The 133,631-nt window shown below is 49.1% G+C and overlaps 4 protein-coding genes, 1 long non-coding RNA gene and 1 pseudogene across 5 annotated transcripts; 2 read left to right on the top strand and 4 right to left on the bottom strand.

The window, feature by feature from the left end:
* Positions 1 to 10,163: 10,163 nt before the first annotated feature.
* Positions 10,164 to 11,110, bottom strand: LOC115526560 (annotated as a pseudogene).
* A 4,874-nt stretch (positions 11,111 to 15,984) lies between these two features.
* On the bottom strand, positions 15,985 to 16,949 carry LOC115526244 (olfactory receptor 2AT4). Its single transcript, XM_030333706.1, is given in 2 exon segments — positions 15,985 to 16,020; positions 16,023 to 16,949. Coding segments are annotated over 2 exon segments (963 nt in total).
* A 16,751-nt stretch (positions 16,950 to 33,700) lies between these two features.
* Positions 33,701 to 34,640, bottom strand: LOC115526243 (olfactory receptor 2AT4-like). Its single transcript, XM_032595071.1, is given in 4 exon segments — positions 33,701 to 34,052; positions 34,054 to 34,416; positions 34,418 to 34,502; positions 34,505 to 34,640. Coding segments are annotated over 4 exon segments (936 nt in total).
* A 17,880-nt stretch (positions 34,641 to 52,520) lies between these two features.
* On the top strand, positions 52,521 to 99,343 carry SLCO2B1 (solute carrier organic anion transporter family member 2B1). The gene is given in 16 exon segments (XM_030332790.1): positions 52,521 to 52,851; positions 65,068 to 65,198; positions 66,292 to 66,429; positions 67,905 to 68,067; positions 70,849 to 71,088; positions 71,322 to 71,420; positions 73,493 to 73,683; positions 82,628 to 82,730; positions 86,201 to 86,558; positions 89,444 to 89,609; positions 94,038 to 94,201; positions 95,643 to 95,707; positions 96,033 to 96,070; positions 96,072 to 96,116; positions 96,118 to 96,154; positions 97,234 to 99,343. Coding segments are annotated over 16 exon segments (2,139 nt in total). The 5' UTR covers positions 52,521 to 52,835; the 3' UTR covers positions 97,419 to 99,343.
* A 4,227-nt stretch (positions 99,344 to 103,570) lies between these two features.
* Positions 103,571 to 128,862, bottom strand: LOC115525556. The gene is made up of 3 exons (XR_004344217.1): positions 128,202 to 128,862; positions 122,615 to 122,693; positions 103,571 to 103,786 (listed from the first exon to the last, which is right to left on the bottom strand). It is a non-coding gene; the product is annotated as an uncharacterized LOC115525556 (long non-coding RNA).
* Positions 128,863 to 129,826: 964 nt separating this feature from the next.
* On the top strand, positions 129,827 to 132,568 carry TPBGL (trophoblast glycoprotein like). The gene has a single exon (XM_030332789.1). It carries the CDS (start codon positions 129,827 to 129,829, stop codon positions 131,000 to 131,002), a length of 1,176 nt encoding a protein of 391 aa, XP_030188649.1. The 3' UTR covers positions 131,003 to 132,568.
* Positions 132,569 to 133,631: the final 1,063 nt, after the last annotated feature.

The following is a 133,631-nucleotide window of genomic DNA, read 5'->3' as shown; positions in this document are numbered from 1 at the left end:
GGTATTTCCCACCTTCTCTCTGGCTTTACAAGATGAGTTAGCTAACAGCTAGTTTTTACTGACTACTAACAGCTGACTTTTATCAAGCACTTTATATGTGCCGGCACTGATCTAAGCACTTTGCGTGTACCAGTTCATTGGACCTTCATTATAACTCTATGGGATAGGCTCTGTCAATATCCCTGTTTCCAAAACAAGGACCTGATACTTCTGCATCATGTTAAGTAACTTAACCACAGTCACATCATTCTGGTGGAGTCAGGTTTTACAGCTAGGACTTCTCACTGGCGACCCCAAGCTCTTGACCCTTTGCTATAGCATAGTAGCCATAGAGCTGCCCCCACTGCAGTTCAAGGCCCTGGAGCCCATTTTCTGCCTGTTTCCTCCAGAAGTTTCTATCAATCACTACCCTTCGGTCCCCCAGACACCTTTAAGTTCTCTATCTCCTCCTTAAGTACTCAACATGTTTACGACTTTCCCATGCCAGCAACTCCCCCATCCCTCGTTCTGCTGTAGATATTCCTCTTTCTCTCCTGGTCATCACAGCCCATTTTCTGGAGTTTCTCCACCTGCTGTCCACACTTCCTCAGCCCTCTTCAAACTGACTTACCCTCCTCCCACTCTGCCCTAAGCATAGGGAGACGGTGCACTCACCTTTCCAGAGGAAAAAAATGTGTACCCATCAACAGCTGAAAGAAACCATCAATCAAACATGCAAATTGTAAAACGTGTTACAGATCTAGTACTTCTACAACAAAGTCGTCCTCAAAATTAAAGACAGGAGCAAAGGCAAACATTGAAGACTTTGGTAAAACCCATCTGATGATGGTACTTGGGCCGAGTCTTCTCCATCACGCGGGAGTTCTGCCCTCTGCTCACATGTGCTCTAATGTCAGAGCCGCCAACATGGCATCCAAGCGTAGAGGCAACAGACCAATACTCACACTGTCCCATTTTACTGCATACATGCAGTTCTTACTCTTCTTGGCTCATATGGCTTCTTTCTTGGTAACTATGATTATTGGAAAACAGTCAAGATAAGTCTCCTTTTCTTCTTGGTGGTTTTGCTGTTATCATACCTCCCTAATGGTCTTTAGGCATTTCTCAGCTGTTCCTCCTATAATCTTTATAATCCATTTCTCAGCTTTTCCTCCTATAATCTTTCTTCTTTCCTTCACATCTCTCCTCTGTCTCTCTTCTTTTTTAAAAAAAACTTTTTTGGGTGACCTGGGTGGCTCAGTTGGTTAAGCGTCTGATTCTTTTTTTTTTTTAATATATTTTTTTAATGTTTATTTACTTTGAGACAGAGAGAGACAGAGCTTGAGTGGGTGAGGGGCAGAGAGAGAGAGGGAGACACAGAATCCAAAGCAGGGTCCAGGCTCTGAGCTGTCAGCACAGAGCCCAACACAGGGCTTGAACTCGTCAACCTCGAGATCATGACCTGAGCAGAAGTCAGATGCTCAACCCACTGAGCCACCCAGACACCCCAAGTGTCTGATTCCTGATTTCAGCTCAGGTCATGATCTCACAGTTTGTGAGTTCGAGCCCCATGTCAGGCTCTGTGCTGGTAGCATGGAATCTGCTTGGGATTCTTTCCCTCTTTCTCTCTCTCTCTCTCTCTCTCTCTCTCTCTCTGTCCCTCCCCTACTCATGCGCGCGCTCGCTCTCTCTCTCTCTCTCTCAAAATAAATATATAAACCTTTAAAAAATACATTTTTTATGTTTATTTTGAGAGACAGAGGTACAGAGCATGAATGGGGGAGGGACAGAGAGAGGGAGACACAGGATCCAAAGCAGGCTCCAGGTTCTGAGCTATCAGCACAGAGCCTGATGTGGGGCTCAAACCCACAAACCATGAGATCATGGCCCCATCCAAAGTCAGATGCTTTACTGACTGAGCCACCCAGGCACCCCTCTGTCTCTCTTCCTAAAGCTTTCCTTTCATCATCTGGCTCAGGATTTCTGGGAAAGGTTGGATAGGAGTCGCTAGTGTGCCAGCCTCAAAAGATGTCCCTGGGCCTAATGCAGAGAGAGAATTCAGAGTCCTGGGTAGGATGTGTATAGACCTCTAAACCATTCAGTAACATGTGTCCATGAAGACTCCATTGCTAAGGTTCCCAATGACTGCTGTATGGAGCTTCTCTGCTGCACTGCTGTCTGCCCATCCCAAGCCCAGTTTTTAGCTCTCATTTTACCAATCATTTGCTCCTTGAAGCAATTCCATTCCTCAGGGGCTGACATCACTTTGCACCACACTGATTCCTTATCTATCTGCCTGCTGCTCATCCTCTAAGGACAGGAATTCTCCTAAGTTCTAGCCTTGATCTTCCGTTCATTGTATACACGCCCTCTAATGACCTAATCCACTCACACAACTATGACTACCCTTTTGTCAGCCACTCCTTGGCCAGAAGCATGCATAGCCTCCATGAGTCCTGTCCTTTGCTTTCCACATCCAAACAACTACAGAAATCAGATGGATCCTATGCTCTCTTTGACTCTCTAGAAACTGTAGAGCACAGTTGAAAGAGTATGGGGCTTTAGGGTTGAACAGACCTGGGTTGAAATCCTGCCTCTGCCACATCCTGGCTACATGACTCTTACTTTACCCAAGGGTTAATTTCCTAACCTACAAAATGGGGATAATAGCCGACTTTGAAGAGTTGTTTTGAGGATTAGAAACACTGATGTAAATACTTACGCTGTGCCCATCCCGTAGTAACACTTACTGGCAGGATTCATCAGAACGATGGTAGTGATTATTGTCATTTCTGGATTCACATTATTGCTCTAATCTAGGACCTTGTCTTCTCTCTCCTGGACCACTGATCTCATCAGCTTCGTCACAGAACTCCCTGCCTTCATTCTCCATCACCACCCCCAAATCTGCTTTTCTGACAATAGTTGTAGAGATTTTTCTAAAATGCAGATCTTATCATGACATGTACCTGCTTAAAACTCTTCTGGTCCCCTATTCCATCTATACTGTGTCCCATCCACACTCACAGGCCTCTGAGCACACATTGGTTACTCACCCCCTTCTGCCATGTTTTATTCAACTAGTTCCTTCTGCTTCTGCCCGAATGTCTCCTGCCCCTCCCTTTCCGCACTCCCTGCTTGACACATCCTTACCCTTCATGCCCAGTGCCAATGCCTCCCACCATGGGAATGTCTGTTTTACTTGTAGTTGACTGTCTGCTCCTGGAAGGCAGGGGTCAGGTCTGATTCTGCTCTGTGGCCCCTGCTTGCCCGCACAGGGCCTGCCATAGAGAAGGGCCTCACAGAATGTCTTCAGACACTTGCCCAAGGTCACATAGTAGGTCAGCAGCAGGGCCCAGGCTTGAACCTCAGTCCCTTGTCTTCCTTCCCAGGACTCTGCACTACAACAGTCACTTTGCCTCAGCAGAGAGCAGCCCAGGGCTGGTGGCTTGGGTGGGGGACCTGCCCACGTGAGGGCAGCAGGCGACCTGAGGACATCACACACCCCATCTCGGTGCTGCACCCGATCCTGATAAGTGGCGAAGGATAAAATTATCTACAGCCCACGTCCTGTATCTCCCCATCCGACATGGACTAGAGATAAAAAATGAACGGCACAAAATCCAATCTTCCTTGGCGCAGAGGCTGGCAGGGGTGCAGGGGGTGGGGCTGGCAGCCCAAGCGGCAGCTCTCACACAGCACATCTCATATTTATTGGCTCATAATTGAAGGCAGCCAGGAGATGTCCCAGAATTGGCCCCCGGCAAGACAGATGGGGGCACAATGATGGCTGAGGGAGGGAGTCAGGACATAGACATCCTCACGGGATTGCAGCTATGGAGGGGAGGGGTGAGAAGGGGGAGGCCGCTGGCTAGCTGCCCTGGGGGGGGGGGGTTGGGGAGGTAGGGGGGGTTGGGGAGGTGGGGGGGGGTCTCGTCCCTGCTCTAGGGCCTGTTTCTCCCACCTAGTTGGGATGACCTTGGGTCAGACCCTTCCTTCTCTGGGCCCATCATTTCAGGCTTCTGCATTTCATTACCAGAGAATGGAAGAGCTGCCCTGGGATTTGGGGAAATCCAGGCTACTAACTTGCTGTGTGGCTTTAGGTGAATCTCTACTTGTTGGGCTTTGTGCTTTCTCCTAGTAAAGACAAGGGGATGCCTCTGTCTTCCATGTGAAGACTCAGGGGTTTGGGGTGACCTACAAGTAGCCAAGTCATGCATTTTCGCAACAGCACTGGAAGGCTCCCTGTTGTGGGAAGGCAAAGAAATAGGAAATGTTGCCAAGTGGTAAGAATCAGCCTTGGCTCCCAAATGCTTGTGGGAATGGTCCAAATTCCCAGGCTTGACATTCAAGGCTCTGTGAAACCTGTGTAGCCCTACCTCTATTTTTTTGTGGAGAAAGGGTTTGGGGCTGGGGGCCAGGATGCCTGAGTTCTAGACCAGTCTCACCACTATCTTGCTGTGTGACTATCAGCAGGGCTTTGACCATCCTCAGGTCTCATTTTCCCTATCTGCTTCTATATGTGATCTATGAGTTAACTAAGGTCTCTGAGTCCAGGGCCAGTCAGTGACTAAGTTCTGCCATCTCTCCCTCTAAGTGTCCCAATCCACCCTCCCTCCTCCTAATGTGGCTACTACCTCACCTCATAGTAAGAAAAAGAGTAAGTAAGGAAGAAAAAGTACTTCCTTTTTCTCCTGGACCAATGCAGGAACCTCTTTGCTGATGTCCCAGTTCCTGCCCACCCTTCTCCATACTCTGGTCAGAATGACCTTTCTAAAGCACATATCTAACCCTGTGCCAAACCCTTCTTCAGCTTCCTTGACATTTGGGATCCTCCATGACCTGGCCCCATTTATCCTCCTGTCCCCCACCTATCTGCACCTTTAAGGCTGACCTCTTCACTTGTCTCTTCGGTGCCTTTGCTCAAACTGTTCTTCCAGACTTTCCCCTACTTTCTCTTCAGTTCTGACACCAGGCCTTCCCCAATTGGCCCCTGCTCTAGCCTCTCCAGAGCTTCTGGAGTTCCAAGCCCCACAGGTGACCTGTTCCACGGAGTCCCTACAGCCTGAGGTGTGAATGACACTGCCACTTCTCCCTCTTGCTGCTGACAACCAGAGAATGTCTGAGCCACAGGAGGCCCAGAGGTGACCTCCTATAATCCCCCTTTGTACAGATGGAGAAACAGAGGCCCAGAAAGGGGCAGTGACCACATAGCAAGTCAGTGTAGAGCCGGGGCTAGGGCTCCTCCAGTGCCTGCTGTCTGGGGTGGGGACACAGGGCTGGAGCAGAACTGGGAAAGAGACAAAACACTCTGGGGGATTGGGTGAAAGGGACATCCTGGCCAACCCACCTCTCCCCTAGTGGTTAGGGTGAGCTCAGCAGGAAAGCATCAAGGATGGGGAGGCTCTTGTTGACTGAGTTTCTCATTGGGCCCCCTGATGGTTCTGTCACGTCAGGGGTTGTAGGTCCCAATGCTTTACTTGACTGAGGCACAGGTTAGGTAGGGTAGGATTGCCCAGTTGCCCCAGAATGTTAGGACCAGACCTGACACCAGAATCTAGGGCCCCAGGCAATCACCCAGCATACCATGTTCCTGCCCTGTGGCATGGGGTGGTGAGTACTTGGACACTGGAAGGGGCTCAGCTTCCTGCCCCAGCTGTTCCAATATCATGTCCATCTCTGGTTAAGACTTTCTACCAGTTGTAGCTACCCATTCAGTAAAATGAGCTCCTTGGCTGGATGGCAGGGACACTTGGTCCTCGCCCTTGCAGCTCATAGGCCTGGAGACAAGAGACAGCAACTCTTGAAGGGAGAAAAGATGAGGCTAAATCATTGGAGTGGTGGTGGATGGAAATGGAGGGAAGGATGCCAGAGAGGTAGAATTGGCAAGAGGACATGTGGTGCCCAGGGGTGATGGTGGCCAGACCTGAGCTTAGGATACACATTCTATTGGGTTGTTTCTCAGACCCACAGGGCCCTGTTCAGGAATGAGTCCTGATGAGAAACACTGGTCCCTACTAGGGGAAAGGCTGAGAGAGTACAGGTCCCTTTCCATATTTCAGGGGACCATTGTCTCAGGGCTGAAGGCACTGCTTTGGATGAAAGGCTATTTAATGCAGGCTCAATGTGATGGTCACATTAAGTGGTGCCATAAGGGAGCTTTTCCAGGTGTGAGGTTATTAGTTTCCTAGATGTAATTTCATAGGAGGAATATGGCCCAAATGAATCCTCATCAATCTAGCAACTGAAACAGCCTATTTAAGACCCAAAATCGCATGTTACTTCCATAGCATGTCTGTCAGTGACACCATAAACCCCGCGTTCATTCCACAGATAATCACAGAGCCCTGTGGGCGAGGCTCCGTACCAGGCTCTGGGAATCCACAGCCCTTGCCTGCATTTTCTTTAGTTTTTATGGTTTCATTTTTGCACTCAATTCTTTAACTCACCTAGGGTTTATTTTGGCATATGGTACAGGGTGAGGCTCTGAAATGATTTTCCTACAATGTGAATTGTAATCTATGTTAGAATCTTCACGAGTGATTCAACAGAGTACTGGTCCCATCAGATGCTCAGGAGTCAACAAGGTCTGTAGTCTAAAAAGTGTAGGAACTGCTGCAGCCTCATAACCTTCTCAGAGATTCACAGTGGATATGAACATAGTAAAGGCTCTGAGGAGTCCTGCACTTAAAGAAGTCTTTATGTCTTGTTTCCTCATTTTATTTGACTACAGAAGCCATTTGTAAGTAACAGCTACAAACACAATGCAGAACATCCACTTTGGACTAAAGATGATGGTAAGACAAAACTAAGTCAGAGGCCTCCTCTGCCTCAGATGCAGCATCTGTCTACTCACTTATGGACCTGGGGCTGTGGTCAGAAGCACACAACCAGCTCTGCTACAGGCCCTCAGCACTAAGAGTTCTGCCAGGAGCCACAAACCCTGGGTGCCTCAGGGAGGGCCAAGTGGCCTGGAACTGGGCTAAAACTTTACTGAAGAGCATTAGCTCTGGGCCTTGAAGGACGAGCAGAAGTGCATGATAGAAGTAGATCTTGTCAGGGCAAGACCTCCAGCAGTGACAACCTGCCAGGCAGACCCTGCCTCCAGAACCGTGGGACGGAAAGAGCAGTATGAGCAGAGATGCCCATGGGGAGCCTGGCGACAACACAAATGCCTTTAACATGGGGCAAAGTGGGCGTGGGCATGCATCCAGAACAGGGGAGGGGAAGAGGTCCTTACCATTCACTTTCCAAGTTCAGGGTCTGCTTTGATAAGTCAGGGTCTCCTAGGGCCTTATTACAATAGTCCAGACCACACATGTGATCACGTCCCAAGGCTTCTCTTTCCTCAGGGAGTCTGCAAAGTTCCTTTCCTGTCTGGAACAAATAACTGGGGAGTTGGAGTGGAACAAGAGGAGAATGTGGGGAACCGAATTCCTAGGGATTAATTAGGGCCCTACAATGAGATCCGTTTCCCCTCTGGAGGCCAATTAGGGCATCTGGAAGGTTGGGAGAGGAAAGGTAGGTATGTGTCTATGTATTAGTGGGAGGCCCATCCATCCTGTGCTGGGCTGGGTCCCTCTGGGGGAGACCAGGTCTCAGAGGCACCCTGTCCACTTACAGGAAAAGTACAAGTGCAAAGATAATCACAGAACAGTTTTCAGCATCTATGAGCAGGAATTTAGTGTTGCACTGTATGAAGTGCATTATCATCATTGCAGAAATCCCCCTCACCTTTGTAGTATTGTCCTACACTGAGCATTCAGTAGGGGCCGGACCCTAGGCTAGGCTTTTATATTCATGAGCCACCAGCAATGCACATAGGTTCCAATCTTTCCACATCCTCACAAACATTTGCCATTTTCTGTGTGTGTGTGTGTGTGTGTGTGTGTGTTTAAATAATACCCATCCTAATTTGTGTGAAGTGGTTTCTCATTTTGGTTTTGATTTGCAGTTTCCCTAATAACTAGTGATGTTGAGTGTTTTTCCATGGGCTTATTTGCTATTTATATATCTTCTTGGAGAAATGCCTGTTTAATTACTTGGCCCATCTTTGAATTATGTTGCTCATTTTTGTTAAGTTGTAAGAGTTCTTTATATATTCCTGATACTACTCCCTTGTCAAATATATGCTTTGCAAAAATTTTCTTCCATTCTGGGCATTGTCTTTCCCCTTTCTTGATAGTTCCCTTTGTTGCACTTAAGTTGAAACTATTGTTTTAATTGGGAGATACAGAGATTGTGCCACGTGGCAGGTGAGGCTACAGGTGGAAAACATTGGTATTGTTATTGTTATTGTTTCATGTCTACTCCTGAAAGATGTTTAGGAGGAACCACAGGGACAGAGTGAGTGGGGTAGAACTAGCCTAGGATTCTGTAGCATCTTGACCCACCCCCTGTGTGATTCATTCATTGTTCCATCTAGGAGGGGAAGTGAAGATGACAAGATGTCATGAGGCTCTTCCAGGGACACAGGAAACCAAAGCACTGAATTTGAACTGAATTTGGTACGAGAAGAGCAGTCACACAAGACAGAACTTCAGTAGTGATGTGGTGATACTTGTGGAGTTGTTTACCAGGCAGTAGTGGAATAAGGAGGGGAAAAAAAATCCTTTCCATGTCCTTAGGTTAAATTCTAAGAGCTTACGGAACTCAGAGGCAAGGCAACTTACTAAGTTGTCTTTTTTATACCTCGAGGATGGCGGTCCCAAGGAAGTCTGGACACCAAGTTCAAGGACTGAGGGAAAGAAGCGCTGCAGATTGAACACAGTTTGAATAGAAGAATATGAGCCCTGAATCCAGTTGCCCAGGGCCAGGAAACTGAAGACTGAAACAGGAGACTGAAAACCCTTTCTGACTGTAGCGGGATCTCCAAGACTGCCAAATGCAGAGTCCAGGAACAAACCATACCCTTTGCTGACCTGCATCACCAATTGAATTCCCAGCTGCACTGGGTTTTATGCAACAGGAAAATGGTTAAAGTTGGTGCCATGAGTGTCAGAAACTTGAATCCTGGAAACTGGAACAAGAATATCTGTGATGAGCCAGAGATGAGGGTATCTGTCACCTGGGTCCCCCAGACACTTTCACTGTATGGTCTGCATGTCCCTGGCTGGACAAGCCTGGCAGGTCTTTGTGAGACAATTTGACATAGGGGAAGGGAATGAGGAGCCTGGACTGTCTGCTAAGGCCAGAAAGAGGAGACATGGGACTGTATTTTGAGAAAGAGTAAAGGTCGTGGACACAGCATACTAACAATAAGTCACACTTCTCTACTTACCTCCCCATTGTTGTGGAATGGCTGAGAAATAAAAGGACTGTCATGCTTTGATGTTCACACAGGTCTGGAAAGGAATACCCTTGCTTTAGCATCAGCTAGAGGAAGGACACACTCTACTTTTCTGACAGGAATGTCTACATACCAGAGGTAAACTTCTTGTGTGACTCGTGTTAAAATATTTGTAGCAGCAGTGAACTTTCAGGCAACAAAGATTGAGAAGGTAGCAGGTTCAGACTTTCTCCTTGAAGGGGCTTTCTAAGTTGCTACCACAGCAGAGAGGGCAAGGCTGATTCACACTATCTGTCAGCAGTCCCGGGGAAAGCTAGAAATATGAATAGATAGAAAGAGATACAAGGGGAAAGACTGAAGTTCTTGCTAGTCAAATGCTTGAAATCTCTGAGATTCAAAATTGTTTGAACTATGGAAATGTGACCACAATTATTTTCATAGTCTTATGAGATTGGGACTCACAACATAAAAATTGAGTAGAAAAATCTAAGGGTGCCTGGGTGGCTCAGTCAGTTAAGCGTCCATCTTTGGCTCAGGTCATGATCTCGCAGTTCATGAGTTCAAGCCCTGCTTTGGGCTCTGTGCTAGCAGATCAGAGCCTGGAGCCTGCTTCAGATTCTGTGTCTCCCTCTCTCTGACCCCACCCATGCTCCACCTCTCTCTCTCTCTCTCTTTCTCTCTCTCTCTCTCTCTCAAAAATAAATTAACATTTAAAAAAATTTTTAATTGAATAGAAAAAGCCTATACATTTTATCTGTGAATTAAGGAAAGAAAACCATTATATTATTACAACGGAGGAGGAACAATTAAGACTGTATTTTGAGAATTATTGTTCTATTTGGCTATCTGAATTGTCTACTTTTCCCTCTATTGTTATTGACATTTGTGAGTAGAATCAGGGTTCCCCAGCATTCTTTGGGTCCTGGGGACATTCCGTTCTGGTGATGGCTGCTTTGACATTCTTGTTCCTCAGCATAGATGAGAGGGTTGAGGACAGGTGTGAGAATAGCATATACCACATTGCCCATGATGTGGAAGTCGAGTGGCAGGTTAGCGCTGTAGGCCACATAGGCTATGGCAATGGATAAGTAGTAGGTGCCAACCACCAGGAGGTGGGAGCTGTAGGTGGAGGCTTCTGAGCGTCCTTCTCGGGAGCTGATGTGAAGCACCGAGGCCAGGATGTGGGCATAGGAGAGAAGCACCAGGACAAGGGGCAGGAAGGATACTGCCATGGCGATGCAGAAGCCCATGAGAGCCTGGGGCTAAGCAGGAGGCCTAGACCACAGCCAGGTGGTCACAGAAGCAGTGATAGATGTGAGCAGTGTTGTCAAAAGCCATGTGGGAAGTCTGCACCACTGCTGGGTTGGCCAGGAGGAGGGCAGTGAGCCAGACACAGGCTGCCAGTGCAGCATTGGTCTGTGGAGTCATGAGGACAGGGTAGTGCAGTGGGTGGCAGACAGCCACATAGCAGTCATAGGCCATGACCACCAGGATGAAGGCTTCTGAGCAGGAGAAGCTATGGAAGAGGTACATCTGCAGGAAGCAGGCAGGGAAGCTGAGGAAGCAGTCCCCCAGTAAGAGGAGGGACAGTATCTTGGAGATGATGGTGAAAAGGATGCGCAAGCCTGAGAGGTTCATCAGGAAGAAGTATATGGGCATGTGGAGGCTGGGTTCTGCCACCACAGCCACCAGGATCAGGGCATTTCCCAGCAGGATGAGTAAGTAGAGTAGGAGAAAGACAAAGAAGATAGGAAGAAAGAAAGATTTGGGTAGAGAGGGAATTCCTACCAGGTAGAAGATGGTTGAGGAGTCCTCTGATCCATTATAGGCTCTAGTCTCCATGGTGGGTTAATCTGGATGCCAAGGAAGTGGGTAGGGGAAACATCTGGGAACCAGGCATATCTGGAAACCAGAACAATCAGTGATTCTGGAATGATAATTATGTGATGGTTACTATATAATTAAGGAAACCCTCTTTTCTTTTATAGTAAAGTATGGAAAAATATCTACAATATACAAAACCATGTGTTACATGCTGGGTATATAGTAGACAGTTGAATAAGACAGAGACAGTCTCCAATGTCATAGAGCTAATTCTAGTGGTAGAGACATTAAGCAATGAATCACACAATTATTTAATGTTTATTTATTTTTGAGGGGGAGAGCGAGAGAGAGAGAGAGAGAGAGAGAGAGAAGGGGAGGGGCAGAGAGAGATGGAGACACAGAATCCGAAGCAGGCTCCAGGCTCTGAGCTGTTGACACAGAGCCTGACTCAGGGCTCAAACTCACAGACCATGAGATCATGACCTGAGCTGAAGTTGGATGCTTAATCCACTGAGCCACCCAGGCGCCCCTGAATCACATAATTTAATTGTAGTTGGGTTAAGTGTTATGGAAGAACTGGTTCTCTTTCCCATGTCCCATATCATCCTTTTTGGGGATAACAGATCTCTTAAACCATGTCCCTAAGCTCCTTTTTCTTTTGGCATTTGCTTTTTTAATGTTTATTTTATTGTTTATTTTTTTCTGAGAGAGACAGCGCGCGCACAGAAGTGGGGGCGGGGCAGAGAGAGAGGGAGAGACAGAATTCGAAGCAGGCTCCAGGCTCTGAGCTGTCAGCACAGAGCCCCACGTGGGGCTCAAACTCACAAACCATGAGATCCTGACCTGAGCCGAAGTCGGACACTTAACCAACTGGGCCACCCAGGTGCCCCAGCATTTGCTTTAAGTTTTTAAAAAGTAACATCTTTGGGGCACCTGCGTGACTCAGTTGGCTGAGCGTCTGACTCATGATTTCAGCTCAGGTCATGATCTCATGATTCGTGGGATCAAGTCCTGAGTCAGGCTCTGTGCTAAGCCTGCTTGGGATTCTCTCTCTCTCTCTCTCTCTGCCCCTCCCCTCCCTTTCTCTCTCTCTCTCTCTCTCTCTCTCTCCCTCTCTCTCCTGCAAAATAAATAAATAAACTGTTTAATTAATTAATTAATTAATTAAAAATAAAAAGTGACATCTTTGTTACCAAGTTGCTAGGGAGAACTGATTTCTCCAAGGTTTATAGCAACATGCTGTCTTCCCACCATAATTACTAACCAGGGAATCGCTCCTTTCTCTCTCAGCCGCTTGGTGCAGTGGTTCTGCCTGTCTCCATATCCTGTCTCTGGGTGTGGGGCTCTTTGTTAGGTTACAGTGAAGGGAAATGCTGAAAATGCTCTTGATGGGAAGAATCATTCCTGAGTCGGAACAGATAGTGGATTCTCCCGCAATTGGGCAGCAACAAAGAATCCAAGACAATATCTGTGTGACTCCATTGAACTTACCTTCCCACTGGCTGCCTCAGCTCAGCAGGTGCTCCTGTTTAACCATTGCATGCCCCCTGCCCCCCGCCCTCCAGCCAGCAGGCTGACTCGTGCCTGGGCAGAAGTTGTCATGTGCCCTGGGAGGCATTGTCCATAAAGAGAAACTGGTTTGCAGTAGCAGCTCAAAGGAAAAAAAGAATCCCTTTCAGAGGAATCAGAAGGGAATGTTTTCAAGCCACAGATCTGGGGGGTTGAGCTAAAAGAAATACTGATTCACCCTCCACTTTGGACTAAGCGACCCTGAGAAATCCAGGTTGATAACTGGTATTCCTGTCTGGTTGATCCTGGTGACTCCATGAGTGGTGTCCCCATGATTTTTCTGGAGTCACTTCTAAATTCTCTCTCTTCTTAAAACACCTCTTTAATGTTTATTTATTTTTTGAGGGACAGAGAGAGACAGAGCATGAGCAGAGGAGGGGCAGAGAGACAGGGAGACACAGAATCTGAAGCAGGCTCCAGGCTCTGAGCTGTTAGCACAGAGCCTGACGACGTGGGGCTCAAACTCTTGAACCATGAGATCATGACCTGAGCTGAAGCGAAGACGCTTAACCGACTGAACCACCCAGATGCCCCTCTTCTTAAAACACCTCTCATGCGTAAGACCACCAATATAAAAACTGGAAAAAACACTTTTATTTTCAAGTCCCACCACTTCCCCCCACAGGCCAGAGACTGAGCACAGAAAGGGCAGGGGCTTTCCCAGGTGCCACAGGCAAGTTGGAAAGCCCCCACCAGAGCTCAGGCCTTTGTTTCCCAAAACAGGGCTCTTTCTTCTATGCCTTGTTTCCTGAGATCCAGAAGTTCAACTTTTCAGAGGGAGAAAAATACTAGGACTAAGGTTTTCTATTTCCCTTTTTGTTTTTTTTTTCATTGATAACAGATAAATCTATATTTCATATTTTTAAATGTTTATTTTTGAGAGAGAGAAAGAGAGAGAGAGCGTGCAAGTGAGGGAGAGGCAGAAAGAGGGGGACAGGGGATCCGAAGCAGGCTCCTGCGCTAACAGCAGAGAGCTTGATGCAGGGCTCAAACCCATGAACTGTGAGATCATGACCTGATCGCAACGCTTAACCAACTGAACCACCCAAGCACTCTATATTTCAAATTTTTATCTGAGTTCTATATGGTGAGTGCTAAATCAAGACCTGGTATCTGTCAATTCAAAGCCGCCTTTGAAATGTTCCAGAAGTCAGACCCAAGGATCTAGCAAAAGGGTGAAAATTCTTTGTCCCAAATTGAGAGGGCTATCCCTTGATATCTAACCCCATCCTGAGATGATAGCCCACTGGGATTTTCTCAGACCCAAATGGATGTAAACCGCATTGCCCTGGGCACCTTTGTCCTCAGGCAGCTGTGGCTGACAGTCCCAGATGAGGCAGAGTAGGGCATCAGAGAGGTAGGAACACAGAGAGCCAAGGCCAGAGGGGTCCTAAGGGGCCATTAACTCCAGCTGTTTTCTCTTCCCTCCTCTGCTCCACCGCTGTGCAAATGGAAGCACAGATGCTATGACCTGGGAGGACAGGTGGCACATGGCTTCTCACTGCCACGCGGAGCTGGACTGTCCGACAGGCACACCAGGCAGGTGCTGGGCCACCACCTGGCACCAGCAGGGGCACCAATAATCATTTCTGAAAGAATTTCGCTTTTGGTATTTCAAAGCATCGTTCAACTAGCCCATCCTAGGAAATATCCAAGTTTGACTGAACCCTCTTACACTTAAGTTACAGGGTAGGGTCCTTGTTTTACTCTGAATTGCACAGTATATCTGAGTGTTGCAGTCGTGTGCTCAGGGCCCAAAAGTTGCTGTTTCTCAGGCAGGGCACAGAACTTGCCCTGGCAGGTGCTCCCTTTCTGCATTGTCCACCAGCCAGTTACAGAGAAGGACAAAAAAATCAGTCACTGGAACACATAACCTGATGCCACACTCACGTATATCTTCTCCTCTCATCATCCAAGCCTGCCAGGGAGTGGCTATGCCCTTCAGCCAGCAAGAATCTGAGAGTCCATTCAAGGCCATGGCTGGGGAGGGTGAGAGCAGAAGGTTTTCTCGAGCCAGCCTGCTGCAAAAGACTGAGCCCTACCTGGCAACCAAGAGTGCTGGCTCCTGGACCAGCTGTGCCACCCGCCTGCTATGACTTTGGGCCCCTGAGCCTTGGTTTTCTCATCTGGACAGTGACGGCTTTGGAGGAAAATATCTCTGGGGGGTTTCCAATTCAATGAGCCCTCTTCTGAGGGTCCCTTCTGTGGTTGGCCGATCAGATGGCACAATGGCCCATGCCCCAAAGGGAGAGATCAGGGACTATCTTGCCTCATGAGCACCTGTTGCCAGCTGGGTTCTTTCCCTTCATCTTATCACATGGACCTTAGTGGTCAAGTGTGAGTCAGAAAGGACCTGATTCCAATCCTAGCTCTTATTTCTAGCAGTGTGACCTTAGGCAAGTCACTTCCCCTTCCTAGAGCTCATTTTCCTTACCTGTGACCTCCTGGGTTGTTGTGATGCTTACAGAAAGAACGCTCAGACATCATTTACACAAGCCTAGAACACGTAGGACTCAGGGCTTGCTAGTGTGTCCAGTGGTGGCTGCTATCATCAGCCTTGCTTTCCTGTGGGAAAGCCTTGGTCAAGATTATTTGAATCCCACCCATTAAGTGCACCCCCTTGCCCAGCTCCGCCAGGATATGTGGTCCAAGTTCCCACAGACTACATGTGCACAGTCAGCCTGGATCCTGGTTGCCTGTGTCTAGTGTCTTCTTGATCCCTGGTCCTCCTTTATAGGCTCTGGACTACCTACCCTGTTTCCCTACCCCAGCATTCTCTGCCTGTCTTGGAGCACTTTATCCCTAGCCCTACTCACCTGTTAAACCTGGTCCACACTGGTGCTCCTGTGGTGTCTCCATACAAGGCCTTGTTGGGAGGTGAGCCATGGTCCACTAAACCCTCAGCTTTTTGCTTCTAGGCAGGTCTCCTGGGATGCTTCCCCTCAAGATGGTACTCCTGTTGGCACTGTACCCACCACCCTGCAGAGATCAATTCCCTGGCATCTCGTAGAACATATATGAGGGAGGGTAGGATTTGTTCGTAGACTTTGCTGATAATGAGAAGAGCATCATTAACATTCCTGAAGGACTCAGCACTTTATTCCAATGGTTAGACTTTATTTTCATTAAAAGTTTGACTGAAATCCATGGATGGATCATCTTGTCTACCTGACTTTGCCTGTTGGAAGTGTCTGTTCAGTTGCATTCTCTTTTACTATTCTGTATGCATTAATTTATTTATTCAGCAGTATTTACGGAGTTCCTAATCTGTTCTGGGCATAGTTATTTGGTGTCCTGAGGGCAGAATTAGCTGCATCTAAAGCTCAAGGGCTCTTATCCCGGACTGGGTCTTGAGAGATGTGATTTTCGTAATGGCTGCCTTGACATCCTTGTTTCTCAGAGTGTAAATGAGAGGGTTGAGGATTGGTGTGAGAATAGAATATGCTACGTTGCCCATGATGTGGAAGTCGAGCGGCAAGTCAGCCCTGTAGGCCACATAGGCTATGGCGATGGATGAATAGTAGGTGCCAACCACCAGGAGGTGGGAGCTGCAGGTGGAGAAGGCTTTTGAGCGTCCTTCTCGGGAGCTGATGCGAAGCACCGAGGCCAGGATGTGGGCATAGGAAAGAAGCACCAGGAGAAGGGGCAGGAAGGATACCACCATAGCAATACAGAAGCCCATGAGGGTCTGGGGCATGGTGTCAGAGCAGGAAGCCTGAACCAGAGCTAAATGATCACAGAAACAATGGTAGATCTGAGCAATGTTGTTATATGCCATCTGGGAGGTCTTGACTACTGCTGGGATGGGCAGGAGGAGGGCGGTAAGCCAGGCACAGGCTGCCAGTGAAGCATTGGTCTGTGGGGTCATGTGGACAGGGTAGTGCAGTGGGCGGCAGATAGCCACATAGCGGTCATAGGCCATGACCACCAAGATGAAGGCTTCTGAACATGTGAAGCCTTGGAAGAGGTACATTTGCAATAAGCAAGCAGGGAAGCTGAGGAAGTGGTCTCCAAGCAGGAATAAGGACAGCATCTTGGGGACAGTGGTTGTGGTGAAGAGAATGTCCAGAGTAGAGAGATTGATCAGGAAGAAGTACATGGGCTTGTGGAGGCTGGGCTCTGCCACCACAGCCACCAGGATCAGGGCATTTCCCATAAGGATGAGAAGATAGAAGAGGAGGAAAATAAAAAACATAGGGAGGAAGAAGGTCTCTGGCAAAGAGGGGATTCCCACCAGATAGAAGACTGGTGATCCATCCACTGATCCATTACAAGTTGTGGCCTCCATAGTAAGGCAGATCTGGATTTCTGGGAGATAGGCAGCTGGAACATCTGGACAATGGAATATCTGGAAATCATAGAAACAAAGGATTCTGGAATGAGATTTTATAATGTTAATATAAATGTGTGTGTATATATATATATATATATATATATATATATAGTTAATATAATCACAATTATTTACAACCAACTCTAGAATACTGACGGTAGGCTGTGGTGTTGATTTCTACCATGTGAATCCAAAATTCCTACCTTTATTCTTTGGACAAATATTAATTACTACTTAACTAATAACCTACCAAATGGAAATCATTACGCTTATGTTCAGGTGATACAGTGGTGAAAGTATAGAAGGCAGGCAAAATTCCTACCTTCTTAGAGTTTACATTTTACTGGGAAAGTCGGATCTAAACAGTTGATTATTGAATTATAATTGTGAAAAGTACTTGGAAAGATTTCGTCTGACCTTCATCTTAGGTTCCATGTTGTTTGGTTTGGGATGTCAGATCTCCCAAATCAAGTCCTTAAGCTTGTGTTTCTTCTTTTGCACTCACTCAAAGTTCTACCATCTTGCTTTGTAAGGGCTGCTTTCTCCAAGCTTTCTGCAACATGCTGCTGCTCACATACTTATTAAACCTATTTCTTGCTTGTATGCCTTGACCAGTGGTTCTTCCATATACCTCTTTAGCTATGTGTCTGGACCTCTACTCCTGTATAGGATATAATAGGTCGTGAAAGCCCAACACTTGTGCTGCAACAACTAGGAAAACCTGGATAAATTACACAAATCACACTTTTTTAAAAATAATAAGTTAGAGAAACATGGCTACAATAAGGACGAGATGAATAGAACTCCAGGGAGGAGGGCCCCTCCAAGTGAACGGTCAATCGCCAGCTCTTTTCTTCTCTGGGAATATTTGATCTGGGGACCATTGTGTAGCTTGGGCTTGGCCCAGGCAGAGGGACGCAGATGAGAGAAGGAAAGCTCAGCAATACTTTTTGGCAATCAAAAAGGATTTGCAAAACATATTGGAAATGTAAAACACTCTCTAAATGCATAACAAGTTTTCCCTGTGGGACAGCTTCTGAATTTGGGGGCCATACAAAAGAGGCTAGGAAGCTAGACTGAAGGCTTCTAAAAGACAAATCTCACAATGCTTAAGAGGTTAGAGAGAAAGACCCTCCCTTAAATATACAATAGTCTTACCTTAAAACATTTTCAAAATTTTTGAAGCTGTGTGTTTGTGTGTGTGTGTGTGTGTGTGTGTGTGTTGAGAAGGTGGGTGGTAAGCTTGCTAAAGACATAAGTTCAAAACCTCCAAAGGATAGGAACAGATCTTCCACAATCTTAAGGGCTGAGGAGACAGAGACCAGCCAAGCTATCAACCCAAGGCCCAGGAGAACCAAAGTTAGACTAAATCTTATGAAAACTAAAACCAAGCCTAATTCAAGCCTTGATTAGCTCAAGGTGATCAGCCCTTACCCTGTTTCCTAACAAAGGGAGAGGGGTGCCTGGGTGGCTCAGTCAGTTAAGCAGCTGACTTCAGCTCAGGTCCTGATTTCACAGTTCATGAGTTCAAGCCCTGTGTCAGGCTCTGTGCTGACATCTTGGAGCCTGGAGCCTGCTTAGATTCTGTGTCTCCCTCTCTCTCTTCTGTCTCTCCCCCACTCACACTCTGTCTCTCTCAGAAAATAAACAAATATTTAAAAAATTAAAATAAATAAATAAAAGCAAGGGAAAAGTTGATCTGGTGAAAGATATCATTGAGGGCCTCTATGAACCTATTATAAACATGTTCATCCCATAATAAAAAAAATTGTTAGACATGCAAAAAGGCAGGAAAATGTGACCAACAATCAAGAAGACACAGAAGAGGATAGGATTAGAAACCTGGAAAGTAGATCAGTAGAAAATATCAAAAGTAAAGCCCAAAGAAAGATAAAAGAATATATACTATATGATTTAATTAATATTAAATTTATGGACAGGCAAAACTAATTTATAGTGTTATAAATCAAAACAGTGGTTGTCTATGGAGGTGAGGATTGGCAAGTTATAGGCAAAAGTATGCTTCCTGTTGTGATGGAAATGTTCTACATTTCTGTATTGAGTGGAGTGGTGGTTACATGGGTGTTGATGTTTATGAAAACTCATTGAGTCATACACTTAAGATCTGTGAATTACCTTCTGTGTAAATTTTACCTCAATTTCAAAATACAACATGAAGAGATGAGGAGGTAAGACACAGACTTGGAGAAGATATTTCCATATTTTAAATACATATATCAAAGAATGTGTATCCAGCATATATCCATATAAAAGCTTTCCATAAATTAAGAAAAAAAGATAGATGACCCTTCAGGAAAAGGAGCAACAGACTTGAATAGGCATTTCACAAAAGAGAACATCCAAATGACCAAAAAGTATATAAAGAGTGCTCAACATTATTTGTCGTCATAGAAATGTAAATTAAAATAAAATGATACCATTACATACTCACCAGAAAGGCTAAAGTGAAAAGGATTGCCAAGTGTTGGTGAGGTACGGAGCAAGGGGTACTCCAATACATTGCTTATGAGTATGCAGATGATACAACCACTTTGGATAGCTGTTTGGTAAACCTTCTAAAACCTGTGACCCAGGAATTACACATATGGACACAAAGCCAAGAGATAGGACTGCTTGTGTCCACCAAGATACATGTATAAAAATGTGCATTGTTCTAAATATAAATCCAGAAGAATTAAAAACATATGTCACACAAAGACTTGTACATGAATATTCATAGTAGCATTATTTATAATAGTCAAAAAGCAGAACATCCTAAATGCCCATTAGCTAATGAATGGATAAACACAATGCAGTATATTCATGCAATGGAATATTATTCAAAAATGGAGTGGAACACTAATCCATGCTACAATGTGGGTAATCTCTGAAAATATTATGTTAAGTGAAAGAAGTCAGATAAAAAAAGTCACATATTGTATGATTCCATTTGTATGAAATGTCCAGAATAGACAAATCTACAGAGGCAGAAAGATTAGTGATCCCCAGGGACTAGGGAAGGAGAGAATGGGAAGTAACTGCTTAATGGATACGGGGTTTATTTGAGGAGTGATGAAAAGCTACTGGAGTTAGATGGTGATAATTGTTGAACAACACTGTAAATGCATGGAAAGCCATTGAATTGCACACTTTCAAATGGTTAAAATCATGAATTTTATGATTGGTGAATTCCGCTTTGATAAAAAATGTTCATTACAGCTTTTACTTATAATCCCCAAATGGAAACAACCCAAATGTCCATTATCAGTAGAATGGACAAATTATGGTATATTCATCCATATTGCATAGCAAGGAAAAAGGATGAACTATTGTTACATGCAACAAGATGTATGAAGCTCACAGTCCAGTTTCGAAGGAGAGAGACCATATCCAAAAGACTACATATTGTATTTAGTTGAAGAACAAAGATAGAAAAAAATTAATCTATGGTGATATAAGTCCTAACAGTGACTAAATTCTGTGGAGGGATTTATTTGACTGGGCTGGGCACAAGGGAATCTTCTGGGTTGCTGGAAATGTGCTATATCTTTAGCTGATCTATCTATATCTATATCTATATCTATATCTATATCTATATCTCTATCTATATATCTATGTATCTATACCAGTATCTGTGGATGTCTATGATGTCTATATCTTTATCTATATTTACAGCTAGACCTATATCTGTACCTAATATTTATAGGCTTTATTATACCTGAGTTATACCTTGAATAAACAACGTATAGCTTTTTGTCCTCCTTCAATGAAAGGAATGGCAGAGGATGCCTTTTGTTGGAGTCACTTCCTGATAGGAGTCAAAGTTACAGGTATACTCTAACCAATGGCAGAACCAGAGATTGGACGGCATTCCTGTGTAATATGATTTTTTCCCTTCCTCCTAGCTGGTACTGCTGCAGAGCAGATGTTCCTGATGAGTCACTTCATGTCCACTAGCCTGTAGGCTTCCCTAGCTCCAGCTAAGGAGGTATTACAGTAAACTAGAAACTTAGGGTCTTAGGAGCCACTGCTGCAGAGAAGAACACTGTATTCTTGTGACAGTGCCAAAGGCACAAGTCCCTACCCCAGAGGCTCCCTTCATCAAGCAAGGGGGGATGTGTGCTTCCAAGCACCCACAGAATTGGAGATCTTCAACTGAGGGGATCTAATGACTCCTCTCATACATTGGGATGTCCCTCTGAATAAACGACCCATGAGCAAATCCGTGGTCACGTTTATATCATTGCTTTATCAACTCCGATGATTCTAAAACTACTCCCTCCCTGATTTTCCCAGAACTGTCCGGTTTCTCTTATTTGTGACAAAACCTCTCTTATGTCATTAAATCATAAAAATACCAAACCTGGAAATGTCCAGCCAGCTTTCTTCTTTATAGACAAGAAGGTCAAGGGCTTACCCAAGATCACATGGGATCAGTCAGCCACAGAGCTAGGACCAGAACCCAGGCCTCTGACTTCCAGACACAGGCTCTTTCTCTAGATCATCTGGAAGCTTAAGTGTTCATGTGGGAAGAGATTGGGAAAAAGGTTTTCTCTTTTCTTCTCCATTTCTAAGCTGAAATTGTCAGCAACAATCAGAAATTTCAGTTTGTTCTTTAGTCTCTTTTTTTTTATTTTATTTTTTTTTTTATATATATGAAATTTATTGACAAATGTTCTTTAGTCTCTTAAGTGTGATGGGTGGCCTGGTTCCTCATTAGGGAGTGAAGGCTGAATAAACGTCTTTCTGAAAGATGCATGGAACAAACCACTCCACTGTGAATGCTTCCTTGAAAGAAAAAAAAAAAAAGTGTGCTGAAGGTCAGTGCCCCAGTACCCAGCCAGGAAAGCAAACCTGCTGCCCCCAACTAAAAAGAGTTAATTCTCAGCTGACCAGACCACCAGACACAACCTGTCTGAGCCACTCACCAGGTTTTCCTCACCCCCAAATTGATGCCAACTGCATTTTCCTACATGATGTTATAGCTCAGAGGAATTGACTTTGGATTGATTATCACTGAGTTAAGCTGAATTGTGGTTTGAGGTGCTCAAGTTCAGAGCCATAAATCTATTTGTACCCCTGTCATCCCTCCTCTGTCCCACTTTTATTCAACAATGTGGGTGGGGGTAGGGAGGATGAATTCAGAGTCTGAAGTTGAGTAACAAAGTGTCTTCTCAAGGTCAACCAACAAGTTCACAGCAAAGATGGGTCTTGAACCCAGTTTTCTGGCTCCTATCCAGTGTTCCTAAGGATTTTTCCTGAGGAAAGATGACTCCCTAGCCTGCCATCCAAAGTCTATCTTCTTGCAGCCTTATTTCTTCTTACTTTGGTCAAATGGCAACTCCTTGCTCTTGCCTTGTTTTTCTGCCTAACTTAGCTCAAATATTCCCTCTTCCAAGAGGCTTGGCTGGGCTTGGCTGTCTCGGGCCCTCTTTTCTGGGCTTTCACAGTTACTGTGCCTTCCTTTGTCATCACTACTATCATACTGGGTTGTCTCTGTCTACTTTGTGTGTCCATGGCTCCATCAGACTGGCAGCCCTGGGAGGGCTGTCATGGAGCCTGATTGTTTCTATTGAAAAGTGAACCCCACCCTTACCAGGAGCTCAGTGCTCCAGAGACAGGAGCCAGAAGGCAGCTTTCCCAGTAGGCCTTCTGTTGCTTGCTGAATCAGACAACCGGAAAGAAGGGGTCGTTTGCAATTAAATAGTTTTAGTTTAACCCTTTTCTTATACACAGAGGGCACACAAAAGGGAGAGTCAGAAACGGGCTGTGATTTGCCCAAGGCCACACAGTGAGTGGGTGACAGAACCAGAACTAGACTATTGGGTGGGGGAGGGGCGGATTATCACCTGGAGCCTCAGCAGAAGCTCTGCCTGCCCTCCAGACTGGGGCCAGAGGCAAGACCAACCAAGTGATTTATTTGGTCACCCCAAAGGCACTGAAGCACTTCCCTAAACTTTCATTTTGTCAGAGTGCATCCATGCAACAGATAAAACAGGTGCTTAGGGGGGCGCCTGGGTGGCTCAGTCGGTTAAGCGTCCGACTTCAGCTCGGGTCACGTTCTCACGGTCCGGTCTGACGGTCTGGTCTGTGAGTTCGAGACCCGAGTCGGGCTCTGTGCTGATGGCTCGGAGCCTGGAGCCTACTTCCGATTCTGTGTCTCGCTCTCTCTCTGCCCCTCCCCCATTCATGCTCTGTCTCTCTCTGTCTCAAAAATAAATAAACATAAAAAAAAAAAACCAAACAAACATGTGCTTAGGTGCCAACTAGATAGGAGCGCTGAAAAAGGTTTTTGACAGAATGTAGTATTTGATAGTTTTCAAAAACACTGGTGTAGCATCATGGTAATAATCAGGAACTTTCTGGACTTCCTTACTTTTATTTTGTAGTTTAGATTGGGGGACTTATTTTGAATATATATCACAGGGGTGTTTTCAGTGCTTAAGGACACCAAAGGTATTGTTAGGGGACATTTCCTTGGTCGGGATTATCTGTGGGCCACGAGTTACAGTGCTGGCAGGGGACAGAGAAGGACAGAAAAACCTATTACTGGAATGTCCAATGTGATGCTGCACTTCACATACACCCTCTCCTCTCATCCTCCAGGCCTGCCAGGGAGTGGTTATGCCCCTTGAACAAAGGAGAAACTGAGGGTCAGTCTGTGGTCAGGGCTGGGAAGGGTGAGAGCAGAAGGAGTTCTGGAGCCAGCCTGCTGCAAAGCACTGAGCCCTGCCTGGCAACCAGGAGTGCTGGCTCCTGGACCAGCTCTGCCACAAGCCTGCTGTGACTTTGGACCCTCGAGTCTCAGTTTTCCCACCTGTAAAAGGAGGGCTTTGGAAGAGATGGTCTCCTCCAGCTCAGCTAGCATTTTGGTGTGTGCCCTCTGTGTTTGGCCCAGTGAGGGGTCAGAATGGCCATCTCGTGCCGCCAGCCTCTAAGGAAGGAAAGCAAGGGCCCTGTGGCATGTTTGATCTTTACAGCCATTGTGTCATTGTGCTTCACTACAACTCCCGAAGCCACACCATCCTCTCACAATATTTCCAGTATCCTCTGTCATTCCCATAGCCGAGGAGCAGGATATGTGTGCATGACAGAGTTTGTGTTCATTAACTGGAGTTAGAAAGTCCTGGGTTTCCGTTTTGGCTTCAGCACTTTCCACTTTCTCTCTCTGCACTGTAATTCCCTCCTCTGTGACTCATAGTGTTACAGATGCCTCACTAAATATTTCCATTTCCTTCACTGTCATCGACCTTGCCTCTCTGTGAGAAGCTCTCTTACGAGATCATCAGCCTCTTGCTTGTGACTGCATAACCCTGCTTGTCCCATCAGGGTGTCTAGCCCAGGGCCACACAGACCATGTGTGCACACTGGGATCCTGATGTTCACCCATCAGTACATGTCCCTGGGCTCCTCACTGTGGCTGTACACATCCCTGGCCACTCTGAGGCTGTCCGTTCACCCCAGCCTTTGCCTGCTTCTGGACACTCCATCCCCGGCTCAGCTCACCTTCAAGGCTGATCCACCTTGGTGCTTGGTGTCTTCTGTGTAGTCATCACACTTGGCCCTGGGGGAAGAGCCAGGTAGGAGCTGGGCCACGCATGGCCCATTAAACCCTGGAGTCAGGGCCTGCTGGGGCCCCTCCCTCAAGTTTGTTCCCTCTAAGAGACCCCACGCCCGCCAGCTGGGAACAACTTCCTCGGTGGAGCAGGGGACTTGGCCCTGGGCTTTGCAGGTAATGGAAACAACATCATTAACAACCCTCATGGGTCCCAGAACTTTATCAGCAACGGAACAGTTTAATTCTTGTTTTTCCATCAGGCCTCACAACAGCCAGGGAAGACAAGCAGAGCCAGGATTGTCCCTACTATCAGACGTTCGAGGAAACAGATCTAGAGAAGTGAAGTGACTTACTAGCCCAAGGTCACAGGAGTGACAGCTGGTAGAGCTGGGATTTGGACCCAATTCCTGTTGAGTGGTTCAGCAGCACATCAATTAATGGCTGACACCTGAGTTCTTTCCAGTGATGTCACCTTGAACAAATCACTTAGCCTCACTGGGCCTTTACTTCCTTTCCTGTGAAAAGGGTGTATAAAAATGCTGCCTAACCCACAGGCTCCTGGGAAGCTTTCGGTACTTAGCTCAGTGCCTCCCACACAGTAAACCAGTAAGTGAGAGGTGAGATTTTGACCACCCAAAATAGTAAAACCCTGTTGTGTGATTGGAGCACACTACTCCTCGGGCGCAATGAGGATCTTGGGGATTCTGTGGGAAGAATGTGAGGTGGGGGTCTGTGCCCTAGCCCCAGCCAGTGCCAGGCCGACCCTTTGTACCTCAGTCTTTCAGATTCCTTCCTTTAGCTCCATTGCTCTCAGTTTCTGACTCTTGTCATTCTTTTACTAATCTGTATAAAATTTAAACAACTTTTTAAAATTTCACAAGTAATAAATAGATCCTATTGTAAAATATCTTAATCAATATGGAGATTTATTTATGGAGTAAAAAGTGAATGTTTTCTTCACACCAGCCCTTCCTCATATTTCCTCTCCCCTCCCCTCCCCAGAGGTAATGATTTGGTGTCTTCCTTCCAGATCTTTTCTAAGCATAGAGTGGGGGGGAGTTGTTTTGTTTTTCTTTTGGGGAGAGGGGGTTGTTTTGTTTTTCTTTTAACATAAATAGAATCATTTTGCTCTTGATGGCATCATTTATATTCCAAATTACTAAGTTTTGGAACCTTTCCATCTGACATACTTCATTCTTTTTATCTGATGTTTGGTATTTCATAATATGGAGATGACATAGACTGTTCATTTCCCTGCCAACGAACATCTAGGTTGTGCACAATTATTGCTATTATGAACAATATTATTATTAATGTCCTTTTAACATGAATCTGGGGGATGGGCACCCAGATATTTGTCTTAGATCCTTAGAAGTAGAACTTCTGGGCCAAGCAGCAAGCACATTTTAAAATGGAATAATAGTAGGGTGTGCATGTGCAGGGACTGTCCTGGTTTCAAACATAGAGGCTTCAAGACCACGAACCTCAGAAATGACTGAGATGACCTTGCTGCGCCTGATGCTGCTGCCCAGAACAGAGGAAGACCATGCACGAGCGATTCATTTCAGCCCACAGAAAGGACCTGCATAATAGATGTCGACTGTAGATACACAACTGCAGGACGCAAGATTACTAAGCCATTGACAGCTTGATGGAAACCAAAAGAATGATACAGCAGAGGCTACAGCTTCTTCTGATCTAACCAATGTCACAATGGGACTGAAGATGGTTTTGGAAATTTCTTTGAATGACAAACCAGAACTTTTTTTGCTATTTTGTCCTCTCCAGATCTTCTCCTTCCGACTGAAGAGAGGAATTTTGGTTTGGGATAAATTTGTATATGTGGATCTTTGCTTCAGTGCCATAAAGGTAAATGCTGAAGGTTTTTCTGGAGGAGAAGATCTAACCACTCTTAAGTTAAAGGCAAAGAATCCCGCAGAACCACCAGACTGTTAGGTGGATTCTTTTGTTCTGTTCTGTCTTGTTCAGACACTACAGAGCTCCTTAACAAACACCCAGAACCATGGTAGTGTTGTATAGCGACAGATGGTAGCTGCACTTGGGAGCATAGCATAACATGTAGACTTTGCCAAATCACTATGTTATAAAATTGTGTGTTAACTATACTTCAAAAAAAATTTTTTTTTAACCAGGTCTGTACAAAAACAAAACAAAAAACCACCCAGAGCCAGCTTTTGGCAGCATGAGAAGGACTAAGGGCTTTCCAGGATGTCCCCGATGAAACTAACGAAGGGGCGTGATTTCTTGGAGGGAAGCGGTCACATGGAGCCCAATGGTCAGTAGAACTGCAGTAGGTAGGAGAAAACAAACAAAAACCAAGACTTAGCTTCCTTTTAGGTTCCCAATTTTCTTTTGTTTTACTTACAAAAGTGAGCCCAAAACAGGAGAGCCAAACTGTTGGCTGGGATTTCTTTGTAAAAAGCCAACATTTTAAGACTTACTAGTATAACATCATGGGATAAAATATGATTTACTTCATTACCTCTGAGAAGAAAAGTGTTCTCAGGCTTCTAGGAAATGACAGGCTATTCTATAGCCATGGTAACACATAGTCCTCAGAACTTGTTTTAAACCTGTTGTATTGTTTAATGACTGCTTCCCACCAGCATGCAAGCTCCTGAAAGCCAGCCAGTTGAAAAGTCAGCCGCCCAGCAACAGCTTCACTCCAGCAAACCACACTTCCACCACTACATGCAAACCATTCCCTCGATGCTGGCACCCCTGAAGGTCCAGCAGCCTCTCATCTCCGTGTTGTCCACAACCCTGTGTAAGATCAGCTCGCCACGTCACTCCAAACCAGACTGTGCCATAAATGATAGCATTCCCATGCTTAAGCTAATGATTAGGTTCAGCCTTTTGTTTCAGAGTTGGCATGGTGGTCTCTTCCTTTAACATTTTGTAATTATTTCTCTTTGGTTCATAGTAATGTTCTCTCTCTCATTTTTCATTTTGGTAATTGGGGATCTTCTCTCTTTTTTCTTAGTCACTCTACCTAAATGTGTGTCAATTTTGTTGATGTATTCAAAGAACAAATTTTAGTTTTGTCAATTCTTTCCATTCTCTTTTCATTTATTTCCACTCTAATCTATATTGTTATCTTCTGCCTACTGCTTGCTTTGAATTTAGTTTGCTTTTCTAAGTTCTTTTTTTAAAATTTTTTATGTTTATTTATTTTGGAGAGAGAGAGAGAGAGAGCAGGGAAGGTGCAGAGGGAGATGGGGACACAGAATTCAAAGCAGGCTCCAGGCTCTGAGCTGTCAGCACAGAGCCTGATGCAGGGCTCTAACCTACAGACGGCAAGATCATAACCTGAGCCGAAGTCGGATGCTTAACGGATGGAGCCACCCAGGTGCCCCTCTTTTATAAGTTCTTAAAGTTAAAAATTAGGCTATTAACTATTGGTTGAAATGGGTGATGGGGATTAAGGATGGCACTTGTTGGGATGAGCACCGGGTGTTGTATGTAAGTGATGAATCACTATATTCTACTCCCAAAACTAACACTACACTATGTGTTAACTAACTGGAATTAAAATAAAAACTTGAAAAAATAGGCTATTAATTTGAAATTTTTATTCTTTTTATTTTTATTTTTTTTAATTTGTTTTTTAACGTTTATTTTATTTTTGAGACAGAGAGAGACAGAGCATGAACGGGGGAGGGGCAGAGAGAGAGGGAGACACAGAATCGGAAACAGGCTCCAGGCTCTGAGCCATCAGCCCAGAGCCCGATGCGGGGCTCGAACTCACGGACCGTGAGATCGTGACCTGAGCTGAAGTCAGACGCTTAACCGACTGAGCCACCCAGGCGCCCCAAGATTTTTATTCTTTTTCTAATGAGCATTTCCAGTTCTACATTTTCCTCAAAGCACTTGTCTTAGCTACATCCTATGATTTTTGTGTGCTGTGTTTTCATTTTACTTAGCTCAAGCAAGATATTTTCCAATTTTCCTTGTGATTTCTTTCTTGACCCATTGGTTATTCAGGGGTGTGCTCTTTAATTTCCAAATATTTGTGGAAGTAGCATTCAGTGATAGAGTTTATTATTTTAAAGATAGCACAGAAAAAAATGGGCAGGTTATTTAAAACACATAGGGCTTGGAACCAAAATATCTAGTTTAGAAATAATGACGGCTTCAAAGTTGAAACTAGACAAGATAGCACAGACAATTCTCAGAATATATTTGAAGAACACATAAGAGGAAGATAAAAGAGATTAAACTGAACCACGCTGCTAGAAATATAAACAGCCCCAAATAAGAATTTAGCATACTAGGAGCATTTTACTTACCATCAAGAATATATGGAATTAATGCAGAGGAAATGGTATTACCATAAATATCGTTCTTATAATGGAGTCATAATCTCATGACTACCTAAGTATTTTCACCACGTGTAACTGATAAGTGGAGCCAGCTTTAGAGCTTAATGTTGTAATTGAGTTTAGAAGTGATTTAAACTAGCTTTTGAAATCTTAGAATTCACTTTTTAGTGTTTTTTCTTCCTTCTTCTCCCTGTAACATTGAGATATACAATATAGCACATAGTACACTCATGACATATATAGTTACTATATAAATGACCTTATGTCTTTTAGCTGACGGATTTTATTATCTTGACAAGAAGCATAGGTAGCCATTGGTGAGGACAGATAAACGATCAGATTTTTAAAAAAATCAAATCGTTGCTGCCTGTAAAACAAGTTGGCCTTATGTAATTATCCTAATGATTGGTTAAAAAAAAACAAAAACAAAAACAGAAAAACTCCACTGGGAAGAATCCATAACATTGGGATATCAGTCATACATACCCTGACTCAGGATGAGCCCTGCACCCTTAGGAAAAAGTGAGGTGGATTTTAAGAAAGTATTTTCCTGATGTAGGTGTACCTTATCTGAGCTTAATGTAAAAGGGCTCCACAGACATTGATTCTGACAGGTCATTCAATATGTCCCTGGTTTGTTCCCTCCTCTCCTCTTCCAGATGACTTTTTCAAACCTTCTCTTCTCTCCATGATCCACAATACCTCTTCCCATCGTCCCTCCAGCAAACAGGAAGGAAATGCATAGAGTCCCTTTGCACACCCGCCCACCTGCCAGCATCCATGCCCACAGTCTGTCTTCCTGCCTATTCCCATGGACTAATTCTTCTTCATGTTCCTACGTAAAGCTGGTCACTCCAGCAATGCCCCCTCCCTCTCTCACCACCCATTTTTTTGCTTACCTTGAACAAAAACTTGATCTCTGCAAACTGTTGATTAAAGTTTCAAAATCAAAGTGCAGAACGGTCTTATAGTATGCTAATGCTACTATTTCCCTAAGGAAGAGATAATATAGCCATATTTATATATTATACATATGTGTGTAAGCATACAGATTTCCTTCTATCAAAATGAGAAAGAAAAAAATATGAATAAAAACAATTTATGTAAAGGGCATGCAAACAGATGGAAGGAGTAGAAATGGAGGGGAGAATTCACTAACGATGCCTTGTTTCATAATTTTGACTTAAAATTGTTATCATTGTGACTTTAAAAGTCTATTAAAGACTCTTTGCTTATTTACTATTTACTATTTGCTATTTACTGAAATTCTCACTCTCTGTTAATGCCTTTGCCTAAATCACATGCTGCATCTTTATCACAATCTTCTAAGGAAGGTTTTCTTCCCTTTAACACATGCAACAAAAATGTCACTGTCTGTGCCACTCACTTTTCTGAGAATGGTCTTCCTTCCTGCCTTTTTGGGGGGCGCTGTGGTTCTGCCCATTCCAGAGACTTTTTTTTTGACCTGTGTGATTCCTGAAGAAAACTGAGTGGCAAAGTCTTTTGGGTTTGATTGTGAACTCCGTTTCTTGACTGAGGGGGTCCAAGCTAAAAATCAACACCCCGTGACAGAAGCAACCGGCATGCCACACAGCCTCCTGGCCAGCTCAAGAATGAGACCTCTCTTTCTCTGATGGGAGCAGCTCAGGGCTTCCGTTCAATCAGTCCACATCCACCATGTTGTTAACTCCATGAGGACTCCCAAACCACACTGTGCTATTTCGGCTCTTGTCTGTCTTCCTCACTAGATATCGTAAACAAATTGAGGGCAGCGACTGTCCTGATTTCTCTCTGCATCTCTAGCTTCTATTAGCATGGTCTAGCACCTTCCAAAGGCTAATTAAAATTTTCTTTAAAAAAATTTTTTTTAATGTTTTATTTATTTTTAAGACAGAGAGAACACAGAGCATGAGTAGGGATGAGGCAGAGAGAGAGGGAGATACAGAATCTGAAGCAGGCTCCAGGCTCTGAGCTGTGAGCACAGATCCTGACACGGGGCTCGAACTCACGAACTGCGAGATCATGACCTGAGCCGAAGTCGGATGCTTAACCAACTGAGCCACCCAGGCACCCTGCCAATTAAAATTTTCTTAAGTGAATGGACAAATGGGGAAAATTGTATTCAGCAGCTTGATGCTTACTGTGAATGTGAAAACCACCTCAAGTCACCATACCCACGGAAAGACTTGGAGCGAACTTTGAGAAATACTTTGGCAGCCTCTGCCCAATGGAATGATGCCTTGTAAGAGTTTATTACAAAATACAATATTCACATAGAACAAACATATATAAAATCTAATATACAGTTTAATTGTAAAGTAAACACCATGTCATCACCATCCATGGGAGAATGAAACATTGGCAACACCTCATAAGGGCCCAGGTGCTCCTCCTTGATTACAACCCTCTCCCTCTCTTACAGAAATAACCCTGGGGCACCTGAGTGGCTCATTTGGTTAAGCCCATCTGACTCTCAGTTTCAGCTCAGGTCATGATCTCGTGGTTTGTAAGTTCGAGCCCTGCATGGAGCTCTGGGCTGGGTCGGGCTCTGTGCTGGTAGCAAGGAGCTTGCTTGGGATCCTCTCTCTGCCCCTCCCGTGCTTGCACATTCTCTCTCACAAAATCAGTAAGCTTAAACAAATAAATAAACAAGATAATTTTTTAAAAAAGAACCCCAGGGGCGCCTGGGTGGCTCAGTTGGTTAAGCATCTGACTTCAGCTCAGGTCATGATCTTACGGTCAGTGAGTTCAAGCCCCGCTTCGGGCTCTGTGCTGACAGCTCAGAGCTGGGAGTCTGCTTCAGATTGTGTGTCTCCCTCTCTCTCTGCCCCTCCCCTGTTCATGCTGTTTGTCTCTCTCTCTCTCTCAAAAGTAAATAAAGATTAAAAAAATTTAAAAAAAGAACCCCACTTTTCATTTTTATAAGAAATATGCCTTCTCTTCACAATGTATGCCATCTGTATGCATTTATAAAAAAATGTAGTTTAAGATACCAAATGTTTTCACTCATGTGAATCCTGAGAAACTTACCAGAAGACCATGGGGAAGGGGAAGGGGGGAAAAAAAGTTACAGAGAGGGAGGGAGACAAACCATAAGAGACTCTTAAATACTGAGAGCAAACTGAGGGTTGAGGGGGGGTTGGGGAGAGGGAAAAGTGGGTGATGGACATTGAGGAGAGCACCTGTTGGGATGAGCATTGGGTGTTGTATGGAAACCAATTTGACAATGAATTATATTTAATATAAAAAAATGTAGTTTATCCTTGCCTGTCTTTAAACTTTATACAAGTGGCATCATATCATATATATCTTTTTGAGTCGTAATTTTTTTGCTCAACACTTTGTGAGATTCCTCATGTTGTCGTGCATATACGTAGTTCAGATGTATGCCATATTTTATTGGCATCCAGTGTTACATCTTAGGAAAATTTTACAAGTTATAGAAATGCTGCCATGCCAGATAATAAAGTATGTGGATCTTCAACATGATAAGACAGTGATGAATTGTTTTCCAAAGTGGTTGTACTTACGAACACTCCCACTATCAAAGTGTGAGGGTTCCATCAACCCATATGCTCCCTATATTGGATATTGTCAGACTTGGACATTTTAACCCATCTTATGGGTTTTCTAGTTGTAACTATTTGTTGTTGTAATTTGCACTTCTCCTGTTACTACTGGGTTGAGTGTGTTTTCTTAGATTTACTGGTCACCTGATTGTGAAGCATCTTGCTAATTTTCCTTATGACTTGACTATTTCTAAAAATTGACCTGAATTAATTCTCTCTGTATTCTGGATGAATCCTGGGTCCTTTCCTTGGTGATATGCATTGCAAATAACTTTTTCTGTTCTGGAGCTCAGCATTCCACTCTCTCTTTGGTGCCTTTTGATGAACAGAAATTCTACATTTTAAAAGCAGTCAAATTTATCATTTTTTTCCCTAGGTCTAGAGTTTTTGAAAAATCTTGCTTAAGAAATACCTCCCTGGGGCACCTGGGTGGCTCAGTCAGTTAAGCGTTTGACTTTGGCTCGGGTCATGATCTCACAGTTCATTAGTTTAAGCCCCTCACTGGGCTCTGTGCTGACAGCTCAGAGCCTGGAGCCTGCTTCGGATTCTGTGTCTCCCTCTCTCTCTGCCACTCCCCCGCTCATACTCTCTCTCTCTCTCTCAAAAATAATAAAAATAAAAACATTAAAAAAAAGAGAAATACCTCCCCATCCCAAGATGAGAGCTATACTCTTCTATATATTTTTATAGTTTTGCCTTTCATATTTAGATATTTAATGATTATTTAATGCTTGCTTGAGGCAAGGGACAAATTTCATGTGGATACCTGATGGTATTAATACCATTTATTATATGTCCATCTTTCACACCACTCTGCTGTGTCATGTTCATATATTTAAGGGTCTGATTCTGATTCTGGGCTCTCTATTCTGTTCTATTGATCTACATTCTACTCATGCCTTAATAACTAACTTTTCTGTGTTCTCATATTTATTACTAGTTTAGCATTATTATATTAAAAAATCTATTTGATACTTTTATGAGACTGACTCACTGCCCAGCGTGTTAAGAAGGTGATAATTTTGATACTTTTAAGAAAATACTTCTTCTGTTTTATCTGACCTTTTTCTTTCCACGGAAAGGTTGATTTCATAGCCAATATATCATTAATGGAAATGGAAGTCTCAATGGTATATTTTGGGCCCTACTCTAAGGCACTCTTCCCTTCAAAAAACATTTTTGGTGACATAATTTATTTTTAGCACACCGGTATCCTGGGAACAAAATTAACTACATCTAAGAATCAAGGGTCCCTCCAATGCCCTGGTTTCTGGTGATGGCTGCTTTGACATCCTTGTTCCTCAGCGCGTAGATGAGAGGGTTGAGGACAGGTGTGAGAATAGCATATACCACATTGCCCATGATGTGGAAGTCGAGTGGCAGGTTAGCGCTGTAGGCCACATAGGCTATGGCAATGGATAAGTAGTAGGTGCCAACCACCAGGAGGTGGGAGCTGTAGGTGGAGAAGACTTCTGAGCATCCTTCTCGGGAGCTGATGTGAAGCACCGAGGCCAGGATGTGGGCATAGGAGAGAAGCACCAGGACAAGGGGCAGGAAGGATACTGCCATGGCGATACAGAAGCCCATGAGGCATGGTGTCCGAGCAAGAGGCCTGGACCACAGTCAGGTGGTCACAGAAGCAGTGATAGATGTGAGCAGTGTTGTCAAAAGCCATGTGGGAAGTCTGCACCACTGCTGGGTTGGCCAGGAGGAGGGCAGTGAGCCAGGCACAGGCTGCCAGTGCAGCATTGGTCTGTGGAGTCATGAGGACAGGGTAGTGCAGTGGGTGGCAGACAGCCACATAGCGGTCATAGGCCATGACCACCAGGATGAAGGCTTCTGAGCAGGAGAAGCTATGGAAGAGGTATATCTGCAGGAAGCAGGCAGGGAAGCTGAGGAAGTGGTCCCCAAGTAAGAATAAGGATGACATTTTGGGGACGACGGTTGCAGTAGAATGTCCAAGGCTCAGAGCTGATCAGGAAGAAGTACATGGGCTTGTGGAGGCTGGGCTCTGCCACCACAGCCAACAGGATCAGGCATTTCCCAGCAGGATGAGCAGGTAAATTAAGAGGAAAATCAAGAAGACAGGGAGGAAGAAAGATTCATGCAGAGACAGGATGCCTACCAGGTAGAAGACCAGTGAGTAGTTCTCTGATCCATTACAGATGGCTTCCATCAGCACATATCTGGAAACCAGAACAATCAGGGAAACATTAGCTAGAACATTCATCTTTCCCTTTTCAACCATAGATCTCAATCCCAATAGTTTCTTTGAGTCTAGAATTTCATTTCACATCTAAGATGCCCATAATGATGAGGTGTCTAATGAGCAATGCTTGAAAGAGCTGGTCCTGTCTGGGGGAAGAAAAGTGGACACAAACACCTGAAGGGCTGTTAAAGGGCAGCCATGCTTACCAAGAACTAGTGCTAGTGTTAGTAGCGCCAGGAGCCCAGAGTTCAGCCCCACACATGGAATAAGTTTCTTACAGTTAGAACCATCCTATTAGGTACAAATTTGGCCTGAAAATTAGTAGATTCCATATAACTAGAGGTATGCAGGCTGGGGGCTTTTTGGCTGAAATGCTACAGAGAGGTTTTAATATCTGGGTAAGAGCTAGATTACAAAACTTTTATGCAGCCTTCTAACCCTAGATCCATTTGTTCTTAAAAAAAAAAAAAAGTAACATAAGTGAATCACATCAATCAGATTGTGGAGTTTCGTGGGCAGACATATTCCATCCAAGAGAATAAGTCTTGGGAAGCATCCATTTCAGTTCAAATGTCAATTAAAAATCAAGTAGCTACTTTGTTAGTTCAACAGCTCCTTTAAGGCTGTCTTGTGTGGTAGCCTACCTCCTGCTACCGTGGGTGAAAGAATATTCTGGGTATGAAATGTGGATGAGCCCCTCATTGGATTTTGCTCTCTGTCAGCACTAGAATCTTGAGTGCAGTCATTTGTCACAAGCCCATCCGGTCCAGAGACATCTACATAGCAGTTCCTGGTGGAGTTCTTTAACCTGAGACCTCGTAAGGACAATGGGATCACTGGTTGATAATGACAAAGCAAGGGCCTGGGTGACTCAGTCACTTGAACATCTGACTTTGGCTCAGGTTGTGATCTTATGGTTGGTGAGTTGGAGTCCTGTATCAGGTTCCCTGTTGTTAGTGTGGAGCCTGCTTGGGATCCTCTCCTCGCCTCCTCACTCTCTGCCCCTCCCCTGCTTTTGCTCTCTCTCTCTCCCTCAGAAATAAAATAAAACATATGAAAAGAGAGACAGAGAGAACAACGAAGCTAAAGTCTGTGGTAAAAACCTACATACCTTACTCTAAGGTTCCCTTGACCCTACTTACATACCTCTGAGCCTAAGGGTTGTCAGTGGATTCTGATAAAGGCTTTCAACTCATAAGCTCTATGAGACTGGTGGGAAGCCTTCTTCAGAGACACTGAGAGAACCATTTCTATATAGCTCTGGATTCAATTCCTCTTCTACACCCCACGTCCCACCCCATTCTCATCTCACACCATCTGGATTCGGACGTTGTCTCTTGAATCAGTGTCCCTTGTCTCTACGCTTCCATTTGCTTGAGGACTCCCTTTCTATGATATCTTACTGTGATATCGTTGGGAGGGCTGCTTGCTCCAAGGAGCACAACAGACTGCTGTCTGCCTAACTCAGGAACAGTTGCCCTTTCTGTGTAGCTGGGGCTGTGGGCCTCTGTCTGTCTCCAAACTGGGTACCTGTGACCTGTCTTTCCATGGAGCAACAAGAACTGATTTTCCCAGAACTTCCTCGTGTTAGCACTGAAATTCTCATGTCCCAGGAAATAGCTCCATCCACAGCAAATCAAATGTTGGTTACCCCACAAGGGTAGAGGTACTGTATGTGCCTTTGGTCGAAGGAGTCATTTTCCGAATGGAATCTGAGTTGGAGATGAATTCTCCCCCAGTGGGAAAAAAAACAGACTCCAGGGAACTTCCATATGTCTTCCCTCTTCCTAGCTGCTGTAGCTTGACAGGTGTTGTTACTGTTTAAGTATTTTATGCCCAGTAACCCCAACCCTTCCTTTCTTTCTTTTTTTTTTTCTTTTAAGTTACAAAATTCTACTTATTTATTTATTTACTTATTTTTTATTAATTTATTTTCAAGTTAGTTAACATACAGTATTGTCTTGGCCTCAGGTGTAGAACTCAGTGATTTATCTCTTACATATGACACCCAGTTCTCATCCTGAAAAGTGCCTTCCTTAATGCCTGTCACCAGTTTAACCCACCCCACCACCTCCCTCCAGCAGCCCTCAGTTTGTTCTCTGTATTTAAGAGTCTTTTATGGTTTGCCTCACTCTGTTTTTATCTTACTTTGCCTTTCCTTCCCCTATATTCATTTGTTTTGTTTCTTAAATTCCACAAATGAGTGAAATCATATAATATTTATCTTTCTCTGACTGACTTCTTTTGCTTAGCATAATACACTCTAGTTTCATCCACATTGTTGCAACAAGTAAGATTTCATTTTTTTTGATTGCTGAGTAATACTCCATTGTATATGTATATATACCACATTTCTTTATCCAGTCATCAGTTGATGGAAATTTGGGCTTTTCTATAATTTGGCTATTCTTGATAGCACTGCTATAAACATTGGGGGTGCATGTGCCCCTTTGAATTAGCATTTTTGTGTCCTTTGGGTAAATTCCTAGTAGTGCAACTGCTGGGTTGTAGGGTAGTTCTATTTTTAATTTTTTTATAACCTCCATACTGTTTTCCAGAGTGGCTGCACCATTTTGCATTCCCACCAACAGTGCAAGAGGGTTCCCCTTTCTCCACATCCTCACCAACATTTGTTCTTTCCTGAGTTTCCTAATTTTAGCCATTCTGACAGGTGTGAGGTGATATCTCATTGTGGTTTTATTTGTGTTTCCCTGATGATGAATAATGTTGAGCATCTTTCATGTGTCCGTTAGCCATCTGAATGTCTTATTTGTAAAAGTGTCTATCATTTCTTCACTGAATTATTTGTTTTTTGGGTGTTGAGTTTGGTGTTGAGTTTGGTGTTGAGTTTGGTAAGTTCTTTATAGATTGAATACTAATCCTTTATCCAATATGTCATTTGCAAATATCTTCTCCAATTCCATCCATTGCCTTTTAGTTTTGTTGATTGTTTCCTTTGCTGTGCAGAAGATTTTTTTATCTTGATGAGATCCCCATAGTTCATTTTTGCTTTTATTTCACTTGCCTCTGGAGACATGTCAAGTATGAAGTTGCTGTGGCCGAAGTCAAAGAGGTTGCTGCCTGTTTTCTCCTGTAGGATTTTGATGGTTTCCTGTCTCACATTTAGGTATTTTATCCATTTTGAATTCATTTTTGTGTATGGTGTAAGAAGGTGGTCTGGGTTCATTCTTCTGCATGTTGCTGTCCAGTTCTCCCAGCACCATTTGCTAAAGAGAGTTTTTTCCATTGGATCCTCTTTCCTACCTTGTCAAAGATTAGTTGACCATATATTTGTGGGTCCATTTCTGGGTTGTCTATTCTGTTCCACTGATATATGTCTGTTTTTGTACCAACACTATACTGTCTTGATGACTACAGCTTTGTAATACAGGTTAAAGTCTGGGATTGTGATGCCTCCAGCTTTGGTTTTCTTTTTCAACATTACTGTGGCTACTCAGGGTCTTTCGTGGTTCCATACAAATTTTAGGACTGTTTGTTCTAGCTCTGAAGAATGCTGGTGTTATTTTGATAGGAATGGAAAGAAAGCTTCCAAACTCATTCTATGAAGCCAGAATTACCTTGTTTCCAAAACCAGACAAAGACCCCACTGAAAAGGAGAATTAAAGGCAAATATCCCTGATGAAAGTGGATGCAAAAATTCTCAACAAGATACTAGCAAGTCGAATTCAACAATACATTGAAAGAATTATTCAAGTGGGATTCATTCCTGGGCTGCAGGGTTGTTTCAATATTCACAAATTAATCAACGTGATACGCCACATTAATAGAAGAAAAGATAAGAACCATATGATCTTGTCAATAGATGCACAAAAAGCATTTGACAAAATGCGGCATCCTTTCTTGATTAAAAAAAAAAAACCCTCAAGAAAGTCGGGAAAGAAGGATCATATCTCAACATCATAAAAGCCATATATGAAAGACCCACAGCTAATACCATCCTCAGTGGGGAAAAACTGAGAGCTTTCCCCCTAAGATCAGCAAGGTGGCAGGAATGTCCACTCTCACCACTGTGTTCAACATAATGTTGGAAGTCCTAGCCTCAGCAGTCAGACAACAAAATGAAATAAAAGGCATCCAAACTGGCAAAGAAGTCAAACTCTCACTCTTCTCAGATGGCATGATACTCTACATGGAAAACCCAAAAGACTCCACCAAAAAACTGCTAGAACTGATCCATGAATTCAGCAAAGTCGCAGGATATAAAATCAATGTACAAAAATCAGTTGCATTTCTATACACCAATAACGAAGCAACAGAAAATGATATCAAGGAATCGATCCCATTTATAATTGCGCCCAAACCCATAAAATACCTATGAATAAACCTAACCAAAGAGGTAAAAGATCTGTTTGCTGAAAACTATAGAAATCTTATGAAAGAAATTGAAGAAAACACAAAGAAATGGAAAACATTCTGTGTTTGTGGATTGGAAGAACAAATATTGATAAAATGCGGATACTATCCACAGCAATCTACACATTCAAATGCCATCCCAATCAAAATAACCCGAGCCTTCCTTTCTTGTGCAGTGGGCGCTGCAGAGGGCGCTGCAGAGAATTGAGAAGACTCAGAACCCGGAGAGGAGAGATGGCCGAGTGAGCACTCTTCAGTGACTGTGCTCTCTGGAAGCTGTTGAATAAGGTCCCACACAACTCTGGCCACCCAAGACCCAAGTGAGACTTTGCAACCCCCAGAACTGAGCTGAGGGAAGTGTTGGTTCGCCCTTTACCTGGACTAAATGATCCAGGGCCACGTTACGCCGACATTCAAATCACTGCTTCTCTGCCCCAACCGCCACTTGAGCAGTTCCACTTGGTTTTCCCAGACCGCCTCCAGTTTCCTTCTCTTTTAACAAAACCCTCCTGAGGTCACAGAATATGTAAGAGTGGAAATGGCCCTGCAGATAGGTGAGTCCCTGATCCTTTCTTCACAAAGGAAGAATCGGGCGGGAATGGGATGGGAAACAGTCCCAGGTCAACAGCAGGTCGGTGCCAGAGTTAGTCCTGTGAAGCAGGCCTCCTGGCTCTGGCCTTGGACTTGGCTCAGCAAAGCCAGGACAGCTGGAGAATTGGGAAACTGCTTTCCACCTAGGGGAAAATCAGGCTAAAGGTTTATTTTTCCTCTCTCCATTTCTTAGGTTGATGTCAGAGACAGCTCTAAACTTCTATTTTCTTTTGAGGGCATTTTCTAACAGTTTCAGATGGACTGGTTACCAAACAGAGGCTCTACGTGGCTAGAAAAATGCTCTTTTCAAGTCATGACTTAAGGAAGAGATGGGCTGGGCACACATCTGCATGGAAAAGGTCATGGCAGCCAAGCCCCGTGTCCTGAGTGGAAAAGTTATACACCTCGTGCCTGGTAAAACCAGCTCCTCAGAAAACCTCAACAAAGATATATTTTTTTAATTATTTATTTTGAGAGAGAGAGAGAGAGAGAGAGAGCATGTGCAGGGTAAGGGCAGAGAGAGAGGGAGAGAGAGAGAATCCCAAGCATTCTCCAAACTGTCAGCGCAGAGCCTGATAAGGGCTTGAACTCATGGACCATGAGATCATGATGTGAGCCGAAATCGAAGTCGGACGCTTAAGTGACTGAACCACCCAGGCACCCAAAACAAATATTTTTTAATGAATGAATTAATGAATGAAAGGGTAAACCTGAGTCAAACTCCACTTTTCCCACAATGGGCTAGTCCACAGGGTTTTCTATTTTCTTTTATTTTAGCATTTAGATTGATACAAACCATATTTCCCTCAAAGTTGCCACAATTCTGAGAGGCTATCCCCTCCACTGACTAGGCCCATGTAAGCTGGTCATGCAAGGTTTGCTGGGCAACCACAGAACATCAGAGACAGAAGCACACTTAAAAGCAAGCAATATAGTCCAATCCCCATTTCTCCCAATATTTCAAATAAAAAGGAGTGGCTTGCTCAAGGTCGCACAAGGGTTGAAGGCAGAGCTGTACTGGAAGCCATATTCCTGGCTCCTTGCCTCTCCACCTTTTTTTTTTTTTTTTAAGTTTATTTATTTATTTTGAGAGAGACTGAAAGAGTGAGCAGGGGAGGGGCAGAGAAAGAGGGAGAGAGAAAATCTCAAGCAGGCTCTGCACTGTCAGTGTGGAGCCCAATGTGGGGCTCGAACTCACGAACCATGAGATCATTACCTGAGCCAAAACCAAGAGTTGGATGCTTAACAGATTGAGCCACTCAGGGGCCACCTTGCCTCTCTACTTTGGGAGAGGCACTGAAGCTCCCCTGTCTGGAGGCCCACATCATTCCGGAAATTGTCGTTCTTGTTTCCCTCATTGGGAGTTCCTTAGGGCTGGAGATTGGCTCTGACTCATCTCCTACAAAACCAGCCTCTCAGTGGGACCCATCTTGCTTCCCGGTGTTTCCACAGACAGACACTGGAGCATGGCTGTCGACACCCACAACCTCAGGGCTTTCTCTCCAGCATTCCTGCAGAATCAGACAACACTTGGCTTTATGGAGACCTTATGATCCTGTTCCCTTATTGTTGCTGATAGTGAGGGAGAGGCCCAGAGAGGGGCTATGACCTGGCTAAAATCACACAGTTAGCAAATCACACAGTTAGCAAATCAGAACCAGCCCATCCAGAATGCTATAAATTGGGGCAGAAAGATTTTAACCCATCTCCCTTCTCTTAGAGCCCTTCTCATAATAGGGTGAGAGTCTCTACCTGCCTGCCCGCCTAAAGCCTGACCTCTTAAAACCTTGTCCCTTCTTGGGCTCTGACCAGCTCTGGACTCTTCCTTTGTGGTCTTCATACCTGAGATCTCTGCAGGGTGGCCCAGTTCTCCTGCAACCCAGGCCACTTCAGCTGCCCCCTTCTCTCCCCAGGTCAGCGCTGCCTTGATGGAGAGAACCATGTGGGGCTGGTCCTGGTCCCATTAAACCTCCCAGCCCTGCCCATCACTAGCCTTCTGGAGGCTCTCCCCCTTGAGATCCCACTCTGCTGGGGCCCTGAGTAACGTTTTTCTGGAGACTCCCAAGTGGCTAATTAGTAGCAACCACTGGGCTTTGCTGATATGAGAACAACAAGAATAACTGTCTTCACCGGGGCTCAGAACTGTGTGGTCTGTGGACATTTTCCCAGCTATTCACCAATAACTCGTATCCCTGTGTGATGGATGAGGAAACTGGGGATCAGAGGTGAAAGGGATTTTCCAAGTCACACAGCAAGCCCAGGGCAAAGGGGGGATCTGAGGTCTTACATTTGCTAACTCTCAGACTAGTCTCTGAGCCAACCAACCACACAAATGAGGAAAAATTTGTGAAAACTCTCTATGTAAATGTGAAACCAGTCCTGTGCTAGTGGCCAGGGGATGGGGGTAGGGCCTTGAGTGTTTTGAAGCTAGAGAAACAAGTGTGACAGCAGGGAGCCACTCAGTTTCCCAGATCTTCACTCTTTCACACTCACCTGCCCTCTCTTGCTCAATCTTGCTCTTTGTCAGACACTTTATAACTCAGTCCAACTTCCTCCAGGAAGCCCTCTGTGATTTCATTTCCTCCAGCTCCCAGGGCTCTTGCATTCCTCTGGATTAACTAGGCCTGGCTACCTATGCTGATCATTTTAAAAATAAAGAGAACTGAGGATCACCACTCATTCCTTATTGAATGAAGTTGGCTGTGTTCTGGCTGCCTGACCACAGTGAATCGACACAGTCTAGTGGGGGTAGTCAATGACAACACTGACAAGCAATCATATCCAGTGTGATGTGTACTACTATAGAGTTGGAGGGCTCAGAGGAGGGAACAAAGCAGGCTTGTATCATGGAACACATCTTTTGGGCTGGTTGTGAATTATAAGCAGGTGAAGAGAGCCGTTCAGGCCAATGAGGCAGAGACAAAGTCAGGAAGGGCTGAAAAAGCAGAGGTGTGTTTGAGGGGCAGATAGAAGACAATTTGGGGTGCAGTACAGAGGGGAAGACTGGGAGTCTCAAAAAGTGAAGCTACAAAAGTTGGCAGGGGCCAGAGAGAGAAGAGCTCAAATTCCAGACCACAGAATAAGAACTCAGCATGAGACACTGGAGAGCCAGGGCCAGTTTTCAGGCAGGGGACTACCAGTCAGCTGCCTGTTCCAGAAAGATCACCCCCACTGCCAGGTGGAGAGCAGATACTAGCTGTCTAGAGTGGCTAGAGGCAGGGAGGCCATCTGGGGAGCTGATTGATGAGGAAAGGAATGGGGAGAAGTAACAGCATTCCTGATGGCAGAAACTGCTGATGTTCCTGAGTGCTAACTTGTGTTAATGATGTGCCTGGGTGGTCACATGCTTCATCGCAGTTCATCTGAGTGTTGGTTTTCATTACCCTGGCTTTATAGATGAGAAAGCTCAGAAAGGTTAAGTAACTAAACCTGCTCTTGTCTCTCCTCTGGGCTGACAGTGAGTCACTGTTAGAATTCTATCCATCTCCAAGGATTAGAGAAACCATCAAGGGACTGAATGGCCAAAATTTGATAACTGTGCATGGAAGAATCCAAGCATTCTGGCTTGGGTGACAAGGCAGATAGTGGTGATGTTGAGACACGGGACATGGTGGTGGGCAGTGGGCAGTGCAGGTGGGAAGATAGTTTTGGAGGAAGATAATGAGTTTGGTTTTGGACATGTTGCATTTGAAGAGCCAATGAGACATTCAAGTGGAGATGTCCAGCAAATATTTGAGGGATTAAGCCTGGAGCCCAGGAAAGAGCTGAGTTGCAGACAAGGACCGGAGGAGGCCTTTGTTTTATGGAGCTAAGGAGAGTGTGAAGTGAGGGGTACAGAACCTTGGAAGAAACCAGCATGAGACAGGGGCAGAAGAACAAGAAAAATCTGTAAAAGTTGCTGAGAAAAAAATGCCCAGAGAACATGAAGCCACAATGATATCACAGAGGAGTTCCAAAGGGCACATGTGGCCAGCAGCAGTAAAGCCGCTGATGGGACCAAAGGATGAGAAGTAGAGACTGTCCAGGGGCCCAGCGAGGAAGAGGCTGCTGGTGACGTTGGAATGAACAGGCCCAGGGGAACCGTGGGTGTGGAAGGTTGGGGACTGAGTAAGTGCAGAGAGGGATAGACAGCATTTTCAAGATGTTTGGCTGTGAAGAGAAGCATGTGGTTGGAGGGCAATGAGGGGTCATGGAGGATTTTGTTGTATTTTTTAATTGGAGATATTTGAGCAGATTTCCCAGCATTTGTTGGTGGAAATAAGCCAGTAGAGAGGGAGAGGAGGGGAAAAAATGGGACAGGGAAGGATGGTCAACAGAGAAGAGGAGCTTCAGGGTCCAAGGTCTGGACTCCTGGTGAGTCAGGTGTGGTGGCAGAGTTGGGAAGGTGGGAGGTGGTGGTTAAAAAAAGAAGGGGGTAAAAGCCAGTTTGCAGATTTAGCAGTGTCGGTAGGGGGGGGAGTCTGATTTCAGACAAGAGTGGTAGGAAAATTTTGTGAAGCTGTAGGGGCTGTGGGGAGTTTGTTCTCCACGCAATGGGAGCTGGAGCCTCTTATAGAGGTCTGTGCTCAGATCTTGGTGCCAGACTGATTGGGCTCAAGCCTGGCATTTAGCTTCTTGAGACTGAGTTTCCTCTTGTGTAAAATGGGGGTTTGCTCATTAAGTATCTCTAGAGTGCAAGCTCTGTGTTCGTGCGGTGCGGGTTGAGAAGAGGTGAATGGTGTGAGCTGTTGTCATAAGCATTTTCCACCCAAATCGCACAAGCCCTGTCCCTCTTGCCTGGACTCTCGCCTGGGGCCGTGGGAAGGCTGGTAACTCTCACAGTCCAGGCCTCTTGCTCCTTAGAAAGGGGGGAGGTCCAGATATGTCTCCAGGAGGAGCCTGTGCATCTCAGGAGCTTTTCTGAGCTCAGAAGAGAAAACAACCTGGCCCTCTGAAGTTCCCACCCAAGCAGAGGCCAGCTGCCTGTGCCACCTCACCCTGGAAAGTCCATGACATTCTGTCTCTCTGTCTCGCCCCTACCGCTCTTCCCCCTCACTGACACAACGCTCTGACAGACTCGAGAGGCTGGAAAAGGAAGGTGCCAAGGGGGAAAGGGAAGTTATAAATACATTCAGGGAGAGCCTAGGCTGCCTTTCCAGCTGTGGGCAGGAGGCCATGGAGCTCCAGGGAAGAGAGTCCAGAATCAGGGCCCACATGGGTGGGGCCTCTAGCATTCTCATCCCTGTCACCATCCTCCTGCCACCAGGAGGCAGGGTGGCACCAGCTTTGGGGGTTCAAACCCTAGCTCTTTCACTTATCACTCCACTTGGGCAAATGACTTCACGGTCTCTTTGCCTCTGTCTCCCCTGAGGGAATGGGGAGCACCAGTAAAAGCACCAGCAACAGTGGCTGCGGTGAGAGTCTAGCGAGATACTCTAAGTGAGAGTATTTTGCAAGCTGAAGGGCTGTGAGGAAGTTTTCTATTGCCATCACCACCATAGCCACAGAGAGACCACTCCCCTGGATGTCTTCTCTTCTAAGGTTTTTCACCTTGGAAGGCTGGAGGCAGAAGAACTGGCTGTGGAAACCTCCCTGAGGGTATGGCCAGACTGTTCAATGCTCACAGACCAAGGTCTGTGTAGAGAACTAGGATATGATTCTGACCTTGTCCATTTTCTTCCTGGAAGAGTCAGAAGGAACACTTGGGGCTGGGGGAGGGGGGGGCGGGGGAGGGTGGCGGTTGGCAGTGGTCCTTGAAGGGTGAGTGCTAATCCTGCAACAAAGGGAGGAAGGACATTTGTCCAGGGGGGCACTGCACATGTACAAGTACCAAGACGTAAGTGTGTCTGGTAAGCTCTGGGCAGGGGACCATTGCAGGTGGGGAGGCTGGTAAGGTAGGTTGTAGGTACGAAATGACAAACATCAATTTTAGGCTAAAAAATAAACTTTGCTCTGAGGAGCAAGGCTGGGTGCCATGAGATTGGGGTTTAGAGATGACTCTGGGAGAATGGGGGGAATGAATTAGAACAAAGAAACTGGAATCACAGAAGAGCAAAGGGACTGCAAGACTTTGGAGGAATTAGGAGTGGAGTCAGCTAAGGTGGTTGGGGAGAAGGAGACAAGAATATGAGGGCAGAGACTTGCTGTGGGGAGGGAGTCAGGGATGGGCCTGACTCCAATGAGACTGGGCGCTTAACAGGGGCCTGGCAGGGGCAACCCTCCAAGCCAATGATGAGCTCTTGCTGAGCTGGAGGTACCTGGGTGACCCCCAGAAACAGGTGGACATCAGGAGGAACAGAATCTAGGAATCTGCTGGAATTTAAGCCCTTTCTGCTGTGAAAGGGAAACCTGAGATTTGAGGAGGAAAGTGACACACCCAAACTCATTCAGATGGTCATCAGTAGAATAGGCCTGGACGCCTGTCAAAGGTGCTTAACTCAGTACTCAACTCTATTCAACCCCACGGCTTAAGGACAGGTAGACAGATGACTGAGTCCTCAAACTAGCTGTCTGACATAGTTAAGTGCCATGATTCAGGACACAAAATCTGGGGTCAGACTGTATAGGTTAAATACTGGTTCTGCCTCTTAGCAGCTGTGGGCGAGTCTCTAATGTCTCAGTGCCTCAGATTCCTCATCTGTAAAGTGGGGGTTATAATGGGCGATTGGGAACATTAGCTGAGTCAATGCATGTAAAGAACTTAGAACAGTGTTTGGCATGTAATGAATACCAGCCATATTTATTATATCAGTTGTATAGTTGGGGAAACTGAGGCTTAGAAAAATGAAGTAGCCACCCAGGGCCACATAGCTAGCTGTGGGCAGAGCTCAGGCCTACGTGGCTCCAAAGACTGGATTGGTTTGCTTATGCTGAACTTCCTTCCCTTGTGGCTATTTCTGGAAGACGGTTGATGTTTTTAACTCAAGAGACAGGAGTCCCCAGCCTAAGGACCCTTGAGGAAGAGATTCTGTGGTCCTGGGCTCTGATTCTGGGCCCTGCTCAGATTTGGTAGACAGATTCACCCTGCCCTTGCCAGAGACCCGGTCTGCTCTATTTGGGACATCTCAGGCCTGGTCTCTCCCTTCTTCCAGTAAGACTCATGTGTGTTTCACCCAGAGGACAAAAAAAGGGCAGGCCTTTAAATAAGTACAGCACCACTTTGCTAGTGAGAGTGTTCTAGGCATGAGTGCCAGAACAGTCGGAGTGAGCAAATCTAGGAAGAGTGTATGCCGAGTGGGAGAAGTAGGTGTGTTTGGGGTGGAACGTGAGAAGGAGAGAATTGAACAAAATGCAAACTGACAATGCTCCAAATAAACAGCACTGATGGAACCAGCTAGCCTGTTCCAGCTGCTCCTGAGACTTAGAACAGAGGCAAGTTGGGAGTCCTGCCCTGGCCCAGACTGGGCCCTAATGCCAGACAGAATTCTATTTGCCCCAGCAATTCTCACCGGAGCATCTGCGGAGGGCCAGCCTGGCAGAGAGATCAGCTGCCTGTGCTGCTCTGCTTCCTGTCTTTCCTATCTGCAGGCTTACAACCCCATCAGGGAGGAAGTGACTCATCTTCCTAGATGAAGCATGCGGCATGCTTCCCCGGCAGCTGGCGTACACTCTGCCCGAGTCACAGAAATGAATCCTGGGGAGTAATGGGCCCTTGGGTTTCTGTAGATAACCCATGCGGTGCTGCTGCATGTACTTTCCAGAGCAGTTGCCTCAAGAGGATAAAATAACAAGTAATGTTGACTGAGTACCTATTACCCACCTACCAGGCCCTGTGCAAAGACATCCCCTTATTAGTCCCATCCTACAGATGAGAAAACAGAGGCATAAAGTCACACAAGCATATGGAGTTTCAGTTTGGGGAGATGAAAAAGTTGTGGAGACGGGTAGTGGTGGTGGCTGCCCCAAAATGTGAACGTACTTAATGCCACTGGATTGTACACTTACAGTGGTAACAATGGTAAATCTTACGCTATGTGTATTTTACCATGATACAAAACAACTTACAAACAAGCAAAGAATTAAGTAACACAGCTACCAAGTAGAGAAGCTAGGAGTCACACCCTGAAGTCCTGCCCCAAGGCCTTGTTCTTGACCATTTGCCATTTTGTCTCATCTGCAAGTGGAGATACTGACCTGGCCGAAGACTACAGAGAGACTGGGGCACTGGCCATCAGGCTGGGAAAGATGGGTTTATCCTGAGGGCCGCTGGGGAGAGCAGGGCAGGGCAGGGTTTTAAGCAGGGAGGGATAGCATTAGATTTAAGGATTGGAAAGATCCCTCAGGCTTTTAGGAGGAGGGGCTGGAGGTGGGGAGGAAGCTGGGGCAGGGCCCAGCCAAGAGCTGTTGGTGGTCTGGACTAGGGTGGGGACAGAGGAATGGGACGAAGTGGGCCAGTTTGAAAGACTTGCGAAGCAAAATAGAAAGTTGTGGAGGGGAGGGAGAGAGGCAGGAGCAAGCTGTGACTGCTCTCACTGGGCTCCTCCTGGCCTGCCCACTTCAGCCTCCTCTGACAGCGGTCCTTCCACTCCCTTTGCCTGACTGGAGTCTCTGGGAGGAAAAGCTCAGGGCGCAGCCTCCTCTCTGGTCCCCAGGGGGCAGTGTTGCAAAGCCTTCTGAGTGTTGGCCCTTGCTTCAAACTACCTGCAGTGGGGGGCAGATGCTGGCTCCCCTCTGTCTCTCCTCCCAGCCTTGGCTGCACCCTTCCCCCACGTCCTTTTTTCCAGGAGCCAAATTATTAATAACCGTAATCCCTCATGCCCCACACTTGACACTTTACAAAAACAGTGATACATTGATAAACTCACGTGGTTCTTCCCCAAAGACAAGAGTGGGGAGTGAGACCCTTCCTTTTATCCCTCCACCACCATTTTATACTAAGGAAACTAGGGACAGGTAGGAAATGGGATCTGACCAATGGAAGTGTGTTAGTGGCAGAACCAGGGCTAGGAGCCACGGGCCAGCCAGTGCCTGGTCTAGAGCCTGTGAGAGGGCACCACCCCACAGCGCCCATAGCTGCTCACAATGGTCACCCAGCCTGCCTGCCTGCACCCCAATTTTGCTCTGCAGTTCCCTCCCACCTCAGGGGGACTTCTCGGTGATTTATTCCCATGGGGTTTGTCAGTCAGGTCAGACTGACCTGGCACGCACCTGCCATGATTTACTTCCTCCTCATCCTCTGTTTCCAGAATTACAAGAGTCATCCCATTACCATCGTCACCATATTAATAATGGCTCTCGTCTGCTCAGCTCTCAGAACTTAGCAAGTGCTAATCCATCCATTAGCTCATCTGAGCCTTATGACAGCCCTGGTCACCCAGCCAGGTCTTGGGAGAGTTTATAGTCTCCTGGGATAGGGAGGCTATGCATGTACCAAGTTGAAGAGAGGGTGAGATGGTCGGGTTTATTGCAGATTTGCCTGTAGGTTTCCTGTTATCTCAGATAAGGAAACTGAGTCTTTGAAATCTTCTTACTGGGTCAGTTTTGAACTATCTGATGGCCAAGCTCATGCTCTTTCTGGTGCTTGGGGCTGCCACTTTCAGGGAGGGATGCAGAGTTTCTAGCATAGTATTCTCTCCAGGCTGAAGGGGGAACCTGGTGGGAGGTGGATGCAATTGGACCCAGGGAAGGTTGTTGTTGGGGCAAAAAGTCTTCCCGGGGAGGAACCTCCAGGTTGGTATAAGCTGTAAAGAGCCCACAGCATGGGCTGTGCAAAGCTGGCTGTGCTGAGCCAGGGCCGGTGGGGCTGCATGGCCAGACCAAGTACCCACCTGTCTGTAGGCCTATCCTTCTCCTCAGATGATTGGGGAATTTCCTATGTTTTGATCTAAGAGCTGTGCCAACAAAGAGGGATAAGATCCTGAACTGTTGGCAGGAAGGGGTCTGTTTCTCATCCACCAGAAAGAGAAACTGAGGCCTAAGGAGAGTGAGTGACTTCCTTGTCATCTCACCAGGCCTCAGTCTCCCAGTCTGAAAAAGGAAAGGGATAGATTAAATGAGGTCCCAGTTTCTTCCCACTCTGACCTTCTAAGCACCATGCGTCCATCCTTGCTGTCCTTGGCTCTGATCCCAGCCCAGGCTGTATATTTGACTTGTAACTCTGGGCAAATCACATGGACTCTCTGAGTGTCAGGGTCTTCATGGTGAGATAAGTATGACACAGCCTTCCTTGGGCAGATTAAATGAGCCATGCATGGGAGCATGTCTGTGTAGCTTGGGTTTTGACTCCAGGCAGCGTCCAGGGGCAGGAAAGGCTGAGACTCTGACTGAGGTCCTCACTTGTCTGCCCAGCCAAGGGCTCATTTATAGACATCCGCTCCCTGGCTGCCAGGCCAGAAGGGAAGTGGGAGCAGAGGTGCTGAAATAGCAGTTTGGAGCCTTTTTCAGGAAGGAGGCACTGGCTACCCTTCCCCTTCCCACCCCTGCCCCCCATCTTCTGGACATTCTCACACTGATATTAATAACAGTCCCAAGGGGGGATGGTTGGATGTCATGATCTCCATTTAACATAGGAGAATACTGAGACCCAGAAAGGGGAAAGGACTTGCTGCAAGTCCCATAGCTAATTAGTGACAGAGCTGGGACTGGAACTGGAGTCTCCAGTCGAGGGCTCAGGACTATTCCCTTACACCCAAAGTCAGATGGTTCTATAAAATGAAGTGTGCTCTATTTTTCTGGGTTTGCAAACCTCCAACATGGGTTGGCTTAAAGAAGGGAAAGGCCTGGGTTCTGCAAACAGCCCAGGGTTTGTGAAACGGCATCAGGCTTGGCATGAGACACAGGACTGTGCACACATCATGGGGCCCCAGAAGTCTCAGAGCTCTGCAAACTGTGCTGGGTTATGCCAACAGCATGGGACTCTAAAAAAGGCAACAAGTTTTGCAAACTGTGGGAATCCACAGATGGTGTTGCCATCTACACACACCATGGGGCTCTGTAAAATGCACAGGGCTCAGCAAACCCCATGCTGGCAAGTAGTAAAGCTGGGGTGCCAACCAGGTTGGCTGAACAAGCTGGGACCACCCACAATGGGGCCTCACTGCAGGATTAGCCCAAGAGCCATCTGAAGACCTGTTAGCCTACCTCTGAGAAGCTCCTGGGTACCTGACCCTTGCTCCAATTCCAAGCTGAGTTCAGGAATATTCTTGGACCAGACTGCGTCAGCCTGTGCAGGCTGAAGTGATGAATGAAGAACACTCATGTCTGAGGTTCTTGTATGTTCCATGCCTTGTGGGGTGTTGTGTGTTGTACATTGTCTCACTCAAAGATTGATGACATGAATGTAGCCTGCCAAGCTGGTCCCAGCATATTCCCAGACCAATCCATGTACAGAAGTTTTTCAAACCTCTGAAACCAACATGGAGGCACCTGAGCTTCCAGAAAGTCTAAAGGGACCTTCTCTTTCTTAACTATGCACCTGCAGTTTGGAATCTGAAGGTGGCACCTCTGCTGGTCTCTGTGAGCACTCACAGTGCTGACTTCAGTCTGAAGGATTTAGAGAAATAGACCCAATTGGTTTTCTCAAGCAGGAGCCTCAAGCTGAACAGGGCCTGGCCTTTATATCAATCTGAGTCAACTATTGACCTTTCCCAGTATAGTGGTCATGCATTCACATTTCTGGTTTCTTAAAGACTCAGTCATGCCACAAGTACCTATTGAGTGCCACTCTGTGTCAGGATGCACATTGATTATTTCAAATACTCCCCACTTCCCACTAGCGCCTTCATATAGCCCCCGGAGCCAAGTGGGACTGATGTCTATTTCTCTATCATTGCACCCTAAAACTTGGATTCCAAACCTACGTCCCCATTTCATGCAAAGACCCTATTCCTGGAATTGGTTCAAGTTCACTTCTGTATCTTGGATTTGGGGAAACCCAGAGGTCTTCCTCAGAAAATTCTGCCTGGGTAGAGGAAAAAGCCTGTTTCAATGCATGGCCCTACCACCTACTAGCTGGGTGGTATCTGGGCAGTTGCTGAGACTCAATGCCTCATCTGTAAAATGGGAGAATAAATGCTTGGCCTATGAGGCCAATAGGAGGACCTAATGGGGTCTCATGTGTGAGAATGCTGAACTAGCTGGAAAAGGCAAACAGGTATGTTTTCTCTTGCTGTCCTGTTCTGAGCCCTGGCTTCCTTCTCTGAGCTCCAGACCTTCAGGTCTTTTTTTTTTCTCACTCACTGAACTTGCACAGCCCCTACAAGTGAGGGGCCAGCTGTCCCTTCTTTATGGATGAGGGAAATGACACTCAGAGAGGTGCAGAAACCTGCCTGAGGCCACACGGCCAGTGAATGACAGGACTGAGAAAGAGGCCCAGGTCTGTCTGGCTCCAAGGTCTCCATCTTCAGCCTTCAGTCCAGAAAACTCTGGAAATGTCATATTTACCCTTCTGCTCCCCAACCCCCTCCAAGATGCCTGTACTTTATGGAGCTGCTACCATGAGTTCCCCAAGGCGGGCTAGCCATTGTGATTCCTGGTGAATGGACTTCCTCTTGGCTCTGGATCCTCAGAGCTCAGAGAGGAGATGGGGGTTTGGTGAGAGGGGATGAGATCTTGCAGGAGACAGGGATTCCAGGAAGGGGGACAGTGGAGGGGAACAAGGGCTCTAGATGGGGCTCATGGAGGGTGACAAAATTTCTGTGAGCGGGGGACAAGAGCTTGGTCAGGGACAGACTGAGAATGGGAGTATAAGAAGAGACTGGAGAATCGGGACTGAATGATCCCAGGGCATGGGGATCATTGAAATTCCCTCTCCCTGCCATCTCTCTCCTGCTAACAGAGGAAGTGAAAATATCCAGGGGAATGCTGAGGCATGAGACTGAGGGGAGGCGACACAGCAGCCTCCTCCCATCAATAGGGCTGGATCTAAACAAACCCAGCCTCCCACAGAACTCTGGCCCTGGGCTGTCCCAGCCAGGAATCAGAGGAATTCAGAGAGACAGAGACAGAAGGAACAAGTGGCTGCATGAGGCAGGCACTTGGAGAGTGGGGTCAAGTTTTGCAGGAATTCCTAACCCATCTTGGAAGAGGTGGCTGCGGTCCAGTGTGGCCCAGGCGGCATCAGCCTGGTGCCTGGAGTCTCCACATTAGCGCCTCCCTTCTAGAAGTGGCTCGCGACTGCTGTCTCCAGGGGCCTCCCGATAAGGTCTCACTCCCTCTTTCCTGCTCAGCTCCACTCTTGAAATTGAAATACGGGCTGGAATTCACTGCACCCCAAAAATCATGGGACCCAGGATAGGTAAGTCTAGATGACGTAAGGAAGGGGCATTGGGAGGGAGTCTGGGGGCTATGTTCCCAGTGTGGAGGGTGAGAAGGTTGTAGAGCCAAAATGGGTAAACTGGGGTGAAGTCAGGTGGGGTGGGGGGCTTGGCGTTCCCCATGCAGAGCCAGACATAAGGAGATATAGTGAAGGTGTACTGAATGAATGAGTGAATAACCAAAGGGGCAGGAAGGGATACTGTTTGCTCAGCTGGAGGCAGGGAACCCAGCCTATGCTCCCTGATGACACAAGGATGTTGAAAGGGCGGTGCAAATTCAGGCCACTGAGCCCCTCACCGAGCTGAGCCCTGTTCTCCCTCTGAAGTAGGCAGAGATACAGACAAAGCAGAGAAAAACACAGATAAAAGTGTAGTCAGAGACAGAGCAAGTCCAGAGATATGCAGTCAGACAAAGGCTGGGACAGAAGGGCGACAGGACAGAGGAGAAGACAAAGACCAGCAGGTGTCTGCAGGAGCATGCAGGGAAAGGGAGGGAGGTCAGCCCCAGAGAGCTGGCTGCAGAAGAGACAGGGAGAAATGAAGAGAAGCAGAGATCATGTGGGAGAGAGAACCAGAGACAGAGACAGGAGAGAGACAGGAGACCTGCCACGAAGAATCTGAAAGATCAGCAGAGAAGAGAAACAGGTTCAGAGAGAGACCTGCAGAGCCAAGCCTGGAGTGTGACTGAAGCACCACGTGGAGACGGTGGCGGTTCTGTGAACAGAGCACCCAGTTGAGCATTTCTTGGGCAGGCAAAGGAGGAGGAGGAAACAAAGGGTTCTTCAGACGGGGTGGCCCTCCGGGCTGGCTGCCCTGTGGTGATCACTTCTGGCCTCTTTCTAGCTGTCTGTCCTCCTCCAGCTGTGTTAGCCTCACCCCCACTCAGGCAAGACTGAACTTGCTCCCTGTCTCGTGCACGCGATAGTAAGGGCTTCGTGGGCAAGCTGACGCACCTGGGGACCATGGCATGGCAGGAAGGGTGGGATGGATGCTTCCTCTAGGGACCTCACAGGAGAGATGACAGTGAGATCAGAGTTGGACGGATTGGTTTGGAGATGGGTCACTGACAAACCAAATTCCCCCTCAGCCTTGGCTCATGGCAGGATGGGAGGGTTGGTGATCTTATAGGTATGGGAAGAAACTAGAGACTTTGGCTGTACTGTGCTTGCCCCCTGCCCCACTGTTATTCTGACCCCTGCAGGGCTCAGTTCTGGAATATTCTCTAGCTGCCCCCACATCCCACACATACAGCAGGAGGCTGACCCCAGCATCTACCCACTGGGCCACCAAAAGTCTTGCTTCCTGAGCTCTAACTTAAGCTGAGAGGCTAGTCTTCCTCCATGCTCTCTTTCTGGTCTGAGGGCACTCTGAGGGATGTGGGAATTCAGGTGGGGCTGGGTACAAAGCCTGGATCCTGGGAAAAGAGCGGGGACCAGCTTTCCTGAGGGAGGGAGGCAGCTCTACCAGCCAGGGGCTGACACACAAAGAGCAGTCAGGGTCAGATCTGGCTCTTGGCCTAGCCCCACCACCAACTCACCACATGTCCTTAGGCAACACGCAGAGCTTCCCCATCTGTGGGGGAGGAGTTGGAGAAAATGATCTTCCAAGGCCATTCCCATTTTGTGGTTTCAGAGAAGCCACTTTCCTACTTCTGCCCCTTTGCTCAGCTTTTACCTCCACCAGGAAGGTATTTGTCCATTTTTCTTCACCCATTCTGGTGAAATTTGCTATTTTCCTCCTTCAAATTTGCCAACTCTCCAAATGCCAACTCCTCCAGGAAGCCTTCCAGACCAATTCTCCCAGCTGGAAGTAACCTTTCTCATCTATGCTGTTTCACTTTTCTTTTTTGAGGTTCATCTTTTCTTGTTCCTAATATTGTTTCTGTTGCTTTTGAACCCCCCTGGGTTCAGAGTGAGCCAATCTAGGGCAGACAGGTAGGGCAAGGGAAAGAACCAGCAGTCCTGGGTTAAAATTTGAACTCTGTATCACTGGCTTTATGAGAATGAAGTGACAATCTCTCAACCTTTCTGATAGTTGAGGAAACAGATGCTCAGAGAGGGCAAGTGACTCACCCAAGGTCACCCACCAAAGGAGCAGCAGAGTGGGGGCCAGAACCCAGGTTGTCTTGATGCCAAAGCTCTTTCCTTTCTCTGCCATTACCCTCAGGGCTCCCACCTCCCTTCCACAGACCCCACACTAGTGAGACTCCACCCATTTGGGCATTTCTCCACTGGTTCCAGACAAAGCAAACTATTCTCTGTGCTAGTGACTGGGGAGTAGGCAGGTTTGGGGATGATTATTTCATCCCAGGCTAGGCCTTGCCTACTGGGCCAGATCTCAGGCAGCTGTGAACCAGATGTCAAGCTAGCCTAGAGCCTACAATTGGGTGCCAAGCATTCAATGCCCAGTCTGCTTTCTGAGACCCACTGTCTCTGTGCAGTAGATGGAGGGGGTTGGCCAAGGTGGTCGTTTGGTCTCTTCCTGTACTGAGAAGCTCAATCTTCTGTGTCTGCAAGGAGCAGTGCAGCAAGGGCCTCTCTGTAGGGGAAGAGATCTCCCCATCAGTGTTAAGGGAGCCTGGCTATTTCCAGGGTGCCAACTTGAACTTCAGCTGTACCCTGGGGGTCAAGAAGAAGTAAAGACATAAACTTGGTTCCAGCCACCCCTCATTTGCTACAGCCCAGAGCCCTAAGCACTAATGCTTGAAACAATGGAGAACAATGTCAGTCTCACCAGACTGGGGGCTCCCTGGAGGTGGGGCCACATTTGATTCCCTTCTTGAGGGCCCAGATCTGAGCACAGGCTGGGCAGAGGCGGGGCATTGGGAAAGTCACGGTACATAGACTGTCCTCCTTCACTCCATGCCTCCCCCCATGACATTCCTTCCTTCCCTCCAACCTGTTGTGAAAGCCTACTCTCCTTGAGGACAGGAGACTCATGATATGGAGTGAGGTTGGGTATGATAGGGCTCCAAGGAGTAAATGTAAGCATGGAGAAATGAGCTGGGACTCATGGTTGGGGGACCGAGCATGGCCAAAGTCAGTGGCTACCTGTCTCTGAGCCTCATGCTCAGTGTTTTAAGCTGAAGGAGACTGACCTGAATTCCCTGTGGGCTCAAGGCTCGCCCTCCCCCCAGGCCCTCCTCATTATTTTTAAGGTCATCTTGGGTTCAGATAGGATAGCCAGGGCCAGAACTGGAAACAGAAAGTCCCAGCACAGAGTGCCTGACCCAGCTTGGAAACCACCAGAAAGTGCTTGGCCTCCTCCCCCACCCTGCACGGATCTCCTTCAAGAAGCAACAGCTGGAAGGCTTGCAGTAGCTGGACCTCAAGCATGCTATTGTCCTCCCAACAGACCACCCAAAGTCCTGCTAGCAGGAATTTTCCAAAGATGGCAGCCAAGCCCTTCGTGGCTTTGACTCTTCCTCCTCCAGGAGCCCACCAGGCCATGCTGGGAACTGGAGCACTAAGGGGGCCCACTCCACCCCCACCCTAACCTGGGCCCCTCCTCTCCAGGCCCTGGCCTTCCCTTCGCCCTCACCCAGCTTAGCTGAATTCAACAACCATGTTTTTAAGCTGAGCCAGGTCTTGAAAGATAAGAAGTGGTTTGCTGGGGAGGAAGGACACTCCAGGCTGAGGGTACAGTACCTGCAAAGGCTGAGGGGTGAAAAGAACAGGATGAATTTGGGGAAGGGCAAGCATCTACGGGGCCAGAGAATAATGTTCGCTAGGGGTGGGTAGATGAAGCGGGAACAGTTCCTGGGGGCCTTAGCCTCTTGAGGCTGAGGTGTCCGTACTCACATGTTGCGGATGGGGTGGGAAAGGAGGAGGGGGCTAACTGTTGTTGAGGACTGCAGTGTACCCGGCACAGCATCTTCCTTCAATCCTACAAATACGCCACGAGACGGGCACTCTTCTCTCGCTTCCAGAGAAGGAAAATGAAGCTTACAGGGGTTACATAAACTGCCCTAGGTCACATAGCTACAATGTAGCAAAGCAAATATTTGAATCCAAAGTCTTCTGACCCAGAGGGTTTCAGCAGGCACTTGACATGATCCCTCGGGACACAGGATGGGACAGGCTCTGCCCTAGGGAGTTCACTGCTTAATCAGGGGGACATAAGTAGTGCAGGAGACTGACCAGCCCTGTGGCCCAGAGCAAGGGCTTAGGGAACTGGCCCAGGAAGGGGTTTTATGGAAGGAAAGACAGCTGGTATGGGCTGCAGGAGCTAGACAAGAAGGACCAGCAAGCCGAGGGAATACAAAGCAAGGAGGTAAGAAGGGCTCGATGCAGGGGTTGGCCACACTGGCCTCCTTCTACCCCAGCACTTCCAGAGAGAGCTGTCTCCCATTGTTATGAGGGACAGATTGCCCAATACTTGCTGCAGGGGATATTTCCCTTCCCAGGCTTGGGCTGTGGGGGCTGTGTGTGCATTAGTGCTGGAGGCTGGTGGATTTTCCAAAAACATCTTGGCGCCTTTGGAACACTGTCCCCTCCCCTGACCTTGGCATCTGACCACAGTTCCAGGGCGGGTTTCTCTTTCGCTCTGTTCTCTTCAGATGGGGCACATGGCAGAGGCGTCTCACTCTTACTGGGCAAGTTGCCCACTTGTGGTTTCTGTTACCTTCTCTCCACTCATGTCTCCAGACAGCCAGAGATCTGGCTCCAGCCCATATCCCTTCATGGGCTCTCCTGGAGCCCGTGGCCTCCTAGGCATTTCTCCCTTGGTGCCCCGTGGCCACCCCAAGCTCACCATGGCCAAGGCTGAGCTCACCACTCAGTACCACCCTATAATCCTGGCCTTCAATGTTGGCATGTCCAGATGCAGAGCTGCACCTCTCCCCACTCCACCCCTGTCCCCAGGATTCCTCAGCCTCCTGCAACCCCCATAGCTGATTTTCCATGAAGTCCTGCCCATCCTACTTCCCACTGTGGTACCTTGGCTTGTTACTCTCCATTCCCACTGCCACTACCTGACCCAGGCCCCAGAGTCCCTTGCTGCTCTGGACCCCACCCCTGCCTTTGCCCTAATCCCTGCCCACCGCCTGACTTCTCCACTTTCCCCGAAGAGACATGGAGGTCTTCCCAGGAGGCCAAATCAGACCTCATCCTTGGGCTCAGAACAAAGCCTAGCCCTACAGTCTGGCATTCAAGGCTTGTCAAGTCTGGCTCCTCAAAGTGCTCTAGTCTCACCCCCTCAACCTTGGCCCCGGGGCTCCAGCTTTGTCAGACTGTTTGTTCCCTGAGCATTCTTTGTGCTTTGATACTTCTGCCCTTTTCTCTGATGTTTCTTCCTTTAGGAAGCTTTCCAGAAACTTGCAGTCTAGGCTGGGGCCTCTGCTCTGTTTCTGTAGGCTTGAAACTCCTTGTATCACATCAGCGAGCACATTTTACTGTGATTCTGTGTTAGATGTCTGCCTCCCCCCAGCCCCCCCTTACATACACTGGGAGCTCCCTGAGGACAGGGACTGGGGCTGCTGGCCTCTGGGTCCCCAGAGGCCTGCCTCAGGTTGCTGTCAGGATGCGTGGAATAAATCTTCACTGTGACTTCTAGAACCAGCAGAGACCAGTTCTTCCCATATGGTGACCCTGGGCAAATCATAGCGCTCTCTGGTCCTGTTTCCTCATTCCTCAAAGCGTTAACCTAGCCCTGGCTTCCTGTCCAGTGGACTCCCCAGGCCCAGTGTTGCTGTGAAGTCACAAGCAGGTGAAGAGGGTCCATCAAACAGACCAGACAGGCACCCCCCCCCCCCCAAAGAGACTCCAACGGGGCAAATTGCCACATGCAGGCCCAGAAGCTTGGACCAGCTGAGTGTTGGCATATGAGAATGTGGGCCCAGTATTGCCAGATCTGCTAATCTTTCAAAAAGAAGCAAAAATATCTGGAGTTTATGTCAAGTTTCCTGTTTTTAAATGTTGGCAACCAGCTGAAAAACACTGAGAAAGCAAGCATTGTGCAAGCCCCCCAAAATGTCTAGAAGTCAGATGTACCCCCCCAGGCAGGACTGCCATGTGCCACACCACTCCAGAGGGCACCATTCACTTTGTGGTGCACAGCCCACACAACTGTACACGGGCCTTTGGCCAGGGCCTCCCCATTGTAACCTCTGCCCTATACTCTATCTCTGCTAGTTCCTTTGGTGGCTTTGGCAAAGAATGTGGAGGAGAGAACTTTCGTTCTCTTGCACAGGGAAGTTATTAGGAAAAAAAAAAAGACGTTTGAATGCAGCTGGTGAGATGGGTTGGGGAGAGGACAAGAAATGGCAGAGGGAGGCATCCAGAGGGGTCTGTATTGCTTCAGGGATCAGAAGGAGGTGAGAGAGTGACACCAGGGCTGAGTCTCCCACAGGAAGGAGTATGAGTTATTCTGGGGCCTGGTGACCACACCTGGAAATAGATTCCCTAGTGAGTTTGGGGCAGAGGCTGACGAAATTGCTACTTGTGGGACATCCTGATATTGACAAAGGGTGTTATCCTGTGTGACCCTCACACAGGCTTCAGAGACAAGGTTTAGTATTCCTATCTTGCAGAGGCTCAGTGAAGTCTACTTGCTGGCCCAAGGCCATACTGGGTCTAAGTGATCTTTGATCTTGCTCTCTCTGCTGGAGACAGGCTCTTTCTTGAGAGAAAGAGTCATTGCCCTGACCCCCCCCCCCCCACCACTTAGTTCTCAGGATGTGGAAACTGTCACATTTCTCAGCAGATCCCTCCTGAAAGTTCAATTCTGGGCCTTGGTGATGAGTCCTGAACTCCCACCATACTTAGGTCACCCAGAGTATAGGACTTAGATCCCCACATGTCCCCCTTCCCTCATTATGGTTGCTGTTGGGGGCCCAGGAGTCAGATAGATCCAGGTTCTGGTCCAGGCTTTCCCATTTACCAGCCCCAGGACTCTGGGTAAGTTGCTTTCCCTCTGTGCCTCAGTTTCCTCCTCTATATCATGGGGTTACAACAGCTGTCTCAAAGGGTTGTCTGGAGGATTGGTGAGGGAGCCCAGCCTAGCCAAGCACAGCACATAGTATTGCTTGGTCTGTGATAGCCCCTCAGACAAGCTCCTCTAAGTCCCTTCTTATAGAGGATTAGGGTGAGCCAGAGAGCTGAGTCTCCCAGCCTCCCAACTTTCCAGCCTTCCTGGGTTGAACTTTTTCTGAATTCTCAAGTTCCAGATGTGGTAATGTTCCTTGCAGTCACAAAGCAAGTATGGAGGCCTGTCGGGAGTTTGTGTCAGGATAGACAGCTAACGGAAAGACTGGCTGCCTGATGGGGAATAAAACAACATTTACTGAACATCTGCTATGTATTGTATCCATGCTGGCTCCCCACATATTACTGACATAACCTGTTGGTAAGACCAAGTTTACCATGATAAGGGATAATACCACTTCTCAAAGCTTTGGCATGATTCAGAGTGGGGAGGCAAGGTCAATATTTGTTGAGAATTGAAAGTTTGTTTTAAGGCAGGTCCTTTAGTATGGGGAGGGAGGTGGAAGAGGGAGACTTGACTGGGATTGGGTAAGAATCACGATACAACAGTTTGTTGGTGGAAACAGAAGATAAGGATTTTGTGCATAGAGATTCAAAGAATCAGAGGCACACACTCTGTTGATGGTTTCCCTTGAAGAGTCGAGCAGTCTTTCAGGAAGTTCCTGTAATGAACAATCAAGCCATTTGCTTGAGCTGGTCAGTCTGGGAAGAGTAAGAAGAAAAAATGCTAATGAAGACAGTGGAATTGCAAGGTCAAGTTAGTGCTGACCATAAGATGTGGTTCCAGGCTTTCAGTGTCCAGGCTAAACATGGGGTGGAAGGATCTGATTGTCGGTGGGTGCTTTGTGTACTGGGATGTAGGGATTACAGGCCCTGTCACAGATGAGAAAGCAAAGGGGCCACTGGTCCAAAACCACACAGCAGGATTGCAGCCAGTGGGGATTGAAACCTGGGCAATTGCTTCTAAAGCCAGTGAGTGTGCATGGAGGGAAGGGGTTCAGGTCCTCAGGTCTTGTGGTAAATTGGGGCCTGGATGAAAGGGAGAGACAATCTAGGGATGGAAGAAGGAGGTGTTAACTTGGAGGGGTCAGGTGCACATGGAAGGGAATGGGTTCAGTTTGACCTTGTGGCCTCGGAAGCACTTGAAGGTTATAAGGAGAGGGGAGGGCAATCGTCCTCAGTGGGGCCTACTGTATCCCAGGCCTGAGCCAGCCCCCCTAGATGCCTCACTTAGATGAGGAAACTGCTCAGATGTTTCCTCTGAGATGAAAGGGCATGTCCAGGCTCACACAGCTGCCGGTGGCAGAGCTGGGGTTCGAGCCTAGGTCTGAGGACTTTGAAACCTACACTCAGCCCCACACCTGCCTGGAAGTTTCTTTTTTGCAGCTGGGAGGTGGCTGGAGGAGGCCAGACTTTGAGCCTTTCCAGCAAAGAACAGGCAGACAAAAGTAGTCCTCTCTGTCAGGCTACTCTCTGAAACCTTCGTCCCCATCACCATGGATCCAGCTGGTGTGAAGAATACTGACTCTTGTCATGGAGGGGGCAGAGAGACCCCAGGCCAGAGCCCAGAGGCTCTGCCTCTGCCTTGCAGACATTCAGAGTTTATCCTTCAGTGAACTGAAGGTCTCTGACAGACATTCAAGGTGACTGTCTGACTGGCTAGCTAGCTAGTTTAGCTTGTCTGAACAGACAAGTCTTCTGAGAGACAGCCAGACCAATGACTTACCAGCTGATGGACATGAGTTGGCCTGTGCGTGGCCAGCCATGTAACCAACTGACAGACACACAGACCCCTTGCCTGCCACTCTAGGGGCGTGGGCTCCAGCCCTGGGAACCACCTGGCCTACCTAAAGCCCCCAAACCTGGTTGCTCACCTGGGAGAGAAACAGACTCCGATTTTTTCCTGGAGCCTGACTTCCTGCCTCTCCCCTCATTCCCACAGGATACCCAGTCCCAGCCCAGGTTCAACTCCACAGCTGCCCGCTTTTCTGTCAGGGATGACCCCTGACAAAGTTTTCACCGGATGGGAAGGTCCTCAGAGATGTCACATGAGGAGGACCTACTTTCCTGGTCTCAGGATCCTCCTGTCGAGCGGAGCTTTGTCCTTATTCACAGAGTTGGACTGTTTCCTGCCAGCTCACTCAGAGGCCTCAGCCCACAGGAAGAGCTTGGAGAGGTCTGGCTACCTGCCTGACCAGCCCCGTTCAGTGTTCAGTGATCAACTGACCACCCTGCGCACTAACTGGTGGCTGCTTTCAGATTCCAGGGGCCACAGCTTCCCTCTACTAGACCTACTTCCACAGGAAGGTGGAACATTCTAAGCTGGTCCACTGATCTTCTGTCCCCCTCCCTCATCCATATCCTGGACTTCTTTCAGAGCTGGGGCTCCTGGTCAGCGACTTCTGCCCGCCCCCCAACTCAGCTCCAGCCTCATCATCTGGTTGGCCTGACCCTTTGATGTTATTGGGTGGGCACTGGCCCCTTTCAGGTGGCCTGGTTAGGCTTGGTTGGGCTCAGACAGAGAAGAGCATCTCCCCCTCATCCATACTGTGCAAGGAACATGGAGTGATGTTGAGGTTAACACCTGGGCTTGAGTCCCTGCACCAACATTAATCAGCAGAGCTAGCTACTTCTGAGCCTCTGTCCTCGTCAGATACAGAGATAACGAGAGCACCAAAGGCACAGAGCTATGGAGAGGTTTGCATGCATGTGAAGGCTGAGTTGCATGTAAAGTGTGTAGCCCAGAATCTCTGCTATAGTAGGTGACCATCTATGCTGGTGAGTGGAACCAGGGCTTGCAAACGTCCTATCAGCCTCCTCTGGGCAAGTTCACCTGGAGCCCCCTCACCTCCTTTTCTCCTCAGTGACCTCCGCAGAGCCCATCCCACCCCCACTTCACTGGGCCAGCCCCTTATCTCCTCCCAGTCAGGTGTCACTTTTGTTTCAATATCTCCTTGTTTCCTCTGAATACTTACATCCCCCATCGGGACTCCTCCCCAGCCACACACACTTTCATTTCCTCAAATTCCTCAAGCTATCTGAATAGACATTTCTCCAAAGAAGATAAACAAATGGCCAAGAAGTAAGTGAAAAGACTCAACATCATTAGTCATTAGGGAAATGTTAATCAAAACCATACAAGATATCACTTCATGCCCACTACGATGGCTATCCTCAAAGAGACATGATAATAAGTCTTAACAAGGATGTGGAGAAATTAGAACCATCCTATGCTGAGGGTGGGAGTATAAAACAGCGCAGTCACTTCGGAAAACAGTTTGGTAGTTTCTTAAAAAGTTGAACAGAGTTGTCACATGACCCAGGAATTCCGCTCCTGGCTACATACCCAAGGGAACTTGAGAACACATGTTGACACAAAAATGTGTACGATATACGAATGTTCACAACACCTGATACAATCCAGATGTCCTTCAACAGATGAATGGATAAACAAAATGCGATTCACATCCACAAAATACAATGTTGTCCAGCCATAAAAAGAAAGGAGGTACTCGTATGTGCAACAACATGGAGGCACCTTACACATTACGCTACGTGAAAGCAGCGAGGCGCAAAATAATTACATATTGTACTATTTTGTGTATATGAATTTATATGAAATATCCAGAATAGGCAAACCCAGAGAGCCAGAAAATAGATTAGTGGTTGCCAGGAGCTGGAGGGGAGGCAGGACTCTAACAGGCATGTGGTTCTTTATTGGGATGATGAAAACGTTCTGGAATTAGTGGTGATGATGTATAGCTTTTTGAATATACCAAAAAGCACTGAATTGTGTACTTTAAAAGGGTGAGTTTTATGGTATATGAGTTATATCCCAATTAAAAAGAAATTCCTCAGGCTCTCAGGTACCTCGTGTGAGGAGCACAAACCCTTGGCTGTGGTGGTTCCAGGCCTCTGTAGCCCCTCCCTGATTCTGCCTTCTGGGTCTAGAGATGGAGAGTCCTTACCCCCCTACCTGGGTCAGAGGTGTCCTGAGTCCATTTCCAGACTCTAGAAGGAGCTTGTTGAATGAGGGGAAACTCCTGCCAGGTTGAGAAACATAAGAAACAATGGAGGAGGCTTCCGCAGGAAGTGGGGCCCCAGGAAAGGAGGAAGGCCAAGGTGGTGGGGGTTTCCATCTAGGTGGAGGCATGGAGTTTCCCAAGGCTGGACTTCAAGCTCCTCACCGAGATTAAACATCAGGAGGGGCGCCTGGGCTCAGGTCATGATCTCATGGTTTGTGGGTCAGAGCCCTGCGTTGGGCTCTGTGCTGACAGCTCAGAGCCTGGAGCCTGCTTCAGATTCTGTGTCTCCCTCTCTCTGCCCCTCCCCTGCTTGCACTCTCTCTCTCTCAAAAATAAATAAACATTAAAAAATTAAAAAACAAAACAAAAGAACGTCAGGAGGCCCCAGGAGATGCCCTTGTGGGGGTTCAGCTTTCCTCTCACTGCAGTGAGTAAAATGCTGACATGTTACCGGTTTCCGTGGAAAAACCCAGACATGCCTGATGGGGCCAAGGGTCCAGGTTCTAACCATAGCTCTGCTTCCTGAGTCATCACAACACTTGGGGAATTCAGTTTGTCCAGGGTGAGGGAGGTAGTTAAATGGGATGACCTCTGAGGGCCATTTCTGCACCAACTAGCAATATGGTTTGATTCATGAGTTAGAGATTGGGCTAGTTAGCTCTATGATTACATGCAGGGTGGTGCCCTGTGGGGGTGTTGGTAACTGTTTTGAACTACTCCCAGGAAAAGCCTTTACCTGACTGTGGACCAAGCCTTGACCCTGCACCTGACCCTGAACCTGTGATCCCACACCGAGCCAGACAGACCCACAGCCACTCAGCCTCTATGAGCACCAATGTCTCACAGCTGCAGGCCCAAGGGGGTCTAAGTCTGCACATTCTTACTCCTGGAGACCTTGCTTGAAACTTATGTAGTGTGGCCAGCAATGCCTCCCTAGAAGGAAGGTTTATGCTGGGAAAGGAATGAAGTCACTGTGAGATAGGTGGTTCCCGTTAGGATCTGACCAGCATGGGCACGTGGGGCACATACCCTCTTAGGAAGGGCCCTCCCATCACTGGGACTCAGGGAGGCTGAAGGTGCTCAGACTCTCAGATTCTCACCAACGCCTGGAATACCTTGGGCGACCTGAGTCAGGGACATCCTCTGGGATTCCATCTCTACCCTCACCTCCTGGATGTCTGTCCCACAGGTCCAGTGGGTGAGGAGCCCCGGATGTCAGACAAGGACACCAAGGCCATGATGAGCACAGAAGACATACCTCAAGGCAAGGCCAGCCCAAACTCTCAGGACTTGCAACGAAGTGTGTTCTATAGCATCAAGGTATCTCTCAGGGCCTGCCGGGAGCAGGGGTGTCCGGACCTGCCAGAGAAGGCTGTGTAACTCCAAGCAAGCTACTGCTTTTCTCTGAGTCTCAGTTTCCTCGTCTGTAGAATGGGTGGCTGTGAGAACCAAAGGGACAATCTACCAAAGCATTTAGCTTAGTTTTGGGCACGTGTTCCCTCCTTCCTGAGAAGGAACAAGGGCTGCCCCGGAGGCAGTGGGGCACCAGTCTCCTTGCCTCCCCATGTCCCTGCAAGGAAAGAGAAGGACCCCAGAGATTCTATCTGTATGAATATCGGGGAGCTCTGGCTCCACCAAGGGCATCCCTAAAAATGCAAGTGACCCCTGGGTGCCGGGGCCTGTGCCGAGTGACGTCTTGTTTAGTCCTCACAGTCACCCTGAGTGGCAAGGATGTTGTCCTTGCTGTGTGCAAGAGGAAACGAAGACTCAGGAACAGAGAGACTGTTTTTAAGCTCTGGAATAAACACCCTTCTTTGAAGCAAGTTTTCCTTCTCCTGGGAATACTGCCAGTTCACCAGGAGGGAGGCCAGACGTTTAGGGTGGAGTTGGGTGGGGTGGGCAGTTTGGGGATTCGGTGTGTGCACATGGTCTCCCAGAGGAGCTCTAAGGGGAGAACCGGGTGGAGTGAGCAGGGAAGGATCCGGGAGAACTTCCCGGAGAAAGGCGACAGGGTGGTGGAATAGGGAGGACGGTCCAGTCTAGCCCAGGTGGGCTCTGAGGGTCAGAGTGACTCCCATCATTCTTGGCCCCACAAAGACCCTACTCTCAGTCATGTGGGTCTGAGGTGCACCCAGGACAGCTTGTGTAGTTTTTAGGCCTGTGTGAGAAGCCATGGGCTACTCCAATAACTCTCTCTCTCTTTCTCTCGCCCCTCTTGTTTTTGGACCTCCCGCCCTTACTCTCTCTCTCTCCTGTGTGTCTATCTCCTCTGACTCTATTTCCCCATCTTTATTCCTTGCTCCTCCCTTCCCCCAACTCCGTCTCTGTCTCCCAACCACCACCCTCTCTAACTGCATCCCCACCTGTCTCCCTGCTGCCCCGCCGGCTGCCACCGCCTTGGCCCCTCCGGCAGTTCTTCGTCCTGTGCCACAGCCTGCTGCAGCTGGCACAGCTCATGATCTCCGGCTACCTCAAGAGCTCCATCTCCACAGTGGAGAAGCGCTTCGGCCTCTCCAGTCAGACCTCAGGGCTGCTGGCTGCCTTCAATGAGGTACTGGCCCTGGAGCAGTCACAGGGGTGGGCGTTGAGGGCGACTCTCACCTGGCCTCCTCATCCTCCTCTCTCACCACTCTGACATAGGCCCTTCCCCTCCTGGTGCCCACAGACGACCCCATTACAGCTTCCTCCCCTAAGATTTTCTCCTCAGCCAGCTCCATCCTCATGTTCCGGTAGAGAAACTGACCTCTGCCTCCCTGTAACGTCAGAGCACTGGCAGTCCTGCCCTCGGGGGCACTCTAACGGGGGGTATGGGGTATTTTAGAGCTAGTCAGAATTCCCGTGTCCACCCACTCTCCCTTTGGTTCCTTTACCGTTCCAGGCACCTGGCTGTTGCCTGTCCCAGGAAGGACTCAGAGGAAGTCACTTCAATAGTAGAGGGAGAGATTTAAATTAGATCAAAGGCAGAACTGTGGACCAGTGGGTGGTGGGGGAAGGGAGCCATACCATGGGATGAGTGTCTCCTCAGAGTTGCCCAGAGATCCACAAGTCTGGGGCCGACAGCCAAGCGATGAGGAGGGGACAAGCTACTTTGGGGGATTTAGAGATCAGGGTCCAGCTGTGCCCCAGCCCCCCCCTTCCACCAGATGTTTTCCATCTCAGAGAAGGGCCACTGTCCACAGTACCCTTTCTCCCCTCCCCACAGCAGATTTCTGTGCAGTTGTCTCCCCCTGGGGTGATGTGTCACATTCAGCCCAAGGCCTGCCGACTACACAGCACCCTCAGATATCTCTCAGACCCCACCTCCAGATGTCAGAGGTGGGAAGGAAAGGTCACTACCTAGCTCTGGGACCTTAGGGAAGCCACTCCACCACTCACCCCACCCCCCCCAACCCCCCAGAGCCTCAGTGTCCTGTCTATAAAATGGAGAGTGGCTACCTTCTCAGACTTGGTCCACCTACCAACTCTCTTGCAGATACTGCCTCACCGCCCCCCCCCCCCCCAGCAGCGAGGAGCCTGGGGCTCAGGGCGAGTGTCATAGCCAAAAAGCAATGGGCAGCACATTTCAGCTTCTGGTCGTAGAGCCTGCCCCATCGCTGCAAGCTCTCAAGTCCCCTCCAGTGCCCACATCCTAAGTTTTTTATTCTAAGGCTTGAAATTCCAAGAAATTCTTAGTCCTCTGGCTTTAGATTTTATTTGTTTGCCTCAATTGTGATATCCCAGAAACTTAACAACCCTTTCCTTAACTGTCCCCCCTCTTCCGTGTTCTAACATGGGGTCCAACCCATTTTCCAGAATGAAATTGAACTGCTAGCCTTGTCCACTCTGCCCTCATTTCTCTCCCCTAATGGGACAGTGGGGACCCTCCTAGGGGGACCCAGAATCTGCATAAGAGGGGCCCAGATGATTCCCATTCAGCCAGCTAGTCCTTTATTCGGATGGGAACCCCAGATTGGTGACAGAAGTGAGGGTGGTGCTGGCCTGTGGCAGCTCTGCTCCATTCGAATGGGTCCCCTCATCCCTTGGCAGGTGGGGAACACAGCCCTGATTGTGTTTGTGAGCTACTTTGGCAGCCGAGTCCACCGGCCCCGACTGATCGGCTATGGGGCTGTCCTTGTGGCCCTGGCAGGCCTGCTCATGAGTCTCCCACACTTCATCTCGGAGCCATACCGCTACGACCATGCCAGCCCCGGTAAGACCAGGAAGGGCTGGGCTGGAGACGTACGTGAGGAGCCGCATTACCATGCACCAGGGCCCATCCCCAGGCCCTTTGGTCAGAACGGGCATTTTCTGTTCCTCTCCACTCCCTCAGTCCCAGTCCGGGTGGGTCCTTCTGGAAGTCCTGGAGAGTGGGGTTGTCTTGGGGCGGAGGGCTGAAACCCTCTGATCCTCTCTTAGTGAGGGCCTGCTTATATGTCACTGTATTTTTGAGGTGGGGTGAATTACAACACAGCCTCCATTGGGGCCTGGCACGTAGTAAGTCCTCGGGAAAGGATTGTGAAATAGTAATAACGGTGTCACATACCACTTATGGTGTACCAGACACTGTTCTGAGTATTTAGGTGTATTCATGCATTTATTTAGTCCTCACAAGAAGCCAAGATGTTAATGAAAGAATGAATGAGTGAATGAACAAATTAAAAAATGAAAGAATTTTAGAGAGGAGTAGTAAAGCCCCTGTTTAGCCCAGTGAGATTTTGTTGAGGGCCTATTGGACAGATAGATGCCCGTCCCTTGGAGAACAACCTAAGAAGCCTGAGCTTTATTCCTTCTCTCTCCCATCCACCCATGTATTTACCCATTGATCCCTTCACCCCTCTACCCATTGATCCATTCACCCATCTATCTACCTATCAATCCATTCACCCATCTATCTACCCTTCGATGCATTCACCCATCTAACTACCCACCCATCTATCCACCCTTCCATCTATCCATCTATCCATCATCCATCCATCCATCCACCCATCCATCCAGTGGTCCACCCAAGAAACCCTTCGTGCTGCAGACTTTGTGTCAGGCCCTCTCAGGGGACTCAGTATTGCCTCCAGGGGGCTCCCAGTCTGGGACAGGAGACGGGCAAAGAAAAACCCTACAGTGTGTCCCTTGCGTGAGAAGGGAAGCACAGGGACTGAAGGAGCCCATGCCCCAGCCTAGCATCATGGAAGGCTTCCAGGGGAGGAGTGTCTCAAAGAGCATCCTTCCTCCGTCCCTCCCTCCCCTGCCTTCTCATCAGCTCACATCCTGGGGCTCCCACTCTGTAGCACCAGCCCTAGGAAAGAGTCCAACTCCTTGGAAGTCAGCCAGAGAGAGCCACTAGAGCCCTGAGTGGACTGTAGTGTGGGGGAAGGAGGGCATTTCGAGTGGAAGGAACCACAAGGGCAATGGCAAGGGAAGTAGAGAAGTAGATAGTGTGCATGAAGAGCTCAGAGCTGTTATCTAGGCCTGAGTGGAAAGCGGTCAAGAGGCTTAATTGGAAGGCTGAAAAAAAAAATTTCTGTGTCCAGAATTTCCACTTTCACAGAGCTTTTTTTGTACAGAGTCATACACGTTCTTCTTCATCCTCCCTGCCATACAACACTCCTCTGCCACAGGAGCCCTGTGAAACCCTGAGTAAAGCCTTCTCCTGCCTGAGCCTCAGTCTTCGATGAGAGACTAGGCTCAGTGACCTCCGAGCCCCCATCCTGCTCTGGTATTCCAGGCTATTTCATTCACTCATTCTTCACCCAACATTAATTAATTTATTGTTAATACTTATGTGCCAGGCCCCTGATAGGCACTAGGGTTACTAGGGGTGGCCAAAGAAGACAGGGCTCTATGACAATCATCACATTTAATGGCTAGTAGGTGCTGTGTGCGGGCACCACTCACCACTCTTAACATTTACAGCCTTATAGCAGGTATTCTCTCAGTAGCCTGTTTTACAGGTAAGGAAACCAATGTTCAGAGACAGGGATTTCCCGAAGGCCCACAGCTAGTGGAGCCATGACATGTCCAGGTAGCTTGGCCCTAGAGTCCCTGAGCCACCGAATTATTGTGCTTCTGAGTTTCTGTAGAATTTCCATTCTAGGAGACTCTTTGACAGATGAGGAAACTGAGGCCCAGATGGGCTGAGGGCTCTTGTCAAAGTCTCCCAGTCTTCTACCCAGGTAACCTTGGTTGAAGGTCAGGGTCCTTGACCCTGGTTCACGTGGCTTTTTCTCAGAGTCCTGTCTTCTATAAAGGTCTAGGCCTGCCACAAAGAGAAAGCCACTTCTACACCCACATTTGGGACAATAATAGCATGAGGGTCTCTTTAAGTTTGCTCACCAAATATTGGTGAGCTACAGGGAACAACTGTCTGGTACTAAATTAAGAAATTCCCCTTTACTGAACTCTGCATCTGTGTCCTGAGCTGACACTGAGCCCACCCAAAATGAAGGCCAAGGGCACTAGAGCCCTCCACAGTCCAGGCCCAGCATCCCTCCCCTGCCCAGCCCTGCCCTCAGCCCTGGCTTTGCCCCTCACCCTCTGTGAGCCAGCCATGCTGAATTTCTCAAGCCCCTGGGTTTGCATATGCTGTGACCTCTCCCTGGAACACCCCTTCCACCTTCTCTTTCTGGAAAATCTTGTTTGTTCTTCTTGGCCTTGTTCAAATTCTACTTCCTTTGACAGCTCCTCCCTACCCAAGAGCCATGGTCGCCATGGTATTTCTATATACCTCTGCTCAAAAAGGTGGCATAGGGTTGTTTTAGGACATAGACTCTAAGTTGAGGTTCCTGGGTTCCAATCTCAGCTCTGCCTTTGCCAGTTGCTGCCTGAGCATCAGTTTCCTCATCTGTACAATGGGAGTAATGAGGGCAACCATCCTCTAGGTTTGTTGGGGGAGGGAGTCAAATGATTTATACACACATCACTTAAAATGCTACCTTGCATCTGGTGCATGCTCTGTAAGTCTTAGCTATTGCCATAATATTTGTTTATCATCTCTTAGTGGACATGCCACAGGATTTTGAGGCTTCTCTGTGCCAGTCCGAAACCTTGGTCCCAGACCCAACCCCAGCTCCCTCCAACAGCAGCTGCTCAAGCTACACGGAGACCCAACATTTGGCTGTGGTGGGGATAATGTTCACGGCACAGACCCTGCTCGGCGTGGGCGGTGTGCCCATTCAGCCCTTCGGCATCTCCTACATCGATGATTTTGCCCACAACAGCAATTCGCCCCTCTACCTTGGTGAGAACCGGGGTCTGAGGGAGGGCCAGGCTCAGAGGAAGGGGGATGAGAGGCCCAGATAGGGGCTGGGCATGAGTCCCTGACCTCTGCTCCATGTGACCAGTAAAGGTCCAGAGAAGACCCAGAGTTTCCTGGGCCTAACCAACTGCTCTTGCCTATTAGAGACTGGGTGGGCACTGATCTGCTGAGGGAAGCCAGGGCCAGAGGAGACTAACCCAGCCTTTGTGTTGCAGGGATCCTGTTTGCAGTAACCATGATGGGGCCAGGCATGGCCTATGGGCTGGGCGGTCTCATGCTGCGCCTTTATGTAGACATCGACCGGATGCCAGAAGGTGAGCCTCAGGAGCGCACAGTTGTCCCTGGGGGCACACAGATGCTAGCTAGCTTATGGATTGCTGGTCTAATAAGAGACAATGAGCCAGGGGACTCAGGTTCAAATCCCAGCAACCCCACTGACCTTGGACATGCCTCTTAACCTCTCTGAGCCTCAGCTTGTTCATCTTTGAGATACTCTCTGTCCTGTCCACCTCCCAGAGCTGCAATCAGAATCCAATGAAAGCTGAAGATAAGCTGTAAAGCGCCATCAGACAGGGGAATGGAGAAGCACGCAGGAGAGAAGTTCTGGAGCAGGACTCAGTTACCTTGGGCCTACCTCAGATGGAAACTTACTGGGTTGACCTCTAAGGACCCTTCTAGTTCTGACCACTTAAGGGTCTGGGAACCTGTGCCGAGGGCACCATTTAGGGAACCTCAGTCACTACTCCAGGTAGTAGCTGGGGTGGGCCAAGGAGTAGGATGGAAGCTTGGCCTGAAGGCGCCAGGAGAGGCCAGTGCCCGTGCTCTGGCACCCTACAGGGAATAGAAGATTCCTTTTAGAACAGGTTACTACTGCAGCATCTCAGCTGCCTGATTGTCACATCTAAGCAGCTCTAAGCCCCAACGTATGCCTTCTACCTCCTGCTACTCAGAAGTCCCATCCCTCACCTGGAGATTTTCAGCAAGCTCTAGAAAGCTCAAGGTCACACACGTATGAATGGATGGACACGCAGATGCTGCTTCTTGTTCTCTGGTTTTTGCACAAGGGTGCCTCCAGGACAGGTCTGGGCAGCTCTGAACAGGTCTCGCTAGGAATAGCCCTGCCCCACCTTCCTCTCTTCTAGAAAGCTGGGCCCAGGAGCCAAGCATGAGCTCTGGTTATTGTCCTTAGGTTTCCCAGACACGTCCCAGTGCCGGGGAAGGGCGGTGTGTGTTTTCTGGCTCTGTTGACATCATCCTGGCAGATGTGGCACCTTCACAGGCAGATGTGGTGTTCCTGTGGACTGACCTCCCTACACTTTCTCTATGGGGGATTTCAGGGGTGGGCGCGGCGTGTCTGCTGCAGGCGCAGCTGGGTGTGTGAGAAGCGGAGGAGTCAGGGAGATACGTGTGCTGACGCTCGCCAGGCTGGCACAGAAGCAGGGGAAATAATAGGTGGAGGAGGGATTTAGTGCAAAAACCAACTTCATTTCCAGCTTTACAGATACATTTGCTGAGTGCCAGTTGTGTACTCTGGCCCCTGGCCAGGTAAGCTCAGGACCAATCACCTGGGAACCAGCCCCGCTCATGGGGTTGGTTTCATTATGCATCTGTGTCTTTTTAAAGTGTTTGCGGATGCTATAGCAATTGAAGGAGGAGGTATCTGACTCAGCCTTGAGGTCTGGGCTTGGATGGGGGATGTGGGCGTTCCAGCCAGGAGGCACATCTGGAATAGTCTAGTCCTGATTACATCTGGGGAACTTGTTAAAGGTAAGACTCCTGGGTCACCTTCCCACCCCACCCCGTGGTAGTTTTAAGTTGGTCTTGGGTATTTTTGACAAGCACTCTGGTGATTTTGATGAGAATCTTGTGCTGAGAAGCACAGGAGTAGCCCTGACCATAACTTAATAATAATAATAATAATAATAATAATAATAATAAATCATAACAGTAACAGTAAGATGAGGAAGATGAGCAAACTCCTATACAGTACATACTGTGTGCTGGCACTATTCTAAATGCTTTACATGAGTCAGTTTCTGTGATTCATCACCTGTGATATAGGTACCACTACTGTCTGTATTTTACAGAGGAAGACACTGAGGCACAAAGACGTTAAGTAATTTGCCCAACGTTGTTATGTTAGTAATGGGAATTCAGACTCAACGGTCCATTTCCAAAGTCCATAACATCGACCACTACACCCAATGCCTGGGTAGTTGAAAAAGCTGAGGTCCAAGAAGGGTCAAGGTCAGATGCGATGTAACTGGCAAAGCCACCACTGAAGCCCAGGGCCCCTGACTCTTGGTCCAAGTCACCTCACGTCTCAGAAGCCAGTCCCACGATGGTGGGATCCTGATCCTAACATCACTATGGTCTTCTCTTTCAGGTGGTATCAGCCTGACCTCAAAGGACCCCCGATGGGTGGGTGCCTGGTGGCTGGGCTTCCTCATCTCCGCTGGTGCGGTGGCCCTGGCTGCCGTCCCCTACTTCTTCTTCCCCAGGGAGATGCCCAAGGAGAAGCATGAAATTCGCTTTTGGCGAAAGGTCTTGACGGCCTCAGACTCACCTGTCAGCAAAGTAAGCCCCCTCCACATCCCCACCCTAGTCCAGGCTCCAGCCCCACCCACTTGTTCTCCTTTGTAACCTTAAACTTCATCCCTCCCCGGCACTGCACTTCACAACTTGCAAATCCATTCCTGTCCAGGCTCCACAGCATCTGCCTACAGCCCCACGCAATGAGTATGTCCGGCCCCTTCCACAGCTGAGGAGATTAGGGGCCAGAGGAGGAAATGACCTTCCCAAGGCCACAAGGCCACTGAGGGCATCACTGGGACGAGAACCCCAGCCTCTCTGATCCCATGCCCTGTCTCTAAACACTACACTTTCCACCTCTTTGCTCATCACTTCATGGTTTTTGTGAGTTCTAACCGTGCTGTGCCGGAGCAATATTGAGAGCTAGGGGGAGGGGAGAATGGGTGGGAGGGTCTGAGAAGACTTCTCTGAAGGGGTGGAAATTGAGCTGGACTTTGAAGGATAGTGGGAGCCTAGAGAAGGGCATTCTAGGTGTGGACACAGTAGGTCAAAGAGTTCAGCTGTTGAAATGAATCTGGCCTTTTCAGAAGCAGTGAGGGGACAAACACACATTGAGTGCCTCCTCTAGGCCAGATGTCAGGCCGACACTGGAGCTCAGCACATGGCCTCTACCCTTAAAATAGGCATGGCCTAGTGGGGACAGAGATTCATAGATAAGTAACAAGCCATGAGGTGCTGGAGGACATCTCACTGAAACCCCTGCTCGGCTGTGGGGCAGGTGGTCTTTCCTCAGAAGAGACCCACTGCGCAGATCAGATGACTGGTCGGGGGGCCTCCCTGTTTTCCACAGACTCACCAACACACGAGGCCCTAAAAACAACACATTGGCTCCAAAGTACAAAAGAAAATGACAAAATAGAAACGTTTCATAAAAGTTCAATATACAAGTAATGTCAGCTTGATCAGGTTTTCTTTAATACTCACACACATTTCATGACATTCTGAAAATCTGTACATTTGATTTTCTTGTTTCCCAAGTTCTTACACACACAACGTTTCTGTGACCAAATGTGTGGAGTTCTTCATGCCGATCAATTCTCGGCGATACCCACAAGGTGTCCCACTCAACCCTGACACTGTCTACCTGGAGGTAGCATCTGATCCCACAGGTTAGGGCTCAGACTCACAGTTGAAGTCCCACTTCATCTGCAGACAATAGGCTCACCCCCTGGTTACCCACAACTTCTGTCCTACTTGGCTGCAAATCAGGTTCCCACAGCCCCCTTCTTGGATTCCATGATTTTCTAGACTAACAGCTCACAGAACTCAGGAAAGGACTTACATTTACCAGCTAATTTTGTAACAAGGGATATGATAAAGGGCATTGCTGAACAGACAGATGAGATTACATAGGGCAGGGTCTGGGAGGGTCCCCAAAGCAGGAGCTTCTGTCCCTAGTGGAGTTGGGGTGTGTCACACTCCTGGCACGTGGATGTGTTCACCAACTTCAAACCCCATACTATTAGGATTTTGTGGGGGCTTTCTCCATATAGACACGATTGTCCTTAACTCCATTACCAGCCCCTCTCCCCTCCCTGAAGAATTGGGGGTGGGGGTGGAGGGCCTGAAAGTTCTAAGCTTATAATCGTGGTTTGGTCTTTCTGGTGACCACTTCCCATCCAGGAGCCCACTGAGAGTCATCTCATTAGAACAAAAGATGTTCCTCTCATCCAGGAAATTCCAAGGGATTTAGGAGCTTGGTGATAGATGCTCCCAGCACTTAGGAAATTATACAGATCTTAGGGCTCCATGTCAGGAACTGGGGTCAAAGACTAAGTATTAGAAGATTCTCCTAAGCACTCTTATTTACAAGAGTTTTAGGAGCTCTGTGTCAGGAATATATATATATATATATATATATATATATATATATACACACACACACACACATATATATATATTTGCTTATTTATGTTTATATATTTCTTATTAGTAATTGTGGAGAAATCACAATCACAAATTATTTGTTGCTAAGTAGTTCTAATTTCAAAGAGATGATTTGTAAAAAAGACTGTTGAATATTTTGCAACAAGAATAATTCTATTTCATGAGGCAGGTCGGTGCATTTGAATATGCTTGCTGTGATGTGAGCAAGAAAGTTTGGGCCTTGGAGAGAGGGCTGAAAATGTCTTCACCTAGAAAGGCTAGAATTTGAGCCCAAGTCTGTCTGACCTCAAACTTGGCTGTTCTATGACCCTCATGACCCATCTCCCTCTGCCCCCACCAGCACCACCATCACCACCACCACTGGAGCAGAGGGTATATACATGGGACACCAACAAGAATTGATATTAGAACAGCCAATAGGGGCCAGAACAGGAAAGGCCTTGCCTGCCAGCTTCGAGAGCAGCAGGCAGCCCTGCAAGGAGGGTAAACAGGGGTCCCGTGGCTCTATCGCTAGGTTCTAAGCTGAGAAAGGGACAGAGGAAGTGTGTGGACGTGGCTGGGGGTGGGGAGACTGATGCAGCAGCCATGGCTGCGGTCCAGGTGGGAACCGGTGCATTGGCAGTGAGGCAGGCCAAAGGGAGGAGTCCAGGAGCCTCCCAGGAGGGAGACTGCTTGGGCCCCGATGCTGCTTTGCTATGGGACATCCAGGATAGTGCAGGGCTGGGCTGATGCTGGGCTTGGAGGCAGGAGAAGGCAGGCCCTGCAGAGGGACCAGTTTCACGGGAAGAAGACAGCTTGAAATCACAGATGGCACTTACTGGTTCTGCCTAGCTCAGGCCAGAATTTGAACGAGGTAAGGATTCCTAGAACTTGGAGGTGAGTTCTTAGAAGTAGGGGTAGTCATAGAGAAAGAGAAGAACCTGGGTTATTGGTTATGGGCAGTCTCCAAGTTGGGCCTTGAATCTGAGCAGAGAACAACCACTTGAGCCACGGGGTGGCATCTGTGGGAGAAGCAAGGGTGAGGCATGTGTCAGTTGTGTGACCTTGAGCCAGTCACTTCCCCATTCTGTTCTGTCATGGAAGACACTGAGGTTGGATTCCTGGAGCAATATTCTGTGTGCCTCGAAGTCTAAGAAGGCACAGTTTTTGGAGTTGAAGCTGCTGTGATGCAGGGATTTGGGTTTTAAGAGCTGCATCTCTGTGATGCTTTGAAACCCTGGCTCCCCGGCTGTGAACCTGTCTGGCTGTCTGGATTCATTCTGTCAGCACATTGGGGATGGGGAGTGAGGAAGGAAGGGGGTGAGAGGTTCTTAAAAAAGAACCGAAGGCTGAGAACATGATGATCTGCTTCCAGCAGCTCTCAGGCAATAAATATTGATGTGGGAGGAATTGTTCCCCCGCCTCCTTGAAGCTGCCTTGGCCAGCTCCGCTCGCAGTTACTCAGACTGGCCCAGCCCACTCAGGCCACTGAAGAGGAGGTAGATGGACGAAGAGAAAGGGCCCAATTAGGCAGAACTGGCAGCCAGAAAGTCCAGGCCCGCAGACATGGGAAGTGTAGCTTCTGTAGAGAGCGGGAACAGGCAGGGGGAAAAGTGAAGGGAGGCTATTTCTCACATCCCTTCAAGCATCTTCTCCCAGGCTCAGGGGTCCCCTAAATACCCTCCTATAGTAAATGCAGTTTTTAAAGGTGGTGTGATGGTATGTAATATAAGGGTTGTGTCACCCGGTGAAGGTCTCTGACCTCAGTCTCCTTATCTCTAAAACGGGCAGAAGATTGGACAAGGGTTTACCAGATTCAAGGACGTCTTCTCTAAATGGCTCCCTATCTCTGGAGCAGTACATGAGCCCTTTCCCTGTGGGAGAAAAGGGTGCCGTCCACAGCCTCTGCCCCAAGAAGCTCTCAGGTAATGAAGGAAGGCCAGACTCAGACAGACGGACTGACAGCTCAGGTTTCTCCAGGGTCGGTGCTTAGAGTTCTCTGCCTACAGGGAGGGGAGCATGAACAGTCTCCACAGAGAAGACTATAAGATGGTAGGTGGGGGAGGCTACACGGACGTGAAGGGGCAAAAGCTCTGCTTTCCTGCCTTTGATTCTGCCCATGTGTCTGTGGCCTCCTGGTGGCTACCAGACATCCTTCTCAAAGTGAACCAGGGCAGGTCTTACCTTTCTGCAAGCCACAGTCACCCTGTCTATAACCAGACAGTCTCTAAGTCAAGCCCCAGGACTCCTGGCAGATGGCTCTCCAGAGCCTGTGGAGTAGAAATGGCCTCTCAGGGGCTCCCCAGCAGGTCATCCGGTCCCATTAGGACCCCATTCAATCAGCAACACTCCTTTGCCCTCCACACCCTCAGGTCCCTCTTAGTGCCTACCCTTGGGTCTAGGCAAGGGGCTGACAAAGGCCTCATCCTTCGAGATCCCCTGTCCCTGCCCAGCCTCTGAGCACTGCTGGCTTCTGTCACCTTCTCTCGGTTCCAATTTCCCAGGAGTCTCCATGTCTGTCATTCTAGGCTGTCTCTCAGAGTCTGGGATTCTAATATTATAAAGTTCTAAATTTTGTATTTCTAGTAAAGATTCTCAAGTACTTGTGTTCTATTATTCTAAGATTCTGTGCCTCATATGGTCTGTGACTCCAAAAATTCATATTTCTACATGGTTACAATTTGGGCCTATGAGTCTAGGAGTCTGTGAAATCTGTTTCCTCCCAATTGTTAACCTGATGTGCTTCTTTGGGAGAATGGTCAAGGATGGGGACAGGAGTGGGCAGTGGCAATGGCCCTTAAAGCCTAGGACTTACGGCCAGCTAGGAGGCTTCTGTTCCCTTTGGACTTCGTGCTCCTTTTACAGCCCCTGTGAGGTCCAAGGTGACTTGTGTCTCTCTTACGCCTGGTACCTCTCCCTTGCAGTAACTGCCAGCAACCTAGGCTGGCTCATGTCCCTAGCAACCCAGGCCTTGTGACTACCCCCACCCTCCTCAACTCTCTAAAGTAGAAGGTCTTGTGTGATCATCCAGTTCAACCCCCACTCTATCTTACAGATGGAGGGATTCAGGCCCAGAGAGGGTCAAGGTTGTTCCCAGAGCTGGACCAGTACCACCCCACCTTGCACCAGTCTATATAAGGCCAGGTCTTGGCCCCAAAGAGCTAAAGTGAGTCCTCCCCCCTTCATGGCCTGGTGTAGATCAGAGCTTCCTCAAACACTGGGGCTGGAAGGCACTTTGGGGTGACCTGCTTGAGTGGTTTCAACAGAACCCCAAAGGTGCCACCATAGGGAGAACCCCAAGGGTGCCACCATATGGAGATTGAAGAGAGGTGTCCGCAGTAGAACTAAGGGCCTTCCACCTCCCTGAACACACACGTGCACATGCACACGCGCGCGCGCACACACACACATACACACACACTTCAATCAGACAGATTCTACTTTTATGTGTTTTTATACAAGTCTTGGAGTGAGGTTTCAATTGGGGAAAGGGTTTTGCTGCTAAAAACCCAGTTTTCAAAACACCGATCTAGTCCAGTACCTCCGTTTGACTGCCGAGGAGACTGAGGCTAAAGAAGAGAGCTGACTGGAAGCTGATCTGGCCCAAGAGTTTCCTTGGTGCCTGAGGTGTCTGAGTGCCGGCCTAGCGGGAGGCCAGCAACAGGAGTTAGACATATGGTGTCTGTACCAAACCAGCCTGGGTATGAATCCCGCCTCTGCACTTACAATTCTGAAATCCATAAAATGGGTATAATCACAACGTTCACATCTTGGGGGTTTTGTAAGAATGAAACAAAGTGTGAAGTGGGTTGTTCAATGCCTGACAACCAGGAATGCTTGTTCTTAGTATCTTTCTCTGCTCCAGCCAGCTCTTTAGTTTTGAAAAATAATGGAAAAATTATCTTTTTTTTCCTAATATTCTTCTTACAGCTCACACCAAATTCACGTACAGTGCTAATAAAAGAGTGGGGAATTAGGCTGACATCTATTGCCTACTCTGTACCATGCATTGTTCTAAGCCCTTGGTATGTATTATCTCATTTAATCCTTGTAATCCACCCATGAAGTAGATGCAGCTATTACCCCCATTTAACACCTGAGGTGCCGAGTTACAGAAAGATTAAATAACCCGACCACATGGCTAATGAATGGTGGAGCTGGGATTCAGACCCAGGAAGAGCATTGCAGGACCTGGGCTGAATCACTCAGCCGAGACCAAGAAGCAGGAAAATAGAAACAGCAACAAAAGTTTGTCAGAATGAGAGAGAGAAACATAGGAGCATGGACCACAAAATGAAGTCAATTGTTATAACTGAACCACTTATTTGGTTCTGAGCTTTCTGGTAGTCAAAGGGAAAAGAGAGGCATGGCCTGTTGCACGGATCTCAATACGAGAAAGCCCGAAGCATGTCACAATCTTCTGTGAAGCTCAGATCTCTAGGCACTCTGCTAGAAACACGACCTCCCTCCCGCAGCAGGTAGGAAGTCTAGCAGATAACCCCATTCCCTGTGGCCGCTTGCCGTGGCCACCTGTGATGGAAGCTGAGGGCATCACCTGCCAGGGTCAGCGTGGCTCCGTGGGGTCACAGCTCCACATAGAGCTTTCCAGGAACCCAGCTTCCTCTGAGGATGACTCCCTGGAGGCCCGGCAGACAGGGTCCTTTCATGTGGGGGACCACACATGGTGTCCGGTGTCCCGCAGGCTTGCAGCAGTCAACACACGGCCCCGAGAGGGGAAGTTCTAACCAGCTCACTAGCGCAGGCCTGCTGACCTGGGCAAACCACAACCAGATGTGTCCAACTCCAAATCACAAGGCTTTCGGTTTCAGGAGCTGGCTCTTAGGAGTCCTCCGAACAGATCTGGAGAGAGAGGTGGGAACTTGTGGAGAACACAGGACTGGAGCTAGGTCAGTGCTCCCAGTACCTACCAGATAAGGCCCAAGTAAAGTCCCTTAGCATGGCCCTCCCAACCGCCCAGCTCCTGCCCTAGCAACTCTTACCCATAGTCAGGATGGCTTCCCCATCACTTTCTGCACTGATAGACCCCTTCCCCCAGCCACACTCCTGCTAGACTATGCCCTTGCTTCAAATAACCTCTTCCTTCCAGTCCACAAATCTCAAACCTCACTTCTCCTGGATGCCTTCCCTGGCCTCCCAGCTCCTGAAGGTCTGCCCCTCCCCTCTTGTCTCCAAACCCCATGCTCTTTTTCACAGCATGAGACAGTGTGGTACTATAGGACCCACATTTGAGAACCTGCTCTGCCCATTGCTCCCTAGGTGACACTTCCCTTTCTGGGGCCTCAGTTTCCTTTTCTGCGAAATAGGTGCGGTAATAACCCCTTCACCAGACTGCTACGGGAATCAGATGACACAGTGGATGTGAAAGTGCTGGGTAGACCATATAGGGTTGTACATGCAGACACTGTGGTTGACTTTACTGTTTACATGAAAACAAGGAACTCACAAGGTTCTGCCTGTCCAAGGTTCTGTCTCGTCCAAAGGTCGAGCCTGTCCTTCCATCCCTGATAAGAAATGCTGGGAAGTTAATAGTTTACCTTAGCCCCTCCTGCTTCTGTTTCTGGGAAGTACCCCAGGCCTAGTACCCCTCCCTGGGGTCCCAGGACCTTCCTGCACCACCCTCCATAGCTTAGCTAGGACTAAGAAAGGCGTAAGGAGATTCCCTGATTTTCTTGAAGACAGTGTGTCCAAAAGAAATATTATGTGAACCACATATGTAATTCTAAATGTTCTGGCAGCACATTCGAAAGTTAAAGACATTAATTTTAATAATTAAGTTAACCCACTATATCTAAAATATTCTCATTTTAGCACATCATAAATATGAAAAAAACTAATGATGAGGTATTTTCCCATCTTTTTCATACGAAGTCTTTGAAATGCAGCCTGTATTTGGTATTCATGGCACATCTCAGTTTGGACAAGACACAATCCTGGTGCTCAGTGACCACACATGGCCGGTGGCTGCTGTGTCAGCACAACTCGAAGGTATAAATGAATAACAGACCCCCGGTAACTTACCCAGAGTGGGTAAGACCCAAAGTGTGGGCTCTCAGGCCCCTCCACATAACACCACAAAGGTGCCTCCCAATTCTGCCTGTCTTGCATCAGGGCCTCCAACTCACAGGGCTTAGTGGATAAAGCATGAGTTTTCTACTCAGGTAAGCTTGAGCTCAGATCATAGTTCTGTGTAATGTTGAGCAAGTTACCTCACTTCGCAGCTTCTTTGCTCAGGTGTGAAGTGTAAGACCCCTTCCTTTGCAGGTCCCAGGGAGGATGGAGCAGGAGCCCACATACTGGTGGCCTGGCATATCCTGGAACCCCCATTCTGCTAGGCCCCTGGGGTACTCAGTGTGGACGTTTTGCCCTATTCCGAACCAAACCGAACCCACTTCTGAGCAGTGTACAAGCTTGCCTGCATCACATTAGCATCTCCTTTTGATCTCATTTTTCTTCCAAGAGGCCAGCATTGGCCGCACCCATTGCCTGTTAGAGACATCTGTTGCGTTTCTTCTTTTCATGGATATTTATCAGATGCCCACTATTTTACCTCAGGCCCTATGCTAGGCACCAAGGTTTCAACAGAGAATAAGATAAAGATGATCCCTGAGCTCTTGCAGAGCTCAGAGCCCAGCAGAGGAGAGACCCTGAACAAGGTTTGACTTGGACGTACATGTATATGTAAGATCGTTATTTTCTCTTCAAATCAACTTACCTTCTACTCTGAATGCCCATCTTGCTGGATTAGCAAGACACTCAACTTCAGCCTTTCTTAGGGTTCCCCCACCAAGGTGAAGCAAAGGTCCTGAGGTCTTACAGGGTGTTGAGGCACCAGAGAGGTCTCACCCCCAGCCAGCAGGCATCAGCAACAATCCATTCTGGCCTGTTCGGGGCCAAGAACAAATGGAACACTGCTGGCCCCTATTGCTCCTGATGAGGTGACAGCCCCATACCCTCTTCTCTTTCAGAGTGTTTCCGCACCCACAGGCATATCTGGGCAGAATGTCTGGCATCCAGATGACTGCCTGGGTTGTGTGTCTTCCAGGGTGAAGATTCTCCCTCTGAGCAGAGTCTGCGGGAACCTCTAGAGAAGCAGGATGGCCTAGTCCAGATTGCACCAGACCTGACTGTGATCCAGTTTATCAAAGGTAAGAAAGCTCAGGCCAGGATATGGGGAAGGGGGACCAGAGGGGCATTTGAAGCTGCACGGGATCCAGCCCCTTCCTGCCCTTCTTGATTTATCTTTCACACCTACAGACCCCTCATGAGCACCATACGCTCCTGTAAGTCTTTGCTTATACGATCCCCTCTGGCTGGAACATCAGTTTTTATTGCTATCTATCAAAATCTCCCTTGTCCCTCTAGGTCAAGCTCAAGTGCTACTCCTCTCCTTCCCCCAACAAGCCTGGCTCTCCCTCCTCTCAGCTCTCTGAACCCTCAGGGCCAATAATCCTTGCTCTGCTTCTCTCAAGGACTATTAGGAGAAGCAAATGGGGTGATGAATGGAAAGCCTTTTGTATAATATAAAAAAAAAAAAAAACAACTTTACTTATATAAGGTGCAATTATTATTTCAATTACCACCCGTGCCCTATTGCAATTATTCTGACCATGTCCTGGGACAGTAAGGTGAGCTGCCTATGGTTTAGGAGGGTGATAACCACAGGGTTTGCTTCAACACCCATCCCTGCCCCCACTGAGGACTTTTGAAACAGGAAGTAAATTAGGCCCAATTCTTGGAAGTGTGTCCTAAGACTTGTTGTTGGGATGCCAGTAATCCAGCCCCCAGTTCTTCAGTATCCCCAGGGAATGTGGGCGGGGGGGGGGGGGGGGGGGGGGGGGGCTGGACCCCATGGGGCTGGGCCTAGAGACAGGAGGGGCTTTGACTTCCTAACCTCAGATCACCCACAGCTGCTGGAAGGCCCCAGCACACTCTCCATAGGAGAGTTTATTAATCACTGCTTTGGCTTCTGCCCAGAGGGAAGCTGGGGCCAATCACTGAAATTGGATCCTGGAGCGGGTGTCCTGGGCAGATAGTCTCTGGCTGTTTCAGCTTCTCCATGAGCCTAGAGGAGATTGAGGCAGGGCTAGCCATAGGCCCTGAAGTTGGTCAGCAAGCTTGACTTCTGAGCTTTACTGCTGAGTTCTGGGGAGATCATTGTGACCTGAGGTTTGGCCTTGACCACATGGGACCATGGGGGAGCCAGAGGGAGGAGGAATCATGGCCCTTAGCTGCAGGAGGCCTAAACTCTTAGGGGAAAACAGTCCCTGAGTTAGAGAAGGTCTTTGTCTGGGGAAACATAGTCCCTGTGCTGGGAGAGATCCTATTCAATGAGAGAGACACAATCTCTGTGCTGGGGGGCGGGGGGGGGGGGGAGTGCTGTCTAATGGAGGATACATAGACCCTGAATGGAGGGAGAAAATGCTTTGTCTAATGGAAGAGAGCTGGCCTCTGTGCTGGAGGAGGCCCCTGTCTGATGGGAGAGATACTATTGTTGAATTAAGGGAGGCCCTTGACAAATGGAAGAAACATAGTCCCTACAGTGAGGGAAGACCTGGCCTCTGAGCTGTGAGAGGCTCCTGTCTGATAAGAAAGACATGGTCTCTGAATGGGGAGAAGCCCTAGCTTATGTGATAGAGGAGACACTGTACTAAGCTAAGAGAGGTAGCTACCTAATGGAGGTGCCCCTGGAGTTCCCCTTTAGGTATCCCTATCTAAGTGAAAGGCATAGCCCTGCCTCTAGGAATTTTCCATCTGTTCTAGGGATAGGCTGAAGATGTTGAAGAGAGATAGAGGATGGGTACAAAGTGCACTGCAATGATTAGCACAGGAGAATGGGATAGAAACAAGGAGACAGACCTCTGGAGTCAGGCAACCAGAGGGGCACAGGAATGTGGGAGAGGCAGGGGAGGTAATAGCAGACAGAATGACCTTTACATTCGGAGTTAGGAAACCTCTGGAAACTCCTGGCCATGGCCCAGCCTCTCTAGGAGAACTTGGGTGAGTTCTATGGTACCCGTCTGTACAATGAGGCCAGTCCTGGCCAGGGTAGCTCATGGGAGGGAAGGAGGCCAGAGCAGCTGTCTGGGGTAAAGGCCACATGTGATACCTTCTCATTCCAAGTGCTGGCTGAATGCGCTGCATGGCAGGGACTCAGGACAGGAAGCAGGCCTGGGAAAAGGAAGGGGGATTCCACAGCCCCAGCTCCTACCCACCCTGCCTAGACTATTTGTCTTTATTTTCTGGCGCCTAAGGAAACAATTCCTGGCCTGGCCCAGAGGGCCAGAGGGCCAGAGGGCCAGCTGACTGGGCTCTGGCCATGCTCTAAGGACAGATAGAGATCTCAAGTGACAGAGGCCCTGGTCCTGCCACTGCAGGAACAAATGGGACCCCCCACTTGGCCCAGAAGAGCCCCATGGCTGTCTTTCCCTACCAGTCCCGACTGCCAGGTGGTTTGCTCCTCTGATCTTGGAAAGGCCTTTCCTCCTCTCTCCCCTATGCCTCCAGTTAACTTCCACCTCCCCTCCTGCAGGCAGAAACACGTCTTTTCTCTTTTGATGTTAGTGGAGAGAGAGTTGCGCATGTTAGAACAGGAAGCATTCTTGGCTGTCACCCTGGCTGCCCCAGCTGATGAAGGCCCTGAAGCTCTTTCAGACTTACCCCATGTTACATGCCCTTTGGGTTAGCAGATCTGCAGTGAGGAAACCTGTATGCTGGACATCAGTTTAGGAGCTAAAAGGAGACCGGGGAGGTCATCAAAGCCAGACCCGTCACTTCTATGCCTTTCTCCGTGCCTTTGTCCCTGCTGCGTCCCTATAGGGATTCCTTTTCCTTCAGACCCATTCTTCAGGCCCTACCCCTGTCCTTCCTTGAGAAGCTACCCAGCACTGAGCCTGCTCAGTGTTCACCTTCTCTGGAGGTCTTGGTCCTATTCCAGCATCTTGATAGTTGATCATATATGGGCCTGTTTGTCCATTTGTTCATTCCCTCATTTATTCCATAAATATTTATTGAGTGTCTGCTATGCCCCAGGCTCTGGAGATTCAGCAATTAACATAACAGTCAAAAATCCCCCCTGCTCTTAAAGAAGTTTATATTCTAGTGGAGCGACTAGAAAATGGCTGAGTGAGTGAAACATGTGGTATGTTAGGTAAAGTGCTATGGAGAAATATAAACTATTTCTGTTTTGTGCTGGGGACACCAGAGGGAAGACGAAGGGCCAGGTTGGCTTGGAAAGAGCTAGAGCAGGACAGGATGAAAAGGACTAAGTGGGAAAACTACGATGTGAATGGGTAGAAATGGAATGAGGTGGGATGACATGAATGAACTAGAATCAAATAGAACTACATGGAATCAAAGTTTGGATAGAATCAAACGGAAAGAAGCATGATTAAATAGTGTGCAATCTAACTCAATGGAATGTAATGAAACAGTTTCAAAAGCAGAATAGAATTAAATGGACAGGAGTCCATTGTAATGGGATAGAAGCGAATGCAGTAGAATTAAATGAGATGGGATGAAAGGAATAGATCTGTCTAAACTGAACAGGGCAGGATGGGACAGAAATGAAAGAATGGCTGGCCTGCCCACTCTGACCTTCTCCCCGCTTCCCCAACAGTGTTCCCCAGGGTGCTGCTGCGGACCCTGCGCCACCCCATCTTCCTGCTGGTGGTCCTGTCTCAGGTGTGCATGTCATCCATGGTAGCAGGCATGGCCACCTTCTTGCCCAAGTTCCTGGAGCGCCAGTTTTCCGTCACAGCGTCCTACGCCAACCTGCTCATAGGCGGCCTCACCATCCCATCGGCCATTATAGGCATCGTGGTGGGGGGCATGCTGGTCAAGCGCCTCCACCTGGGCCCCATGCGCTGTGGAGCCCTCTGCCTGCTGGGGGCGCTGTTCTGCCTACTTCTCAGCCTGCCCCTCTTTTTCATGGGCTGCCCTACCCACCGGATTGCAGGCATCACCCACGAGCCTGGGTGAGTGTGTGCGAGAGCACGTGAGCATAAGCAGGCGGGGAGACGTGTCAGGGAGGGGGCCAAGACAAGGCCAGATGAATTAGGGGACCCATCTACCTCAAATCTCACTTTCCACCAGCACCTTCTCCTCCCCTCCCCACCTACCTTCAGAGCAGTGGGACTTCTGTCTCCGGGTCTCCGGTGAAGGTGTCAGACATCACTAGAAGGGGCAGGGAACATCACAGACAGGACAGTTTGGGTCTGCGGAAAGATGGAAGCCAAGGCAGGGCAAAGCCACTCGTGGGGATGGCATCTCCAGAGTGGCCAAGCCCTGTGAGCCAAGGGGAGGTGAGACAGAGGCCACGTCAGAGAACAAGACCCAGCTCAGCCTGAGGAACACTTTGTTTCTGGCCAGAAGAAAGGCTGGCCTGGGAGCCTGCATACTCTCCATCCCTGGGGGAGGGGGGGCAGGAGTATAGAGAGAGGGGGTGAGCAGAGGGCTGGAAGCCATCTATCATGGATGCTGCAGAAGGGGCTTAAGCTCTAGGAAAGAGTTGGCTTACAGACCTCAAAGATTTGGGGTTTTTAGAGCCTGGCAACTAAAATTCTGTTGTCCCACGACCTTAAACCTTTATAGAGTTCTTTTTCCACATCTGGGCAGTACCAGGAGGAAAGCCTCTGATGCCTATCTCCCTTCTCCATCTCTTTGTCCCCCCACCCTGCCTCAGGCAAATGCCCTCTCCCAGTGGGGTCTGTCTTCAAGAGGATGTTGGAAGATACATTGCTGCCTCTTCAGAATGATTTCACTTTTCCCGGGAACTGCTCCAGGCTCAGGCTGGCCCAAGATGCAGCTAGAATTCCCCAGTTGTCTCCGTGCCCACCTCTCTCTGGGCACTTCCTCTCTCCACCCACATGCCAGCTCTCCCCACCTGCAGGAGGCACAGCTCAGGGCCCAGAAATGCTCAGCTCTTCCCTCTGTCCCTGATCCCACAATAAAACCTCTCCCCCATCTCCCTTTCCCTTCCCCTCCTTCCTTCTCCCTTCTTTTCCCATTGAGGCGACTCTGCTGCCTCCTGTCTGCAGAGCCCTTGTTCGAGGCACGGCTGGTGGAGCTTTAGCCAGGCCCTCTAAAGTCCCCTGTTTGAGGAGCGAGCCAGAGCCTTTAAATGATTTGTAGAGTAAAGAGCAAATGGGTATTTTAGCACCAGTTTTGCAAAAAGGAAATGGAAAAAAGTCACCTAGCACACATGCCAATTTCCCTTCCCTTCTGCCTCTCACCTTGACTCTGACATCTCATCTCACTGTGTTCTCCTCTTTGTGCAATTCACTCAACTGAGCTTTGGGCTCTAATTCATTGAAGAAGCCTTTTGGGACAAACTGAGCAAATTAAGGAGAATTTCTCATATTCCAGCCCAACTAATGATACTTACAGCCGCCGAGAACTGAGGGTCTCCCATGCTCCCAGCGTCTTGCCCAGTTCTTCCCATATTCTGTCTCATTGAATCTTCACAGGATCTCTGAGATGGGTCCTACCATTATCCCCATTTCACAGATGAGGATAGAGAGGCTCAGAGAGGTGAAGTCACCCACCCAGGGCTGTCCAGCTGGGAGGGGCCGAGCCTGAAGCCAGGGCTCTCCCCACAGGAGCAAGGGGCCGAGGAAGAGCCCCCAGCTCTCATCCACTCGGCCTTCCTGACAAGGGTCTGCCCCTGGATGGAGTCCCCTGGTGCAGCTTCAGTTCCAGCAGTGCCAGCCCATTCCCTCCGCTGCCTGGCAGAAAAGGAGGGAGAGATGATCTCCACCCCCCCACACACACTGTTGGAGGGAGACTCCTCTGAGGGAAGGAGAAGGAGTAGAACTCACCTCTGCCCCTATGCTCTCCCACCCCACTCCCAACTCTGGCTACAGGCTGGCTGACTCAACAGTTGTCCTACTCACTTCCCCTGCCCCTGCTGGGCCTCTTCTCCAGGGAACCGGGATGGCACAAAGCTGGCCAGGCCTGCCACTCTGTCCATACCCACCCTAAGTCCACAGGACCCTCAGCTGGCCACTCTGGCCTCCTCTGTAGCCTGGCCATAGGCTCCCTGGCAGGTTTTCTCCCTCTTAGTTATGAAGTCAGGTCACATTCTGAGTCCCAGGGGCCCCCTCTGCACCTCTCCCAGGGTGACTTACCCCTTGAACTCATCCTCTCTTCTGATCTCCTGCCCCTGTCCACCCCATCTTGCCCCAGCTGACTAGAGTGGGGGCACTCCTGGGACTTGGGGGCAGGCCCTCCAGAGGGAATTGGCGGGACTAAGTCCTGCAGTAGTCACAGTGAACAGGGTAGTGATGTGAGCTGAGAGGTTGTGAAACTACAGGATGGCGATGGGAGGGGGTCCCCAGCTGAGCTAAGGGAGACACTGAGGCCCAGTGAGAGGCAGGGACAGGTCAGTGATCCTGCAGCTAGTCAGGTGCCCTGACTGGTCCCAACACACATAACTCAAATTTTCTAAGAAAAGGAAGCAATCCAGGTCATCAAGAAAAAAGCACTTTTCATCTGAGACTAAACTCTGGGATGAGTTTATCTTGTGTTCCCTAAAGAAGGGCCACTGAAGAGTGGAGATGCTTGCAAAAATTCAAAGGCTTGTAGGGTGTTGGGGCCAGAAGGGGTCTCAGAGGCCTCCATCCGACTGTGCTCCCTGCTTCTCCCATTGGGAGGCCTCCCGCAGCTTCTAGTTCATCTCCCTGCTTGCACATCTCCATTGCAAGGTGCCCACCACTGCACCTTCATGGAACAGCCCTGACAGTGAACAAATCTCTGCGTGGAGTTGAAACATGTGGGCATTGCTCTTGGGGTGGGGAGCTGGGCTGCAGGGGTGAGGCGGCCAGGAATCCAGGCTAACTCTGCCGGCTTTCTCTCCCCCCAGCAACTTGCCTGGACTAGAACAGTTTCCAGCCTGCAGAGGGAATTGCTCCTGTCCATTGGACGACTTTAACCCTATCTGCGACCCCAGCACCCATGTGGAGTACCTCACACCCTGCCAGGCAGGCTGCACAAGCCGGGTGGTCCAGGAGGCTCTGGACAAAAGCCAGGTGGGTCCGGCCTCTGACGGCTCCCTCTGCCTCCCTGGGGCTCTCCGCCCCTCCCTGTCTTTGTGCACCCATCACACTCTCCATCTTTGAACATTCTCATTCTGTGGCTTTTCCGTCTGTCTATCTGTTGGCCAGTCTGTCTCCTTCTGTTGGCCGATGTAGAACATTATTCTCACAATAAACTTTTATCGCCAGTCTGGGCCCAGCCATGGGCCAGGCCCCAGAGCACAGGGGTGAACCAGATCTGGCTCCAGCTGTCTGTGCAGGGGAGAGGCAAAAGGAAACAAGTCAGGAATTCCAGGGCTGGTGGTAGGCAGGTAAAAGGGTCCCCACAAGTACAGACAAGGATAGAAGAAGATACATCCTGCCTGGAAGGGTCCTGGAAGGCTTTCTGGGAAGCGGCCTTTGAGCTGGATCTTCAAGGATGAGTGAGCAAACTAAGAAAGGGCTTTCCAGGCAGGGGGAGCAGCAGAAGCAGAGTCTGAGAGCGAGCATGTGCACATGGCACATGCACACACGCACACAGCATTTCAAGAAACTGCAAAGAACTTGTTGGAGCAGAAGCATAAGGTTTCAAAGAGGGAAAGCGAGGCCCAGGCAGAGAAGAACCTTGAATGCCAGGCCACCAGTAGGGACCGTATCAAGAGAGTGAGGGGGAGCCTTGGATAGGTTTTAAGCAGGCAAGTGACAGGGTCCGATCTGTGTCTGATCACACTTGAGACCACAGTGTGGAGGAAGGTGAGCAGAGTGCAGGCTAGGAGACAGGGAGACGGTGGGGAGGCTGGCACAGTGAGCCCGGTCGGTCAACAAGTCAGTCAACAAACCTTCGCAGAATCCCTCCTCTGTGCCAGGCCCTGTGCTGGGGACTGAAGACCCAGAGGCAAGAGGCCCTACCCTCAAGGGACTCCCAGCAGGGAAGAGAGGGCAGAATAATCAGCAGCGTGCACTCTGTGAACCTTAAAAAGGTCACCGAGACTAGCCACTCCTCTTTCCCTTTCTCCTCAGTCCCCCCTAATGACAAATGAGGATAATATCAGCCTTCCTCAGGCCCCCAGGCTGTAGATTAACATGTGTGTATGTGTGTGTGTGGGGAGGTGCTGGGGGGGGTACAGTGTCAGGCTGGTCATTATGACACCATGTTCCTCTCTCCAGGGCTCCCCACCTTTGTCACGCAGAACCCCTGCCTTTGCATCCTGCTGGGTATCAGCATCTAAGCCCAAGGTTCCTCCAAGTAGAGAGACCTGGACCCCACGGCTAGTGCAGAGTAAAGCACCTGGTCAATGGGGTTTCAGAACCAACAGGAGCCACCTGGGCTGTGCAAACCGTATTTGCAATAATCATAATCCCAGGCCTTGGGCCTCCTTAGCACTCACTGTTCTTGCCTGGTTTGATCTCCCTAAGACCCTTCCAGAGGACCCCAGGCCCTTCCAGCTGAGGCAAGATCCCCAAGAGAACAGTAAATGTTTGTGGATATGGGCCCCTGAGCACTAAGGCCAGGCCACCCAGTTCGAACCCCTATTCTACCTATAACTGGCTCTGTTACCTTAGGCAAATTATTTGATCTGTGCCTCAGTTTCCTGCTCTATAAAATGTAGGTGATCATAATGAGTACCCACTGTATACTAGCCACTGTGCCAAATGCTTGCCTCAGCTGAATTCATTGAATAGCAAGTGAAGAGCCATATTGACATAACCTACGAAAAGCACTTAGCGTGCCTAGTGGCTGGGACATTTTAAGCACTTGGTGATACACACTCCTGCTATGTCCATTATACAGATGAGAAATGGAGGCCCAGGGAAGGATTCGGCATTGCCCAAAGACTTAGTGCCAGAGCTGGGATTAAAACCCAGGGTTCTGGCCTCCCAGCCCAGCCCCCTCCCCAGAGCATCCTCAGAGGTTGTGTCTGGGTATAGTATTGGGGGGAAGGTGCAGCTGGGCCCTGGTCAGCATCAGGAACTGTCGCCCTGGCCTGGAATAGTCTCTGGCCTGCCTCTCCAGGTCGATGGTGAGCTCATGGGCTCAGGGCTGGGTCAGTCAGCGCCCAGCATGGCTGCACTCAGTAACCATTTATGAACACGTAAAGGACCAGGAGAAAGATGGAAAGAGGTGGGTGCTTGGTGGGATCTGGGGCTCAGGGGGTAAGGCTGAATCCCCCTGGGGAGTGAGAATCAGAGGCAGCTGGAGAGACTGAAGTCATCCATAGGAAGAACTTCCTGCCAGAATTAGATGAATGTGAACGAGGGCTGGGAAAAGCCCAAGAGAAAGGCCTCTCACTTTGTGTCCACCCCTGCAATCTTCTGCTCCCTAGAAAAGGCACGGGGGCAGGTGATTTCTCTTCCAGTAATCTTGCCTTCGCATATTTCTCTCCTTACCTGTCCTTCCATTGAACCGGGTGGGCTGCTTAGCCTGTAGGCGAAGGTCCAAATGGTGTGTGCTCAGCCTTAGCGTGTGCAGGCGCTCTGCGAGGCAATGGAAAGAGCACCCAGTTACCCAAGCCTGAATCCCAGGTCTCTCCCTCATTTTGCCTTGCCGTAATTTTATCTATTAAATATCTCTCAAATCAAAACCTTTTTCTGTATTCTCCTCCCCCTCCTCCTGCCTCCCTACCACTCTCTCCACATTGGGCATCTTGGCCTGTCTTCGCACCCCCCACCCTCCCCCTCCCCGGGCCGTCCCCTCCCAGGGGCCAGAGCAGCTTTTGTACTGTCAGGTCTTGTCCCTTCCAAGCTTACAATCTTCCCAAGGCTCCCAGGGTCCAGCTCAGGGCCTCCCAACCCTTTCCACAATGGGAAGTGTCTGAGGCCGCCAGGGTTGAAGGTGAGAGGCTGCCCCAGGCCGACCAGACCCCCTCGAGGGCTGATGGGACCCATCCCTGCACACCTGTCTCCCAGCAGAGGCCGAGGGTCCCTGGGGCACCCGGTCAGAAACTCTGATCTATGGGGAAGAGAAGCCTAGGCTTCCTGGCTTGCTTTGCTCCTGTGAGGCGCCTGAGGGCACTGGCAGTCTAGACCACTTCTGAAAGAATCCTAGGCTGGAAGTTTTCCAGGCCACGGTAGGGGGTGGGGATTTGAGCTACAGTCAGACACACCCTTGGGCCAGCCTAGGGGCCATTCCTTACAGTCTGAAAAGGACTCAGCTTTTACTCAGACCTCAGCCTCTGGAGGGGTCCCAGTTTTCTGGGGGTCTCCTAGTAGACTTCACCCTGGCAGGAGGGAGGGCTAAGATTTATCCTCTGGCCCTGAAGCCCCCAGACCTCAGAAAGCTGTACTCCCTAGTACAAGTTCCGCAAACATATCGCGGCCAAAGCTTATTTCCGGATTCTGCTCACCTCCCTGGATTCCAGGCTCTTAGTACTAACCCGAGTTTTTCACTTTCTGCCAGCTCATGGATGCACTCAGGACAATGTTTTCAATACTTCATCCAGCATTTTAAGTTGTTGGCAGTATGATTGGCAGGGTGCTGGTGCACTGTGTTTCTGGAAACAGCAGTCCAGGTTCCTCTTTTGTGTCCCAAGCTGTTCACCATGTCTTCCCAACGCAATCCTGGAGCGCCGCCCCTCTGCCCTCTCCCGCGTGCACGCTCTGCTCCAGGCTCACTGAAAGATTTGCTAGGTTCTTTCCTGCCACTTTCATGGGATTTTGCATTTGACCTTCCCTCTACTCATTTCAGTTTTCATCTCGGAAAACTCCTATTCATTCCTCAAGACCCAAATCCAACGCCCCTCTTCCAAGAAGCCTTCCTTGCCCTTCACGTGCTGAGCCAGGGTGCCCGCTGTGCTGCCTGCATCTCTCCATCCTTTTGGAGAGAAGCAATCTCCATTTCCCCTTGAGAGTCTAGTCTGGAACCCAGTGCTCTGGAAGAGGAACCCTGAGCTGGAAAATCCGAGTTCCTTCCCCAAAACATTCTGTTACTTTGATTCCTTGTGCAGACAGTCGGGAATTTGGAACACTCTGGCATTACCAGGTGAAAGAAAGAGAGTGTGTGTGCACATGTGCATGTGTGTATGTGACTGGGTGAGTGTGGATGTATGTGTGTGGGTGGGTGTGTGAGTGTATGTTGTGGGACTGTGGTGTGTGGGAGAGAGAGTGTGTGGTGTGTATGTGTATGATTGTGTGAGTGTGGGTGTATGTGAGCGTGTGTGAATGTGTGAGTGTGGTGTGGTGGGGCTGATGCTCTTCCAGGCCCCTCTCTCTTTTCTGTTCACCACTTCCCTCTCCCAGCAGCCTCAGCCCATGTGTGTGTGAACCATGCGTGTCCAGGGTCGTGCTTGGCTGCAGGGGTCAGAAATCCCAGCCTCCAGCCAGCTCCACCCCAGCTGGCTCGTGCCCTTGGGGCCTTCTGGGGCCTTCTGGGCCTTCTGGGGCCTGGGCCAGCTGTTTGCCCTTGGAGCCTCCTGAAGGCTTTTCTCTGCCCCCTCCCCACCCTAGGTTTTCTACGCCAACTGCAGCTGCGTGGTAGGGGGAGGCCCTGTGCCCGCGGGCTCCTGCGACTCCGCCTGCAGCCACCTGGTGCTGCCCTTCATGTTCCTGGTCAGCCTGGGTGCGGCACTGGCCAGTCTCACCCACACACCCTCCTTCATGCTCATCCTAAGGTGAAAGCAGGGGCAGGCCACACCTGGTGGATACCAAGAAGTCCTTAACCCTAGGCAGGACAAGGAATCCTGAGGGAGGGGTTCCAAGAAGGAGGCCACTCGGGTGTGCTGGGCCCCCCCGCAACAGGCCAGGCTCTCACTGCCCCGTCTTCGTCCTCACGGCAACCTGCTAAAGTGAAGTTTCCTCCCCATTTACAGATAGGAAAACCGAGGCTCAGAGAGAGTCAGATGTCAGCCCCAGGTCTTGTCACAGCCGCTGGGTGGAATAGTACCGGTGCCAGCACCAGAGCCCAGGTCCTCACTTGCCTCAGGGGACGGGAGGCCACACCTAAGGCCCTGCCCTGGCCACCCAGTCACAGCAAGGAGAAAGTGGAGTGTCCCCCGACTCCCCGCCCCCACCCTACCTGTGATGAGTGGGCCACAGGAGGTACACCCAGAAAACAAAGCCCTGTAAGTTGTGGCTCATGAGCCTTCAAGTCAATAAGCACTTGTGTGTCCACTGTGGACCCAGCCCACGCAGAGCACTGCTTCTTGGTTCATGTTCTTTCTGGCCTTTGTCCTGAGGGTGCCTGCTGGGACCGACAAATTGTTACCTAAGGCCAAAGTCAGCATTGCTAGGGTGGGGGCTGGAATAAGGGGACCTCAGAGCAGGACAATTCTAAATTTTCATCATGTTGGGATTATTTTGGTTCCCCATCTGTTTTCTAGAAAATGAGAAGGGGGATGGAGACCCTCATAAACACAACAAGACATGTAGATCTGTAAAGCAGCCTGGCCAAAAGAGAGAAGGTAGAGGAATCAGATGCCCGGGCAAGGCAGAAGTTACTGCAGGCGGTGTGCTCACAGATTCTGACCCCCTGACGCCCACCAGCTGTGGGGTCTTGGCCAAGTCAACCTGTCTAAACATTCATCAGTTTCCTTATCTGTAAAATGGGCCTGATGGCATAAACGACCTCATGGGGGTGAGGCGGGGGTTGCAGTACAAAATGAGCTCATAGGGAGCACTCCCAAAACACCAGCTGCTGGTATTACTACGAAGGAGGAGCCAGTGATTTCCGGGGCAAACTAGGCTGGAGCTTCCCGGCACTTGGGGAAGTTGGAAGCCATGTCTGGCTGCCTAGCTTCAGGTTTTGCCAAGTGTAGGAGGAGAGGGGAATCTGGTGGGCCCAGGGGTAGGGAGAGGGGAGGTGTCTGTGGCCAGGAACACAGGGAGGCCAGCACAGGACCCTGATGGCCAGTGGGGGTGCCTGGAACTGGGTGCTGGGCTCGACAGGTTGAAGGGAAATGGAATATGGAACCTGAGCCCACCCAACCCCAAACCCACAGACCTTCAGACTGGGGGAAGGCTGGCCCCTGGGTGGTGAGAGAGCAGGGGATGGTGAGAGCCCCTTGAGGGCCGAGACCCTCTCAATCCTCATGTCACCGTGTTTCTGCTTCTTAGGGGAGTGAAGAAAGAAGACAAGACGCTGGCTGTGGGGATCCAGTTCATGCTCCTGAGAGTTTTGGGTAAAGAACCTTCCTGGGACCCTTAGACACCCACTGTGTGCTGGGCCTGTGGCACAGGGATGAGCGGGACCCAGTTCCTGACCTTAGGGTTCACAGGCCCATCGGGCAAACTGGACCTGGTACCCTGGAGGTGGGTGTGCAAGCAGCTAGAGGGCCATCCAGGGAGGCAGCATCTCACACCAGGGTGAGGGGTGGGCTTGAGGGCCAAAGACTTATGGGACAAGAGGCCCCAGTGGCTCTGGGGGGTTGCATATGCCAGGGAGTAGGGGGGGTTGGGTAATGCAGGATGCCAGGCCTGTTGTCCCCTGAGCATGTCCTCCTCCAGCCTGGATGCCCAGCCCAGTGATCCACGGCAGCGCCTCACGCCACCACCTGTGTGTACTGGGCCCAGAGCTGTGGGCGGCGGGCACGTTTGTCACTACTATGACCATGACCTGCTCCGAAACCGGTGAGACCTGAGGTGGGGGGTGCCAGGGGCCCCATGGGGAGGCTGCCGGAAATACTCTTGGGGTCTCAGGTGGGACAGCAGCAGGGACGAGAGGCCATCGATATCCCCCTGCTAGGCAGCAGGTGCTATATCCAGTAACTGAGCCCACCAGTCCTGCGAGCTAGCCACTGTCCCCCCACTCTTCTGGATGAGGAAAGTGACCCATTAAAGCAGCCCAAGGTCACACAACTGATAACAGGCAAAGCTGGGCCTCGAACCCAAATGGTCTAACCGTGGTCTGTGCAGGAACATGTGTCACCGTGGCGGACCATGGGGGAGGATGCAGGGGAGCAGCCCAGCTGTGAGAAAGATGGGGAGTTGAGGTGGGGTTGGGAGAAAGGCCAATTTAGGACACAGGAGGCTTGGGATCCAGCCCAGCTCTGTCTCTTTCATTGGGAGACCTGTCTTTTCTGGAACTCAGTCTTCCCATCTGTGCAATGGGGAACCAAAGAAACCTGAAGGCAGAGAGCTGCTGGGATGGGATAGGCGGTTGAAGGGGACTCGCTAACAGGGCTGGGAGCAGGGAGTTGGTCACTTCCAGCTCTGAGGAGGGCATGGCTCCTGTGGGCTGGGACTGACTAGTGCCCATTCTATAGGAAGAAAGATCAAATAAGAGCTTTGGTGAGTTAGGGAAAGAGTGGAGAGGGAATCCTCTTGTGGCAGGTGGGGTGATCCCAAGTTGCAACTATCAGGCCCCCTGAGCCCTTAGACAGAGAGGACTGTCCCAGGCTATAAGCCAGCTGGGGACAGGGCAGGGAGGATGCCCAGGCTTCTGCCTCCCTGTTCAGGACTCCTTCTGCAGAGCATCTCCCCCTTTTCCAGGGAAGGGGCTAATTCCAGGGCTTCCCCATCTCCCCACCAAGGCCATGGTGATAGGGTCCATTGCCCTGGGGCTGGAAGCCTCTTTTCCACCCGCAAGGTCTCAATGTCTCTGATCACACAATGGGTGATGATTGCTGACCCTACTCTGCCCAGGCCAAGGCCATCCAAGCCCTAGACAAGGGAGGTCCTGAGTTGACAGGTCCCTTGCTCTTTCCAGGTTTTGTCGGCCTCCAGTTCTTCTTCAAGACAGGTTCCCTGGCCTGCTTTGCCTTGATTTTGGCCATCCTAAGGCAGCAGGACAAAGAGGAGAGGACCCAGGTCACCGTATCCATCCCTGGCCTACAGCAACAGCAGCCATTAGTGTCAGGGCCAGAAAAGAAGCCTGAGGAATTCAGAGCGTGAGCTGGTCCCAGAGTGGCCGCCACTGGGAATACCTCCTCTGGGCTCTTTGCCCAATATTGGGTGTCAGGAACCCCGTTTTCTAACTCAGACTCCTCTGCTAACTTGCTATGTGACTTTGGGCAAGTTTGACCCTCTCTGGGCTTTTGTGACTCATCTGAACCAAAGAGTTGTCTAGGGGTTTGGTGTGTTGGCCACTTCTAATGCAAGATGGTCTTCCCCTTCCTCCCCCCAGCCAGACAGGCTGACCTGACAGGCTTTCCTGGTGGAAGGACTGCATATCTTCTCCCAGGTCCTAAGATAGAGAAGTAGACAACAGTAGGCCAGGCTGCCCTGCACACCTGGTCCTAGCCTAGCTTTGCCACTCACCGGGAGCACCCTCTCTGGGCCTCAGCCACCACCTCTGTCAGGTGGAAATGGACTTGCCAGCTTTCAGGCCTCTTCCAGCTATGACCATCTGTGTGGTCAGTATGGACTCAAGTCTCATCTCCAGCCCCACTCAGCCTGGAGGTGGGGCCAGGACAGCCTCCGTCAAGAAGTGTCCATTGGCGCCCCTGGAGGCAGAGCCCTGAACTCTGAGCGGGACCTACTAGGGAGGGAGCTGGCCTCACAAGACATCCAGGCTGGTCGGGGCCTCCAGCAAACCTGGTGTGAGGGCCCCTGGGGAGTTTAGCCGAGGCGGAGGCTCGCTCTCTGGACTCAGGAAGTCCCAGTCCTTGCCCTCAGGGAACCACAGTCTGGGTGTGGCCTAGTCTCTGCCTTCAGGGCTCCAGTGGGGAGGGAGACCCAGGTCCCACACTTGGGCATTTTCTGACTTCAAAGACCAAACACACTCTGCACACATTCACTGGTACTTATGCATTGCCAAGATTTCACTCTGACCAGGGCCCACCAAAGTCACTGTTACTTTTGTGACTAGATCCTAATTTCACCATTTCCTTCCTGGTGCCTAACTCTTTGTGGCCTGGGGCTGTATAGATGCCTGGTTCTGTGATAACCATGTTTTGGGGGTAACATCTGGTTCTCTGTGATGCCTGAGTTGGTGTAAGCACCTGTTCTTTGTAAGGCCCAGGCCTAGAATGCTGGGACTTGTTAATGCCAGGCTCTATGTAATGAGCGGGTCTGTGGAATGCTTGTGTCTGAACCAACTGGTCCTTATCTTCAGTGGCCTTGTCTTGTTTTATGGCTAGTCTTATCTGGCCTGGTTATCTCCCTGAGAGGGGGAGAGAGTTTCCCTGATCTTCTCCAGCCCATTCTGTTGCCACCACATACCTGACCTGGCTGGGACCTGCTGCTTGGGAGGCAAGAGACAGATCTGTCAGCAGCAGCTTCCCAAGCCCTGTGCTGGAGGCAGGGGAGAAGCTGGGGGGCAGGCGGGGGGCAGGAGGGCAATGCAACTCTGACCCTCTGAGCATCTCCCTGTGGCAGGGCTTTGAGGCTCTCCCATGTGAAAGAGGAAGGGGAAGGTACAGAAGTTCTCACTCCCATCTTGATTCTATTGGCTGATATCTTTAAATGTTTAACATCTATCTGAGCCTGTTATCAATGCCAAGAATTTCAAATTCTCCTCCAACAAGAGGAGGCTGTTTACGTTTTATATTCCTTTTCCCAGGTTTGCAGAAATATTTGGAGTTAAGATACAGCTTATTATTAAATTTGTTCTTGCATAATGTCTCTTCTATTACAAAATTCCTTTCTTACAAACTGCATTAGAGTTTGCAACAACCACATTACTTCCAGCTATTTAGATTTAAGTTTTACTGGATTCATTATTCACTATTATTTCTTATATATGACATCTTTCCCTGTCTGTATATTCTGGTCTAATTTTCATTTGACTGGGTTACTTCCTCTAGTCATGGTTTCAGAAATGGGATCAGGTCATGAAGTTTGTGAGGCTTCACCTGTCCAAATTGTCATTCACGTTTTACAGAAAAGGAAACAGTTCAAAATAATTAAGCAACTTGCCAGATCAGACAGACATAAATGGTGAAGCCAGGGTTTTGTGTGAATTGAAGCTTATAAACTTTGGGGAGCCCTCTTTAAAAGAAAAAAAGAACACAAAATTGGTAAGAAAGAGTGAAAATTTACCTATAATGAGAAAAGAAGTCAAAAAAATACATCACACAATTCAGGAAAACGCATACTTTTTACTAACTCTTGTGCACACCTCTAAAATACATTTCCCCCCTGACGATTGGAGGATTTTCTGCAGCCTCGCTTCTGGTTCTGTCACTGCAAACCTGTTTCCTCTCTAGTGCCCATGTACTTCCAGGGCCAGGTAGCATAAAACACATTCATGCTATGAGATGACCTCTGGATATGATACCTTGATGTCACAATGCTGAGTGAGTTGGACAGTGAGGAGGAGGATTCCTAGAGGCCATTCTCTATACAGAGGTAGCTAGCAATGATTTATCTATATACAGAGGGGACTGAGAATCACATAAATATATCCCAATGAGCCCAAATTAAGGTGATCCCCAATTCAACTGCCCCTTAGCCAGATCCCAGAAATGCCGATGGCCCCTGCAACCACCTCACATAAAGAGAAACTGGGACACAAGTAGCTGGAGTAGAAGGAACTAGCAATCTTAACTGCTTGTGGTTAAAGCATCTTACTTTTGCAGATTTCCCAAGGATATGACAACCTGAACACATTGCAGAGGCCCCTTCCTGGGCCTAGAGAGAGACCCGGATACTCAAGCAGCATTAGCTTCATGCTGAATCTGCCTCTGGGTCAAGCTCAGCTTTGAAGGAGAAAATGAGGTCCTTGTGTTTAAAATCTCCAGGCTGGTCAGGGCGAGGAGACTCCAGGAGTCATTGCAAGAGAGACATGGGGCTGAGAGCCAGGGGTGGAACAGGTCAGGGCTGGAGGGGTTCCCGGGGACTGATGGATTCCAGGGAGCCATGCTCTTATGGCCTCTGGCCAATGAGGAGCCACAAGCTATTGCATCTGTGATCTCACTTTATTCCCACCCTGCCATTGGAAGTTGGGAGAAGTCCTTAAAGTCTCCATGCTAGTGTCAACTGGTGGTAAAATCTAGCAGTTTCTCCTGGGACCAGAATGAACATCTTGATGCCTGGCCTAGAGGCCCTTTGGCAGACCCACCCTGGAAAGTTGCAGGTCAGGCAGATGCCTCTCTCGAGCTGGGAGCCAGGAGCCATGATTGGAGTGCAAATAAATGAAGAGCAAGAACCCACAGCACCTTTGACATTCTTTGGCCACGTTGAATTCTTTCCCCATAACATTCCCCAACACGGGCACTTCCCGCTACCTAGTAGGCCTGCTTCATCCCCACACCCACTGCTTGGCTTTCCATCTCACCTCATGAAGTCCTACCCAATCTTCCAGACTCAACTCAAAGGCCACCACCTCTACAGAGAAAGCCTGGTAGAGGTAATGGAGGGTGGATGACAACCACCTTAAAGACACTGATAAAAAGATATATCTCCATTAAAATTGCACACAGTCATATAAACACTTGTGCATCTGATTTCAGAGGCTGGGGACCATCTGAAGTCTGGCTGTAGACCTTTGGTGGAGTGGAGTGAAAAGAACAGTTTTAGAGTCAGTGAGATTTGGGTTCAAATCCTGACTGCCACTTACTCACGTGACCCTGACAAGTGATTTAACTTCTCTGCTCTGTTTCTTCACTTGTAAGGTGAGGCTGATCCTTCCTCTTTCCTGTCTCCCAAAAGTTGTGAAGACCAAATAATAACATACAGGCAGTGCACCTGATGACCAATATTTGTACGTTTCCTTCCCCTGTCCCTGAAAGAATTTAAGGCACACATGGAACATGGGGGCAGAATCGGGGTGAAGACAGAGGGAGGAGCCACCAAGGAGGGAGACACACTGCCCTGGCTGCAGCTCTGTTTGTCCCCTAATCTCTCTTCCACTGTCAGCCAGGGCTCAGCCTGCCCAGCCTTATCTCTCCCCACAGCCAGCCTGGGACAGCTTTTCTCAACTAGATTTACATTTTTATTGATTTTCTTTCTCCCTTCTAGAGCAGTCCCTTCCCCTGCTGCCCCTTTTGCTATAAAATGGGGTTACCCTGGGAAACAGTAGTTCTGGGGTTGACCAAGAAGTGATGGTTCAAGGATGGATTCATTCACCATTCATTCATTCGTTTGTTTGTTCAACCACCCACCCAACCAACAAATCCTACATGGCTGCTCTATGCACCTGTGCTGGCACTGCTGGGGACACAGTCACATGTCAGATACAGCAAACTCCTAGTGTAAGCAGACAAGCTGACACACAGTGACAAAAGCATGAGTAGTCATATAGGGAATAAAGAAGAGGAAGCCACAAACTCTTCCTGGGGCCATCAGGAAAGTCTTCCAGAACAGGTTAGATCAGAGCTGGCTTAGGAGATTAGGCAGGAAGTCCCCAGGTAAGATGAAGGGATTGGGCATGAGAAACACTGGGATGCACAAAGATAGGGAGACATGAGAGAGCAAGGTGCGTCTGAGATATGACACAAGAGCAATGTGGCAGGGGTGTACTGTGCTGGGTCGGGCAATCAGGAGAGACAGGAGAGCTGAGGCTGGAGACACCACTGGGGACTAAGCCTTGAGTTCCAGCAGAAGGTTTTGGATATCTTCCTGAGGGCAAGGAGAAGCCCTTGAAGCATTGATTGATGGCTAATTCCATTGACTGGTTATTTTAAGTGGAGTGACATGACAAGATTTGTGTTTTAGAAAGGCTGCTGGCTGCACCATGGGGGCTTTGAGTGGTAAAGGGAAGCTGGAGGCCAAGAGCTCAGGCAGGAGGCTGGTGCGCTAATCAAGGGGAGAATTAGGAGGTCCTGAACCGGGTCAAGAGAGGCATCCTAGAAGTGGGAACATCTAAGCTGAGTCTTGAAAGATGAGTAGGAACACACCAGGTGGAGACGCTGGGAACGGTGTCCAGGGAAAAGAAAGGGCACAGATAAAGTCTCAGCATACAGAAAGCTCCTGGCAGGCTTGGGGAATTTCCACTAGTTCAGCATGGCTGCAGTGTGGCCTAAGAGAGGGGTCATGGTGAGGGATGAGGCTAAAGAAGTGAGTCGGGGCCTTAAACTTCTCTCAATATTCTGTCTCTGGAAGCAAAACTCAGGTGGGAGAGAAGAGGGGGAGCGCTGGCCACCTGTGCAGAGGTAGCTGTGTAGGACTGGGAGGGCCCTGGGTCAGGGGTGCTCTGTACTCAAAGCAGACCTTTCCATACTCAACACTTCACATTTTACAAAATCCCTTCACACTTGATCTTCACGGTTTCCTGGTGAGGCATGTGGGACAAGGATTATATTTCCCATATAGTGGACAAATAAACTAAGGCCTAGAAAAGCACAAACATTGTCCAAGGTTACTCAAGAGCCTCTCAAAATTCCACTGTTTGTTCTAATAAAACTCTTGCCACAGAATCACATATACACACTAGATGATGTAGTGGCTGCTAACTAATGTGATGGAATTAAAAAAAAAATGAGAGGAGACACATCAGAGAGACCTCCTCCTCCTGTTCTGTTCCTTAAACTTCACCCTGCAGACATTCCAGCTGAGAAAACAGAACCAGGTTCTCCCTCTGCTCTGGAATCCAATAAACATGAGGGCAAAGTCCAGCTGTGCCACTTTCCAGGTGTGAGAGGTCACTGCACTCAGCATTGGTTTTCTCATCTTAAAAATGGAAGGAATGGGGCGCCTGGGTGACTCAGTCAGTTAAGTATCCAATTCTTGATTTGGGCTCAGGTCATGATCTTGCAGTTGTAGGATGGAATCCCGCTTGGGCTCTGTGCTGGGCATGGAGCCTGCTAAGATTCTCTCTCACTCTCCCTCTGTGTATGCATATGCTTGCTGTCTGTCTCTCTCTCTCCTCTTTCTGTCTCTCTCTCCCTCTCTCCCTCCCTCCCTCTCTCTCTCTCTCACACACACACACACACACTATGGAAGACACAAACTCCACCTTTCAGGGTTGTTGTGAGGGTGTAATGTGACAATATAGCACTACAGCAGTTAACTACTGCTGAGTAGAAACTACCACAAAACTTAGCAGCTTAAAATAACACATATTTATTATCTCACACATTTCTGAGGATTGAAAACCCAGAAGCAGCTTAAAATGATGCATGTTTATTATCTCACACAATTTCTGAGGATTGAGAACCCAGAAGTGGACTGACTGTGAGATTGTGCTCAGGATCTCTCATGAGGTTGCAGTCAAGTGTCAGCCAGGGCTGCAGTCATCAGAAGGCTTAACGGGGATCCACTTCCAGGCTCACTCTGTGGTTGTTGTCAGGCAACCATTTTTTGCTGGCAGTTGGTCAAAGGGTTTAGTTTTTACGCAAGCCTCTCCATAAGGGTACTCTTGCCATGGTGGCTAACTTCCCCTGGAATGAATGATCCAAGAGAATGTGTGCTACCAAGATGGAAGCCATGGTGTCTTTTCTAATACAATCTTGGAAGTGATATGCCATAACTTTTTCATATTCTATTGGTCACACAGACTAACCCTGGTACAATGTGGGAGGGGAATACAAAAGTTGTAAACACCAGCAGATATGGAGCATTGGAACCAGCCATTGGAAGCTGGTTACAAGTGGCCAGAGGAGTGTCTGGCACACAATTATTCATTAATAGCTGCTGTTAGCTTCCCAATGCTCACAGACTGCGTGGGACAACAAGACTTGAACATGAACAGATGAAAGAGCTTGGCAAAGTAGACTTGAATTGGGTGATGCTCAATTATGTGGTAGAAGAGGGTGTGCTGGACAAGGGTGGAAACCAGGGCAGGCTCCCTAGCAGAGGTGAAAAGGACAGGAGAGGCCAATCCAGAGAGGAGACAGAGTTAAGTATGGCAAGAACTACTGGTTGCCTTCCTATAGCCAATTCCCTTTCCTTGTTTTAGTAGCAAGGTACCTAGCCACAGGGATAATCCAAACCATTCATGGAAATGCCTTCCTCTTCACCAGTGAGTAGTCTAAGAGTAGACATGTGGCTTCATTTTGGTCAATAAGATGTAAGGGGATGATCCGCTTGGAAAAATCTCCTCCTGGATGACACAGGCATGAGAGAAGAAGAACTTTTATGCTCCCATTCCTTCTTCCTGCTTGGGAGGACATGGTGCTTGGTGCCATATCAGCCATTTTGTGATCACAGAGGAGTCCCTCTCAGAACTTAGAATTGGAAAAGCCTTGATCATTAAACATGGTTGAGTCACCAGACAAACCTGGACCTACCTTCCCCCCCACCCTTGTTAAGGAAACAAAAGGTTTAAGCCTCTAAACCAGGTTTTCTCTTACTTGCATTCTAACTCATTCAGTGAACAAAGTATTCCATCCCTCTGGAGTTATTTCCTTTCCCAAGGCAGATAGAGTGGAAATGTAAATGGGAAAGTGACTTGGCCTTGGAGGCAGGCGGCTTGGTCTAACCCTAGCTCTGCCTCTGAGTTGCCCTGTGATCTTGAGCAAGTCCCTGCCCCTCTGGACCTCCAATAATTATAGCTAATATTTATTGACTGCTTACTCTGTGCCAAGCACTCCGCTAAGAGCTTCCCTTGCATTATCTCATTCAATGCTCACATCAACTATAGTGTGTCAATATTATTATTCTCTCTATTTTATGGATAAGGAGACTGAGATCCAGACATATTATGTAATTTACCCAAGGTTACACATGAAATTAGTGCTGGATCTCTGGATTCTGAATTCAGGCTCATCTCTCTCTAAAACCCAGGCTCCTGACCATGATGCTGTACCACCCAGCGGTAAAAGGAAGTCTCTGGACAAAATGACCTCTAAGGGCCTTTCCAGCTCAGATATTCTTTGATTTGCTGTCCCATTTCTAGCTACATGATGAACAAACCAGCTTATCCTAGAGAAGAAAGAAATAAAGACTGTCTTTAGCCATATGAAAAGCTGTCATGTGAGTGGGAGATTAGACTTTCTCAGTGTAGCTCAGAGGACGTGAACTGGACCAATGTGGGGACACTACAGGAAGAGAGTGCAGCTTACATAAGAGAGAACTTTCTATCTGCCATTCAGCAGGGAGTAGAGGTATGCACACAGATAATGACTCCCCTGTCATGAAACTTATGCAAGTATATGTTTGATAAACTTTTGACAGAAGTACTCCATTGAGTAGGTATGGGAATAAATGGCTTAAACCTTATAATAGAAATTAAATGGGAAAATATACTAGAATACTCTCAGCACCATAACTGATACAAATAGTCGGAAGTCGATAAACTGGGGTTTCTTTTCCCTTTGACACTGAGATTCTTGGATTTTAATATTCCCTAATATGGACTTTTGGTTCTTTGGCTCTAGTATTCTATAGTATTTCTATAACTTCAACACACTGTGTTCTGCCCTGCTAAGTTGGTATGGTTTTAATATTCCAACTATCCATGGTCATGTGGCTCTAGAAGCTGAGCAGTCTATGATTTTGTACCTTAATAGTCTCTAGTTTTAACAGTCCAAGATTCAATAAAGTGTCTCTCAGAAGCTCCAGAAATATGAAGGAGTTGTTCCAAATGCTGTACTTCAGTGACCTGGACATACATTGGGCTACTCCCTGTGTCCATCTTATCACTCCACCACTATCCCCCCACCCTAGCCTCAGGCTCTTCATTCCAACCAACCCTCCTCCTTGATCTCTATAACCATCCTCACTCTGCTATCTCCCCAAACACTGAGGAAGTACATTCACTCTCTATCTGCTGGAAATTATACATTGAACAAGGATCTGCTCTGTGCCAAGACTTGTGCTTACTCTAAAGGGGATATGGCATGGTCATGACTCTCAGGAGGCCTAAGATTTAGAGACCCAAGTCTCTTGCTTTCCTTTAAGTTCAGCTCAAGCTCACCTCTACCAGCAAATTTTCCTTTATTAACACAAAATATCTAGCACCAAAAACCTCAATCAGAAGTGTGAAGATCTGAGTTGCTTTGGTAGGTTATTGTGCACATTTTAATGTCTCTGTCCATCCTGTCCTCCCTGATTATAACTGAGGTTTCCCCCTAAATCAAGAACATGTCTCCTCAGCGAACTGAGATTTTCCAGAGGAAGACCAGGTCTTCCTCATAAGACTGGACGCTCCATGTAGACATGGTCCATGCCTCCCTTATATCATACTTGAGTTAGAGTTAAAGACACAGTGATGTTCCTCCACCACTTTAACAAATTCTCAAAGGTAGTTCATAACTATCATTGGACTGAGGATTTTATAAAAGCATAACTCACATCTCCCTTAATATGGGGAAAGTCCTCAAGGCCAAGAAAGGGCTTCCACCCTCATACTGGGGTCCATCTCCCTGACAGCAAAGGGTCTAGGGCTCTTCCCTCTCTTCCTATTTCTTCAATCCCAGCCGAGGACTCTAGCCATAAGAGATATTTTCCTAAAGATGATAAACAAATAAATGGAAAAGGGAAGATTCAGAAGACAGAATAGGAACTCACAGCCTGTCCCCAGCAGGTCCAGACCTTTTCTTACTCTATCCTGGTCCATCTTCTAAAAGCTGCTGTCCCTCTGCCTCTCCTAGCAACTCAGAGCAGTAAGTGAAGATGTCAGCACCTTGGACAGCGCCCAACCCATTACAGTTCTCAGAGCCAGCGGAAGCCAAGCTCTCCAACTCCCTTAGCCTCTGGGTGATGGATTTCCTCGTTTCTCAATTTGATTAAAGCCCAGTAGATAAGCAGAGCGCATTGTTCCTTTCTCTTCTCTCTTCCTGATGAACATAATTAACTCCGTCAGGCTGGGAATACTTGCTCTTAAATAGTGCCTTTCCAGCCCCCACCCAGGCATGCGTCAATAATACACAGTCAAAACATTTGGAAGATACACGTTCTTTCCTGGGGAATGGAAGTGGGAGAGGAAGCTCTTCCTGAGATATACAGGGGCTGTGACTGGAGACTGAAAAATTGTGGTTGGGTAAAGAAAACCTTGAGCCAAAAGTCAGGAAATCTTAAGTTTGTTCTGGCCTTGCCACTAATCCAGATAGGATCTAGAACAAGTCACATGCTCTTTATGAGCCTGTTTTTTCCATTTATAAGATGAGGATATTGGATGAGAGGATCTCAAATGCTATGTTCAGTGCTTAGATTCTATGGGGAGGATTAAAACAGAGGGAAAGAGGCTTGCCTAAGGTCACAAAGCAAGCTCGTGGCAAAGCTGGTTTTGAATTCATGACTCCTGGCTTCTACTTCAGTGCTATTTCCTTTACACAGAACTTCTCCCTTCCTCCATATTACAGAATTTCTTGCCTGGGGATGTGGCTGAGGCAGCTGAAGAGGGTGGGATTGAGATTATTGGTGCCAACAAAGAAAAATAAATTTAAGGTATGTGGAAATGCTGATGTCTCTGAAGAGAGCAGAGAACATAGTAGAAATAATTAAAATTAGGGGGAAAGGACCACCTGATAGAGACAGAAATTCAACCCCAAACTCAGAGAATCCCATAGAGGCTTTGTTACTTCTCCAAGGCCATCCAGCAAGGCAACTGTAGAATCCTCTTAAAGAGAAAGACTAAACTCTTGATTAACTACTGGGGGTATCCCTGTCAGAGAAGGAACAATATGAATCACTGCATATGTATCAGGTTACTAAAGTGTGCCCAGCTCTGTATTTGGTACTTTAGTTGGGGCATAAGGAGTAAGACATGAATTCTGTTCTCTGTATCTTTGATATGCTGCTTCTTTTACTTGGAATTACTTCCAATGCATTTATGTATGTCCACATACTGTTGTTCTACTAAGGCCCAACCCGAAAGTTTACTCTGGCAAGAAGATATCCATAGCCTTATCCAGATACCACTTCTCCCTCCTCTGAATCCCCAAAGCATTTTCATTGTTCCTGTTTTACAGTAATCATCATCATCTGCTTTAACTGCTCCCAAAGAATGAGCACCTGTATTTTACTCAGTTTTGAATCACTCAGAATGCTCAACACAGATTTAAAATATAATAGAGCCCCAGTAAGTACTGGATGGATGGACAGATGGATGATGAATATAGATGTATGAGTGATGGGAGAGGGAGTAGATGAAGAGATGGATGTGTGGATGGATAGGAGGTTTATTGGTAGATGGTGAATGGATGGATGAACAGTTAAGTAGATGATCAGACAGGTGGATAGAAATGTATAAATGGGTAAATGAGTTGGTCTGTAGGTAGGTGGATGGACGGGTGAATGAGTGCATGAATGAATCTATGGGCAGCTGAGTAGAACAGTATGTAGTCAGAGTGAGGTTGGTGAATGGATGGATGAATATATAGATAGTAGTGTGGGTGAATGGGTAGATGGATACTTGCATGATTGTATGAGAAATGTCAGGGTGGATGTTAAGAATTATGGGGAAGAAACATGGAGATGTTCCTAATTATCACAAAGATCATTTTCATGGAGACTTTCCATTGCTAATGTCAGAAAAAAAAATGATGATGGGGATTTGCTGACTCTGTGTGTAAGCTGAGTCAAAAGTGTGCTATCCAGCCTCAAAAGATCTCCATCAATTTCAGGCTCTATCAATGGAAATCTAATATCAACATCAGAAAAGGTGACAGTCCTGCCCTGACCTGTTCACACTGTCCTGAAGTCTTTGTTCTGCTCTGTGCATCTGGGGAGATGATGATCTCCATGCCTTGTCCACAGAAGAGATACAGTGGGGAGTAATACGTAAAGTCTACCAAATAAAGAACTAGTGAAAGAGCCAGGAGTGTTCAGCCTGAAGAAGAGCAATCACCGTGTCTCAGGATCTGGCTGCCTGTTCTGGGGCAGGCCCTGTGGCCCCAGAGGCAAAGCTGGGTCTCAGAAGTCACAAGGCTGATGTCTCAGCCCCATTTGAGAAAGGCCATCATACAAGGGAAGGGCTATCTCAGGGGAGTGAGCCACCCCATCGCTGGGGGGTACACAGTAAGATCTGGACTCCGCTATCAGAGAGCTGCAAAGTGAGATTTGCTTGGTGGTGAAAGTAAATAAGATAACGCCAGGGCACCTGGGTGGCTCAGTCGGTTAAGCATCTGACTTTGACTCAGGGTCATCATCTCATGGTCTGTGAGTTCAGGCCTCATGTCGGGCTCTATGCTGACAGCTCAGAGCCTGGAGCCTGCTTCCCATTCTGTGTCTCCCTCTTTCTCTGCCCCTCCCCCACTCACACTCTTTCTTTTGTCTCTCAAAAAATGAATAAACGTTAAAAAATTTTTTTAAAAGGCAACGCCAAGGTCTCTTCCCACCCCCAAACTATATCATCTGTTCATCTCTTCATTTCTCAATAAATTATGTTAGGCTGTGCCCTGTGCTCAGATTGGAATGCTGGCCAGAGCTGAGAGTTTGGGGAGATTTGAGAGAAAGGTAGTGCTTATGGGACCCTCAACTTTCTGTCCCTGTAGGACTGGGTTTGAGAAATGAGGAGGAGGTGAAAATGTCCTTTCAGAGACCCAAATGACTGGGGAGGGGGAGGATCAGAGCCACACAGAGCCAATCCATGACCTAGATTCCCTGTAATTAATGAGCCTACGTCACTGACGTGTTGGCTTCTGATCAGTGCTGTCTCCCCAGCCCCGCCCAACTCTCTGGTATGAGAAGATTAAATCAATTAGGAGGAGGAGATCTGGCTGGCGCTGGTTGGGAACAGAGGATAATTCACTTACGTAACAGGGGATTGGGGTTTGCACTTGGCCCTTGAGTAGTGGGTGTGGGTCCTAGACCCCAGGCCTTTGGGGAGAGACTTCAAGAGTTAAAAGTGAATGCAGAAAGGGCAAGGGGGTCCAGGGAAAGAAGGAGTGATGACCCCAGGTAAAGGCCCATCTTTCGTGTTCCTGCTGAGAACTAACCCCCTGTTTTCTGGGCTGAGAGAGAGCCAAATTGAAAAATTACTCTTCTTACCCCAAATGAGAGGGGTCCCAGCCACTAGAATCATTCAACAGTGAAAATCTGACCACGCCTCTCTCCTTAGCTGGCATTTAAGGTCCTGCAGCCTCTCCCACCACATCTCCTACCTCCAAGGCAGTGGGGGTGTGTAGAAAGGAAACAAACACGTCCTGGATTTCCCTCTGTGCCAGATGCTGGCTAGGCACTGAAGGTACAGAGAGAAACAAGTCCAGTTCCCTCATAAGTGTTGCCTTCTGAGGAAGACATATACCTGCAACACTCTGTGCCAAGCAGTATAACAGAGGACTGCAGGGGCAGGGTCCAGAGGGGGCACAGTGAGGGAGGCCTCCCAGGGCCAGTTCCAGAAGGCTCCCTAGAGGAGGCAATACTTGCATTCAGTGTGCCTGATAAGAAGGATGGATTAGTGGGAGTTCTTCAGGCTGACCTGGTTAAGGGAGGGCCTTGGGTAGAGGGAACAGCATGTACAAAGGCACGGCAGTGAGACAGCTTGGCATACACTCAGGGAACTAGTTGATGTGGATGGAGCCTACAGCATAAGGCAGGAATGGGGGAGATGAGGCAGGAGAGATAGCCAGGTCCAGGTCTCACTGCCGATGGCATGCCAAGAAAGGACAGAAGCAATAATCCCAGAGTCTCTGATCAATCCACGCTTCCTGAACACTGACAGTATGCCAGGCTCCAGGTGGGATTCAGGCCTGGCTGATATCTCTGGAGTTCCACTTGTGGGCTGGGCCTGCCTGCAGCCCCTTGCCTAAGATACCCAGGCAAGCAGGTCTTACTGGTTAAATTTGAGCTGGCCCCTGGGGGACCTGCTCCTGATACCTAACTGGCCTCCTGAAGACCAGCCCAATGGTGAGTGAGGGCCCCATAAGGGTGGGCTGAGATGATATCCTGGAGACGGAGGTAAGGTATGGATTAAGAAATGTTTAGGAGGTTGGACTGGAAGGACACAGCCAGGGTTTTTACCTCCAGCATGCCATCCTACGGGAAACCCAAGTCTGGAGGGGAAGAAAATGAGCTGCAAAAGGTTTCAGGCTGCTTAAGTCACAGGATAAAGCAGGTGGAGGTCCAAGGAGCCTTAGGAATCCAAGTGAACCACACACAAGCTGCCTGTAGGAAGCGGGCATGTAGAAATCCCTCCTTTCCTTCATTCTTGCCTTCAGCAGCTCTGAGTAACTCCTCTCTCCAGGCAGGCTCTGGGCTGAGCAGTGAGGCACAGATCTAGGATCACCCTGTTCGTTGTCCAAAGGGCCAGCAGTAAGCCCAACACTTCTAGCATATCCAGGAATTGTCTGCGTTAAAACTTTGGCTGGTAGGTAAAGCCAGTGCCTGAAATTTATTTCACTGTTGAAAGATTTAGGAACTAACCTTTGTGGTCGCAAGCAACAGCAATGGACTCAGACAAAGCAAAACAGAAAAAAATTATTAGCAGTTCCACTGGGCATCTCAGAGTGGATGAGAAAGCTGGAGAATCAAAAGAGTGGGCACCTGAATTCACAGCCAAGGTCATACAATAGGAACAGCTGGTCCCAACGCCTCTACTGGCATGGCCTTTGAACATCTCCACAGCACACCTCCAGATGTTGCACTGCTGCATGGCATGAGCACAGATGTATTCTAATGAATCTTCCTCCCAGCCTCACTAACTGTCACATCGAAGTCCTGAGCCAGGAATGGCTGGCCAAACTGCCAGGGGGTGACAGTGGGAGAGTTATCTGAACCCCTTCGGCTTTGAAATGGAAGGTGGGGTCCTAGCTCCCAAAGGCTTCACCTCCTGGGGGATTCATTCAAAATATAAAAATGGATTCGTTTTAGGCAGCAAAAAATGTGACAAGTGTCCACTACATTTTTATTGAGGACTCACTAAGTATGGGATGCATTGCCAGATGTTTTATATACACAGATCTGCAAGGCAATTCTCTAACTGGATAATGGTTGATCTCATTTGATAGCTGAGGAAACTAAGGTTTTAGAGGTGAAAGTAACTTCCAAAGCCACTCAGCTAATGAGTGATAGAGCCAGGATTTGAATACAGGTGGGTTTTTGTTGTTGTTATAAAGACATCATGCTGTCTCCCAAACTGTAAACCAATCACTGTACTTATGGTTCCTAACATGTAAAACAAAAACAAAAACAAAAACAAAAACATGTGGGGGCACAGAAAAATGTCAAGAAGTAAATACTCCAATGTCTTCACAAAATGATTGATGGGATAATGGGATTATTGAGTAGTTTTTTTTCCTCCTTTTTCATGTTTTCCTATGCTTTTTTTTTTTTTAACTAAGAGCATGCTAGGGGCGCCTGGGTGGCTCAGTAGGTTAAGGGTCCGACTTGGACTCAGGTCATGATCTCACCCCACATCGGGCTCTGTGCTGACAGCTCAGAGCCTGGAGCCTGATTTGGATTCTGTCTCCCTTGCTCTCTGCCCCTCCCCCGCTCATGCTCTGTTTCTCTCTCTCTTTCAAGAGCAAATAAACATTAAAAAAAGATTTAAACTAACAGCATGCTTTCCCTTAATAATCATAAGAAAAAAATAAAAGTAAAAGTTTTAAAGATTAGAGCAGCGTTAACACAATTATGGAGAACATACGCTTAGAAAAAAGATGGGAAGGAAATTTGTCAAAAATGTCTCTGGATAGTGGGATCATAGGTGTGTTTATTTTTACCTTCCATTTTTCAAATTTTCTATAGTGAGCACACTCTGGGAAAAAAAGCAAAATAACTTTGAAAAAAAACAGGCATAAAATTATATTAACAAAGAGATGGCAAGGCCGTGCTTTGGTTCTTTAAGTTCCTGTAGTCCTGTCCTGTAGTGGTTTGGAAGTCAACGTAGTTCTGGGTTTTCTGGGGCAGCCTGGCAGTCCCCTGCAGTGTCTGCTGCCAGAGCTAGCCCAGCTGGCATGGACCACAGTCACCACAGTTATCTCAGGCTGAGCGCTCCGAGCCAGGGTGGGAATAACTCAACATTCCCACCTCTTCTAACAACGTGTACCTTATCAGGCCCTGCTACGCTGTAAGGTAAGGACTCAGCCCCCGGAGCTGAAATTCTCTCTGTTGGTTTTATCTCTCATCTCACAGGCTTTAAGGTTCGCCTTCTCCTCTCTGAATGGGGCAGTGCTGGTCAGTTGTGTCAAATTTAAGCCCCTCTGAGGTGTCTTCTGCGTCTCCATATCTGAGGGGCAAGCCCCCAGTCCCCTCTCTTCCCTGCACTGCTCCAGCTCCCAGTGCTGTGGATGGACGGAGGATGGATGTTCAGTCCTGTCCTGGCCCCAGTCTGGTGAGGGAGGCAGTCCTCCAATCTCAGGGAGCCTCCAGACTATTCCCTACCTTAGGAATGTCTCAATCAGATGGAAGAGGGGGTCCTTATTTTACAGAAGTTCCCAGTGAGATGGGAAGAAAAGACAGGAGAGCGGGGCTTATTCTCATACAGGAGGAAATCAGTCTCAGCCAGCCTTGACTCCAGAAAGTTCTGTCCCAGGACTCCCATACCTTTCCAACACCTACTCCAGGTGGAACAGTCAACTACCATGGCCTTCCCTGGCCTCCAGGGCCCTCTGCTCCCTCTCCTTCTCCACCTCCCCAATCATATGGAGCTTCCTTATGCCCGATGCATCCTCCACTCCAATCTCCCCCACGAGGAGTCTTTCCACCTGCCTCCCCTGCACCTCAGTTTCTCTCTGAGAAATGAGGGAGCCAAATGAGGGAGCCAGATACTCTTGAAGGTGCTCCAAAGCAATGGAGACATTCTGTGCCTCCTTAGCCCCTTTCCAGACCCCTCCCCTTCCCACTCCCTTCCCAGCTTCTTAACTAATCTGTTCCCTTTCCTCCAGGTTCCAGGTATGCCTCCTTCCTATAAAGCTCCCAGGATCTCCAGGCTAAGACCCACTCTGGCTCTTGCAGTGACCAAGCTGCTGCAGCAAAGAATGCAGTGGGGTAGAGCAGAGGTGGCTAGGGAGGGAGGAGGGCTCAGGCCAAGGCTGAGGTCGAGGAGCCTGGGCAGGGCAGGCGGCCAGTTCTAGCAGCCGAGGCCAAAGCTACCTCAGCAGCTTCTGCAAACCCCAGCAAGGCATCTACGCTTGGGTGGAGCTCCAGATTTGAGAGGCTCGTGGGGGAGGGGAGCACCTGCTGAGGTCAGCACAGCCTCCAGAAACCTCTCCAGAGGAGGAGGAAACCACAGAGAGTCCCAGCCCAAACTCTGGACTCAGGGATAAGAGGAAATGACACTCCTTACTCCCTAGGGGAAATGACTCAGGTCCTGGGAAGCTAGAATCCAGGGCAGAGAGGGTCCCCAGAGGACACCTGCTGGGTATAGGAATCTCCCTTACTCCCCACAGCCCCATAGAACCCCTGCTCATGTGCCTTCTGGGGCAGGAAACTCATTCCCTTCTATGGCAGCCTATTCCTCTGAGAGCTGCTTCATGCATCAACTATCAAATTGCCACTGATGCCTCCTCTATGCCAGGATCTGTGCTGATGGGGATGCAGAGATACATCTGGTTCCTGCCCTCATGGAGCTTGCCATTGAAGTGGGGAGACAGACACGACCAAACGCTGCAGGGAAAAGCGGTGGAAGCCCAGAGGCAGTCCTGAGCTAGCTTTGGGGCAGGGTTGGGTGGGGGGGGTCTGCCTCTCAGAGCAGACAACGGACCCATGGGGGCTCTCAGTAAGCAGGCAGCTTCAATTCCACCTAAATACTGACAACGCCAGCTTTGCATTTCCAGCCCTGACACAGCTCCTGAACTCCAGACAAATATCCCACTGTCCATTCAACATCTCCACTTGGATACCTCAGTATCTCTAATTCCTCAGCACCAAGGCCGAATTCACGCTCTCTGCCCACCCCTTTCCTGGTCTTTCTGCTCACAATGGATGGTCCCATCATCCACAGGCCAGACATCCTGGAGCCATCCCTCCTCTGCCTCACTATCTGGTCACCAGGCCCCGAGTGACAAGCCTACCACCCCTCCCGCCTCCACACTACCACCCAGCTCCAGTGCTATTGTCACCCACCTGTACCCCAGGCACCTCATTTGTCTTCTCGCAGTCAGCCCCTGAAAGGAAAGATCCTGAAAGATCCTGAAAGATCACCTCTCCGCTTAAAAGCCTTCAGTGGCTTCTCCTTGCCTTTGGGATAAAGGTTAAAATCTTGACAAGATCTGCAAGGCCTGGCCTTTGCAGACCTCGCCAACTGTATCTCAGCAACCCCCCTCCTCCATCTCCTGCCCTCCCATCTCTGGCCCATCAAGCCTTGTCCCCTGACCTCAGGCCTCTGCACGTGCTATTCACATGGATGCCCCATGGGTTCAAAGACTTGGGTTGCCCTCCTTTTCTCTTCCAAATGACACCCAGGACATCTGTTCTTTGCATGTTCCCTGGCCCTGAGCACCAATCTCTGGCCCTTGAAGGAACAGCTGTGGAGATAGCCTATGGTTACAAAGTAACCGGCAGGTTTGGAGCCCAAGGTCCCAGAACCTCCCAGTGTTCCCAGAGGGAAAGCCCTGACTCTGGCTCCCAGATGCCTTCCAGATCTCCCGCTCCCCTCCTGCTCTCTTCTTCCATTCCTGGTCTGGGAGCTGGGGGTGGAGAATGGGCAAACCTCCCCATCTCCTCAGCCCAGATTCTTCCTGGGCCTTACAGTGGGGCTCAGAGCTGAAGGATGAAAGAAATGAAGTGCCCAGACTGGTACACTCCATCTGGACCTGCAAGCCATGTGCTCCCTGGGCTCCCAGACAAGCCAGTCATCCTCAGGCCTCAGGCCAGGTACTGCCTCCTCTGTGCAGTGTGCCAGGACTCCCTGAAGCAGGAGTCCCGTTTTCCCAGGGCTCCCGTGGCATGGAAGACACCCGGCGCTACCAATTTGCCTGTTGTTGTGTTGGGTTCTCCTCCCCTAACAGCTCTACTTGCTTAGGAGGGACATGTTTTTCCCTCTGCGCCCCAAGCCCAGGTCCAGGGTGGCCCCAAAAGAGAGGCTCAGAAAAGGCTCAGCATTACAATATGGGACTAACATCACATAAACGTGTGTTTTTCTTTTCTTTGCACATAATTGCCATTAAGCTCTGTCTCCTTTGTCTTTGACATTTTGTGAGAAGGTGGGCCTGTGAGTCTGACCAGCCTCAGCTCCTCTGCTTATTAGCTGTGACCTCAAGCAAACGCTCAACCTCTCGGGGCCTCAGTTTCTTCCCCTATAAAACGAGAACGGAGGCACCTGGGTGGCTCAGTCGGTTAAGCATTGGATTCTTAACTTCGGCTCAGGCCATGATCTCCCAGTTCCTGAGTTCAAGGCCCACATCAGGCTCTGCGCTGACAGCATGGAGCCTGCTTGGGATTCTCTCTCTTTCTGTCCCTCTCCTGGTGGCACTCTCACACTCTCTCACTCTCAAAATAAATAAACTTAAGAAATGTTTAAAAAAATGAGAGCAATGTCCTCCTTCGAGAGTTTTCATAACTAAGTGAGCTACCTTATGCAAAAGTTATGGCACAGTATGTGAGCACAGTATGTGCTCAATAATTCCTTTCCCTCTCCCCACCCCAACCTTTGAGCCCTAATAGGAACCTAGCATTTACTTCCATGAACTTGAACCTATGGCTGTCACCTACATATCAAGTCAATCCAAATCATTTTGAAACCCAGTCCTGCCACCTGACATCGTCACCCTTCTGCCTGCAGATCTGATACACGTTTTATTTGGTTTCATCTAAGTCCTTCAAAAATACATCAGACCAAGCATGTCAGCACGGAAGACTAAGCCATGGGCAGGGCTACAGTCTGCCCTCCAGACTGCCATTGATCCACTAATCAATTTTCCTCCACCAGCTGTCCAGGCAGCTAGGGATTCCCCTAGAGTATCACTATTTGATCCCGCCCCTTGTCTTGCCATAAAAACACCTTAGGAGATGTCCCAAATGCCTTTTTGAAACCAAGATTCTTAGGACTCTGACAGACCCCTGATTCATCATTCAGGGTCTCCCAAAGGAGGAGAGAGGGGAGATTAGCCTGACTTCCTTTAAGTAAACTTCTGCTGGGTCCTGGTGAGCACTGCATTTTCGTCTTCTTTTTTCAATGATACAAGCCATTCTTTTTCTGTCTTTGTTAATGCTGTTAAGTCTGAAGAATTTTTAGTCTTCAGTGAAAAGTCTCACTTAGAAATGATCTAACACAGGCCACTTGCCTACAACAGTTGGCCGTTGGCTGAAAGCAGTGCAAAACACTTAAATGAGAACCTCCCTCTACCACAGGGAGGTGGAAATCTGCCTTCCAAATGAATGAAGGTTTTCTACAGGAAGGTAAATTTCCATCCTGCTCTTTCGACTTGTTATAAATGTAGAATGGTGAATTTCAAATAATCGCTGCCTTCTTGTAATATTGAGTCAAACATTCACTTGTTAAAAATATAACAACATTGTGCCTTAATAAAAGCTTAGCTGTATATTTTAAGACCAAGAAAATAAGCTTAGCCAACTATGATTTTCAAAGTTTTGTAAGATGGAGAACATAAAAAGCCAGACAAGAGGGAGCATAATGAAATCCAGCAGGAATAATTTGTAATTAGAAAACCCCACGCAATTCTTCAGCCAAGGATAATGGTGATCCATCTTAAAAACACATGTGTCCCATGCTGGGCACTGATGAGCCTAATCAGACACACTCCACTGACATTTTTCACAATACCGAGGGGCCCCTAATTGCTGGTGGGTGCAGACAGGCAAGCTTCTGCTGTTCCTCTCAGGAGATGATGATGATTAAAAGCAGGCCTGGAGCCAAACGGCTGGGGGTGGAATCTCAGCCCTCCTCCTACTCACGCTGTGGCCTTGGACAAGTTACTTACCCTCTCTGGGCCTCAGTTTCCTCATCTTTAAAATCAGGACTGAGAGTCACTACCTTTGAGGATGTAAAGCTGTAAAGACAGCAGCTATGTAAAGTCTGCCTCACCCAAAATGTGTTCTCTCCTACTCCCCAGTTACTGCTGGGGTGCTCACAGGCGGGGCCAAAGGAGGGTCCTCTTCCCTCTCCCCATCCTGCTGCCCCTCTCCTTTTTAGGAACATTCAGCCGCTGCCAGAACATTCAGCCTGCATGGAAAGGTGCTGTGCCCACAGTGGCCCTGCCCTGAGGCCTAGTGTATCCTCTCCTCAATGCCCCCCAGCCCGCTCTGGACCACAGCCTGGCCCTGGCCCAGCTGGTCTGCTGGTGATCTGCCCGAGCTAAGCAGAGGTGGCTTGGCTCCAGCAGGGGCTAAAGGTTCTTCATTTTGTTTTCTGCTTCAGCTTAACCATCTGGGGTGGGCGGGAGGGTAGGAGGAGTGGCAAAGAGGGAGAGAGAAATGCACTGTTCCCTCACTTCTTCCTCCCCTGCCTCCCCCACGGCCAGGCACAAGCTGTGTTCAGTCCGGCACTGTCCTCAGCCCCAGGAAAGCTGCCCCAGGGGTCCCCTGCATGATGTCCCAGGGGATGGAAGTGATCTGTCTCTGTACTGCCTCCAACATCCCTCCCTCCCCGCCTTTTTATGTCCTTCCCTGGTTCAGCCTGTCCTGCCTGTTGAGTACAACAGCTCTTCTCTGCACTTGCCACGTGCCTGCCCCTCCCCGGGCCGAGCACTGGGGCACAGGAGATGATGCAGGTGAGGGCTCTGCCCTCCAAGCACTCATTTTATAGCACCAAGAGCACAGGCTGCCGAGCACAGGCCTAAGCTGGACTCTCCACTCGGCCCCTTTTAAGCTGTGTGATCTTGGGTCAACTACTTAACCTGAGGGTCCACTTCTTTATTTAAAACTTGAGGCCAAAGTACCTCCATTTCAGGACCACTGTGAAAATTAAATACAATCATGTATGTAAACCTCTCAACTCAGCGCACTGCATACAGTGGATGCTCACTCACGTCTGACTGCCTTCCCTCCCTCCCTCCCTCCCTCCCATCTCCCTCCCTCTTTCCCCATAGCCAGCTGCTTCTTTCAGAGGAGTGGGCCATGACAGTTCTACGGGTAGGTGTGTAGATGTCGAGACCTTCCCCAGCTGGGGGTCCTAAGAGCCAGGGTCGGATGGGCTTGCGTGGGGCCAAGCCCCGTGCTGTGTAGTGTGGGGGTACAGACCAGCCATGCCTCTGCCTGCCAGGTGCTTTCTTTCAGAAGTAGACTCAGGCCTCTGACCTCCTTTTCACTCTCCCAGTGGCTAATTAGGGCCGATTGTGGGCTCCTTTTTAGCCTTTCCTTTTCTGAACTTCCAACTGGCTTCTTTTTTCCTTTCCCAGGGCAGTGCTGGGGACATACTGGCAGAGCCAAGCTGAAGCCCCCACCATAGGCAGGCAATGCACTAAGGAGGGGTGAGAGCTATTTATCCTGGGTGTGTCATGGGAGCTGCTGAGGCACAGACTTTGGGGTTGGCCCAACAGGGAACTCTGCAGGCTGCTGTCCACCCATCTGTCCTGAGGTTCCTGTCTTAAGTCCAGGAATATGTGGGGCGTCCAGCAATCAGTGTTCTGGCCAGCTTTCAAGGTCTTCCTGCCCACCCACAGACTTCCAGAGAGTGACGAGCTCCTAAAGATCCCCAGGGATATTGTGCCTTTATAGAGCTGGGGGAAGCTACCCAGTGCACCTGAAGCTGAACACTTTCTCTATCATTTTGGGACACAGCTAGGGAAATCTAGGGACTTAGAACCTGACCTACTGGGGGAAACCAGCACTAGACCATCCTGATAAAAGACCAACGTAAGACTAGAAAGGCAGAAGCGGCTCTGGGGTGGCAAGAACCTCCAGTTTTGGGGGCCCAGTCTCGTGGTAATAGATGGTCTAACTGCAAAGAGCAGGGCTCTCTGCAGGCTCCTTCATGAGCTGGGAGCTCCAGCACACCAGAGATGGGAAATGAGTGAGTCAGGAGTCCCAGGGCCAGGGATTAGCAGCAAATGGGGCCAAGACCTAAGGTAGGACCTGAACATCTTCAATTACTAAGAAACAACGGAAACCACGGTGAAGTAAAGCTGCTCCCAGTGGACGGAGAGGAGAAGAGCCACAGTAGCTACAGCCAGGCAGGGGTGCCACTTATAAGGAATCACACATCAGTGGAAAGGGTAGGCAGGTCAGGGGGATGTCATGGAGGAGCCCTGAGCAGAAGCAGAGAAAGAGACAAAGGAGGCAGAGGAGTCATTAGGAAGGCTTCCTAGAAGAGAAGTGTCACCGTGAATGGTCAAGAAATATGGTGTCAAAGGTTCAGGAGGTGGGCTCACCAACCGTCTTGAGAACCAAAGCCTGTGGTGACCTTTACGTTCTAGGTGGGTGCCAGGGGAGTGATGCTGGAATTACTCAGGCCAAGGTGTCCTCCACCCTCCATCTCCAGCGGGCAGGAAGCTGCCACATGTTTTCATCACGCCTTCTCACCTGGAGCCAGAGCCTGCTGCCTGATGGCTCCTCTGCTAATGGCTTCCAGGTGTGTCCTTGGGCCCCTGGGGGAGACATCCTGGAGGACACACCCCCTCCAACCCAAGTCCCACTGCTCTGGTCACCTTCAGCCACAGAACCTGGGCCGGCCTGGGGCAGGCCGTGGAACACCGGCGCAACCTCACTGCAGGTGGGATGGGTATCAAAGGTCACACTGTTTCCTTCTCTGATTGGCTGCTGAGCTCTGAGCCCCCTCATCAAGGTCACTTCTGGTCCCTGGTACCTTCAGTGCAAGGGACCCAGGGGTAAAATCAAAGTTGTCCCATGGAATAAGATGGCTGGACGGCCTGTGTCTCTGGGGAGAGGGGTCGGCCTCGTGCCTCCTTAGGATACTAAATGTGTCTGTGCATCTCCAGGACTATGGGCTGTTTCTTTCTGCAAATCTGTAACTCTCTCTGTATGTCTGTCCTTGGAACCATTTATTCCTGTTTTTGAGACTACATATCCACGTGTTTCCCTGTGTACTTCACAGCAAAGCCAACTCTGACTGCAACAACAAATTCCATCAGTGTTTATTGTCTAATAAATGGAAGTCCAGTATCACTCTTGCTGCTTCATTTCCCTGAGGCCTTAAGTTTTCATTCCAGAGTTATTTCCAGCCTAAATGGGAGGAATCTGATTCATGCTTTGCTCGGGGGTGACTTGGCCTTAAGAAGGCAAGAGGCTCACGGCTGATGCACTGAAAAGTAGCAGTGCCCCTGTGGCTTGGAGCAGACTCCAAGCTCCAGATGCCTTGCAGTCTCTTGGGTCCAACTTCTGGTATTCTCCTGGGCCAGGCTGATGCTTGAGTGAGTCTGTGTTCCTGGACCAAAGCTTATATTGGCCACCAGCTTTATTATCACCATCCTCACCATTATCTCTTTGTTCATCACCATCACTATTATCATGACCGCCATCACCATTATCACCCCTTCTACTACCATTACCACCACCATTACCGTTGCATTACCACCGTCAACACTACAACTAGGATGCCACAGTCACTGTCGCCATCAATACCACTGTCAGAGATACCCAGTTACTTTTTAATAGCTATTTTTCCTTCGTTTTCAATAGTAATGACTATAACCTTTTGCTGGGCACATTGCCTCCAAGTTAAAGGACTTATTTACCATGCTCTTTGAAGCTAGTTACATGTGGCCATATAAGTGAAAGTGCTGGATAAAAGTAAGGGAAGTGGCCCCCTTATTTACCTTCTGTCTCCACTTGGTATCTGATGTGATGGCTGGTGCTCTAGCAGCCATTTTGTACCAAAGAATGAGGACTATACCCTAGGGAAGGCAGAGTGGGGGGCTAGAAGGAGTGTTGGTTCTCATGAATGTGGAGAAACCATTCAGACTCTGGACTGTCTACATCTGGACTTTTTTTTTAATGAAAAATGAACTTTTATTTTTTTTATCCTTTAAAAGACCCTTGTTTTTCAACTTTCAGGGGTGCCTGGGTGGTTCAGTCAGTTGGGCATCCAACTCCTGATTTCAGCTCAGGTCATGATCTCAGGGTTCATGGGATCAAGCCCTGAGTTGGGCTCTATGCTTTCAGCAGGGAGCCTGCTTGTATTTTCTCTCTCCTCTCCCTCTGCCCCTCCTGCAGCTCACTCTCTCTCTCTCTCTCAAAATAAATAAATAAACATTAGAAAAAAAAATAAAAGACCCTTGTTTTTGGGCATTCTGATGCATACCACTTAACCTAATCCTAATTAGTATACATCACCACATATTAGTTTTCATTAAATACTACAGCCTAATGATCTGTATGAACGATGGGGGAAGGCAGGGAGGAGGAGATGGAGAGAGGAGGGACAGAGGTAAGGAGAGGAAGACAGGGAAGGAAGGAGAGGGAGGGACGGAGACAGAGGTGGGCATTGATTGAGAGATTTAATTCTAGGACACAGAAATGATTCTTACCTTCTAGAAGTAGCCATTCTGAGGCAGGCAGTGGCAAGAAGGATAAAGACATTCAGCACCGTGGACAGATCCAGGAACACTGTAGTAAGGGGACACAGCAGGGAAAGGCGAGAAGGTTGGTGGTAGTGGTGGTAGTTTTCTTCAGGACATACATGTTCATTAACTCACACTGTACCAGGCACTGGGATAAATACCAAGACGAGTTTCCACCACATACACATTTAGCCCCCAAGACCAAAACAAGCAGATCAGCATGAGACAGCTTCCTAAAGCAGAGGGAAGGGATTGAGAAGCCAGCCCAGGGGTAGGACAAGAAGACCTTGTGACAGAATGAACAAAATGCCAAAGAATAAAAGACCTTGTGGGTGGAGGGAAGGCTCCAGGTTGTAAGAGGGTGAGTGGGTCAACTGGTCTCCCCGTCGGTCGATAAAGAAAAGGAGCGGGTCTCACTGGTTAGAGGTGTCAGGGCCCTTCTAGTCCTCAGTTGCTACATCAAAGATTCCAGTCTCTGCTGCCAGGAACCAAGATACATGCTTGTAGGGGTATATGGAATCTGTGACTAAGACTCTACAATTCTAATTCTAAGCCTCTGAGTCAGTTATTTACTGCTGTGTAACAAACCACCCCCCTCCAAAACATAATGACTTAAAACAGCATCGACTTTATTTGTTCACAATTCTGTGAGTCAGCAATTTTGGGCTTGGGTCAGCTGGGTAGTTCTCCTGGTCTTCTCTAGGGTCACTCAGGCAGCTGGCTGGAAGATCACTTGGGAGCCAGTTGGTCTAGAGGGCTTCAGCTGGGGTGGCTCATTTCTGGTTTCTTCCCCTAAGAAGCTTGCCCGGGTATCTACACATGGAGATCTCAGGGGACCAGGAGAAGGAAAGCCCCAATGCACAAGCACTTTTAAACCCTCTGCTTGCATCACATTTGCTGATGTCTCAATAGCCAAAGGAGTTCAACTGGCCAAACTAGTCAGTGTGGGAAGGGACATCATAAAAGTGTAGATAGAAATAGGCAGGATTCATTGCAGGGGAACATTAATATAACAACCTTCCACAGTTCTAAGTGTTTCATTTACCACCATGAGAGTCTTACATTCTGATTCAAACAGACCATGGTTCTATGGCCTTCAAACTCTGTGGTTCTTATAATTCAGTGCTTTGATTCCAAGATCCTATAATTCTAGAAGTAGAAGGCTTGGAGTAGCTGAGGAGGATCATGAGGACCCGAGTTAACAAGGAAGCCAGACAAACTAAGGTCACTCCTAGATCTAAGCAAGAACCCATTTGCCTCTCCCATTCCCATTCCTCAGCCCCCAACTTCCTGCATATGGCAAGGCAGTGGCATGAGCACCAAACTGGGAATCAGAAAACCTATAAAATAGGCTTGTTGCATCATTAATTTGGGGTGGCCCCTAAGCATCACTCTTACAACCAACAAAGGTATCAATTCCTATTTTCCGAATGACACAGAACAGTGGTGAAGCCAGGAGAACTGGTCTCACTAACTTCCATTATCAGGAGCCTGAACCTGGTGCAGCTTAGAGAGTTTAGCTCTCACCTCCTCGAAGCGCATCTATAGCTGAAGAGACCTTGAGCTTTAAGGACATCAAGATTTAAATAGGCTACTGCCCTTGACCTGTCCTAACCTCTACCTGCAAAACATAGGAAGAAAAGGGGAGGAAAGGAAATGGGAAGGGAGGGGAGGGGAGGAGAGGAAAACCCCCAACCCTGCTCCTTCCCCTTCCCCCTACCAACTCCTGCCCCTGACTCAACTGAGTTTATACCGGAACCCTGGCTGGCCTTGAGCCTAAGTCTTCTCTGCCTTTCAGCTTCCCCAGGAAGAAGAGTGTGGAGGCAAAAAGTAGTTCTGTGAGAGGAGACCTAGATCAGGGCAGCAACTCATGAAAACTTTACAGCTAGAGGGACCAGCAGCAACTCACCGGCTGAACCACCTTGTAGCACAGTGAAGGGATTAGAAGCCCAGAGAAGGACATGAACCTGCTCACAGTCACACAGCCAGCCACTAGTAGACCAAGACCAAAAGCAAAATGGGGTCACTTCCCTTCTCTAAACTTCAGGTTTCAATTCTAACCTGGGGGTAACAAACCCAGACTGGGACACCACTTAAAAACTGTAAAGCACAGTGCAAGGCTAATAAAGAACCAGGTTTTCCCCAATGGCCTGGGAGTCTGGGTGGGGGAGGGTGGGTTGAGGTGGAGGCAGGAACACTTACGACTTTGAGAGGACTCATCCAGCTCATTTATTCTAGCCTTTCCCCAGAGGCCCAGGCTGCAGAGTGGAGGAGGAGGGTATTAAATATCAGAGAGTTATTTAAAAGCCAGTTGCTGGCCCCTCAAAAGCAGAGCGTGGCCTCTGCTGACTCAATGGAGAAAATGAATCTTGGGCCTATGGATTTTCCTGTGTCTCATAGTCAGTGGGGGGGGGGGGGGGGGGGGGGGGAGTGAAAAATGGGAACAGCAAAGCCTGAAGTGGAGTTTTCCCCTCCCTGCCAGTGCAGAAGCTACAGTAGAGGAGAGAACCTGGGGCCTCCCCCACTACCTAATGACTGAGCTTCGTCATGTCAGCCCTGCCCAGCTGCTCCTCCACTTGCCTCAGAGGAAGGGGGGAACAGAAGAAAAGGGAGTCTGCCAAGATAAAGGGGCCCTAGATATCACAGGCTGCTAGGAAGACCGTCCTCCCCCACCAGACTATGCTACAGCACTATATAGTTGGGATGGAGCCAAGTTCAAGGTCACACATCAAGGTGGGCTCACCAACTTGGGCAAATCACAGTATTACCTTCCCTTCCATGACCTGCATCCCTAAAAGGTCAAGGGGCACAGCACTGAAAGCCCTCCAAGATCATCCTGTCTACACACACACATTTTTTTGCAGACAGGGAAACTGAGATCTGGGAAGGCAGACTTGCCTAAAGACTTCTGGAACACTGAGACACCTCTGATGGACAAATGGAGCTGGAGGCAGGTGGGGAAGGGACTACCTGGTGGGTGACCTCAGGGAAATTGCCAAACCTCTGCAGGCTCCCTGCCAAGGCTCAGTGGACCTTACAGAGGGCAAGGCCTTTGGAGAGGAGAGTGCCTTGGAAGGCTCAGAGAGGGGCTCTGGAGCCTAGTGTGGTAATAAATTCAAGAACTAGGTCCAGTGAAGCTGACATGGGGGGATTCTCAACCTGCAAAGGGCAGTCACTCTGCTTGGGTGGGGCTGGGATGACTCATTTGCTGAGTCCTAAGGAAACCCTGAACGCTTGAACTCTTTGCCCACAGGGTCCCCTGGGATCTAACCTAGTCACACTCTACAGAGAGAGAGCCTAGGATTGGGAGGGCTGCAGCATAGAAGATGAGCAGGAAACCCGAGCTACTGTCAGGCTTGGGTCAGCTGTGCAACCTTGGGGAAAGCACTTCACCTTTCTGGGAGGCTGTGTGAAGTGTAGATGGGGGCTCCTCATCTTGCCTGTCTCAGGATCAGCAAGAGATTTTTAAACCATTATTTCATCCATTGGTCCCTTCTCCATGCTGAGCTCTGAGATGACACCACAGGAGACCAGACCAGTCCTGAGCTCAGTTGCTGACAGTCAGGGGGCTCAGAGGAGCATCAGCCCTCTGACTGCTAAGTGAAATTCAAAGGAGAGAAAAGGAAGCCATGAAGGCTTCCTGAAGGGGACAGAACCCAAGCTGAGCTCTGACTGGGTTGTGCTGAAGGAATAGAGTCAAGGGGAGAGAGCACCCCAAGTGGGGAAAAATGTATGAGCTAAGATACTTCCACTGGATGCATCAGAGAATGAATACAGCCCCAGACACAATTGGACTTACATTTATTGAACACCTACTGCGTGCTGAATGCATGACAACATGGAGAGAGAAGTTCCTCCAGAGAAGAGAGACCCCAAAATAGCTCACAGACTTGGTTCCAGGGAAACTTGAACAGAAAAGGGGAACACCTGCATAAAGAGGAGAGGGGAGGGGAGGAGGAGGTTGGGTAGGGACATTCACAGAGACTGCAAGTAGAGATTCATTCCTTTTACCACCTATCATGAATTTGCTATGCTGGGGGCAGAAGGAAGACGAAACAGGGCAAAATGACATGGGAGCTAATTAGTCCCAGAAAAGGACAATGCCATGTCCTGTCACAGAGGAGACAAGGCCCCCGGGCCCTGGTTGATAAGGCTTTTCTTGTTGCAAATCACTTTCCATTCACATTGTCACAACAGCTCTGAGAAGACTAAGAAGGATAGGAATTCAGAAGCCCATCTACTTTCCAGAAGTTGACAGAGGCGGAGAGAGGTCCAAGGTCACACCATACCCATCCTGGCGTCTGTAGCCGGCTTCAGTTTCCTGGGGGCAGGATGAGATTCCCTGTTGCACTGGTCCCGCTAAGATGCGGCCAATACCTTGGACAAAGGCCTGGGCAAGGAGACTGGGGCCAGGTCCTAGGCTAAGCCCAGACAGCCACTGGCTTTGAGGCAAGTCCCTGGCCCTCTGGCCTCAGACTCCCCACTTATAAAACATGGTCATTGCTTTATTCTCTGGTACCTGATGTTTCTAGGTTCTCTCTGGGCCTCCATCTTCAATTGAGATGTCTAGCTCCCCCTTTCCCCCCTAAGGCTGCCTGCTGTCCTACAGCCCCTTCTCAAGGAGTCCATCAGCACACCAGGAACCAGCCACCATGGGGTCCTAGAGAGGGGGCTCTGGCCTTGGCAGCTGGTTTGTAATTCCTCAGAGGCTGGAGGCAGAAAGGGTTCTATGCAGTGGGACAGGGAAGCAGAGACCTTTCCATCCATCCTTCCATCCACCCACCTACATTTACTGCACACTCACTGGTGCTAGTTCCTGTACTGGAAACACAATTAGGAAGAAAAGCCAGTGCCTCTCACCAGGGAGATGTCAGAGCTAGGGCTTAGCGTTGATATGGGCCAGGAGTGGCGGGAGTACAGTAGCTGAGGGCACAGCCCCAATGGCTGTTTGAGCACCTGTGCCCATATGAGAAAAGACATCTCAGCCTGTTACTTATACAGACCAAGGGCATGGTGGAGGGCAGGAATGGGCTCAGGGTGTGTAGTCCAATCTCTGGATGCATGTGCTTGCATGCATGGGTCTGTAAGCTTGCCCCTCAGAGAATGTACCCAGGAACCTACATAACAGAAAAATGAATATTCAAGTGTGTATGTGCTTATGAATGTATGGACACATACCAGGATGTACTCAAATCTATGTTAACATGTATGTATGTTACATGTATGAATGAGCTTGCATGTACTCGCATGAGTTTTATCTGAGCCTGCCTGCAACCATGTGCAAGCTTGTGCACACCTTCCTATACACGTGTATGCACACTCAAGTAAGCATGAGTCTGTATTTCCTCACATGTGGATGTACCTTGGGCTGTTCATGTGTCAAACTTGCTTCTACATGTACAAGTACACATGCGTGTACATCTTATAGACATGTCCAATCCTGCACATGCAACTTCTTGTTCTCATCTGCTAAAAGCTGGGAGCGATTATGGGAATGGGGCGAGAGATGGAAGGGGGAAGGGAGCTCCCACCCCCCACACCAGCATCAACAGACCTGGTCCTTGATGTTGTTGGTCTTTGCCTGGGACCCAGCCACCGCAGGGTCTGCCTCTTCTCCTTAAGTGGTATTGATCTGTTGGCCAATCTGTTAAATATAACCTCAGGGAAGAAGTCAATCCAACAACTGTCCCTAATTCAGGAGAAAGACTAACTGATTCCTATGGGGGGGAGGGTGGAGCCTCCATCCCAACCAGCTCTGCTGATACCAGAATGGCCTGTGGATCAAGTGTCAGCCTCTCCGGCCTGAATAATTCATGTCAAGGCAAGGAATGCTCCCTTCTCGGGAGCCTATCTCTTTAAATCAGGTCTGGAGCTTCCCAGTTCTGAAAAAAAAAAAAAAAAAAAAAAAATCCAGAACAAAACAAACCTATAAGCAGCTCAGCCATGGCCCCCTCTGAGACCCCCCCACCCCCTCCCAATGCTTCAAAATCTACTCCAATTCTCCAAATCTTTGGAACTCCAAACCCTCTCACCCATTCACCATTTACAGGTGGGATACCCTGGAAGGGAGGAGGGGCAGTCAGTGGTATCTAACAATCCCAGGCTCCTGAGACCCAGCAGAACAATCAAACGGGGTGCCCAAGTACTGGGAGGGGACAGCAAAGAGCTGAATCACCACACCCATCAGGTCCTAGGGCCTAGGAGAGTGCTTGGGGGTGGAGTCCAGCCTGGTGGAGGAAACCAGATGTAAGAACTCCCTGCAGAGCAGCCAGTGAGTTGGAGTGGGGGGAAAGAAAGGAGGAGGGGGTGTCGCTGACTCCCCTGGGTGAAGGTAGGATGGGGTTGAGAAAACGTTGGTCCCACAGGACCTGCAAGAGTGGTGACCCAGCCAGGCCTAATGTAACTGGGGTTGCTGAGGGGGGAACCAAGGCTGGGGATTTTCCAGTCTCTCCTAGCACAGACCTCTCCTTGGCCACACAGATCAGGAAGAGGCTGAAAGATGAGTAACTTTCTCAGCCCACCCCTCACCCCTGCCTGTGTTTGAAGGGGGAACTCTAAGGTCCTCCCCGCAAATTCTCGCACTGTGGTGCTGACCCACCTGCCAGCTCTCCCCCGCCCGGCCCCGCCCCACACGTGCCTTAGAGGGAGGAGGAAGGAACCAGCTTCAACCTGGGGGGATGGGGGGAGATGAGGGGGAAGCAAGTCAGAGGCTCGGAGAGCCAAACTTCTCAGCAGCCCCGGAGCTGGAGAGTGGGGGAGAGAAAGCGCAGCAGCGGAAAGCTCTGATTCTCCGGAGCCTCCCACCCCTCCTCTGGGCGAGGAGGGCGCGGAGGCTCCTCTGGGGGAGGAGGAGGAGGCCGGGAGGCGGGGAGGGGGGAGACAAACCGACAAACCCTGCCCACTCGGCTCCAAGCCCGGAACGGCCGCGGAAGTCGGAGGCCGGCGCGCAGGGCGAGGAGGGCACCGGGGGCGGGGGGCTCCGCTCCCCGCCTGACCCCTCTCGCCCCAGACAGGAAAGTGAAGGCTCCTCGGACTTTAGAGCCAGCGGACGGACCGACCGCGACCGCCAGCCGCTCCGGGTCAAGGACTTGCCCCGGCCGCCCCCTTCCCCGCCCCCCAGGCGCTCCGAACTCACTGGTGAGCGCGGCGGCCAGGGCGCTGGATGCGGGGGCAGCTGCGATGGCCCCGCGCTCGGGACAGCCGGAGCAAAGGGGGCCGCTCCTGCCGGGGCTGCTGCTGGTGGCGGCGGCGCTGAGCCGGCCCGCCGCGCCCTGTCCCTTCCAGTGCTACTGCTTCGGCGGCCCCAAGCTGCTGTTGCGCTGCGCGTCGGGCGCCGAGCTCCGGCAGCCCCCGCGGGACGTGCCGCCCGACGCGCGCAACCTCACCATCGTGGGCGCCAACCTGACCGTGCTTCGCGCGGCCGCCTTCGCCGGCGGGGACGCTGACGGGGAGGAGGAGGAGGCGGCAGCGGGCGGCGTGCGCCTGCCGCTCCTCAGCGCGCTGCGCCTCACGCACAACAACATCGAGGTGGTGGAGGACGGCGCCTTCGACGGGCTGCCCAGCCTGACGGCGCTCGACCTGAGCAACAACCCTCTGCGCGCGCTGGGCGGCGGCGCCTTCCGCGGACTGCCCGCGCTGCGTTCCCTGCAGCTCAACCACGCGCTGGGGCGGGGCGGCCCCACGCTGCTGGCCGCGCTGGACACCGCGCTCGCCCCGCTGGACGAGCTGCGCCTGGTGGGCCTGGCGGGCAACGCGCTGAGCCGCCTGCCGCCCGCAGCTCTGAGCCGGCCGCGCCTGGAGCAGCTGGACGCGCGCCTCAACGCGTTGACCGGCCTGGGCCCCGACGAGCTGCGCGCGCTCGAGCGCGATGGCGGCCTCCCCGCGCCGCGCCTGCTGCTCGCCGACAACCCCCTGAGCTGCGGCTGTGCCGCGCGCCCCCTGCTGGCCTGGCTGCGCAACTCCACTGAGCGCGTACCCGACGCGCGGCGCCTGCGCTGCGCCGCCCCGCGGGCGCTGCAGGACCGGCCTTTCCTGGACCTGGACGAGGCTCGGCTGCGCTGTGCCGACGGCGATGCATACGGTCGCGGGGAAGAAGTGGAACTCGCCGGCCCGGAGCTGGAAGCCTCCTACGTCTTCTTCGGGCTGGTGCTGGCGCTCATCGGCCTCATCTTCCTCATGGTGCTCTACCTAAACCGCCGCGGCATCCAGCGCTGGATGCGCAACTTGCGCGAGGCCTGCCGGGACCAGATGGAGGGCTACCACTACCGCTATGAGCAGGACGCCGACCCTCGCCGCGCGCCCGCTCCGGCTGCCCCCTCCGGCTCCCGTGCCACTTCCCCGGGCTCGGGCCTCTGAGTGTCACCCCTTGGGGGTTGATGGCTGTTCCTGCCAGCTTATGACTTTACTGGGGCTGTCTGGCTTGAAGCCATGGGTATGAGACACCCGCGAGTTGGGGGCTTCGAGACTTGCCCCTTCCCGGCCTGAGACCTTTGGATTATGACATCCCCCCGACCCAGAGACCCCAAGCTGTACCCCCTCTCCCCAGCCTCTGAGAGCTCTCACCATCAAAGATCGAGAGACACCCCCTTCTGATTTCAGAAACCCTACTTGCCCATCCCAGGCTCTGACACATCCCTCCTAAACCACCAAAAAGCACCTTCCCTTTTCAAGACTCTCCAGGAAACTTTGTCCTTCAATCCGAAAGCCCTGAGACTGCCTCCACCACCCTGTACTTTGAGGCCTGCCCTCTCACTGGGAAACCATCCTAGACATTACTGACTCCCATCTCCAGCTTGGAGACCTCAACTTCCTTCCCAGGGCTCAGGGACCCTTACATCCCATTCTGGTCTCAGAAGCAGAGCACCCCCACCTGAAGGTTTTTGTGGACTTCGAACCTTTTTTCTCATCCTGGAGCTCTGAGCCCTCCATCCTGCAAACACCCACATCCCCAGACTCTGAGGGTTAGGCACCCTCCCCCAATAAGGGGATGTCTTTCATACTGCCCACCACCGCAGCTCTGGCTCAGGCTCCTCCCTTCCTTGGCCCAGGCTTGGGGCTCAGCTCCAACGGTCTCCCATCCCCGGGACAGTCATACCCCATTATAGCCTTAGTATGGAACCGATCCTCAGCCTTTCTCACCGGGGCTCTCTGATCCCCTAATACTCAGTGCTTGTCCCTAATCTCCAGACTCTCAGGTCTTCACCCGGATCTGAGTTTAATCTCCCTGCCCAAGTTTCAGGCTATCTATCCCCTCCTACACCCATCACTTGCATTCACTATCCACCTCTGCCATTCACTGGGTCAGGGTCCAGTGAGGAATCCATTCCTGGGATGTGCCCGCCCTCTTTCCTCCTAGGATGAGCTCTCCAGCCCTGCAAAGCAGGTGCAGGTGCCAAGCGTCCTCCAACCATACTGGCCCCAACCAGATGCCCATGAGGAAGGAGAGACTCCTGGGGGTTCAAAGTAGTTGGCTGGGCCTCAGAACCAGGGTCACCTGTACATTGTGGCCTCAGAGAGAGGTAGGGGAGGGGCTCTGAAGTGCTGGGAGCTGCTCTCCACACACCCTTTCCCACCCATGTGACTCTTTTCTCCCGGGGTTTCCTTGCTGTCATGCCCCCCTCCCCCATGCCTTTTGGAAGAGGTGAGGGGCCTCATTTCTTGTCTCAGGCACAAGCCATCCTGTTTAGTGTCAGAGCCTCAGTGCCCTGCCTTCTGCATGATCCCAAAGCACAACTGGTGAGTGGGGAGGGGGCTGCCTCTCCCTGACTCCCATCCCCTAGGTCAGGCAGAATGGCTGGCCTGTGCTGCCTCTACACACAGGAAGGCTCTCCTCCTTCAACATATTGGCTGAGGCCTGCCTTCCCACCCCCACCCAGGACATCTGGATCTCCCTTGGGCAGTTTTCTATAAAGTCTGCAATAATCTCGGATACTCTACTCTTGTAAGTGGTGCCATGTCATTCCTGCTGACCTTGGGGCATTGAAGGAGGTGGGAGGGGACACTTGGGAGGGCGTTTTGGACCTCCCTGAAGTGAGGCAGTGACCTTTGGTGTCTCCACCTGGCATATGGGGGAAGAGATAGGCTCTGACTGCATGTAGCAGGCATGGAGGGACTTCCCACTGTGATTGCATTGCTCTCCAAGCCAGCCTGCCTTTTATCCTCTGAGAGGGGGTTATCCACAGCCCATGTGGGATCCTACACTTCCTCTACATCCTCTTAACCCTGTCATTCTTCCTCATCACTGCGGTGAGGGTGGCGGCTGTGGGGGAGATGCAGTTCGACTGACAAACGCTAGCATCAGATGAGGCTCTCGGGGAGGAAATCCAGCTACAGAGAATCAGAAGCAGTTAATTCAGGCGGGAACAGAGGGATCATGATTTGCCACTTTGATATCATCCCCTCTGATGAGTTACCTGACATTCCCTTATGACCTGTGCCATGCTATGCTGTCCTGGCTAGAGGGCTAAGGACTGCACCTTGGGTATGCAGGAGGAAAAGCAGCCTAGAGGTGGAGAGGGGTGGGTGTGGATAAAATGACCCCTCGAGATAATGTGGAGCAAAACGACAGGTGGGTTCTGGGCCAGTAGGGCCAGGGTAAGCGGCATATCTCCTGCCCTAAGGTCCCCAGACTGGATTATTTTGCATTCATGGTCTTGGCGCCCTAGAACTACATGGCAGAAGGCTAGAATTCTGGCATTTTAGAATCTTAGGGCCACATAATGTTAGAATTTGTGCCTTCTAGACGCTGGAAAGGACCTCAGAGGTAAAGTGGGAAGCCACCTAGATCATCCCAATAAGGAGCACCCTCTTTCGATGAGGAGCTCACTCCCTCCCCTCCTGGGAGCATCCCTCTCATTGCCAGAGGAGTCTGCCTGGGACTCCCTGACAGTGGCAGCTCTGCCCCGGGGCCAGGAGTGTAGGTCACCCACGATAGCTCTTCACAGAATTGGAGATGGTGCCATGAGTCTCCTTATCTGTTCCCAGC

This window comes from Lynx canadensis, chromosome D1, assembly GCF_007474595.2.
Source record: "Lynx canadensis isolate LIC74 chromosome D1, mLynCan4.pri.v2, whole genome shotgun sequence".
In the NCBI taxonomy this organism is placed as follows: Eukaryota; Metazoa; Chordata; class Mammalia; order Carnivora; family Felidae; genus Lynx; species Lynx canadensis.
This window is presented reverse-complemented; position numbering and strand designations above follow the sequence as displayed.

What these genes read in the sequence shown, in the direction of transcription:
- TPBGL (XM_030332789.1), top strand. Translation starts at nt 129,827, where the DNA reads ATGGCCCCGCGCTCGGGACAGCCGGAGCAAAGGGGGCCGCTCCTGCCG.